This window comes from Bos grunniens, chromosome 18 (genome assembly GCF_055505025.1).
Source record: "Bos grunniens cultivar Pamir isolate PY7600 chromosome 18, Bosgru_T2T1.0, whole genome shotgun sequence".
Taxonomy (NCBI): domain Eukaryota; kingdom Metazoa; phylum Chordata; class Mammalia; order Artiodactyla; family Bovidae; genus Bos; species Bos grunniens.
Window position 1 is genome coordinate 44485239 of NC_141182.1, and position 144179 is coordinate 44629417.

The window sequence follows — 144179 nt, forward strand, 5'->3', positions numbered from 1 at the left end:
GGTCTCTATTACAAAAGACCATGTCCAACAAAATGACCTGTTGCATCTTGCTTCTTCCTGAGCAGAGGGGGGCCGAGCGTGGCCTAGGAGAAGGAGCTGGTCAAACTCCCTCCTTGGATGACTGTGTTTCAGAGGCTTCCCTCTTTCTGTGCAAGAGAACAACAAACCACCAGACCAGACTCCAACAGCTCAAACGAAGCAGCTGTCTTTCTCACTCAACACCCTCCTTTCCCAGATGAAGGACACTGATTCATGGAGGGGGGACACATATTTGAGGCCATTTTTCATACACTGACAAGAAGTAAATTAGGAAATCATGTAAGTACAATACCCAAGTCATCCCTTCCTATTGATCACATGTAATTTACATCTTACAGAGATGTGAATTCTTGCATTCTCACTCCACAAGGAAAATCTCAATGATTTATTCATTTCAAATGAAAAATAGAAGGTAGATGAGAAGAATGACTTCACAGACGCATCGTTCTCGGGGCACTGGTGCGAGGCTGTCTCGCACACTGCCCGAAGGGCTCCGTGTGCAAGTCCCTCTAATTAACAAGGTGAATCAGGCGGCAGCTCTCTAATTAGTGAGCATGACAAGCCAGCGGAAACAGGCAGGCAGACTGGTACACAGAGCTGGCCAACAAAGGCTCGGCACATTTCAAGTGAAAAAATGCAGATTTCTTCTAAATAACTATTAAAAGTAAGACTGTTGGGGGGAAGAGAACACCTCATTTTAATTCGCACGTTTCATGTGTATTCTTCCTTCATTCTCAGGGATCACCAGCTCCTTTGGTAAGATAGGGTGTGTGTCAGCCCTTTGTACAACCTTTCCAGGCAGAGCATTGCTGAAAACACAGGCATTTTTGCTTGAAATAAGAATCAACATCTTAGTTTGGGATTTATGATCAATTTGTGTGTGTTTTAGTCTAGTAAGCAGTATCTGCCATTTATCTTTATTTTTTCTTCTTCCAGAACTCAGAGGTGTCTGATGGGAAACTCTCCGGAGACTTTGCTCAGTGCTGTTCAGTCCCTCGGGAAACGCTGCAAGGAGCCCCCACAGGACAGAAACTACTAGCACCTCCTCCCTCCAGAGAGAGGCAGAGCCCCTGCAGGGTCATACCTGGTTACCAGCTCGATCTCAAGGTGAGCCTAGACTGCCGCTGGACACAGGCTTGGCCCCCTGGTTATTGCCCTGGTTTTACCAGTCTTTGCTCATCTGCCATCTTTATCTGTCTTTGCTATCTTGAGGGCAGCAGTCAGGCCAGCTCCCCTCTGCATGAGCCAAGCTCCGTAGGTGCAGCCTGCAGTCACCCACAGCACAGCAGCATGTCTCTGGGGACACCATCATGCACGTTCACCTCCTAAGCAATGGCTCCCAAGGACTGGGCTTGCTGCCCGACGGGTTGGGCTTCACCAAGGATGGTGAACAGCCTCTTTTCCATTCTAGCTGCTTGCAGTGTCTCCCGAAAGGTATTTTCTTTCAGCATCAGGGACTTGTTATCAGGTAGCTGCTAAGAGAGTCTTGTGAGTGGAGAACATACTGACTCAGATTCAGCTACAACAGTGGTTCCCAACCTTTTTGCCACCAGGGACCAGTTTTGTGGAAGACAATTTTTCCACAGACCTGTGGAGGAGGGGTGGCGGGTGGTTTGGGATGATTCAAGTGCACTACATTTATTGGGCACTTTATTTATATTATTATTATGGCAGCTTCACCTTAGATCATCAGGCATTAGATCCTCGAGGTTGGGGACCCCTGACATAGAACACACGTCTACTGAATCTGAACACCGTGCTGGACACTTCCTCTGGAGCAGGCACTGATGCTACTGTTTACAATTTATGGTCAGGAGTGGTAGAGAGGGTGTCCTGGGTCCCTCAGCTGACAGATGCTGCTGGAAGCAGATGATGAACTCTGGGTTTATACCCCAACCTGAAGTCTCCCCTCCTCTCTTTACCAAGACTTACAAGTTCTGATCCACAGACCAAAAGATGTCACTTCATAAATCTCACTGCTTTTCCCATATAAGCAAACTCTAAGACCTGTGAGCAGTTCGACAGTTGCTTACAAAGAATAGTCTTCCTGCCTGTCTGGAGAGAAATAAGAGGGATAGCTTAGAAATATGGGGATCCTTGTAAGGGTACCTGTTCCCTGCATTTCACTGTTCCTGAAAGACTGAACCTTGTGAAAGATTATTTCCAGGCAATATAAGTGAAAAAGATCTGAAAAGCAATCATGGGGGTGGGAGGCAGTCACAAAAGAGAAGTCAAAGGAAGCTGGGCCAATTGGGAGGCTGCAGGAGCTCTGTTCCACTGTGCCCTGGGCTCCCCTGCCACATGTGCCAGGCAGTGCCCATATTAAATTTCTACAGGGTTTTCTCTGCATCCAAGCAAACATCCCTCCACATGCCCTCTCTTCCCTCTTCAACTCTTCACTCATCATCAGGTTTATCTATATAGTCTCCATCTTATGTAGAAATTCAGCATTTAAGAGTTTCTAGGACTTCCCTGGCAGTCCAGTGGTTAAGACTCCATGCTTCCCATAAAGGGGGTGCAGTTGCCTGGCAAGGCCAAAATAAAAGTTGCCAGCGCACACTGGCCCCCAGGACAGCAGTGGCCGAGGAGCAGGGAGGGCAAACGTGTCACTCCTTCCTTCTCTCTGCCCTCCCGCTCATTCCTTACCAGCTCTGCCTGCAGAAGCCTCTGGAGCCCCTCTCCTGCACCCACTGTTCCCCGAACTTACCCTTGTCACCACAGCCCCTTCCTCTGAATCCCATAGGAACCGGATGCGCTTTTTGAGCCATCACCTTCTGTTTCGCACGCACTGTCACTCAGGCAGCAGGACAAAACTGTGCTTTCAGTCAGTCAGACCTGGGCTCCAATTCTGCCTCTGCTAATTTCAGGCCATGGTACTCTATTTCCATCCTTTAAGTTTCTGTTTCCTTACCTGCAAAAAGTAGAAATAACCCTCCAACATTGAAGAGGTGTTCAGAGGATTGAATGAGATAAAGCTGAACTAGCCTCATGTGTTATCTAGCACATAGCAGGTGTTAAGGTCTAATTTGGGCTTTTCTGGTGGCTCAGTGGTAAAGAATCTGCCTGCAATGCAGGAGACCCAGGTTTGATCCCGGGGTCAGGAAGATCCCCTGGAGAAGGAAATGGCAACCCACTCCAGTATTCTTGCCTGGAGAATCCCCATGGACAGAAGAACCTGGCAGGCTATAGTCCACAGGGTCATAAAGACATGAATGCTGCTAAGCAACTTAGCAGCAGCAGCAGAAAGGACTAATTTAAGAAAAATTCTTTTCATTTTGGAAATTTAAAAAATGGTATAATTTTTTAAATGGTGTATTTGAACTTCATTTATATCTGGTACCAATCCCAGGCAGGTCAGTCATAAACAAACTATGTGACCTTGTGCAGGGCACTAAACCCCTCTGAGCCTTGGTTTCCTCATCCATAATACAAGGTTGACCATTCCTGAGTCCCACGTGTGGCTTAACGAAGCAGTGGATGCCAGACCCCTCAACACAGGGGTTGTTCAGTAAGCGTCAGTCAGAAGCAAGAACCTTGTGTGTGCCTGGACCTGACAAAGAATTTGAACAAGAGGAATACTCTCAATGAATGAACATTTGTGGAAGGAAAGAGAAGGGAAGAGGTGTGCTAGATACATGTTCCTGTTGCAGTTTTTATTCTTTATGGCTTTAGACAAGCCACTTGCCCTTCTGAGTCTCAGCATTTTCAATCTACAAAATGGGAGAAAATCTGTCAACGTCATTGGATTGCTTCCAAAACTAATATTTAGAAAACGTAAGTCTGACTCAGCCATTAAAAAGAATACATTTGAATCAGTTCTAATGAGGTGGATGAAACTGGAGCCTATTATACAGAGTGAAGTAAGCCAGAAAGAAAAACACCAATACAGTATACTAATGCATATATATGGAATTTATAAAGATGGTAACGATAACCCTGGAGAAGGCAATGGCACCCCACTCCAGTACTCTTGCCTGGAAAATCCCATGGACGGAGGAGTCTGGTAGGCTGCAGTCCATGAGGTCGTTAAGAGTTGGACACGACTGAGCGACTTCACTTTGACTTTTCACTTTCATTCATTGGAGAGGGAAATGGCAACCCACTCCAGTATTCTTGCCTAGAGAATCCCAGAGACGGGGGAGCCTGGTGGGCTGCCATCTATGGGGTCACACAGAGTCGGACACGATTGAAGTGACTTAGCAGCAGCAGTAGCAGCAACAATAACCTTGTATGCGAGACAGCAAAAGAGACACAGATGTATAGAATACTCTTTTGGACTCTGTGGGAGAGGGAGAGGGTGGGATGATTTGGGAGAATGGCATTGAAACATGTATAATATCATATAAGAAACAAATCACCAGTCCAGGTTCAATGCAGGATATAGGATGCATGGGGCTGGTGCACTGGGATGACCCAGAGGGATGGTATGGGGAGGGAGGTGGGAGGGGGGCTCAGGATGGGGGACACGTGTACACCTGTGGTGGATTCATGTTGATGTATGGCAAAACCAATAAAATATTGTAAAGTAATTAGCCTCCAATTAAAATAAATAAATTTATATTTAAAAAAAAGAAAACATAAGTCTGGGGGGAAAGTACATCAAATTATGGAACAAGGACTATTTCAGAAATTTAGTTAACTAGTTCAACAGGAATGAATATTATAGATGAAAGCATCTATGACATTCATTATAATCCTATGTTGTTACCTGGTGAAAATTTGACGGTCAATTTTCACAGTACTAAAAGTTTCTGCCTTTTAACCTGTGCAGGTAAGCCATCTGAGCTAATTCATGAGAGCTGCTTTTAATCAGTCACAGAAATTTTTAAATTTCATCTTAAAAATATAACAAATTTTATGTGAGAATAGTTTGAAATGTCTGAACTTTTCTATTGAAATGTTAGCATGTGGTTTAAAATTCTGAAGTAGATTTTTAGGGGTTTGCAAACCATTGAAGTAACATTTACTTATGTTTGGGGCAGGATGGGAAACACCTATTTAGTAAATTATAATTTGTCTTTAGGAATATCTTTTGGCGCTAATGCCTTCTAATACACAGCCAAATTGCTTATCTCATCTGAAATGAACTTTTGAAAAATTAAAAAGCACTAGACAATACTTACTCAGCCCTGCAGAACACCTGTGCCAGCTGGGAAAAAAATTCCCCATAGCCAGAGATTCTCCAGGGCCACACCAAGTTAGCCTGAGTGTATTTTATATTCTTAAGGCATTGCTTTTCCAGCAACAGGTAATGTCAGGGACCAGGGCTCTGACATCAATGGTGAATCATAATGAACAGCTTTCCCTGGGGGCTCGGTGGTAAAAAATACGCCTGCTAAGCAGGAGACTTGGGTTTGATCCCTGGGTGGGGAAGATCCTCTGGAGGAGGAAATGGCAACCCACCCTGGTATTCTTGCTTGGGAAATCCCACAGACAGAGGAGCCTGGCAAGCTATAGTTCATGGGGTCGCAAAGAGTCAGACACAGCTTAGGGATAAACGACAACAATGGACAGCTTTAATTCAGAATTCCCTGGCAAAGAGTTTGGTACTAGGTGTATTAGTTTCCTAAGACTACCACTAAAAAGTTCCACAAATTGGGTGGCTTAAAATAACAAAAATTTATTCTCTCCCAATTCCAAGGCTAGAAATTCAAAATCAAGGTGTCATCAGTATTGGTTCCCTGTAAGGGCTGGGAGCCTCTTCCATGTTTCTCGTATCTTCACATCATCTTCTCTTTGTTTTTTCCCCTCTTAAAAACAACAACAACAACTTTATTTATTGATTCTGGCTATGCTGGTTCTTAGTTGTGGTGTGCAAGATTTTTTAGTTGTAGTATGTGGGATCTTTAGTTATGGCATGTGAACTCTTAATTGCAGCATATGGAATCTGATTCCCTGACCAGGGATCAAACCCAGGCCTCCTGTATTGGGACCATGGAGTCTTATTCACTGGACCTCCAGGGAAGTCCCTCATCTTCTTTTTGTGCCTCTCAATTTCCCTTTTTTACAAAGACACCAGTCCAACTGGATTAGAGTCTACCCTACTCACCTCATCTTAACATGATCATCTGCAAAGACCTATTTCCAAATAGGGTCACATTCACAGATACTGGGGGTTAGGACTCCAGCATCTTTGTGGGGCACTGTTTGGGCCTATAACAGGAGCCTGGTGAGCTGCCATCAATGGGGTTGCACAGAGTCGGACACGACTGAAGCAACTTAGCAGCAGCAGCAGCAAGGCTGTCACTGGTCAGGGAGCAGAGGTGTGTGGCTGGCCTGTGCTTGCCAGGCCTCCCAGAAGGCAGCTGGCAGAAGTGCCACAGTGCAGGGTCTACCCATGGGCCCTGCAGGGAGGGAAGCTGAGTGTTGCCAACAAGTGGAGAGTGCCTCCATCTCTCAGGAGCTGTGTTCCATGAGGCAAGTGCTCAGGACTGTTGTACAAAATCAGCATGCCCATTTACTGATAGAGAGGGACCATTCACAGGGAGGGTGACACCTGGGTCTACATGATCTGCACATTCTCCTCCTCCAGGCAAACGTGCAGCTGTGCAGAGAGTGAGTTTGTCTGTTTCAGGTAACATGGCTTGGTCTCCATCTCCATCTCCATCTCAAGGAGAGTCTCACAGCGGGAGTGCTGCCAGGATTCCTGGGGAGAGCCTTGAGGGGCTGCTCATAATCTCTCCCTGCTAATCTCGAGTGGACCAGACATGCTTCTAAGAGACACTCTTTTCTTTTTTCTTTTTTTGAAATATTCCTGGGAACTTTCCTTTTGACAAACTGACTCTGAAGAATTCAGCTTTGATTCAATTCCTGTAGATTTCATTATTTAGCACTGAGGTCATTCTCTCCTCCCTCATTTCCCGGTTCTTGGAGTACCTCACTGTAGTCCCCAACTACACACTCACAGCCTTCCTGAGAACATGTTTGCCTTAATTAATTCTCTCTTTAAGAATAAATAGAACCAAACCTTCTGACGTGGTATTTTATTCAGTGACCGTCTTGGAAAAGGTCTGCTTCTTCTCTTTCACAAATAGGGGCCAACCAGACAAGCTCATCAAGATCCACGCAAGCAGGCTCTGAGCCGAGCTGGCACATGTGTGAATGGCCAGGAGGGGCTGGTCTTTGCTGAGATGTGAAGCCAAGTTGGAGGGGACTCAGTTGTGGCCAAAGAATTAAGGAAGTGCTGTAAATTCTCTTCTTTAGGACCAGGGGCATTTGTAGCTCCTGAAAAAAAACAGCCTGCAGTTTCTCTTGTGCCATGCAAAATGTTCAAATAGATAACTGATGTCAATTATACCTCAAGAAAGCTGGAAAAAAGTAAGTAAAAAGAAACAAGATACAGTAAATCTCCTACACATGAATGAGTTCCATTCCAAGAGCATGTTTGTAAGTCCAATTTGTTCCTAAGTCCAACAAAGTCAGCCTAGGGACCCAACTGATACAATCAGTTATACAGTACTGTACTGTAACAGGTTTATAAAACTTTACACACAAATAATGCATAACAAACAAACACAAAAAATAAAGAAAACATTTTTAATCTTACAGTACAGTACCTTGAAAAGTACAGTGGTACAGTACAACTGTTGGCATACAGGGGCTGGCATTGCGTGAACAAGCAAGAAGAGTTACTGAGAGGAGGTGTGATATGATCGAGTTGAAGGATCATTAGCAGTAGGAGATGGAGGGCAAACTGCAATTTCACTCACATCTGATGTTGATGGAACACACGTTCACATCTTTGAAAGTTCTCCAGATTTGTATGTAGGGGACTTACTGTATTAAAAAAAATAGATCGCTCATTTTTCTAAGTGACAAGATAACTATAAATAAATAATAAAAAGAAGTCTTATTCTAAGATCAGTAATATACACCTCTATTAATTATTAAAATATAATAATTTGGGGATAAGTAAGTATTCGTAGAAATGATCATGCTCTAACTTAGAAAATCACTTTAAAATCAGCAGTCAAAATGACTAGTTGAGATCATGGAAATAAACAACTAAATAATTTCTTACTAAATATGAAGTGATCTCTTTTATCTAGCTTCTATTTCATCCATGTCTTAATAAGAGTGAACATTTCGATCTTTACTATCTTGCTGAATATAATTAGCACCTGATTCCTACTCTGTAGTCAGACTAGTTTCCCATTTATATCTCTGACACCTCCCGACAGCCTACTTGACTTGCCTGACACATTTTCAAGGTATTAGGAGGACTCCATGCAGAAGAGAGATTTCTTGTCCTCACTATTTGGGGATATGAATAGGTTTTTGGGAGGCTTAACATTTGGATAGAATCTCTGGCAAAAAAAGGGTGAAAAAGACATTAAAATAGAATTATCACTGGTTTTTAAAATAGGAATACCTTAAAGAAGCTCCCTCAGATACTGGTATACTTAAAGATTTATTTTAAAGTGCATCTATGATGTTTCTGTTTAACAGCAGAATCTGTATAGCAGACAAAGATTTCCTTCATCCTGTCCCAGAGAAATGGCAAATTCTATGACCAAGACAAAGAATGCAGAACTAAGAAGCCATGGCAATTGGAAATAAGAATCTGTATGATCTCACCAGTGAAGAGACTGACAAAGCACTGTGAAATAACAAACAAAAAGGCATGGACATGAAGAACATGGGGCTTTTGAGTCATGTAGTGCTGTGTTTGAGGCCATACCAGTTGTGGAACTTGTTCTGTTGTCCTGCCTGGGTAGGAAAGCAGATTTGAAGCTCCATCTACTATTGAATATAACCCCCAATCTAGCCCAGCTAGGGGCCTGGCTGGAGTACCCAAGGGTTGCATGGCCCATCCTACAGTCCTACTTACAATGGTACTTGAGCAGAGAACCAAGTCAGGAGCTCTGTCCACATGCAAAACCAAGCCAATGGCCTTCTCTGGTCAGAGAACTCAGTGGACATTTCTGCCTGATTCAAGCCCCTAGCCAATAAGCTATGCCATCCTTGGAACCTGTTCTGCCACCCCACCCAGAAAGGGAAGCAGGTTCATTGTATATTCCTGCCATGAGAATAGCCCACAATCCCACCTAACCAGAAGGGTTAACTAGAGCATCTTGGAGACTGTATGGCCCACCATTCAACCCATCTTGCAGTGGTACCCAAGCTGATAGCCCAGCCAGTGAGTGGCTGGGTTGTAGGATAGATATGCTGCTGCTGCTGCTGCTAAGTTGCTTCAGTCGTGTCCGACTCTGTGCGACCCCATAGATGGCAGCCCACCAGGCTCCCCCATCCGTAGGATTCTCCAGGCAAGAGTACTGGAGTGGGTTGCCATTGCCTTCTCTGTAGGATAGACATAAAGCTACAAAATATCATCAAATCACAAAAAAGACAGAAATGTAAGTGAGGAACAAAGACTCTACAAAACAGCCAGAAAACAATGAACAGATAGGCAACAGTAAGTCCTTTCCTACCAATAATTACTTTAAATATAGATGGAGTAAATTCTCCCACGAAAGACACAGAATGACTGATAGATTAAAAAAACAAGATCTAAAGGAGATAAACCAATCAAGAAGATATAACAATTGTACATATTTATGCATCCAACATCAGAGCATCTGTATAAATCAAAAGCTAACAACTAAAAGGAGAAATAAACAGTAACATAATTATAGGTAGAAACTTTAATACCTCACTCTCAGCAATAAATAATCATTCAGATAGGTAGCCAATAAGAAAACAGTGGATTTTAACAGCACTATAGACCCAACAGACAACATTCCCAACAACAGCAGCAGAATACCTATTTTTCTTTAGTACACACAGAACATTTTCTAGAGTATGTTAGGTCACAAAGCAAATCTTGGCAAATTTAAGAAAACTGAAATCATACCAACTGTCTTTTTCAATCACAAGAGTATGAAACTAGAAATAGTAGCTGAAGGAAAGCCAGAAAACTTATAAATACATGGAAATTAAACTACAGAGTCCTGAACAACCAATAAATCAAAGAAATCAACAGAAAAATTTTAAAAGAAAATTTTAAAATTTAAATTTTAAAAGAAGAAGAAATCAAAAGAGAAATTTTAAAATAAAAATTTTAAATTTAAATTTAAAAATTTTCATTTGTCTTGAGACAAATGAAAATGTAAACACATGTAACAAAATTATAGGATATAGCAAAAGAAGTTCTAAGAGGGAAGTTTACAATGATAAATGCACACATTAAAGGGGGAAATCAATTTAATAACCTAAATTTATACCTCAAGGATGAAGAAAAAGAACAAACTAAGCCCACCTGGTGCAAAGAACTGACTCATTGAGAGAGACCCTGATGCTGGGAAAGACTGAAGGCAGGAGCAGAAGGGGGCGACAGAGGATGAGATGGCTGGATGGCATCACCGACTCGATGGACGTGAGTTTAAGCAAGCTCCGGGACTGGTGATGGACAAGGAAGCCTGGCGTGCTACAGTGCCTGGGGTCACAAAGAATCACACATGACTGAGTGACTGAACTGACTGAAGCCCAAAATTAGCAGAAGGAAGGAACAAAAACTAGAGCAGAAATAAAAGAAACAGAGGACAGGAACATAATAGAAAAGATAGGCAAAAAAAAAAAAAAAAAAAAAGGATTGGTTTTTTGAAAAAATAACCCAAATTATTAAACTTTTAGCAAGACTAATCAAGAAAAGAAGAAAGAAGAGCCAAATAAATATGATTATAAATGAAAAAGGAGACTTTACAACTGACACCACAGAAATACAATGAATCATGAGCCTACTATGAAGAACTATACCCCCAACAAATTGGACAACCTAGAAGAAATGGATAAATTCCTAGAAACATACAACCTGCCAAGATTAAATCATGAAGACTAGAAAATCTGAACAGATCAATAGCAAGCAAGGATTGAATCAGTAATCAAAATTCCCAACAAAGAAAAGTCCAGGACCAGATGGTTACACAGGTGAATTTCACCAAATAGTCAAAGAAGAATTAACACCAATCCTTCTCAAACTTTTCCTCAAAAACAATCAAAGAAGAGAGAATACTCCCAAACTCATTTTAAGAGACCAGAATTAACCTGATACAAAGCCATACAAGGACACAACAACAAATAAAAACTATAGGCCAATATCTCTGATGAATATAGACGGAAAAAATCTCAACAAAATACTGGCAAACTGTAATTTAACACCACATTAAAAGACTTATACACCATGATCAAATGAGATTTATCTCCACTCTGCAAGGATGGTTCAACATACATGAATCAGTAAAAGTGATATACCACATCAATATAGAATGAAAGATAAAAAATCATATGATCATCTCAGTTGATGCAGCAAAAGCATTTGACAAAATACAAAATCTTCTCAAATAAAAACTCCGAACAGAGTACAGAAGGAATACATGCCAACATAATGAAGTTCATATATGACAAGTCCAGAGCTAACATCAAATTCAATGGTAAAAGGTTGACAGCTTTTCTTCTAAGAATCAGGAACAAGCCAAGAATGCCCACTCTCACCCTCGTACTCGACATAGTACTAGAAGTCCTAGCCAGAGCAATCAGTCAAGGGAAAGAAATGAAAAGTATCTGAATCATAAAGGAAGATGTAAAATTGTTTCTATGGTTTTATATATAGAAAATCTTGAACACCACCAAAATGTGTTGTAACTCATCAGTGAATTCACTAAAGTTGCAGAACACAAAATCAACATGAAATATTCAGTATCATTTCTATACACTAATAATGAATTATCTGAAAAAGAAATAAGGAAAACAAACCCACTTACAGCAGCATCAAAAATAATAAAATACTTATGGATAAATTTAACTAAGTAGGTAAAAGGTCTCTACCCTAAAAACTGTAACATATTGATGAAATAAATTGAAAACGTGAATAAATTGAAAGATATTCTGTGTCCATGGAGTAAAAGAATTAATACTGCTAAAATGTCCATATAAACCAAAGCCATCTACAATGCCATCCCTATAAAGATTCCAATGACACTTTTTACAGAAATAGAAAACACAATTCTAAAATTTGTTTGAAAGCACAAAAGACCCTGAATAGTCAAAGCAATGTTGAGAAATAAGAATAATGCTAGAGGCATCTCATTTTATGATTTCAAACTATACTACAAAGCTACAATAATCAAACTGCATGATACTGACATGAAAACAGATCCACAGACCAATGAAACAGAATTGAAAGCCCGGAAATAAGCCCATGCATGTATGGTCGACTAATACTGGACGAGGGTTCCAATACTTACTAAGGAAAAGGTAGTCTCTTCAATAAATGGTGCTAGAAAAACTAGATATTCACATGGAAAGGAATGAAACCAGACCCCTATCTTACACCATTCACAAAAATTATGCTGAAATATATTCTGCTTAAATGTAAGACTTGAAACTGTAAAACTAGAAGAAAGAATAGGGGGAAAGTTCTTGTATTGGTCTTGGCAATGATTTTCTGGTTATGAAACTGAAAGCACAAGCAACAAAAGCAAAAATAAGTAAGTGGGACTACATCAAACTAAAATGTTCCTGCACAGCTGAAGAAATAATCAAGAAAATGAAAAAGCAATCTATGGAATGGGGGGAAATATTTGCAAAGTATATATCTGATAAGGAGTTAATATCCAAATATATAAGGAACTCACTCAACTCAATAGCATAAAACCAATAATCCAATTTAAAGATGGGCAGAGAATCTGAAGGGCTTTCCTGTTGGCTCAGCAGTAAAGAAACCGCCTGACAATGTGGGAGACACAGGAGATGTGGGTTTGATCCTAGAGTTGGGAAGATCCCCTGGAGAAGGAAATGGCAGCCCACTCCAGTATTCTTGTCTGGAAAATCCCATGGACAGAGAAGCCTGGTGTTGCAAGAGTTGGACACAGCTTAGCAACTAAACAACAGCAACAGAGAATCTGAACAGGCATTTTTCCAAAGAAGGCATATAGATGGCAAATGGGTATATGAAAATGTGCTCAACATCACTAATCACCAGGGAAATGCAAATCAAAGCCATAATGAGACATCACCTCACACCTGCCAGAATGGCTATTAACAAAAAGACAAAAGATGACAAGTGCTGGCAAGGATGTGGAGAAAAGAGAACCCATTTTTACTGTTGTTGGACATGTAAATTGGTGCAAACCAGTATGGAAAACGTTTTGGAGGTTCCTCAAAAAATTAAAAGTAGAGCTATGGTATGATCTAGCAGTTTTCACTTCTGGGTATATATCCAGAGGAAATGAAATTATTATCTCAAAGAGATATCTACACTCCAATGTTCATTGCAGCATTATTTATTAATACAATAGCCAAGACATACAAACAATCTAAGTGTTCATTGATTAATGAACAGATAAAGAAAATGTGGTATATATAACAAAATATTATTCAACCAAAAAAGAAAGGAAATCCTGCCATTTATGAGTCATGGATGGGCCTTTAGGGCATTATGCTAAGTAAAATAAGTCAGATAGATACAGGCAAATACTCTATGATCTCACTTATATGTGGAACATTAAAAGAAAAAATCAAACCCATAGAAACAGAGAACAGATTTGTGGTTGCCAGAGGCAGCAGGTGGAGGTAGAGGAGTTGGGTGAAGGTGGTCAAAAGGTACAAATATCTAGTCACAAGATAAGTAGGTTCTGGGGATGTAATGTACAGCCTGGTGACTATAGTTAGAACTACTGCATTATATATTTGAAAGTTTGAGAGAGGAGATCTTAAAAATTCTCATCATAAAAATTATAACTATGAAGTGATTAATGCTAATTAAACTTATTATAGTAATCATTTTGCAATATATACGTATATCAATGCAGGAGACCTGGGTTTGATGCCTGGGTCAGGAAGATCCCCTGGAGAAGGAAAGGGCAGCCCACTCCAGTATTCTTGCCTGGAAAATCCCATGGACAGAGGAGCCTGGTGGGCTACAGTCTATGGAGTCATAAGAGTCAGACACAACTTAGTGATTAAACCACCACCATCACCATGTTGTATACCTTAAACTTATGCATAAATTGTATTTCAGTAAAATGTTCAGATCCTTTAGCCATCATCAACTGTACCGTAAAGGATACATTCCATTGGTCTATAATGGTCAAGGTCAACTACAGTGTCTGAAATTCAGGAAGACTGACATGATCCTACGGTTGTGGGACTCAAGTCAACAGGATCTTGCTTTGTGTGAACATTTTAAACCCTCAATGTCTTTACAGCTTCTCTGACTCTTCACATATTCTTTCTTTCTATTATATAAACACTATATGCCTAGACTTCATCTCCACCTGCATGTCTAAATAGCCAAGTCAAATTTAACGTGTCTGAAGCCGAGTTCCTGAAATTCTACCCCTAATCTGCCCTAGCCACAATTTTCCCCATCCCAGGTAAAGGCAGTTCAATTCTTTCTGGTACTTGTGTGAAAAAGCCTGGAATTACTCAACTCTATTTTATCTCAAACTCCATACCCAGTCCATGAATATATTGTGTAAGCTCTGTTTCCCAAATATATCTAGAATCCAACATTTCTCTCTCTACTTTTACCACAGCCACTCTGGTGCAGGTACCCACCTTATCTCTGGGGACTACTGCAATGGCCCCAGTCAGACTCCTGCTTCCACCTACATTCATTATGGTTATTCTCAACATAGCCTGACTGGCAATTATGGACATTACTCTGTCCATGGAATTTTCCAGGTCATTCCCTTCTCCAGAGGATCTTCCCTACTCAGGGATTGAACCTGGGTCTCTTGCACTGCAGACAGATTCTTTATCATCTGAGCCACCAGGGAAGCCCTATCTGACTGGACCTGTGATTAAATAAGTCAGACCATAACCCTTCCATTGATCAAAATTCTCCAGCAGTACCCCATTTCACCCAGAGTAAAATCTGTATATGTTGGAGCCTTAGATGTATTTGTCTGTTACATTGTTGTTGTTTTTAGTTCCCTGCTGTGTTTTTGTGGGAGGTGACAGTGGCCTGCAGTAAATAGCAGGGATAGAGATGAAGAGGGGCAGAAAGACAAGAGAGATGAAACAGGGAAAAGGAAAAAAGTATGCAGCCAAATCTAGCAAATAACTTCTAATACTTCTTAGCTTAGAAAGTCCTCCCTTCTGAGATTTGGTGAATATTCAGTTGAGATTTTCATGTGCTTTTTTAAAAAAACTAATTCATTCATTAGGCTTTGTTGAGTCTTAATTGCAGCATGATCTTCCATCTTCATTGTGGTATGTGGGTTCTTTAGTTGCAGCATGTGGGATCTAGTTCCTTGAACAGGGGTTGAACCCAGGCCCTCTGCATGGGGAGCATGGAGTTTAACCACTGCACCAGCAGGGCAGACACATGTGCTTCTTTGTTATAAGGTAAAGTGTTTTTTTTTGTCTGCTGTTACCATCTCTAAGATGCAAAGATGCCATGAACCCTTTGCTTCCAATGAGTCAAAAGACTTAAGAGAAGAGAAGTGGTGGCAGGGGTAGGGAGGGTTATTTCTCCTTTTGATGCCAGCCCATCTTTGTTTGCTAAATAAATCTGTATTTCACTGACTAGCAACTTACTTATTCTTTAGATCTATACAGAATCAAGAAAATTTAAGCAATGAATATTTATTAATCAATAATTATCTTCTTTTAGCCAGGGTCAAGATAAACAATCCATAACTTACCACTGACTTTTAGAAGAATAGTCACAGAGAAGGCAAAGGCACCCCACTCCAGTACACTTGCCTGGAAAATCCCATGGACCGAGGAGCCTGGTGGGCTGCAGTCCATGGGGTCGCTAAGAGTCGGACATGACTGAGTGACTTCACTTTCACTTTTCACTTTCATGCTTTGGAGAAGGAAATGGCAACCCACTCCAGTGTTATTGCCTGGAGAATCCCAGGGACAGAGGAGCCTGGTGGGCTGCCATCTATGGGGTCGCACAGGGTCGGACATGACTGAGGCGACTTAGCAGCAGCAGCAGCAGTCAACAAAAATACTAAAATTTATCAGTTCATTTTGAACACCGCCAGTATCTGATCAATAGAAAGATTTATCATATTTTCACTACTTTCATAAGTCCCACATTGAAATCTTAATTAATTTTAGTGAGTGAGTAAGTGAGTTAGTGCTCAATCATGTCTAACTCTTTGTGATCCCATGGACTGTAGCCCGCAAGGCTTCTCTGTCCATGAGTTTTTCCTGAGAAGAATACTGTTAGTGGGTTGCCATTTCCTCCTCCAGGGGATCGTCCTGACCCAGGGATGGAACCCACTTCTCCTGCGTTCTCCTGCATTGCAGGCAGATTCTTTACTGCTGAGCCACTGGGAAAGCTCCAGTTAATTTTAGTAGACCCTCCTAAACAATTCCTTCCAACTCTCAAATTACAAACTCACTCACTATAAGAGAGATTTAGGAGAAAATTGACCATACTATTGACACTTATTTACTTTAAATGGCACTTATTTACTTTAAAAAATGTAACTGGAGGGAGAAAACATTTTTAACAACATGCTAAGCATCATATCATTATTCAATTAAGATGATATCCTTATAAATCAGAAAGTTCTTCAACAGGCTGAACGGTAAGTTATTTCCCACGCAAATGAGAAATTAAAAATAGATATTCAAACAAGGATTCTTTAGTCATCTCAACACCAATTAGTGATACACTGCTTAATTTACATATAAGCTGAGTTTGGGGGCATATAACTATATATCGCTTGGCATTAGGTTTTTGATATTTTGGGGAAATGGGAATTTTTGCATATCTTTGGGCAATTGGCTGCACAGATGGAAAATAGTATCACAGATGCAACCATGCTATGTGCCCTACCTGAAAGGAAAGGAGCAATCAAAGTCAGTCTTAACCCCACAGAAGGCTCAACTGAGGTCCTTAGTCACACTTGGTTTTATCCAGAATGGCTTGTCCAAACAAGTTCATAGGTCAAGGCTGGATCCAAAATTCTTCTCAATTTAGACAAAATCTTTTATCAATTTTTACCTTTCATTGGGCACCACCAACTTAGGGAACAGAAGCTAGAAAGATCTGTACAAATTAGTTTCTTTTACTTTATTTTAGGTTTCTCTGTCTTAAGTATTCTACCTTCTAGGGTTCAGGGAACAAGAACATTAGTTCAACATCAGGAAGACTGATCAGATGCTCTCCCCACCTTGCCTTGCCTCTTCTGGACCTGCCATATTTACTCTCCTTCCTGTGAGTGTGCATGTGTGTGGCTAAGTCACTTCAGTTGTGTCCAACTCTGTGCAACCGTATGGACTACAGCGTTGAGGTCCTTTAATGGACCGGAACCTGGTGGTCCAGAGTCAACAATAAGAAGTAAAGGAGAGAAAGAGGCTGATATTCCTTGGTTTATGCAGAAAGCCAATAAAGCCCCTGGCACGGGGCTTGCTCTGTTCACGGAGGCCTCAGGTGCCCTCTCGATAGGATGAAGGCGCAAAGCGCCTTCTCAAGAGGGTCTTAGAAGCCCGGGCAGGAAAGTGAACTCAGAGGGCCTCTGCGCTCCAGGGGATAAGCCTGAAGAAGAGAGAGGGGGAGAGAGAGAGAGAGAAAGAGAAAGAAAGAGAAAGAAAGACACGGGGACCAGAGCTCTGATGGAGCAAAGGTGTTTTAATCAACATGGTGTGGGCATATATACTCTCTTACAAGGTAGTTATTCTCAGCAAAGATAAAGATTAAAATTCCAGACTTACAAAACATAGGTGATCCGTATTAAAGAGAGAGAGAGTTGTAAACAATCACTTTTACAGTATGGTTCACAAGAAGGAAGAGGGTACTTATCATCATATAGAAACACTAATGAAGGAAATGCTTGGATTCCTCAATCCTGGGAGAGGCTTGCCTCTCCTCTTAATTCCAGAATATTCAGGAATTAATAAGGGACAGAGAATTCCTGACAGATCCAAAACAGCACACAGGAAGTCTCCTGTTATATGCTTCCTGACACTATAGCCTGCCAGAGTCCTCTGTCCATGGGATTTTCCAAGCAAACATACTGGAGTGGACTTGCCATTTCCTCCCCCAGGGGATCTTCCCAACCCAGGGATCAAACCTGTGTCTCTTATATCTCCTGCACTGCAGGCAGGTTCTTTATCACTAGCGTCACCTGGGAAGCCCTCTCTCCTTCCTGAATATCTGCCCAAGGTAAGTCACAGCTCAGCTGGGGCTCTCAGTGGTCCTCGATGGACCACCTGATGACAGCTAGGCCTGCACCATTCTTCAGGTCAGCATCACTGAGAGCCCACCTAGGAGAGTTCACATGACCCCATTTTACCTACCCCTTCTTGGTCTACTCCACGTCTCAGTGAAACCAACCTCAAATCTCACACCTGGGAAGGGCTTCCTTCTAAACCCAGAGGTCCCTGTGCTCTGTGATCTCCAGATTATGGATAAAGATTTTTTTTTTAAAGGTAACTGACACCAGTAAGGCTCCTTATGGCTCATCTCTATCCTCATGTGTCTTTTAGCCAGCTTTCTACATGCCAAGACATCAATCCCCACTCTCATTGGGATGAATTCTTTAAAAACATTCTCCATATGAAATGTTGTCAGTGTCACCACCTTGAGCCCTGCAGCTGCTTATGATACCCAGGGACATCCTGAGTCTGATTCCTTCCCTCCCGCCTGCCTCAATCCTCTTTCCCTTTTTTACTTCAATGACTTTTTATGTGCTGGGAACTGTTAGAGCTCTTATTTAATTAATTTTTAATGAAAAAATTTTAACATGATGCCATATTATTTGCTTCAAGTTTTTTCTTTTGTTTTTTTTTTTTGTTGTGTAAGAAATAACACATTACTACTAGAGATGAAGTCCCTGTTTTATTCCTCTATCCCAACCTCCACTTTCCACCCAGTTGTGATTGGAAGTTGGTGTGCATCCTTTCTGTTCATGTTGTTGCATCTTTATAACTTCTGTGTACATATACATATTTTAAAGAGCTTATAGTATTATTTCCCTTATGTATTTAATAAAAGATTCTTCTTATATGATTTAATTTATTTGGGCTGTGCTAGGTCTTTGTTGCTGAGTGGGCTTTTCTCTAGTTGTGGGCTACTCTGTAGTTGCAATGCGTGGGCTTCTCATTGCAGTGGCTTCTCTTTCTGCAGAGCACAGGCTCTAGGGTGCACTGACTTCAGTAGTTATGGCTCATCGGCTCAGTAGTTGCAGCTCCCAGGCTCTAGAACACAGGCTCAGTAATTGTGGCACATGATTAGTTGCTCCAAGGTATGTGGGATCTTCCCAGACCAGGAATCAAACCCGTGTCCCCTGCATTGGCAGGCGGATTCTTTACCACTGAGCCCCTAGGAAAGCCCTGTTTCTCTTACTTTCAAATTTTGCATTATGTCATGCTGTACATCACCATTCAACATGGTCCTCCTTTCATCAAATACATTCTCAAGATTTATCCCTGTTGATGCACATAGACCTAGTGAATAATTTTAACTGCTTTGTACTAATCTACTAATCAAAATACCTCAGTTTTAATCTCTTTTTCCTATTGAGGGATACATAGTTTGCTTTCCTTTTTAATTATCATAACAGTGCTGCAGTACAGACCCTGATATGTCTCCCTATGCATACATTCAATACCTCAAGAGTTTATAACTAGATTTGGGATGGCTGGTTCAAAAACAGTACATGTATTGGACTTTCAATAGATATTACCTATTATAATTAGCTGTTCTCATTTGTACTCTGACTCACAGAGTGACTTCTTGTCTTTCCAATATGTTTTAAAGAATTGTATGATTTTCTTTAAATTTTGATAATATGATGGGCATGAAACACGTCAGTGCTTTAATTTTGAGTTCCCTGATTCCTGGAGAGCTGAGCATCTTTCACACATGTACTGGTCACTACATCTTCTTCAGACAATTGTCTATATCGTTTGCCATTTTCCCCTATGGGGTTTCTTTCTTTCTTTTTTTAAAAAAATATTTATTCTGGATACAAATCTTTGGTCAGTTATGGAGGCTTAAAAATTATTTCTGAAATGGACATGCATTTTAACCTTGGTTTTGGTGACTTTTGTTCTTATGAACTTTACATTTTATTTGGTCTAATTTATCAACTATTTTTTAAAAGATGCTTTCTGGATACTTCTGCTTTAAGAATATCAAGATAGGGTCCTCTATTTTCTACTATAAGTCTTAAGGTTTTACTTTTATTTTGGCCTTTAATTCATGTTGAGTATATTATTGCATATGAAGTGAAGCAGAGGTTCACTTTTCTTTTTTCAAGACAAGCCAATTTTCAAGGGAAAAAACTAAGCAGAGCACTCCCGCTTCAGGTAATGGTGGGCTAGATCCCAATAACCCACAAAAGTTAATTAGAAAACCTGGAAAATGAAAATAAAACCTGCTTGAACAACTAAAGAGCTCTACCATGATAGTACAGAATTACCAGGATAAGGAAAAAAAAAAAAAGAATTAGGATCTGGGGAAAAAGGGAGACTCTGTGAGTAGAGCATACATTTGGGGCCACTTTCCCCAAGAGGCATTTGCCTGTTCTGAGACGGAAAAACTGAGAAGCCAAGAATTAAGCTATAATTTTGCCAGCCTTGAGCATGAGAGGGATTGGTGTTCAGGCCTGCCAAGTGGGGAGACTAGTGATGGAAGTGACTAGCGATGGGAGACTCCCATCACTTTGGCATGGGACCACAATAACTCTGTGTCCTGGTTGAACCATATGTAGGCTCTTTCAAGAATTTCAACTCAACTATAATTTCTGTCAAACACTAGAATTTTCTTCCCTCTCATTATGTACTTGGACTATGTGTGTGGGTATTAATGGGCTTCCCAGGTAGCACTAGTGGTAAAGAACCTGCCTGCCAATGCAGGAGATGTAAGAGATGTGGGTTCAATTGCTGGATCAGGAAGACCACCTGGAGGAGTACATGGCAACCAACTCCAATATTCGCCTGGAGAATCCCATGGACAGAGTAGCCATAGGGTCACAAAGAACTGGACATGACTGAAGCGACTTAGCACACACGCACACACATACATTTAATATAAATTTACATAACTGTAACCTTGCTTATCTGACTTGGCTATGTATTATTTCTGCTGGCTCTTTCTTATGTTGCCTCCATTCGTGTATATTTTGAGTATGTTTTTGTTTGTTCAGTTTTACTGTACGCTCATATTTTTCTAGAACATCATCTAGGTAAATTCTTTGAGCTCATAAGGAAGGTGAGTTCCTACAGAAAGAGATTTTCACTTGTTTCTGTCTATTGTTCTGGAGTACTCCAAGAATGGGAACATTCTACACTAAAACTTCAGTAAATCTCAGGTTGAGATTTTCTTTGACCATCTAGGTAGTGTGAATTTATGGTGAAAGTTTGTATAAAGACCTGACTTGTCTGTGGTTAAAAACATTGAGGAAGGATTGTTTCCCATGTGATTTTATCATTACATTTCAAGACCGGTCATTTTCTTTGAAATTCCTTGGGATAGGAGGGTGGGTTTATTTCTCATTTGTCCTTATTTTAAGGGTGTAATCTCTGAGGTCTCAGTTTTATGGTGGAGGACTCCTATTAGACTTCCTACATTTGAATGAGCTGCAAGTTGCATCCTATACTCCACAGCCAAGAAGGAAATAAAAATAAAAATTCAAGTTCATCTTATTTAGCAAATATGCTCAACATAAAGGGGAAGCATCTATGTTTCCCTTTCTGAGTTTCTCTCCTTACTTGGTTTTTGGTTTGAGGGCTTCTTACTTTCTTGCCACTTCACTGATTCATTTAAAATTTTATATTAAAATTGTTTTCAATCAAGAACAAGATGGCAGAGGAGTAGGTGGACGTGGAATACATCTCTCTCCACGGATACATCAGGAATACACCTTCAGACACAGAAATGCATGCAGAACACCAGCTGAGGGCAGACCGGAGTACCTGACCAGTGGAAAAGAATATATAGAACCACGCAAAACTCCGTAGGCAGAACAAAGGAACTAGGGGAAAAAACAGGAGTGGTATTAGGACTGGACCTGCCCTCGGTGGGTGGGGGAACTGAAGCAGGGGTCCGATCCCCACATCAGGGCAATTGTCTGAGTCAGAGGAGAAACATTAAAGGCTGAGAGTGAAACAGCTGATCTGTGGCAGCCTACATGGAATGATAATCAGATAGTCTTTGCTGCAGCCATATATACCTCAGACAGCAATGCAGGTTCCCTGGAAGGCACAGCCTCTGAGAGCTGGAGTTCAGGGTTTGTGGAGCAATCCCAGGGCGAGGGCTGCTGTTGACTGTGGAGAGATGGATTGAGGGGATGTGAGGGACAAGACTGTGGTGTGAAATGCTTGTGGAGGAAAGCCAGGCAGCCATGGAAGCAAGGTAATACTGCTGAGTCAGGCATAGGGGGTGGAGCCATCATTATAGCTTCTCTCCCCCACACGCCACCATTGGCAGCTGAACAATAGAGAGTCTGGCCCATCAAATGCCTGAGGCACTGAACTACAGAGTAGGGCCCCACCCAGGGTGCCCCTTTAAGTGCCTGACCAGAATAACAGAGAAGGATCCCAGGCAAGGGAGCCCTCTAAGTACCTAAATAGGCAGAGCTATGGACAAACACTGGCCAAAGAGGCCTTCTGATTGCCAGCTACCAGAGGCTCGAAAAAAGACTCTGATAGGGCCATAACTCCTGCAGCGGAGGCAGTCTGTGTCCCTGCATACATGGCGCCACCACGGTCCCCACAAGCCAAGCAGCTGCACCACCTTCATGCTCAACTCTCACTGGGGCAGAGCTGCCACAGGCAAAAAAAGACTTGCGTCTGCGCACACAGGGTTGCTTTGGCAGTGTCTGACTCTTTGCAACCCTGTAGACTATAGGCCTGCCAGGCTTCTCTGTCAGGGAGTGGGGTTCTCCAAGCAAGAATAGTGGAGCATATTGCCCAATACTGATTGCCATTCCCTCCTAGAACACTATATTTTCTGCTCCCCTAGCCACCAACTCCTCTGAGTACCTGGTGCTGCCAGAACCCCTGTGACCCAAGCAGTTGCACCACCTCCACACCTGGCCCTCACAGAGGCAGACCCAAGTCCTCCAGGGAAGAAGCCTCAGGAGCAAACACTAGTGGATGACCCACACGCAGAGGTGGAAATAAAATCACAATTGAAACCCAGGGACAGCATGGCTAAGGAAGAAGACCCAAAACCTTCCCACCAGCTGTACAAGCTGCAGATTAAATCCACACTGTGTCTATGGAATATATATAAAGTCATTGAGAGCTCCCATAGAAGAAAACGCACTAGTTCTGATAGCTGTGGACATTGGAGGCAAGATCACATAGGAGTAGGACCAGATTCGAATCTGAGCTGCCCCCCACAGCAGGTCCAGAGATCAGCAGTGTTTGAGGGCATTCTAGGGAGGTGAGGTGGACTGTGACTCCCAGTGAGGGAAAGGACTCTGACAGCAGTGACTCAAGAAAAACATTTATTATTCATATGTTTTGACTTCTTCTGTAGATTCTTTTGGATTTTTTGCTCTCCCTCCCCCGTTGTAGTTGTCAATTTTATTGGCACTGTGAAATCTAATTAACGTTTTGAGCTTTTTTTTCTCAGTCACATTTTTTATTGTTGTTATAAACCTCTGCCTCTATGTTGGGCTTTTGCAGTTCTGTGGAGTCTTCCTTTTTTAAAATTTTCTTTTCTCTTTTTAAATTTTAATTTTTAAACCTACTATTATTTTCTACATTTATTCCTTTGTTTGTTATCCTATTGTTCTTTTCCCCTTGCAGTTAATCTTTAATGTATATAAATCTTCTTTATCTACCTCTATTTAACTTGGCATATCTATTCTTTCTTTCTTTTCTTTCCTTCCTTTCCTCTCAACATATTTGTTAGTTTTATTTTCATTGCTTTATTCCCCAATTGGCATCTTACTTTAGTTTTCTTTTCCAGTTTGTGCTTTAGTTAGTTTTCTTCTAATAGATATAATTTTTGGTTTTCTTTGTTTGCCGGGTCAATCCATTGTACTTTATTTTTGTTGAACTGTTTTGATTTTGCTTATGTGTGTAGATGTTTATGTGTATATTCAGTCACGCTTTTTATTGTTGCTGTAAACCCCTGCTTCTACATTGGGCTTTTGCAGTTCTGTGGAGTTTTCCTTTTTTTTTCCCCCTTTTTCTTTCTTCTTCAGTTTTTTTCTTTTCTCTTTTTTATAATTTAAATTTTAATTTTTTTAACCTATTATATTTTTCTACATTTATTTCTTTGTTTGCTTTTCCTACTGTTTTTTTCCCCTTGCAGTTAATCTTTAATGTATGTAAAGCTTCTCCATCTACCTCTATTTAACTTTGCATATCTTATCTATTCTTTCTTTCTTTTCTTTCTTTCCTTTCTTCTCAACATATTTGCTAGTTTTGTTTTCATTGCTTTATTCCTCACTTGGCACCTTACTTTAGTTTTGTTTTCCAGTTTGTGCTTTAGTTAGTTTTGTTCTTAACTGGTAGATGTAATTTTTGGTTTCCTTTGTTCACCAGGTCAATCTATTGTACTTTATTTTTGTTGGACTGATTTGATTTTGCATATGGATGTACATGTATATGTGTATATTCCATTATTTTAATTATTATTTGCCTGATTTTGTAACTGCCATTTGTCTGGGGTTCATCTTTGGTTTCTTGTTTTTGGATATTTGTTTTAATCTCACTTAATACACTCACAAACCACTTGTGGAATTTTCATTCCTGACCAGAAATCAAGCCCTGAGCCTTTGGAGTGGGAGCACTGACTCCAAGGCCCTAGACTACCACAGAATGAACCCTAGAGAGTATCAGATAGTGAGAACTCACAAAGGAAACCACTTGAATACAAGACCCAGCATCACCCAACCACCAGTAGCACTCTGTGCAGGATGCCTCATCTAAACAACAAACAAAACAAAAATACAAACCCAATCATCAGTAGACAGGATTACCACCTTCCTCAGCCTTGCCCATCAGAGGAAAAACAAACAAACAAACAAAAACTCAGCACACATTTCACCCTATACAAAGCTTACACAAACCACTGGACCAACCTTAGGAGGGCAGAAACCAAAAGGAAGAAAGAATTCAACCTTGAAGCCTGGGAAAAAGAGACCTCAAACACAGTAAGTTAAAATAAAATAATGAAAAGGCAGAGAAATACTACACAAATGAACAAACTAGAAACACAGAAGTCCAAATAAATGAAGAGGAAATAGCCAAACTACCTGAAAAAGAATTCAGAATAATTATAGTAAAGATGAGCAAAAACCTTGAAAACAAAATGGAGAAAATGCAAGAATCAATTAACAAAGACCTAGAAGAATTAAAGAATAAACATACAGAGACAAACAACACAATTACTGAAATTAAAAATACTCTAGAAGGAATCAATAGCAGAATATCTGAAGCAGAAGAACAAACCAGTGAGCTGGAAGATAAAATGGTGGAAATAACTTCTGAAGAGTGAATAAAGTAAAAAGATTGAAAAGAAATGAGGATAGTCTCAGAGACCTTTGGGACAATATCAAATGCATCAACATTCAAATTATAGGGGTCCCAGAAGAAGAGAAAAAGAAAGGGTACGAGAAAATTTTTTGAAGAGATTATAGTTGAAAATTTCCCCAACATAGAAAAGGAAATAGTCAATCAAGTCCAAGAAGCACAAAGAGTCCCCTACAGGATAAACCAAAGGAGAAACATGCCAAGACATATACTAATCAAACCAACAAAGACTAAACACAAAGAAAGAATATTAAAAGCAGCAAGGGAGAAGCAACAAGTAACATACAAGGGGAACCCCATACACTTAACAGCTGATCTTTCAGCAGAAACCCTGCAGGCCAGAAGGGAATGGCAGGACATATTTAAGGTACTGGAAAGGGAAAGATCTACAGCCAAGATTACTGTACCCAGCAAGGGTCTCATTTAAAACTGATGGAGAAATAAAAAGCTTTTCAGACAACAAAAGTTAAGAGAACTCAGTACCACTGAACCAGCTTTACAACAAATGTTAAAGGGACTTACATAGTCAAGAAATACAAGAGAAGAAAAAAATCTACAAAATCAACCCGAAACAATTAAGAAAATGGCAATAGGAACATGTATATCAATAACTACTTTAAATGTAAATAGATTAAATGCTCTAACCAAAAGACAGACTGGTTGAATGGATGCAAAAACAAGACCCATATATATGCTGTCTATAAGAAATCAACTTCAGACCTCAAGACACATATAGACTGAAAGTGAGAAGATAGAAAAATATATTCAACGCAAATGGGAAGCAAAAGAAAGCTGGAGTAGCAATCCTCTTAGACAAAATAGATCATGAAATAAAAAATATTACAAGAAATAAGGAAGGACACTACATAATGATCAAGGGATCAATCCAAGAGGAAGACATAATAATTGTACACATCTATTGTCACCCTGCTTATTTAACTTACATGCAGAGTACATCATGAGAAACGCTGGGCTGGAAGAAGCACAAGCTGGATTCAAGACTGCCAGGAGAAATATCAATAACCTCAGATATTCAGATGACACCACCCTTATGGCAGAAAGTGAAGAGGAACTAAAGAGCCTCTTGATGAAAGTGAAAGGGGAGAGTGAAAAGGTTGGCTTAAAGCTCAACATTCAGAAAACTAAGATCATGGCATCTGGTTCCATCACTTCATGGGAAGTAGATGGGGAAACAGTGTCAGACTTTATTTTTGGGGGCTCCAAAATCACTGCAGATGGTGATTGCAGCCATGAAATTAAAAGACGCTTACTCCTTGGAAGAAAAGTTATGACCAACCTAGATAGCATATTCAAAAGCAGAGCATTACTTTGCCAACAAAGGTCTGTCTAGTCAAGGCTATGGTTTTTCCTGTGGTCATGTATGGATGTGAGAGTTGGACTGTGAAGAAGGCTGAACACTGAAAAATTGATGCTTTTGAACTGTGGTGTTGGAGAAGACTCTTGAGAGCCCCTTGGACTGCAAGGAGATCCAACCAGTCCATTCTGAAGGAGATCAGCCCTGGGATTTCTTTGGAAGCAATGATGCTAAAGCTGAAACTCCAGTACTTTGGCCACCTCATGTGAAGAGTTGACTCATTGGAAAAGACTCTGATGCTGGGAGGGATTGGGGGCAGCAGGAGAAGGGGATGACAGAGGATGAGATGGCTGGATGGCATCACTGACTCTATGGACATGGGTTTGGGTAGACTCTGGGAGTTGGTGATGGACAGGGAGGCCTGGCGTGCTGCGATTCATGGGGTCGCAAAGAGTCAGACACGACTGAGCATCTGAACTGAACTGAACTGATGCACCCAACACAGGAGCACCTCAATACATAAGACAAACACTAACAGACATAAAAGGAGAAATTGACAGTAACACAATAATAGTAGGAGACTTTAACACCCCACTCACACCAATGGACAGATTATTAAAAGAGAAAATTAATAAGGAAACACACGTCTTAAATAATACATTAGATAAGGTGGAACTCATTGATATCTTCAGGACATTCCATCCAAATGCAGAAGAATACACCTTTTTCTCAAGTGCATATGGAACATTCTCCAGGAAAGACCACATCTTGAGTCACAAATCAAACCTCAGTAAATTTAAGAAAATTGAAATTGTATCAAGCATCTTCTCCTACCACAATGCTATGAGACTAGATATCAATTACAAGAAAAAAACTGTAAGGAACACACATGGAGATTAAACAACATGTTCCTAAATAACCAACAGGTTACTGAATAAATCAAAAGGGAAATAAAAAAATTTCTAGAAACAAATGAAAATGAAAACACGACAACTCAAAACCTATGGGATGCAGCAAAAGCAGTTCTAAGAGAGAAGTTTATAGCAATAAAATCCTACCTCAGGAAACAAGAAAATATTGAATAGACAACCTAACTTTACACCTAAAACAACTGGAAAAAGAAGAACAAAAAAACCCCCCAAAATTAGTAGAAGGAAAGAAATCATAAAGATCCGAGTAGAAATAAGTGAAAAGAAATGAAAGAAACAATAATAAAGTTTAATAAAACTAAAAGTTCATTCTTTGAGAAGATAAACAAAGTTGACCAACCTTTAACTATACTCATCAAGAAAAAAAAAAAGAGAAGAATCAAATCAACAAAATTAGAAACAAAAAGGGAGCGGTTACAACAGACAATGCAGAAATATGAGGATTATAAGAGAGTATTATGAACAACTATATGGCAATAAAATGGATAACCTGGAAGAAATGGACAGATTCTTTAGAAAAGTTCCATCTTTCAAGACTGAACCAGGAAGAAATAGAACTTATGAACAACCCAATTACAAGCACTGAAATTGAAGCTGTGATCAAAAATCTCCCAAAAAACAAAAGCCCAGGACCAGATGGCTTCACAGAAGAATTCTATCAAACATTTAGAGAAGAGCTAATGCCTATCCTTCTAAAACTCTTTCAAAAAATTGCAGAGGAAGGAACCCTTCCAAACTCATTCTACGAGGCCACCATCACCCTGATACCAAAACCAGAAGAAAACAACACAAAAATGAAAACTATAGGCCAATCTCATTGATGAACACAGATGCAAAAATCCTCAACAAAATTTTAGCAAACAGAATTCAGCAACACATCAAAAAGCTCATAGACCATGATCAAGTTGGGTTTATTCCAGGAATGCAAGGATTCTTTAATATATGCAAATAAATCAATGTAATACATCATATTAACAAATTGAAAGATAAAAACTTTATGATAATCTCAATAGATGCAGAAAAAGCCTTTGACAAAATTCAACACACATTTATGATTAAAACTCTTCAAAAAATGGGCATAGAAGGAACATACCTCAGCATAGTAAAGGCCATATATGATAAGCCTACAGCAAACATTATTCTCAAAGGTGAAAAACTGAAAGCATTTCCCCTAAGATCAGGAACAAGACAACGGTGTCCACTTTTACCACTATTATTCAACATAGTTCTGGAAGTCCTAGCTACAGCAATCAGAGAAGAAAAAGAAACAAAAGGAATCTAGATCAGAAAAGAAAAAGTAAAGCTCTCACTGTTTGCAGATGACATGATACTGTACATAGAAAATCCTAAAGATATCAGAAAATTACTAGAGCTAATCAGTGAATTTAGCAAAGTTGCAGGATACAAAATCAATAACAGAAATCACTCGTACTTCTATATACTAACAGTGAAAAATCAGAAAGAGAAATTAAGGAATCGACCCCATTCACCATTGCAACAAAAAGAATTAAATATCTAGGAATAAATGTACCTAAGGAGACAAAAGAACTGTACACAGAAAATTATAAGACACTAATGAAAGAAATCAAAGATGACATAAACAGATGGAGAGATATTCCATGTTCCTGGGTAGGAATAATCAATATTGTGAAAATAATGACACTACCAAATGCAACCTACAGATTCAATGTGATCCCTATCAAATTACCAGTGGCATTTTTCACAGAACTAGAACAAAAAAATTTCACAATTAATATGGAAACAAAAAAGACCCCAAGTAGCCAAAGCAGTCTTGAGAAAGAAGAATGGAGCCAGAGGAATCAACCTTCCTAAAACTTCAGATTATACTACAAAGCTACAGTCATCAAGACAGTATGGTACTGGCACAAAAACAGAAATACAGACAAATGGAACAAGATAGAAAGCCCAGAAATAAACCCATGCACCTATGGGTACCTTCTTTTTGACAAAGGAGGCAAGAATATACAATAGGGCAAAGAAAGCCTCTTCAATAAATTGTGCTGGGAAAACTGGACAGCTACATGTAAAAGAAAGAAATTAGAACACTTCCTAACACCATACACAAAGATAAACTCAAAATGGATTAAATACCTACATGTAAGACCAGAAACTATAAAACTCTTAGAGGAAAACATAGGCAGAACACTCAATGACATAAATCAAAGCAAGATCCTCTATGACCCTAGAGTAACAGAAATAAAAACAAAAGTAAACAAGTGGGACCTGATTAAACTTAGAAGCTTTTGCACAGCAAAGGAAACTATAAGCAAGGTGAAAAGACAACCCTCAGAATGGGGAAAAATAACAGCAAATGAAACAACTGACGAAAGATTAATTTTCAAAATATACAAGCAGCTCATACAACTCAATGCCAGAAAAACAAACAACCCAATAAAAAACTGGGGAAAAGACCTAAACAGACATTTCTCCAAAGACATACAGATGGCTACCAAACACATGAAAAGATGCTCAAATCACTCATTATTAGAGAAATGCAAATCGAAACTACAAGGAGATATCACCTCACACTGGTCAGAATGGCCATCATCAAAAAGTTTACAAACAATAAATGCTGGAGAGGGTGTGGAGAAAAGGGAACGCTCTTGCACTGTTGGTGGGAATGTAAATTGATACAGCCACTATAGAAAATGCTATGGAGATTCCTTAAAAAACTAGGAATAAAACCACCACTCCTAGGCATATACCCTGAGGAAGCCAAAATTGAAAAAGACACATGTATCCCATTGTTCATTGCAGCATTACTTACAATAGCTAGAAAATGGAAGCAACCTAGATGTTCATCGACAGATGAATGTATAAAGAAGCTGTGGTACATATACACTATGGAATATTATTCAGCCATAAAAAAGGAACACATTTGAGTCAGTTCTGATGAGGTGAATGAACCTAGAACCTATTATACAGAGTGAAGTTGAGTCAGAAAGAGAAAGATAAATATCATATTCTAATGCATATATACAGAATCTAGAAAAATGGTAGTGAAGAATTTATTTACAGGGCAGCAGTGGAGAAACAGACATAGAGAATAGACTTATGGACATGGGGAGCGGGGAGGAGAGGGTGAGATGTATGGAAAGAGTAACATGGAAACTTACATTACCATATGTAAAATAGATAGCCAACGGGAATTTTCTCTATGGCTCAGGAAACTCAAACAGGGGCTCTGTATCAATCTACAGGGATGGTATGGGGCGGGAGACAGGAGTGAGGTTCAAAAGGGAGGGGATATATGTATACCTATGGCTGATTCATGTTGAGGTTTGACAGAAAACAACAAAATTCTGTAAAGAAATTATCCTTCAATAAAATTAAAATAAAAATAAATTAAAAAGAAAAAAATTGTTTTCATCTAGCATTTCCAGTTGTTTTCAGTAGGAAGGTTAGCCAGGGTCTCTCATCCATTGCACTGCTAATTGTAGATATCCTCTAGATTGATGTTTCTGAAACACCAACCAGATCGTTTCACTTTACTCCTTAAACATCGTTAGTGCCTTCCTACTGCTTTCACAATCACATGGAAGCTCCTTAGCTCGATACTCAAAGACCTGGCCCCTGCTCCCCTCTCTAGCCCTACTATCTGCCATAGCATTCTCACATCTCCCTGTTTTTGTATGTAATCTCTTCTCTCAGCTTAGGCACCAGTTTTCCAGTCTGGGTACATGCTCTCAGTCTGTTCACAGAAACACTACAATGCTTATCCTCATTGTACTGTAAATCATTTGTTTGCTAGATCAGTACCAATAGAAACCACAGAACATATTTTTCTAGCATGATGGACTGTAGCCTATAACAGGTATTCAACAAGTGTTTCTTAAATGAATGAACAAATAAACCATTATTGTTACGGTTCAGAGTTTACAGAGTGTTAGAATGGACAAAGAAGATTTCATTAGGGTAGGAGGTTTTAGCCAGAATACTTCATAAGACTTGAATTCAGAAAAGATTTGGATAACCTTAATCTGATAGTTCCCAACTGGAGCTTCCCAGGTGGTGCTAGTGGTAAAGAACCCACCTACCAATGCAGGAAACGTAAGAGACAAGGGTTCGATGCCTGAGTCAGAAAGATCCCCTGGAGGAGGGCATGGCAACCCACTCCAGTATCCAATACAGTAGCCCGCCAGGCTCCTCTGTCCATAGGGTTGCAAAGACTCAGACATGATTAAAGTGACTTCACACACAATCTAATACTAGGGACTTCCCAGGTGGTGTTAGTGGTAAAACCCACCTGCCAATGCAGGAAATGTAAGAGACATGGGTTTGGTCCCTGGGTTGGGAGGATTCCCTGGAGGAGAGCATGGCAACCCACTGCAGTATTCATAGCCTGGAGAATCCCATGGACAGAGGAGCCTGGCAGGTTAGAGTCTATAGGGTTGCAAAGAGTTGGACATGACAAGCAACTTAGCATGCACACACAATCTGACACTAATTTTCAAAAAAGTTCAAAGTCTTAAATTTTCTCACAGATCATATATACTGAAATATTTCTGTAGAAAAACCTAAGGCAGTTAAAGTGAAGAAGCATTGTCTTCATAGGCTTGCATCTTTCTAACAAAATTCTGAGTAGCATAGACTTACCCATTTCTGACTTGCTTAGAAAAACAAACACAGCAGGTCAGGTCTCATGGAGCAGAGCAAAATGAAGGAAGAATTGCTGCTGAGGGATGGGATAGAACTGGGGAAGTAGGAGGAGATATGGTTCTTTTTATATACATGATGAATGGTTTGTACTAAGAGTTGACCTAAATTTAGTCAGTAGCATCAATCTTTACTAATACTGGTTATAGAGATTTGTCCTTACGTTTTCCCCTCCCTTAGAGAACTGTCTACCAGCTGCATTTTCACCCTCCACGATAACCAAAATGGTCCAATTTGAAATCTAAAACCCCCAAAAGACAAAAATTCCAACTGAGACAAAAAGTCATATGCAAAGACATTCATTTTCACTGTTATTGTTCCAGCTGTTATACTGTTAATTGATACAACCTATTTATTCATAAATAAATATATTCATAGCAAAAATATGAATAATCAAACCTGATATAACCATCTGTCTAAACATTTAAATTCCTCCAACCTTAGAAAATTCTTAAATGCAATTAGTAATCAGTGGCTGGAAAGAATATTTCTTAACCTACAGTATCTTCTGCATTTTGGTGAAGGTAAAAATTCTTAATTTGGTAATATGGGGATGGATTAGTGTGTTTTCATGCTATATAGTTGGGTCAAAATTAATTAAGGATACATTATACCATTCAGTTATTGTGCTAATACATTTATCTGGTGGCTACTATAACATCCCCACAAAGCTCCATACATTTGATGGTATTTAAAACTTTGTATACAGGGGACTTCCCTGCTGGTCCAGTGTTTGAGAATCTGCCTTTCAATGCAAGGGACTTGAGTTTGATCCCTAGTCGGGGAACAAAGATCTCACATGCCACAGAGCAACTAAGCCCACATGCCACAATTAAGGAGCCCATGGACTTTAGAGCCCATGCTTCACAACAAGAGAAGCCCACACACCACAGCTCGAGAAAGCCTGAGCACCGCAATAAAGACCTAGCATTGCCAAAAAAAAAAAATTTTTTTTAATTTTAAGTGAAATTTTGCATATTAAAATTTCTGTACTGCTACTCACTAAAAACCAAGAACAAGTAAAGCAACTTCAATGTCCAAGTGATGACCATTATAAAATAGTGTGATCAAGGCTGAATGATGCTGAATCATAGTTATTCACTCTATTTGCCAATCTCCTCGAGACATCTGGCAGTTCAACCCCTGCCAGTTGCCAAGGCTATCTTTAAATGGAAGCAGCTTTAAAATGGATTTCTGAATCATAAGTAGGTGCCCACTTCCCCGCCAACATTTCATACCACCCTAGGCTTTTCAGAAGACCCATGACCCATGAAGGAAAGGATAAGACAACTGTTCTCCAGAGGGCATTCCAAGATGCAGAGAGAGGCTTGGTTCCCTGCTCCTGGCAAGGCCCACATGCCAGCCTGTCACTCTGGAGCCTGTAGCAATGAAACTTTACTACATCTGCATTCCCAGTGGAGTATCAGTATAAGCCTTGTTTTCTCTCTTTCATATCTAGAAATTAAAGAAACTCAAGACACAATGCAGGGAACCAAACTTAACTTTTCTTAGTTATTTCAGTATCACTGGTTCAAAACTGGGAAAGGAGCATGTCAAGGTTGTATATTGTCACCCTACTTATTTCACTTATATGCAGAGTACATCATGTGAAATGCCAGGCTGGATGAAGCACAAGCTGGAATCAAGATTTGCAGGAGAAATATCAATAACCTCAGATATGCAGATGATACCACTCTAATGGCAGAAAGCAAAGAGGAACTAAAGAGCCTCTTGATGAGGGTGTAAGAGGAGAGTGAAAAAGCTGGCTTAAAATTCAACATTCAGAAGCCTAAAATCATGGCATCTGGTCCCTTCACTTCACTGCAAATAGATGAGGAAAAAGTGGAAACAGTGACAGATTTTATTTTCTTGGGTTCCAAAATCACTGTGGACTGTGACTGCAGCCACGAAATTAAAAAACACTTGCTCCTTGGAAGAAAAGCTATGACAAACCTAGACAGCATATTAAAAAGCAGAGACATCACTTTGCCAGCAAAGGTCCATATAGTCAAAGCTATGGTTTTTCCAGTAGCCATGTATGGATGTGAAAGTTGAATGATAAAGAAGGCTGAGTGCCAAAGAACTGATGCTTTCAAATTGTGGTGCTGGAAAAGACTCTTGAGAGTCCCTTGGACAGCAAGGAGGTCAAACGAATCAATCTTAAAGGAAATCAACCTTGAATATTCATTGGAAGGACCTATGCTAAAGTTGATGCTCCAATATTTTGGCCACCTGATGCAAAGAGCCATCATTGGAAAAAACCCTGATGAGGGGAAAGATTGAGGGCAGGAGAAGAAGGGGGCAACAGAGGATGAGATGGTTGGATGGCATCACTGACTCAGTGGACATGTGTTTGAGCAAACTCTGGGAGATCGTGAAGGACAGGGAAGCGTGGCATGCTGCAGTCCATGGGGTCTCAAAGTGTCAGACATAACTTAGTGACTGAACAACAACAACTGGTGAACCATGGTGTTTAATCTGTCTGAGTCATAGTTCCCTCATCTGTAAAATCAGAATCTTGTCATCAGCTTCACACAGTTGTAAGAAAGTTCACAAAGAGCTGTCCACATCAAAATTCCCCCATCTAAATGGCAGATGCTGGGGACAGGGACTTCCATAGTGCTTGGCATATTATAAAAACAGGTAAATATATGTGAACTCATAACATTATGAAATAAATGTTAGTTAAATATTCTATTAATAGTCATCTTTTTCTGCTTAACAAATCACCCCAAGACTTGGGAGGTTAAAAACAACAAACATGTATTATCTTATATAAGTTATGAGGATCAGGAATCTGAGAGTGGCTTAGCTGGGTGGTCCTAGCTCAAGGTCTCATGAAGTTGTAGTCAACCTGTTATCAGGGCTTCCATCTTCGTGGGCCTTGACTGGAGCTGGGGGATCCACTCCCAAGCTCACTCATATGCTTGTAATTGGGTCTCAGTTTCTCGCTGGCTATTGACTGGGGGCTCCAGTTACTTTCTGCATAGTGCTCTCCTTAGTAATGCCCACAACATGGCAACTAGTTTCCCCCAAAGAAAGCAAGAGACAGCCTTCTAATCTTAGAAGTAAGACATCTTCACTTCTGCCACATGTTACTGGTCATACAGGCCAACTCAAGTACAATATAGCCGTTGACTACATCTGGGTATGACTATGGGGAGGTGGGGGATCATTGGAGACCATCTTTGGAGGCAGGTTGCCACATCAAAGGAATGAATAGAGATGTCCTTTAGGAAACGTCTATGCCCTGTTTATCATGAGGAGAGTTCCCCTTAAATACTCCTGGCTTCCTGTCCCAACTTTTACTACTTGCCTTAGCTAGAAATGGGGTACAATGATGGGTGACAACCAATGGCCCATATTTCTTGACTGGATGGAATTAATATATTTAGGTTTACAAGTAGGAATGTTCGCTTCTATTTGAACTAGTTCATGGAAAAATCATGGTTAAGTGAGTCCACTCTGCAGACCCAAACTTGCCTTTAGATGGACAGTTCCAAGGTTTAGACTGTCTGCAGGAAGTCAGAGAATTCACCTGGCCTGAATTTCAGGCCACTCTTCTCAATATATCATTGCTATAACAGAGGTAATATTCAGTCTCCATCCTAATTCTCACTTCTCTTCTTAGTTGGTTTGAACTCAGGCTGGGAACAAGGGTATCCTGCGTTTGCACTCAAACCTCAACAAGAAGGAACGCTATGCCGGAATGAGGACATGTCATCTAATGACACTTGGATGTGTGTGTTGTGTGTTGTGTTCAGTCGCTAAGTCGTGTCTGACTGTTTGCGACCCCATGGACTGCAGCATGCCAGGCTTCCCTGTCTTTCCCTATCTCCCGGAGTTTGCTCAAATTCATGTCCACTGAGTCGGTGATGCTATTTAACCATCTCATCCTTGGCCACCCTCTTCTCCTTTTGCCTTCAGTCATTCTGAGCATTAGGGTCTTTTCCAGTGATTGGCTCTTCACATCAGGTGGCCAAAGTACTGGAGCTTCAGCTTTAGCATCAGTCCTTTCAATGAATATTCAAGATTGATTTCATTTAGGATTGACTAGTTTGATCTCCTTGCAGTCCAGGGGACTCTCAAGAGTCTTCTCCAGCACCACAGTTCAAAAGCATCAGTGTTCAGCCTTCTTTATGGTCCAACTCTCACATCTGTACATGATGATTGGAAAAACCATAGCTTTGACTATAAGGACCTTTGTCGGCAAATTAATGTCTCTGTTTTTTAATACACTGTCTAGGTCTGTCATAGCTTTCCTTCCAAGGAGCAGTCTTTTAATTTCATGGCTTCAGTCACCATCCACAGTGATTTTGGAGCCTAAGAAAATAAAATCTGTCACTGTTTCCATTTTTTCCCCATCTATTAGCCACAAAGCAGATGCCATGATCTTAGTTTTTTGAATGCTCAGTTTTAAGCCAGCTTTTTCACTCTCCTCTTTCACCCTTATCAAGAAGCTCTTTGATTCCTCTTCACTTTCGGCATTAGAGTGGTATCATCATTGCTTTTCACTTCTCTTCTTTCCTCAGCTATTTGTCTGAAAGCCTTCTCAGACAACCACTTTGCCGTCTTGCATTTTTTTCCCTTTGGGATGGTTTTGGTCACTGCCTCCTGTACAAAGTTATGAAGGTTTTTTCCATAGTTCTTCAGGCAGTCTGTCTACCAGATCTAACACTTGAATCTATTTGTCACTTCCACTGTACAATCATAAGAGGTTTGATTTAGGTCACACCTGAACGGCCTAGTGGTTTTCCCTACTTTCTTCAATTTAAATCTGAATTTTGCAATAAGGAGTTCATGATCTGAGGCACAGTCAGCTCCAGGTCTTATTTTTGCTGACTATATAGAGTCTCTCCATCTTCGGCTGCAAAGAATATAATCAATCTGATTTCAGTATTGACCATCAGGTGATATCCATGTATAGAGTCATCCCTTGTATTGTTGGAAAAGGGTGTTTGCTATGACCAGTGCATTCTCTTGACAAAACTCTGTTAGCCTTTACCCCACTTCATTTTGCATTTGAAGGCAAAAGTGAGAGTTGCTCAGTTGTGTCCAATTCTTTGCAACCCCACAGACTATACAGTCCATGGAATTCTCTAGGCCAGAATACTGGAATGGGTAGCCATTCCATCCTCCAGGGGATCTTCCCAACCCAGGGATCAAACCCAGTCTCCCACATTGCAGGCGAATTCTTTACCAGCTGAGCCACAAGGGAAACCCTTCGAAGGCCAAACTTGCCTGTTATTCCAGGTGTCTCTTGACTTCCTAATTTTGCATTCCAATCCCCTATAATGAAAAGCACATCTTTTTTTGGTGTTAGTTCTAGAAGATCTTGTAGGTCTTCATAGAACCAGTCAACTTCAGCTTCTTCCGCATCTGTGGTTGGGGCACAGACTTGGATTACTGTGATGTTGAATGATTTCCTTGGAAACAACCAAGATCATTCTGTCATTTTTGAGATTGCATCCAAGTACTGCATTTTGAGTTCTTTGGTTGACTATGAAGGCTACTCCATTTCTTCTAAGGTATTCTTGCCCCCAGTAGTAGATATAATGGTCATTAGAATTAAATTTGACCATTCTCATCCATTTTAGTTCACTGACTCCAAAAATGTTGATGTTTACTCTTGCTGTATCCTGCTTGACCACCTCCAATTTACCTTGATTCATGGATCTAACATTTCAGTTTCCTATGCAATATGGTTCTTTACAGCATCAGACTTTACTTTCACCACCAGACACATCTACAACTGAGCATCATTTCTGCTTCAGCCCAGCCACTTCATTCTATCTGGTATTAGTAATTGCCCTCTGTTCTTCCCCAGTAGCGTACTGGACACCTTCTGACCTGGGGAGCTCTTCTTTTGGTGTTTTATCTCTTTGCTTTTTCATATTCTTCATGTTCATGGGGTTCTCACAGCAAGAATACTATAGTGGTTTGCCATTCCTTCCTCCAAGGGACCACATTTTGTCAGAACTCTCCACTAGGACCCATCCATCTTAGGTGGCCCTCCATGGCATGGCTCATAGCTTCACTGAGTTATGCAAGCCCCTTTGCCATGACAAGGCTATGATCCATGAAGGGGAAGGCATTGGGATATTTTATATAATTACAAGTGAATAGGATTGATCATCAATTTAGGAATTTTATTTGTTGATTTTCCTCATTGAGACAGAGGGAAATTTTAATATAGTAATTAGGTTACTTTTCCCCCCATGGAAGTTTAAATCTTTAATGTTCTTTATCTTTGTAGTGATGTTTATTCCGTACAGAATGCTAAATCAGAATTTTACTTCTGGCCTTGTAATACATTCAGGGTTTTAGTTATTTGCACTCAAATTGCAATAGAATAACCACAAGATGCTAAAGGATTGCAATAAGGTTGAGTCACTTTTGTTTTTACATACAATTGGACTTCAACTGAGCCAACTTTTGTAATCTGTCTTGAGATCATATGAGATTTTAATGTGATTTTTCCATTTTAAGATACATTTCCCCCACATTTTAATGTTTTAAGGATCAATATGTCAATAGGAAAAGAAGTACGTCAAGGCTGTATACTGTCACCCTGCTTATTTAACTTACATGCAGAGTACATCATGAGAAATGCTGGGCTGGAAGAAGCACAAGCTGGAATCAAGATTGCCGGGAGAAATATCAATAACCTCAGGTATGCAGATGACACCACCCTTACGGCAGAAAGTGAAGAGGAACTCAAAAACCTCTTGATGAAAGTGAAAGAGGAGAGTGAAAAGGTTGGCTTAAAGCTCATTATTCAGAAAACAAAGATCATGGCATCTGGTCCCATCACTTCATGGCAAATAGATGGGGAAACAGTAGAAACAGTGTCAGACTTTATTTTTTTGGGTTCCAAAATCACTACAGATGGTGACTGCAGCCATGAAATTAAAAGACGCATACTCCTTGGAAGGAATGTTATGACCAACCTAGATAGTATATTGAAAAGCAGAGACATTACTTTGCCAACAGAGGTCCGTCTAATCAAGGCTATGGTTTTTCCAGTAGTCATGTATGGATGTGCGAGTTGGACTGTGAAGAAAGCTGAGCGCTGAAGAATTGATGCTTTTGAACTGTGGTGTTGGAGAAGACTCTTGAGAGTCCCTTGGACTGCAAGGAGATCCAACCAGTCCATTCTGAAGGAGATCAGCCCTGGGTGTTCTTTGGAAGGAATGATGCTAAAGCTGAAACTCCAGTACTTTGGCCACCTCATGCAAAGAGTTGACTCATTGGAAAAGACTCTGATGCTGAGAGGGATTGGGGGCAGGAGGAAAAGGGTATGATAGAGGATGAGATGGCCGGATGGCATCACCGACTCGATGGATGTAAGTTTGAGTGAACTCCGGGAGTTGGTGATGGACAGGGAGGCCTGGCGTGCTGCAATTCATGGGGTCGCAAAGAGTCAGACATGACTGAGTGACTGAACTGAACTGAACTGATGTCAAATGAAACTTGCCAGGGCTTTCTTTCATTTTTATAGCCATAATGCCTTCTAAAATTAGTTTTGAATCAAAGAAATAAAAATTTATGGCACCTGGGCTTATGGAAATCTTTCAGCTTGAACTATATAGGTGAAAGTTATTCAACAATAACTTTTGGTAACCTTTTCCTAATGGTATTTGATATGTAATTTGCCTGTGTCTCCTGGCAATCTTTTTTTTTTTTTTTAATGGGTAGTCTTTACTCAGTGGGGCTTCCCTGATAGCTCAGTTGGTAAAAATCCACTTGCAATGCAGGATACCCTGGTTCAATTCCTGGGTAGGGAAGATCCACTGGAGAAGGGATAGGCTACCCACTCCAGTATTCTTGGGCTTCCCTTGTGGCTCAACTGATAAAGAATGCAATGCGGGAGACCTGGATTTGATCCCTGGGTTGGGAAGATCCCCTGGAGAAGGGAATGGCTACCCACTCCAGTATTCTGGCCTGGAGAATTCCATGGACTGTATAGTCTATGGGGTTGCAAAGAGTCAGACACGACTGAGCGACTTTCAGTTTCACTGTCACTTACTCAATGTCTCATGTTCAGACATCACAAAAGTCCATGTTATCACTACCAATATTTTCATTATCTGAGTATTAACAACATGCACATTCTTTTCTATTTTATTTATTTTTATTTTTTTATCTTTTAGCCATGCCACAGAGCATGCAGGATCTTAGTTCTCTGACCAGGGATCAAACCCATGTCCCCTTCACTGGGAACATGGAGTCTTAACCACTGAACCACCAGGGAGAAATGAGGGAAATCTTTCTCCTGGCAATCTTGACTGGCTTTGATTTCCTGGAAGATCTCTGGAATACTAAACCAATGACATGGGTGGCTAGATAGGCCATTCTCATTGACACGAGTGGTGACTTCACCAGTGGACACATGGTATCCTTTGTTTCCAGCTGTTTTGTGTTCCTGCTGGTGCCATCTAAGGATTCAGCCCTTCCATTTGAGTCCTGCTGGTGCCATCTAAGGATTCAAATCCTTCCATTTGAGTCCTAGAAATTGATGTCAATGTAATTCTGCCAGATGAGTTAGGAGCAGGTCTCCAGGGAGGCAGTAGAGGAAGGAAGTTGCCTATCTAAAATGTCAGAAGCACAGTCTGGAGAAAGAGTCCAGGATTAAAATGGTGGGATTTTAATACTTAATTAAACTTAATACTAGTCTTGGAAAAAGGGAAGCAGCAGTGAGGAAAAAAAAAGAGAGAGAGAGAGAGGAAAACGACAACAAGCTGCCTCCCTCAGGAATTAAGGAGATGTTTGTACATGAAAACCAGAGTTGATGTGGAAGAAGCAGTTAATATTCTCAACTACACCAAATATTTCTTTACTATACTGATACAAGAAAAAGAGTAAAGATTTGGGAGATTAGATTTACCCAGGAATAACAGAATTCGTGGCTTAATGTTGCTGGCTAGGACATTAATTTGAAAGCATTTGTGAATTTCTGTATTGGATTTATCTATAAGCCCAAGAAGAAGTGGAGGTGAATATAAATTAGAGACACAGAGTCCACTATAAGCCATAACATGACCCATGGCAAGGAATAATCCATGAGTGATGAAATTGTACTATCCATACCAGGAAAGGGCACAACCTCAGGATGTACATTCTCATGGCAATTTACAAAAGCCCTAATTTGGAGCCCAAAGTAAGGATAGCCATTCTGTGCAGTTATAACTGTTACATGTATATAATGATCCTTTATTTAGTCCCTATAGCTTCATGCTATTACAACATAATAATAAAGCATGAAAAGAACTCCATCTTTTGGGGTGTCTCCCATTTCTGATATAAAGGTAAACTCTTAGCTGCCGTGTCTGTACCACATAACTAGGCTCTCTGGCCACAGCCAGACGATGAGTGGACAAGCATCCAGTTGAACCAATCTGATGCTGAGAATGAGGAGCTAGTTCTGCCTGGACTATTTCCTTGAATGACAGGACATGAACCGAGAACCTGGGGTATGTCTATCACAGCCTCTGAAGCAGAGAAGAATAATGAAGGCAACTCTCTAGAAGTGGAGGTAAAAGACCTGGAGAGGGAATTCCCTAGCAGACAGAGGGAGAGGGAAAGAACATGAGAGAACAGGAGTCCAAAAGGTCCTGGGGGTTCCTGGTTCCAGTTCTTCCTGAGAACTAAGACTCAGCTACATGTCCTACTTCCTGAGAACTGAGACTCTGGCCTTCTATTGTACAATGAATGCAGTACCCTCCACTTACTTCTGCTAGTTTGAACTTTATAACTTGACACTAAGAGTCCTAACCAAGATGTTGTGGTTCAGTTGCTAAGTCATGTCCGACTCCTTGCACCCCATGGACTGCAGCATGGCAGGCTTCCCTATCCTTCACTATCTCCCAGAGTTTGCTCAGATTCATGTCCATTGAGTTGATGAGGCTATCAACCATCTCATCCTCTGTTGCCCCCTTCTCCTCCTGCCTTCTACCTTTTCCAGAATCAGGGTCTTTTCCAGTGAGTCAGCTCTTTGCAGGTGGCCGAAGTATTAGATCTCCAGCTTCAGCATCAGTGCTTCCAGTGACTATTCTGGGTTGATTTCCTTTGACTAGTTTGATCTTCCTGGTATCCAAGGGACTCTCAAGAGTCTTCTCCAGCACCACAATTTAAAGGTATCAGTTCTCTGGCACTCAGCCTTCTTTATGGTCCAACTCTCACATTCATACCTGACTATTGGAAAAACCATAGTTTTGACTACACAGACTTTTGTTGGCAAAGTAATGTCTTTGCTTTTTAATACGCTGTCTAGGTTTGTCGTAACTTTTCTTCCAAAGAGCAAGTGTCTTTTAATTTCATGGCTAGAGTCACCATCTGCAGTCCAAGATAGGCCCATAGATTTAATATAACTTAATATACCTTATATTCCTCTTATCTAACTGTGAACCACATGGTTCCCTACCTCTGCTTCAGTACAAAGCAGGTCAAAGAGATGAAGGAATGGGAGACACAGTGTTGATATAAAGGTGAGTCTTTTTGTAGAGAAAAAGATATGAGAAATATAACAGATATTATAAAGATATAAGAGAAAAATAGATAAGATAAAACAATTAAGACCTCTTTATTCTCTGCTAGTTATATTCCCAGCCTTAGAGCAGTGACTACATACAGTAGGGACTACTAAATATTTGTTCAACTGAATTTAACATCTCAAACTAATGACTGGCACTGAGTATTATACTTCATGGCTTGTGTCAGAGGCACTCCCCGTAAATGAGGAATGAGAAAAGAATAGATGTTATTCCTGTTATCATTTTATGTTATTGCAGAAACACTAGCCAGTACACTAAGTAAGAAAAAATTATGTAACAAAATGCTATATAAAGTTCTGGGAAGATGGAATTGATTTACATTTCCCTATTCCTCCAGCTAAGTACAACTAAAAACCCTTGACACTATATATAATGTGTATACATATAATGAACATAAAACTCCAAAAGATGGAGAGAAAAAGGCAACCTAACCAGGGAGGTTGGGGATGACTATCAAGGAACATCACGTTAGTGAGTTGTCTGGATTTCCTTTTTGCCTGGAATATTCCAGACTTGTAGTTAAAGAGGCTGTAACCCAGAAACATCAAACTGCACAGAGATCCCCACTCAAATAAGCCCCCCCAAAATTCTGCATTTTCAAGCCAAAGGACCAGGAAAGAGACTAGCAGGACAAAAACATTTGGACAATAACTGTTCTACTTCAGCCAAACAACACAGAAAAACTGTACCCCACCTGCCTGCAAGCAGTGAGCAGGAAGCTTGGACTTCCATCCGCTCCAGGCTGTACTGAGGTTGTCCCAAACCCCCTGAGAAGATAGTGTTAGAGGAGGCTGAGTAGGGAACTGAGATTTCCACCCCCAACCAAAGTAACAAGGCACCATCACTCTCCCCACAAGGGTGGTGCGTTAGAGAGACCTAAAGAAGAGTCAGGACCTTCACCACTGCCCTGTGGTAATGAGGCTACTCCACCCCTTCTTCTGTGGTATCAGCAAAGGGCTAGTGGGGAGCCAAAACTCCCACCCCCAGCCACTGGTAATGAGGAGCTTATTTCCTTCATAGGGAGGGGTCAACAGAGGCCAGGACTTCCCTGGCAGTCCAGTGGTTAAGAATCCACCTGCCAGTGCATGGGACACAGATTCAATCCCTGCCCCTGAAAGATTCCACATGCCTCAGGGCAATGAAGTCTGTGTGCCACACTGCTGAGCCCATGCTCTAGAGCACGCACTCTGCAACAATTCAAGCCATTGCAGGGAGAAGCCCACACACTGCAACTAGAGAGTAGCCACAACTAGAGAAAGCTCACATGCAGCACTGAAAACCCAGTGCAGCCATAAATAAATAAATACACCTTTTAGAAAAACAGAGGTCAAGTAGGAATCTGGATTTCCACCACTGTCTTGCAGTAGTGAGGTAGCACCTTTTCTCCCCTGCTGGAGCACCGTCAAAAGAAACCAGCTAACATAGAAAGTTTAAATAAGATTCAGATGCTTATACCATATAATACCTAAGATGTTGAAGTTCCAAAATCAAAAATCATTCATCATACCAAGAACCTGGGAAATCTCAATTTGAATTTTAAAAGATAATCAAGGGACTGACAAATATTTCAAAGTAGCCATTACAGAATGTTTCAACAAGCCATCATGAACAAGTCTGAAACAAATGAAAAAATTTTAAATCTCAGCAAATAATAAAAGATATAAAGAAACAAATGTAAAACTGAAAAAGCACAATAACTGAAAAAAACTTAACTCAGTGAAAAGGATAAACCTGAAGAGGACAGATAAGGATAGACAGAGGAAAGAATCAGTAAACTTGATGTTTGAACAATAGAAATTATCCAACTGAACAGCAAGAGAAAACAATGAACAGAGCCTCAGGAGCCTATGGGACTATAACAAAAGATTTAGCACTTATGTCATCAGAACCCCAGGAAAGGGTGAGGCCAAAAAGTATTCAAGTATTTAATGGTTAAATCCTTTCATGAGAAATGCTGGGCTGGATGAAGCACAAGCTGGAATCAAGATTGGTGGGAGAAATATCAATAACCTCAGATATACATATGACACCATCCTTATGGCAGAAAGCGAAGAAGAACTAAAGAGCCTCTTGATGAAAGTAAAAGAGGAGAGTAAAAAGTTGGCTTAAAGCTCAACGTTCAGAAAACTAAGATCATGACATCCAGTCCCACAACTTCATGACAAATAGATGGGGAAACAGTGGAAACAGTGGCTGACTTTATTTTTCTGGGCTCCAAAATCACTGAAGATGGTGATTGCAGCCATGAAATTAAAAGACACTTACTCCTTGGAAGAAAAGTTATGACCAACCTAGATAGCATATTGAAAAGCAGAGATATTACTTTGCCAACAAAGGTCCATCTAGTCAAGGCTATGGTTTTTCCAATAGTCATGTATGGATGTGAGAGTTGGACTATAAAGAAAGCTGAGCACCAAAGACTTGATGCTTTTGAATTGTGGTGTTGGAGAAGACTCTTGAGAGTCCCTTGGACTGCAAGAAGATCCAACTAGTCCATCCTAAAGGAGATCAGTCCCGAGTGTTCATTGGAAGGACTAATGTTGAAGCTGAAACTCCAATACTTTGGCCACCTGATAAGAAGAGCTGACTCATTCAAAAGACCCTGATGCTGGGAAAGATTGAAGGTGGGAGAAGGGGACAACAGAGGATGAGATGGTTGGATGGCATCACTGACTCAATGGACATGAATTTGAGTAAACTCCAGGAGTTGGTGATGGACAGGGAGGCCTTGCATGCTGCAGTCCATGGGGTCACAAAGAGTCGGACACAACTGAGTGACTGAACTGAACTGAATGGTTAAAAATTCCCAAACTTGGGAAAGATATAAATCTTTTATAGATTGAAGAAGCTGGGAAAATATCCCAACTAGGACAAATCTAAAGAAATATACATCAAGACACCTCATAGTTATATTTCTTAAAGCTAAAGACAAAGAATATGTCTTCAAAGCAGTGAGAGAAAAACAATGCCTTACTTAACAAGGGAAAAGCAATTTGAATGACTGCAGATTTCTCATCAGAAATCATGGAGGAGTTTCTGTCACACAATCAGTTAGCTCATTCACTGTTAACACAAAGCATTGTGTTTGAACCCACCCGGGGATGCCCCCTTGACAGAAACCATGGAGGCCAGAAGAAAGTGGCATAGTTTTCAAGTACTGAAAGAAAAGGACTCTCAACCCAGAATTCTACATGCAGTGAAAATATTCATTAGGAATAAAGTGGAAATCAGAACAGTTTCAGATGAAGGAAAACTAAGAGAATTTGTTGCTGGTATCACCTGAAAAGAATGGCTACAGAAAGTTCTCAAAACGGAAATGAAACTTTAAAAGGAGACATTTTGGAACATCAGGAAAGGAGGAAGAACAACAGAAAGAATGAAAATATGGTTAAATACAATTTTCCTTCTCCTCTTAGGTCTTCTAAAGTCTGTTTGACAGTTAAAGGAATTAGGTAGGAATACTGTCTAATGTGATTCTAAATATATACACATGAAAATCTTAAGACAATTATAAATAAGGGAGGGTAAACGGACATAAAAGGAGATAAAGTTTCTATACTTCACTTAAACTGGTAAAACATGATAAGTTCTACCTATATAATGTAATAACTAGAGCAACCATTAAGAAAGCTATACAGAGACATACAGTGGAAAATATTATAGATAAATTAAAATGGAATTCTTGAAAAATTCATAGGAAAGCAGAAAAAAATAAAACAAAAATAAAAAGCAGAAGACAAAAAACAGAAAAGCAGACTCAAGCCCTAATACAGTTGACCCTTGAACAATATGGGTTTGAAGTGCATAGTTCCACTTGTATGTGGATCTTTTCCAAGAGTAAATACTAGAGTACTGCATCACCTGTACTGGTTTAATCCATGTATGTAGAACCTCATAAACACAGAACTACAAATGCGAAGGGCCAACTGCAAGGTACATGTGGATTTTCAGCTGCATGGAGCGTCAGTGCTCCGACCCGCATGTTGTCCAAAGGGTCAACCTATATCAGTGATTAGATTTAATGTAAATGGCCTAAATATATTAAAAGATTGGTAGAGACTGTTACAGTAGATCAAGGAAGATCACTACACTGTATACCTATAATACACAAATAAATTAAAAAAAATGATGACCCACCTATATATGCTATTAGAAACTCACTTCTAACATGACAGTTGTCTTAGTTCATTTGGGCTGCTATAACAAAATACCATAGAAGGGGTGGCTTATAAATAACAAATATTTATTTATTACAGTTCTGGAGGGTAGGCAGTCCAAGATGAAGGCATGATAGATTTGGTGTCTGGGGAGAGCCCTCTTTCCAATTCATAGACAGTCATTTTTTCACTGTATCTTCACATGGAAGAATGGGCAAGGGACCTCTCTAGGGTTTATTTCACAAGGGCACTAATCTCATTAATGAGGCAGAGCCCTGATGACCTAATCACCTCCCAAGGGCTCCACTTCCAAATACCAACATACTGTGGATTAGGCTGGGCTTCCCAGGTGGCTCAGTAAAGAATCTGCCTGTTAATGCAGGAAATACAGGAGATGTGAGTTCGATTCCTGGTCAGGAAGATCCCCTGGAAAAGGAAATGGCAACCCACTCCAGTATTCTTTCTGAAAAATCTCATGGACAGAGGAGCCTGGAGGATTCCTCTGAGCAAAGAGTTGGACACGGCTGAGCAAATGAACATGTGGATTAGGTCATAATACGTGAATTTGGGAGAGACACAAATATAGCAATGAGGCAGGCATAATGAAAGTAAAAGGATAGAAAAAGCTATACCATGCAATCATTACTCAAAAGAAAACAGGAGTGGGTGTGTTTATATCAGGTAAGGTAGACTTCAAAACAAAAAACTGCCAGAGACAGAGATTCATTACATAACGAAAAAGGGTCAATCCATCTAGAAGACACAGCAATCCTGTGCATGCACCAAATAAGAGAACTAGAAAATATGTAAGGCAAAACCTGATAGAACCAGAAGGGGAAAGAGACAAATTCACAATTATAGTTGGAGACCTCAACATCTCCCTCTCAACAATAGAGACACAGAGAATCAGTAAGAATATAGCCAACAATACCATCAACCAACAGAGTCTAATCAACATTTATAGAATATTCCACCCGACAACAGGAAAATCCACATTCTTTTCAAGTGTCTATGGAACATATACTAAGATAGACCATATCAACAGCCATGAAAAAAATTTTAACAAATTTAAAATAATTGAAACCATGGAGGGAAAAGAACTTTCACAGCTGATAAAAGATCTGTAAATTGGTCAGTTATAAAATAAATACATAAAAAGCAATAACAACATTGGCATAAACTATGGTACCAAAATAATCCTATTCACAGAAACAATAAACAAAATAAAATATGTAGGAATACACTCAACAGTAAATGTGCTGGCGTTATGTGAGAAAAATCATAAAACTTCACTGAGGACTAAATCTTGTAGATATATGTAAACTTACTATAAAATTTATATGGAAAGGTAAAGAAACTAGAATAGCTAAACAATTCAAAAAACAAGTATATGGTGGGATGAATCAGTTTACTCAATTTCAAGACTTATTACATAGTTATAGTAATCAAGGCTGTGTAGTATTTAATACTGGAATAAATCCATGAATGCTCAGATAAATCTCCAAATACAAAACAATTCCTATAATTTCCTATACTTGGGAAAAGATACACCTGATTCAGCCAAGAACATTCTGCAAAAGGGTAATGGGGTGAGACTTACTATATGAAATATTGACATGTATGATATAGTTTCAATAATTATTTTAGGGATAGAGGATTACACAGACAGAACCATGGAAGAAAATAGGAAGTTCATAATCAGATCCATGCAAATGTACAAATTTAGTATGAATTTATGTACTTAAAACAGTTGTTTCATGAATTTTGATAGGTTTTCTAGTTGTGGTAAATCAAGTCGTGCATCTTCCTTATATCAGAAACAGACATTCTCTGGCTGCTTTCAGAGAATAAACTGTAGGGGGTTTATTCTCTGGGGCTCCATTGTGATCCAGAAGAGTCTGGAACAGGGGAATGTAGGAGGGGGGCAGCGGTTCTATGAAAAGCCACCTGGATTTAAGCTGATTTTGAAGGAAGAGCCAACAGAATTTGCTACTGAATTAGATGAGTGGGTGAGAAGGAGTGGATTCCAGGATGAATGAGCAACTGGAAGAATAGAGTCCTAAGCTGGGCAAGACTGCAGAGGCACAGGACACAAGGTTCCTGGTTCAGGCTGATGCTTATCAGACATCCAGGTGAAGGTGATGAGTGGGCAGAAAATAACAGTACATGCATATAAACATATATATCTGTATTTTCAAGTTTTTCATAATGAATTATATTATTTTTATATTATTTTATCTGAAAAGATATTTTAGAAGTCACTGGTGGGGCTTTCCTGGTGGCTCAGTGGTAAAGAATCTGCCCGCCAATGCAGGCAGATCAGTCCCTGATCCAGGGAGATCCCAAATGCCATGGAGTAACTAAGCCCGTGCACAACAACTACTGAGCCAGTGCTCTAGAGCCTAGGAGCCGCAACAGCTAAAGCCTGCGCTAGAGCCCGTGCTGCACAACAATAGAAGCCACTGCAATGAGAAACCCACACACTGCTGCTAGAGAGTGGCCCCCACTCTTGGCAACTAGAGAAAAGCCTATGCAGCAAGACCAGCACAGCCAAAAATAAATAAATAAAATTATTATTTTTTTAAAGTCACTGGCTAAGGTCTTCCCTGGAGTCTCAGTGGTTAGGATTTCACTTTCCAATGCAGGGGGTGCAGGTCAGATCCCTGGTCGGGAAGCTAAGATCCCACATGCCTCTCGGCCAAAAAACCAAAACATAAAATAGAAACAATATTGTAACAAATTCAGTAAAGACTTTAGACAAGGTCCATATCAAAAAAAAAAAAAAGTCACTGGCTATATTTTACTGAATTCAGAACTTCTGAATCATATTCATTTCTAAGTTAGCAGATTTTCCCCTTAACGGTTCACAAGAGGTTGAGAAATACATGTAAGCTTCCTAGAGGGAGTAGTGAGTTAAGGACATAACTCCCTGGGAGCCTGGAGGAATCTTCTTAAAAAGGAAGAGCGGGCCAGCCTCCATACCACCAGACAGAGTGACAGCCCAAACCACCACTGAGACAGGATCCAGAACCCCTACGGCATTGCAAATCCCTTCTTAGGACTCTATTTGTAGCTTCTGTCCCTGGCAAATAGCAAGTAATTTAAGTTTTTCTTTTTCTTTCTTTAAGCAGAGAACTCAAAGTGGAGGAAGATCTTTCCTCACTCTGCCTAAGGGGTCAAAATGGCAGCTTCCAAAGTGGAGAAAAGGTACTAAAAGAATGACAGTAAAAAAGGCGAGGAAGCTAGAAAGTAGCTGGATAACAGCACGATATGCAATAGCCAATATTACTTTAAACTAAATTCCATGTGATACCTAATGTATACAAGTATATGAAAATGCTGTGGAATAAGCCCAGGAAGGATGGGTAATGTTCCCGCAGGTCTTTCTGTAAGTAAAAACAATCAAAGCACTGGCTACAAATGGTCAATGTGTGATTGGGAGCCTTTTCAAGTAATAGTCAATATAAGTTAAGAATCAGTCTTAGTGACTTATTCCAAGTCACTCCTTGCCATCATTTTGAAATTATTAAACGGGGCACAGTTCAGAAAGCAAACCTGATGCCTTTATGAGAGATGGAGCCCATGTGCTCTGGGTGGGATCACCTCTGCAGGAGAACGTTACGTCTCCTCTTAAAGCAAAATTCTTGTAGGTTTTTGCCTCTTTACTTTATATTTACATTTAAAGTTCACCTACCATTGTTTAGGAAATCCTATATTTGGGGTGCTTCTTCTATAATAAAATGTCATCATTTGTCAAAACAAAATAGAGTAAAATAAAGGTGGGGGGGGCGGGTAGAGGCTTAGTTAGACCAAACATCCAGGTAAGAAAGCAGGTTGGATTCCACAAACATTGATTATTTGGTATTTGCCAGGGACAGAAGCTACAAATAGAGTCCTAAGAAGGGATTTGCAATGCAGTAAGGAAAAATAAAATCATTACAAAGAAGGGAAAAGGCAAGGAATGAACGTCTATTAGTAATCACTCATTTGCCATTTATTTCATCACAATTAGGCTATGAGTCAGGAGTCCAGGTTTGCAGAGGCAAAAGGCAAACACTTCAACACAAATGCCCAGATTCAGGGGTGAACCCCAAACATTTAACCACAGACTGGTGAGAGCCTCCTGGCCAATTACCAATCCTGCCCAGACAGGTGGTGGGGAAATCCACTGAGAAATGAGCTCACACTTTGTCTTAAAGCATAACCAGAAGTTTCTTACACGCAAGTAACCTCTCTGGCTTTGGCCTTCCAGAAGCCTGAGTTCCTTATGGAGATTCTGAGTAGGGAAAAAAAAACAACGGGGCAAAAGCTAAAACTGAGGGGATGGAGCAGGACACAAACAGAGGACAAGTACACATCGGGGGGACTAAGTCAGCAGGTGCCATACCAGTGGGGAGAGCTAGGCCTCACTGAGAGGTCCCAGCTCAGTGTGTACCCCAGAGGCTAGAAATTGAAACCCAGTCTCCCAACACTGGCCATTCTTCCAGGACCAAGCTCATGAGAGAAGCAGCAGAGCTACCTCCTTCAAAGGAACTTGGAAATGAGGTCACTGGGGGACTGAGAGACTGAAGATGGGTCTCCTTCCTCATTGTCCAGGCACCAAGGAAGTTTCTCAGATCCTGGGAAGAAGGACGCTTTATTCACACTCCCCAGGATGAATGTGATCAAATTTCCCTCAACCCAGCCATGCTGGAATTCAGAATTCAATTTATTTTGATTTAAAGGGAATAAAGGGAAGCTTCATTTCTTTTACACGGGGGTCTGTGGACTAAGATGAATACCCTTCATAGAGGTTTCACAGCCCCCCAGTCATTTATTTATGGAGCAAAACTGGACGGGGTGAGCAGAGGAGATGTTCAACAGGAGCTGTGGTTTTATAGCTCTCTGAGGACAGCTTCCTACATTCTACAAATAATGTTCTCACTCCTGCTATGGGCAGCCTCTGGACTAGCTATTGGCAACACAAACTTAACGAGGACATGGACATGCCATTAGGGACATCAGTCTGGAAGAAGAGGCAGATGTGCCCACAAAGGATTCCTGAGCTCCTTGTGGGTGAAAGAGACACAATTCAAGAGCTGGTTTGTCGCCATTCATCTGAGGAGACATTCCCTGCTTGGTCAGTAGTCAATAACAAGGCACTGCCACCCAGAAGCAGGTACCAAAATTGTAAGCTAAAAACCTTCAAGGCCAGAAACAGACTCAAGGGTATGCCCGGAAAATTCAGTCCAATTCAGTGCTAATTCACAGCATCCCATACTGAGAACCCTGCTCTCTAAAGGCCTCTATGACCAATAAATATTGTGAAATTAAAGGAAAATTCCAGGATTCCTAACAAACAATGAGCCAGAATGGTAATAGAGAATTAGGACCTTTTAGTCTTAGCAGTTGTTGTTGTTTAGTTGTTAAGTTGCGTCCGGCTGTTTTACGACCCCATGTACTGTAACCTGCAAGGCTCCTCTATTCATGGGATTTCCCAGGCAAGAATACTGGATTGGGTTACCATTTCCTTCTCCAGGGGATCTTCCCAACCCAGGGATCAAAGCCACATCTCCTGCATTGGCAAGCGGATTCTTTACCACTGAGCCACCAGGGAAATCCACAAGTCTTAGTTAGGTTGCAATAAATAAATAGAAACAGACTACATGGAAAAGTTAAGTGCTTTTGTTTATTTATTGGCTGTGCCATGTGACATGTGGGATCCCCAGTCAGTGATAAAACCTGTGCCTCTTGCAGTGGAAGTGCAGAGTCCTAAGCCCTGGACCACCAGGAAAGTTCCAAGTTATGTGCTTTTAAAACTACCTGAGATTCCCTGACCCGATATAGTGGGCCAGGCCGATATGATTTTTGTTCTTTTTGTATTATAGAGAGTCCCATCAGGAAATAAAACAATGTTTAAAAGGGATCAATCAAAAAGAGTTTAACAGATTATTTACAAAGTTGTGGGTGGGGTGTAGGGAAACCCATAAAGGATGGGTGGTGCCCTAGGGCCAGAAAGAAGGGTCCTTTGCCATATCTGCCTGAAGAAGCAAGGCTACTACAGAGGCCAGAGGCCCCAGAGGAACCACAGGCCTATGTGAAAAGGGCCACCTGGCAAAAGCTATGGCTTTTAATAGGGGGCTCAGCCTGGGTCAGTTTCACAGAGAGAGAGCTGAAGGAATAAATACCATGGCCTCATTCTTTCCTTCCTCTGATCCTGTGCTAGGGTCCCCATTAGCTGGATCCAATCAGACACAGAAGGCAAGGATGGTAGTCAATGTATCTCTACAGGTCAGCCACGTGGAACAAAGGTCAGGATAGAAGAGGGTGAGGTGATGGTAAGGAGTGGTAAATGGAAGACATGTGACATACTCTTCCTCCTGAGTTCCCAAGGAAAGATAGTAGGCAAATAGAAAAGATTCACTCATCCATACTATACTACTATAGTATTTATAAATATCCATCCTTTATTTCTCATCCAAAATATGCAGAGAACAGGGTGGGATCACTGGTGGGCCAAACAAAGGTTGGTTGAAAGGGATGGACAATATGAGTTAGCTGGGGAGGTAGGGCCGAGAAAGTTGCAATTTGAACATAGGTAGGAGGCCTAGAGCTGTGGTAGGAAATCAGCTGTAAGAGGTTCTAGACTCAGACAGGTCAAATTTCATACCACAGAGTCAGCAATGGGGCTGGAAATAAGGAAATTAATTAAAGGATCTGTATTCTGAATGATCTGCCATCTGCCTACTCAAATCCAAATGGAAAAAAGCCACCAGTCAGGTGTTCATTCTGCCTTTGAGCATATGGACATAATGTGGGCCTTTAAGGTAAGAGGATCTCTCAAAGTTTCAGCAAGCTGAATGTAAAAGACAACATAAATATATCCCTGTTAAATTTCAGAATACCAAGAAGAAAGATTTGAAAAGACTCCTGAAAGAAACAAAGAATTTGCTAATAAATAAATAAAAAAAAAAACAAAATCAAACTCACATTATATTTCTCACCTGCAACACTAGACACTTGAAGACAATAGAGCAGGACCTTCAAACTGCTGATGGGTATTTAGATCTAGAATTCTATACCTAGCCAAATTATCAATCAAATTTGAGGACAGAACAAAAGCACTTTTCAAACATGTGAACACTCAAGAGCTTCCCTCCCATATACCTCTTCTGAAGAAGTCACTTGAGTTAATTCTGTGTTTAGGGGTCTGATACAGAAGAAGACATGGAACTGGGAGGACAGGGAGGTACCAGAATGTCAACTACACAGCAGCTGAAGATGCCAGCAGCCCTATCTGGACTAGGGAGATATCAGGCTTTGGAAGGAAGGTGACCAGGAAAAGATGTGGGAGGATTCCATAGGCGTATATGATGGGACTTTATAATAACTGAGAATCTTAAAAATGCACAGAATGCAAGGTAAATAAAGGGAAAGATACCTAGAAAACTCTAGGAAAAACTAACAACTGCGTCACAGAGTTATAACAAAATAATGTAAAATTAGAGCAGATTTGAGCAGAAGTCAATAGATATGAAAAAAGAATTGAAGTTCTAAGTAACAGAGAAAATAACCTGGAAGGTACATATAATGAATAAAATAGATTTCTTCTTTATCAAGAATAGAGAAAGGTAACAGCAAAGGTGGTGGGGAAAATACACAAGAAAAGTATGATCCAAATATCATGTAGGACACTCCCCTGGTAGTCCAGTGGCTAAGACTCCATGCTCCTAGTGCAGGGGGCCCAGGTTCAACTCCTGTCAGGGAATTAGATCTCACTTGCTGCAACTAAGAGCTAGCATGCTGTAACTAAGATCCAGGGCATCTAAATAAATAAATAAAATGTAAAGAAAAACATGATGTGACTATGAGCAATTAGCCAAGCACAAGAACAAATTCTATTGAACATCCTTCTATGAGTAACAAAGAGTGGGGTCCCCGGAAGCACTGGGAAGGAATGTTGTCATAGTACCTTCTTTTTTTTTTTTTTTTGTACCTTCTTAGTTCTATGGCAAACAATACTTATTCTTTATAATGTACATGTACTTACTGCCTACAACTCTTTCCCCCAATATCTACATGGATTACCCCCTTACTTCCTTCCTTCCTTCAGAAGAAGTGAAGTCGTTCAGTCGTGTCCGACTCTTTGAGACCCCATGGACAGTAGCCTACAAGGCTCCTGTGTGCATGGAATTTTCCAGGCAAGAGTACTGGAGTGGGTTGCCATTTCCTTCTCCAGGGGATCTTCCCCACCCAGGGATCAAACCCAGGTCTCCCGCATTGCACGCAGACGCTTTACCATCTGAGCCACCAGGGAAGCCTACTTCCTTCAGAACTTTACTCAAATATCACCTTTTAGAGACCTTTTCTGACTATTCTATCTAAATTACAAAACACACAGGTACGTGTACACACATGTAAACACACACACACCTTGTACCCTTTCCTAGCTTAATTTTTCTTCTAAGCACAATAATCATACTGAATATTTTACTTTTTATCTTGTTTGTTTTCTGTCTCCACCTGACCCCCCACTAGAAAGTATGTTCCACAAAGGCAGGGATTTTTCTTCTCTACTGTACTTACTTCTGTTTCCCCAGGACCAAGGACAGGGGCCAGCTCATGATAGGTCCACAATAAATATTTGCTGCATTCACATATGTTGAATCAAGCCATCGGCAAGTCACAAAAGCCATAATTGTGTTTATGTGATAGAAATTAAATGTTATTATGCTTGGCAATGCAAAAATGAAGGCACAGCATATAGAAGTCGGGGTGGAAAGGCAAAAAAATAAGAGAGAAGGAAAGTTAAAAGTGGTAATATCCTTATATTACTATGTGGATCATTAAGATACTTTCCAGAGTTGATGAATAAGAACTATAGGTTTAAGAAGGTTATTTAAAGTTGCATGGGTAACAATTAAAACAACAAAACAGTAACGTAACTATATTGGTATGACCGAACAATACTATATGGAGGTGAAAGACGCATAAATTAAGTTAAATTTCATCTAACACAGCAAAAATCCACCAGCTAATTCTAAAGTTGAGGCATTCAGACATAAGCATAGTATTTTAAGCATGGAAATAACTACAGAAGACCTTATACTAGAAATGGTTAAACATGATTGCTGTGAAATTGTGGTTTAAACTATGAAAGACTATATTGTATCAGACTACCACTTCTGTAGATAATAATTATAAACTCTGAACAAAATTTTTGAAAAACTGTTTGAAGGCACTAGAAAATGACCTGAAACAGGCATAAAGAGGTAGGGATTCAAGCTTTGAAATAAGGGAATTGCACTGGGTGAGATCTATGTTCTTATTAATTTTCCCCAAAGGCACTCCCTAGTCTCTATGGGGTGGAACAGCTTGAACTGAAACAGAGAGTCTGAGTTGACTTGAAGTGTTAGAATCTGAAGTAGCCAGAGAAGCCAAAAATTGAGAGGGAAAAAGTCAGGTGGGGGAAAAAAAGGAACCATAGGATGGGGAGTCACCAAATTTTCATATAAACTCCCCTCAAATCCTTAGCTCACCCTGAACTGCAAATATGCAGGGAAACTCTAAGAAGCCTGCTGAAAGGCAGCTGCTGAAAGAGGAGAGATTTCAGCTTTCATCTACTGCAAGCAAGACAGTTTGGGCTTAGCATCCTCCCAAGTTAGAGGAATTTGGTCATTACTTAGGCTTTCCAAAGAACAAAGTCTAGATGAACTCTGAGATAATATTAATTGGTCAAGCATATGTGATTGAAGTTTCAGAAGAACCGGGTGAGGAGCAGAAAATCATTGAAAAATTAACACTGTTCACTGATGCCTCATTGGAAATAATGGCTACCAGCTGGCAATGGAATTACATTTCTAAAGATGAAAACATGAAGAAAAATGCTGTCAACACTGAATTCTATATTTAATGAAAATAACCTCCCCAAATGAGATGAAATAAAAATATTTTCAGATGAATCAAAGCTAAAAGAATTTGTCATTAGATTTTTAATACAAGGAAATGCTAAAGGAAGTTCTTCAGGATAAAGGAAAGTGATACCCAATGGGAACTTGAATTTACAGGAAAGAATAAACACTAGAAATGGTAAATAACTTTGTAAACATACAAAACTTTTTTCTTCCCACATTTACTTTAAAAACTGACTGTTTAAAGCAAAATAATAAGCACTGTAAGGTGGGACTTATAGTGAAGTTGCTCAGTCGTGTCCAACTCTTTGTGCCTCCATGGACTATAGCCTACCAGGCTCCTCCGTCCATGGAATTTTCCAGGCCAGAGTATTGGAATGGGTTGCCATTTCCTTCTCCAGGGGATCTTCCCAACCCAGGGATTGAACCCAGGTCTCCCACACTGCAGGCAGACGCTTTACTGTGTGAGCCACTTGGGACTTATAAGATACATAGAAATAAAAGATATAACAACAGTAGCATAAAAGATGGGGTGAGAGAGTGAATACATGGAATGATTCTACTTTAAGGTTATTGAATTTGTGAAGTGTGAAATATAAATTGTGATGTGGGAAGTAGTGTAAGGTGTGAAATGAGAATCAGTAGATGTGAACAATGGTACAGTGTTATTCTAAACAGGCTTTGATATACCAAGGATACATATTGCTAGCCTTAGAACAGCCACTAATATATAATAAGTTCAGTTCAATTCAGTCGCTCAGTCGTGTCCGACTCTTTGCAACCCCATGAATCACAGCACACCAGGCCTCCCTGTCCATCACCAACTCCTGGAGTTTACCCAAACTCATGTCCATCGAGTTGGTGATGCCATCCAGCCATCTCATCCTCTGTCGTCTCCTTCTCCTCCTGCCCCCAATCCATCCCAGCCTCAGGGTCTTTTCCAACGAGTTAACTCTTCGCATGAGGTGGCCAAAGTATTGGAGTTTCAGCTTTAGTATCAGTCCTTCCAATGAACACCCAGGACTGATCTCCTTTAGGATGGACTGGTTGGATCTCCTTGCAGTCTAAGGGACTCTCAAGAGTCTTCTCCAACACCACAGTTCAAAAGCATCAATTCTTCGGCACTCAGCTTTCTTCACAGTCAACTCTCACATCCATACATGACCACAGGAAAAACCATAGCTTTGACTAGATGGATCTTTGTTGGCGAAGTAATGTCTCTGCTTTTCAATATGCTATCTAGGTTGGTCATAACTTTCCTTCCAAGGAGTAAGCGTCTTTTAATTGGAGCCCCCAAAAATAAAGTCTGACACTGTTTCCACTGTTTCCCCATCTATTTGCCATGAAGTGATGGGACCGGATGCCATAATCTTAGTTTTCTGAATGTTGAGCTAATCCTAACCTTAACCCTATGTTTAAGCCAATTTTTTCACTCTCCTCTTTCACTTTCATCAAGAGGCTTTTTAGTTCCTCTTCACTTTCTGCCATAAGGGTGGTGTCATCTGCATATCTGAGGTTATTGATATTTCTCCCGGCAACCTTGATTCCAGCTTGTGCTTCATCCAGCCCAACATTTCTCATGATGTACTCTGCATAGAAGTTAAATAAGCAGGGTGACAATATACAGCCTTGACGGACTCCTTTTCCTATTTGGAACCAGTCTGTTGTTCCATGTCCAGTTCTAACTGTTGCTTCCTGACCTGCATATAGGTTTCTCAAGAGGCAGGTCATGTGGTCTGGTATTCCCATCTCTTTCAGAATTTTCCACAGTTTGTTGTGTTCCACACAGTCAAAGGCTTTGGCATAGTCAATAAAGCAGAAATAGATGTTTTTCTGGAACTCTCTTGCTTTTTCCATGATCCAGCGGATGTTGGCAATTTGATCTCTGGTTCCTCTGCCTTTTCTAAAACCAGCTTGAACATCTGGAAGTTCACGGTTCATGTATTGCTGAAGCCTGGCTTGGAGAATTTTGAGCATTACTTTACTAGCGTGTGAGATGAGTGCAATTGTGTGGTAGTTTGAGCATTCTTTGGCATTGCCTTTCTTTGGGATTGGAATGAAAACTGACCTTTTCCAGTCCTGTGGCCACTGCTGAGTTTTCCAAATTTGCAATTCAAAAATTGATAGAAGAAATAACATACAAAAACATTAAATTACTCCAAAAGAAGGCTAGGTATTGTAAAAGGAAGTTTGAAGGCCAAAAGAAGAAGATAAAAAACAAATCACGAGGCAGCAGACTTAAAATCAAACCACACCGATAACTGCACTAAATATAAATGCAGTATTTATTGCAACTAAACAGCAAAGAATGTCAGACTACATATAAAAGCCATATTCAACTATATGCTACCAATAAAAGATGCACTTTTAAATATAAAATAAAGTCTGGTTGAAAATAAAAGTGTGGGAACATATATATCATGTAAACAGTAAGCATAAGAATGCTTCAATGGTTATTTTAATGTCAGAAAAGCAGACTTCAAGACAAAGAGTATTTCTAGAGAAAAAATGGAAAATTTCATAATTATAAAGGAGCAATTCATCAGGAAGATATAATTATCCTAAATGTGTATATACCTAATAACAGAGCTTCAAGGTTCATAGAGCAAAAATGACATAAATAAAGGCAGAAATCAACAACTACACAAAAAATTAATTTGAAATGGATCATAGACATAAACTTCTAAGATAGACCACAAAACTTCTCTAGAGAGCAAGGACATCTTGCCCACAGTATAGATATAATGGTCACTTGAATTAAATTCACCCATTCCAATCCATTTTAGTTCACTGATTCCTAAATGTCAAAGTTCATTCTTGCCATCTCCTGTTTGACCACTTGCAATTTACCTTGATTCATGGACCTAACATTCCCGGTTCCTATGCAGTATTGTTCTTTACAGCATCAGACTTTACTTTCATCACCAGACACATCCACAACTGGGCGTTGTTTTCACTTTGGCTCAGCCTCTTCATTCCTTCTGGAACAATTTCTCTGCTCTCCTCCAGTAGCATATTGGACCCCTCCCAACCTGGGGAGTTCATCTTTTCATGTCATATATTTTTGCCTTTTCATACTCTTCATGGGGTTCTCAAGGCAAGAATACTGAAGTGGTTTACCAGTACTCTAGAGAATAAATGGGTTTTCTGAGTTCTGTGAGCCACTCTTTCAACAGATTAATCAAACACAAGGATATGGTTGTGGGAACCTTCCATCTGTAGCTGGTTTGGTCAATTAGAAGCACAGGTAACAATGAACTTACAATTGGCACCTGAAGTGGAGGGCAACCTTGTGGGATTAAGCTGTGTAATCTGACCCTATCTCCAGATAGCATCAGAATTGAGTTGAGTGTAGGACATTAGTTGGTGAAGGCACATTGCTTGGTGGTGTGGGAAAGACTCCCAACCGACATTGAAACAAATATAGGCAAAGATCTCTAAGACAGAACACAAAAAATACTAGCTATAAAATTAAAAAATTGATAACATGCACTTCATCAAAATTAATTTATTTTTTTAACCAAAAATCAGAATGCTTTCCTCCTAAAACTGAGAACAAGACAAAATGTGTACTCCTAACATTTTCATTCAACACTATACTGGAGGTTCTGGACAGGGAAATAAGGCAAGAAAATGAAATAAAAGGCATCCAGACTGAAAATATAAGTATATAGAAAACCTTATGAAATCAAGTTTAAAGAAAAAAGAAGACTACAACTTAATAATGAGTATAGCAGGTTAGCAGGATAGAAGATCAACATACAAAAAAAAAAATCAACAAACAGAAATCAATTGTACTTCTAAGTGCCAGCAATGAACATCTGAAGTGAAATTAAGACAGCAGTTCCATTCATAATAGTATCAAAAAGAATAAAAGACTTAGAAATAAATTTAACAAAAGAAGTGTAAAACATACTCTGAAACTATAAAACATTATTGAAAGAAATTAAAGTAGATCTAAACAAATGGAGAGACAATTACATCTTCATGGATTGGGTAACAATATTGTTAACATGGCAATTTTCTGCCAACTGATCTGCCTCAATATAATCCCTATCAAAGTCCCAGCTGGGCTTTTTTTTTTTTTTTTGGCAGAAATTGATGAGCTGCTCTAAAATTCACATGGAAATGCAAAATGACACAAAAGTGCTAAAATAATCTGGAAAAAGAAGAACAAAGTTGGAGAACTTATTCATCTCAATTTCAAAACTTATTACAAAGCTACCATAAATCAAGACAGTGCAGTACTAGCATAAGGATAGACATTTAGGTCAATGGAAGAGAATCAAGACTCCAGAAATAAGCCCTTACATTCATGGCCAAGTGATTTCCGACAAGGCTACCGAGACAATTCAGTGGGGAAAAGAACAGTCTTTTCAACAAATGGTGCTGGGACAACTGGAGAGCCATATGCAAAAGGTTGTATTTGGACAATTACCTCACACCATACATAAAATGTAACTCAGAATACATCAAGACCTAAACATAAAAATTAAAACTACAAAACTCTTAGAAGAAAACAGAGGAGTAATTATTAGTGACCATGGTTAGGCAATGATTTCTTAGGAATGATATGAAAAGCATAAAAGATAAAATTTTTTTAAAGACTGCTAAATTGAACTTCATTCCTCCCTCTAGTGGATTTAAAATATAACCACATTTGTAACTATTTCACCTTTTTTGAAACAATAGTAAAAGAAATTTCTATAGCAATCACTCTAATCAGTGGTCATTTTAACAGCCACTACGGTAAATTAATTTTGGGGCTTCCCTGGTGGTCCAGTGGCTAAAAATATGCCTTCTGATACAGGGACACAAGTTTGATCCTTGGTCCAGGAACTAAGGTCCCACACGCCATGAGGCAACTAAGCCCGTGAGTCGAAACTAGAGAAGCCCATGGATTGTAAGGAAGACCCAGCACAGCTAGAAAAATAATAATAATAATAATAATAATAAAAATATATATATATAAACACACTGGAAAACATTTAACCAAATAAAAATACAATAAAGACAAATTAAAAAAATTTTTTTTTTTAAGGAAGAGGCATGAGGGCATTTTCTGGAATGACAGAAATTACCTGTATCTTGAGTGTGGTGGTAGTTACACAACTGAACCAATTAATCAAAACCAATTTACTTGAAGGCTTTCAAGTGTGAGTTTCAGTGTATGTAAATTTTACCTCAGTAAAATTTTATCAAGTGATCACTCTGAGGAGTGGTATGAAAGGAACGGAAGATGAGCCCAGTGTTGCACTTCCATTGCAAGCCCTTCGGTACTTCTAAACATTTGTAAAACATTGTGTGTGAATTACTTTAAATTCTGTAAGTTTTGGGAAATGAAACGTTACATTTGAAGCTTCTTATTATCACTTCATGGAAAAGAGAAGACCAGATGACATCTTCTATCTGGGAGGGTGTCATTTACCCACCAAGCCAAAGCACTGGTCAGGCAGACCACCAGGAGATCCAGGAACAGACACATGCTCTTGAAAGCCACAGTAGAAATGAAATGGTAATCATTTATTCCCTGTTGTGGAGCTTCCATACCAAACACACAATCTCTCAAAAAATGAAAGTCAGAATTTCAAAAGCTTCCGGTTTTTTTAATGCTAAAGCTTATTTGCATATCAAAATTGCCTCAGGACAGTAAGCAGAATTAGAAAATTAAGGAATTACATTAGAAGGAAGAGAAAGAAGTAGGACAAACGTGTGAAAGTATTGAGCATTCTCCTCTGTCACCGAAAAGCTGGCTTTGGGTTTAAATCAACCACCTAGCAACATTTGCAAATAAAAAGAGACTTAAAATATCACGGCTGTTAAATTTTGATAATACTATTACCACAAATTTATTTACCAACTCAATGAGAAACAGATCTTTTTAAAAGTACCTATCTGTACAACACTACTCCCTCTAGTGGATCTAAAAAATAACCATGGTTGTTAACGATTTCATCTTTTGGGGAACAATAGTAAAAGAAATTTCTGTAACGATGACCCTGATCAGTGGTTATCTTACTGATCACCACGGTGAATTAATTTTGCTTTCCTGTGCAGTGTGCTTTTTCCCATTCCCTCTCCTCTTAGAGAAAGGTACTTAACATTTACCTGAATAATTAACCACTCAGAAATCAGAATATGATAGACATTTCAAACATTACTTACAAGGATAAAAATCTGAAAGCTATTGAAGGTTGTATGATACTCAGCATAAATCATAAATATTCAAAGAATTTCACAGTCACTTTTGAGTAAAACACAACTTAAAGGGCCATTTCAACAGCCTATTCCCCCATGTGTCACTGCAAGGCATTCAAAATGGGGTAAGCAATCATTTTCCAATGAGTAATCATTCAAGTTTCCTATCTACTTATTTTCATAAAATAAAATTTCAAATGTGATCTAGTTATTCACTGGATCCTTGAATCTCAAATACTCTTTCAACGTTTTCAGTGGACACTTTGTCATGTCATGACTGTATTTTGCATTGGGGGACCTGTACATACGTTAAGGAATAAGATGACATGTTTTAGTTGGCGTGACTTACGTTTCTGGACAACTGGGTTTACTGCAACTCAATTAGTCAGGCACAGCTGCCACTTCTAGGAAGCAGGCACCTTAAAGGGAGCAAAGATAATGACATTCAGTTGAGCTGATCTCTGTAGCCTAACCTAAGTGAAATTTTAATAACCAGACAGCAAGCCCTGTGATTAGATGATTTGGGATGAGTTTTACTATTACAAATAACCGAATGGAGTTTCACACATCTTTCCAAAATGAAGAATTTGAAATGGCAACACTTCTTAGAAGTTCAGGACCTTACTGAAGTGAATTTAGGTAAAATATTGATGACAAGGTTTCTCATGCTTCGAAAGTCACATTTAATGGCAGGCAAAGAAATACATTTCCCAACCAAAATCGAATGCCACCACCATCAACAACCCCACAGAGGCTCAGCTACCTAAAATGGAAATGAAAACATAATGTATGGAAATATTCTCTTAGAAAAACTCCTTAAGGCTTCACATGTATTAATGTATTAGTTTGCAAACATTAAGATCAAAGCCAAAGCAACAAATACATCCTAAAAAGTTTTTCGTCAGATTTTTATTAACGATATACAAGTAGCAAGGCATAAAAAATTAATAGGCAAAAGCCTTGAAATGTCAAACCCAATGATCTCGAGCCATGCCTACCTCCTTTGCTTTTTGTTTCAGTCTTGCTGTCTCTGGGTCTTCTTGCCTTGAGCGACTCTACATGGTTAAAAAAAGGAGAAAGAAAGGTTAACAGATGGTTTAAGAGCCCCTCATCTGTTGCAGTAAGTTAAAAATAGCAAAGGAGGGAGAAGAGGATCCAAGGTGTCAAAAACGCAAGGCCTAAATTCATAGACGTGTAATTTCAAGCCTTTAGGCTTACCCAATTAGCTGTTAAATATTCAGTTTTAAATAAAATCTACTGTAGGTTTAAAAAAATCAACCCACTTTACTTATAATATTGCTCACTCTTAAGTTTCAAAATAAGTTTCCATTCTTTTTTAGGTATTCAAATTGCTGTACACCAAGTCCTTCCACATTAATTAGACCCTGTATACAATTATGCCCCCAAATCTTTTCTTTCCAGAAAGCCCAACTCATCTGATGGAGAAGTAGCTACGACACAAGAGACAAAGAAGTTATGTGAAATGCACATGTCCTACTTCCTGGATCCCGAAATAGCCTGTGATGCCAAGCTTTCAGTCCCCAAATCTCTTGGACAATGAAATCAATCCTTAATTGCTAACAGATCTTTGCACATCTATCACAGAAAAATGCCAGCAACATAAGGCAAGATTCCCTCCTTCCATGCTGGTTAGCATGTGCTGACATACTTGGGGCTTAAAGTGAAGAAGCAAATAAAAATTTTAAATATTTGATTTGAAATTCCAAAAGAAAAAAAAATATGCCTGGTCCTAATCCAATATTTATTGGCAAAACAGTTGAAAAAGACAGAATAAAGAATGACATGCTAAGGTCCTCCCTGGTGGTCCAGTGGGTAAGACTCCACAATCCCATGCAGGGGGCCTAGGTTTGATCCCTGGTCAGGAAACTAGATCCCACATGCAACAACTAAGACCAGGTACAGCCAAATAAATAAAGAGATATTTTTAAAAAGGAAAAGAATGACATGCTAAAGCTAAAATACACCCACTTAAACAGAGAACAGTGGCAGAGACCATCAGAGGGACCTGAATTTGGACACTGACCCCAATGAGGAGTTGTGGTGGGAGGGGAGAGACATCATTACCATTTGCAGAAAGAGCCTCCTGTTGCTGGACTAATGGGGAACCTCTTCTCTCCCAGTCTGAGCTTTCCTTGTAGCTCGGTCAGAAAAAAATCTGCCTGCAATGCAGGAGACCTGGGTTTGATTCCTCGGTCAGGAAGATCCACTGAAGGAAATGGCAACCTACTCCAATATTCTTGCCTGGAGAATCCCATGGACAGAGGAGCCTGGCAGGCTACAGTCTGAGGTTGCAAGAGTCAGACATGAATGAGCAACTAAACGACTACCCTCTCTCCCAAGAGAGGAGCCCTAGGCTGCTCCATGACTGCTGCCCGTCTCAGTCCTGGCTGCAGTGTTTGGACCCTCCCCATCAAGCATACAGCTGTTCATGCAACTTCTGATGTAGAAACTGCCTGCTTTTCCTTCTTTAGACAAGCTGCACCAGATTCTCCCGGTTACAATGAGGTGTATACGTGTTTGCTGCTGCTGCTAAGTCGCTTCAGTCGTGTCCGACTCTGTGCAACCTCGTAGTTGGAAGCCCACCAGGCTCCCCATCCCTGGGATTCTCCAGGCAAGAACACTGGAGTGGGTTGCCATTTCCTTCTCCAATGCATGAAAGTGAAAAGTGAAAGAGAAGTCTCTCAGTCGTGTCCGACTCTTAGTGATCCCATAGACTACAGCCTACCAGGCTCCTCCATCCATGGGATTTTCCAGGCAAGAGTACTGGAGTGGGGTGCCATTGCCTTCTCCGGTATATGTGCTTAGTCATGTCCAACTCTTTGCAACTCCACGGACTATAGGCCGCCAGGCTCCTCTGTCCATGGAATTTTCCAGGCAAGAATATTGGAGTGGATTGCCATTTCCTCCTCCAGGGTATCTTCATGACTCAAGGACAGAATCTTCGTCTCCTACATTTCAGGCAGATTCTTTACCGTTGAGCTACTGTAATCCCAGTAACAACAAGATCTGCCAAACAAGATCAGGGGGCTTGTCTCATTGCTCCCTCCTTCCTGCCATCACCAAAGCCTCCTTGCTTTGTTGTATGAAACTGGTAGGAAGAGAAATAAAAGGAAAAGAGAGGGGTAGTGGGGAGAAACAAATGAAGGCAGAAAACAAAAACCACATATTTCCTAGTTTTTTTGGAGTGAGGAACTAGGTGAATGGTGGTGTTATATCCGGCAATGGGAAAATCAGGCAAGTATAAGGAGTAACTCAAGAGTATGTTTTGGGACACACAAAGTCTACTGTATCAGAGAGCCAGGAGACAGTATCAAGTAGGAAGTTGTATATAAGTGACAGAAATGCAGGGGAGAGGTAACGGCTAAAGATAAGACAATGAGGGACTTTCCCTGGTGGTCCAGTGGTTGAGAATCTGCCTTCCAATGCAGGTGACACAGGTTTGATCCCTGTTCAGGGAACTAAGATCCCACATCTCTGAGGCAACTGAATCAGACTGCCTCAACTACTGGGCCTGCCTACCATCACAAAAGAGAAGCCCACATGCACAGCAACTAAGACCCCTCATGCCACAACCAAGATTCAATGCAGGCAAATAAGTTAATAAATATTCTTAGAAAAGTAAAAAGGAGATGATAAGAATCTATCAAATCTGCTAGGAGCTCAAGTAATAGGAGAACCAAGAATTAACCACTGAGTTTGGCAAGAAGCAGGTGTTCTAAGATCTGTTTCAGAGGAATGCTGGGGACAAACATCTGATTAGAGTCATTTAAACAGAAAACCCAGGCAGAAGTATATTCTAAAGTGTGTACCCAGGATTTGTTTGAATCAGATCTGGTAAGGTACACAAACATGGAAATGACTGTCAGGAATGAAGATCCCTAGAAATGGGCTTCCCTTGTGGCTCAGCTGGTAAAGAATCCACCTGCAATGCAGGAGACCCTGGTTCGATTCCTGGGTTCAGAAGGTCCCCTGGAGAAGGGAAAGGCTACCCACTCTGGTATTCTGGCCTGGAGAATTCCACAGACTGTATAGTCCATGGGGTTGCAAAGAGCCAGACATGACTGAGAGATTTCCCCTTTCACTTGCAGTGTTCAGCTCAAGGAATGTCCTCGTTCACACTCAGTGAAACTCTCTTCCTGCTTGACAGAGAAAGTGGAAAAAAAAAAATCCAGTGGGATCCCCCACATGGGGAAGAACCCAGGTCAGCCAGGAGGCAAAAGGGGAGAGGGAAGCATGGCCCAGAGCAGAAACTTCACTGGGATTTTCAAAGGAAGGAATGGGTGAGGCACAGGAGGTAGGTTTAAGTTTATGATTATCTTTTCTGGATAATTTCAGCAGGCTGTGGGCTAAAGGAATGGCCCCTAGTTGTCCAGTGTCTGGCCTTGGGGTAACTTAGGGCAGGGGAAATACTGGTTTGGTGTGTGAGAGTTTGATACAGGAGGTGGTTGGGTGGGACCTCTGAATTGGTTACTTTGTATATCAAAGGTGCTTGCAGGGCAGTCCTTTGCTAATTCCAGGAATTAGCTAGCTCTGGGAGGGGCAGTTTCCCAAAGATCAAGACCCCAAACACCAAAGCATCAAGAATACCAAAAATAAGAAAATGTAGTCAATATAAAGTGAAAATGGTCTACCAACTCTTGAGAAATACTACCATAAAGGCAAGCAGAGAAATGTGGTTGTGGGTGATACAGATGTTAGGACATGTTTTTAAGATGGCTGAGAGCACAGCATGCTTCTGTGCTACTGGGACTGAAGGAGTTGAGAGGAAACCTGATGAGTGGAAGAACGAAGGAACAGTCAAACCCCGTCAGAAGCAAAACCACTGACTAGGAGAACGGATGGGATGCAGAGCTTATATGGGGGTTGCTCACAGCAAGAGGAGAGTCAGAGTGGTAACAGTGGCCAGAAGGCTGGTGGGTGTGAGCTGATGGCTGGGCAATGAGACAGCTTTCACTGTATTGCTTCTATTTTTCTCTTTGAAATAAGAAACAAGGTCATCATCTGAATGAGAGGGAAGGAAAGGGTGTTAAAGATTGGGAGAAATAAAAGGTGGCATAAAACAGTGGTCTTAGAGAGTGGGAGGGTGAACCAACTGGGGAAGTGGACTCACATTGCTGAGCTGTGCTAAGGGTCCCCTTGAGGTTTTTGGTCATAAAATTAAAGTAGGACCAAGTTTGGGTGTTACTGAGCAAACAGGAGGAACAAGGGAGTTGGAAATGTTCTAAGGAGAAAGGGTAGTTATGCACCACACATATATAGACAACTATATTTCTAGTTCCCTATAAAGGACCAGATGATGCTGTGAAAGTGCTGCACCCAATATGCCAGCAAATTTGGAAAACTCAGCAGTGGCCACAGGACTGGAAAAGGTCAGTTTTCATTCCAATCCCAAAGAAAGGCAATGCCAAAGAATGCTCAAACTACCACACAATTGCACTCATCTCACACGCTAGTAAAGTAATGCTCAAAATTCTCCAAGGCTTCAGCAATACATAAACTGTGAACTTCCAGATGTTCAAGCTGGTTTTAGAAAAGGCAGAAGAACCAGAGATCAAATTGCCAACATCTGCTGGATCATGGAAAAAGCAAGAGAGTTCCAGAAAAACATCTATTTCTGCTTTATTGACTATGCCAAAGCCTTTGACTGTGTGGATCACAATAAACTGTGGAAAATTCTGAAAGAGATGGGAATACCAGACCACCTGACCTGCCTCTTGAGAAATCTGTATGCAGGTCAGGAAGCAACAGTTGGAACTGGACATGGAACAACAGACTGGTTTCAAATAGGAAAAGGAGTCCATCAAGGCTGTATATTGTCACCCTGCTTATTTAACTTCTATGCAGAGTTAAATCATGAGAAACGCTGGACTGGATGAAGCACAAGCTGGAATCAAGATTGCCAGGAGAAATATCAATAACCTCAGATATGCAGATGACACCACCCTTATGGCAGAAAGTAAAGAAGAACTAAAGAGTCTCTTGATGAAAGTGAAAGAGGAGAGTGAAAAAGTTGGCTTAAAACTCAACATTCAGAAAACTAAGGTCATGGCATCTGGTCCCATCATTTCATGGGAAATAGATGGGGAAACAGTGAAAACAGTGGCTGACTTTATTTTTCTGGGCTCCAAAATCACTGCAGATGGTAATTGCAGCCATGAAATTAAAAGATGCTTACTCCTTGGAAGGAAAATTATGACCAACCTAGATAGCATATTAAAAGGCAGAGACATTACTTTGTCAACAAAGGTCCATCTAGTCAAGGCTATGGTTTTTCCAGTGGTCATGTATGGATGTGAGAGTTGGACTATAAAGAAAGCTCAGGGCCGAAGAATTGATGCTTTTGAACTGTGATGTTGGAGAAGACTCCTGAGAGTCCCTTGGACTGCAAGGAGATCCAACCAGTCCATCCTAAAGGAAATCAGTCCTGGGTGTTCATTGGAAGGACTGATGTTGAAGCTGAAACTCCAATACTTTGGCCACCTGATGCGAAGAGCTGACTCATTTGAAAAGACCCTGATGCTGGGAAAGATTGAGGGCAAGAGGATAAAGGGATGACAGGATGAGATGGTTGGATGGCATCACTGACTCAATGGACATGGGCTTGGGTGGATTCCAGGAGTTGGTGATGGACAGGGAGGCCTGGCTTGCTGTGGTTCATGGGGTCGCAAAGAGTCGGACATGACTGAGTGACTGAACTGAACTGAAGAAGGACCAGAAGGATTTAAATCAAGTGGAAGAGAGGCCATCTCCAGGAAATGGAATTACAGGTAGTCTTTGCTAACCTCTTTGTATTTATAGGATTTTCTTAAGCTTTTGCAGAGAGTGCCGGGGTCCAGCCCCAGCTGATCCAGGGTATTCGAAGGAGAGATGGCATAGGAGACTTATTTATTTAAATATTTATCAAAGATATAAAGAGTAATAGAATGAGGATAGCTCAGTAGGAAAATTCAGTGGAGAAAAGAGGCTGAGTAGCTTGGTTTATGCGGGAGACCAATAAAACTTCAAGACAAGAAGTTTGCACCACTTACGTAGGCCGCAGGCATCCTTCCGTTCTCCCAAAGGAGAGGAGACACTGAGGCCTCCCCAGTCAGATCTTAGAAGCCCAGGCATAATTAGCAAGCATGGCGGGTTCCGCGCTCCAGATGGAGACTCAGCCAGAATTTGAGAGAGAGAGTGACATGGGGAGACCAAGTTTTGGTGAACAAGGCCCGCACTTTATTTTCCAAAGTAGTTTTTATACCTTAAGTTGTGCATAGAGGATAATGGGGGAAGGGGTGGAGTCATGCAGGGACAGCAGTTCCTGGTCCTAATCAAAGCCAGGCTTTCAAACTTATCATATGCAAAAGTTCAGGTGAATTACATCATCTTCTGGCCAGGAGGCCTGTTAACATTTTAAGAAACTTATCTTTCTCTAAAGGTGATTATTCCAAAGTCAGGCACCAGCCTCCAAAAAAGCATTGGATAAAGCTGCATTCCTATAGGGCAAAGGTGAGGTGGGCTCAATCAAGAAAAGAATTAACTCAAGGGTCCAAGGTTACAAATATTGAGCTACTACTTACATTTCTATACACCCATTATATCAATCAATACACTGCCAAGGACACAGTAGGTAAGGAGTATGGAGACTTAGCAGCAAACATTGGCCCAATAAGTGAAAAACCCTTCACCAATACAATTTCTAATCAGTCTTTTAACTACTCAAAGGAATCTGTGTTTAGACAGTTTAGAACATCTCCTGCCTCTCACAGTTGGGAGGCTCTGAACAATCACATGTGGCCGGAAAAACCTATTCAGGCAGGCTAGAGGGTTTCCAAAGGAGTTAGTAGGTTAAACACTGTCACACCCAGGAATTATTAACTGGAGCTGTAAGCTAACTCTTTTTTCAGAGAGAGGTAGTGGGGGACAGCCCCCCATAAAGTCAGAGGTGTAAGTGAAAGCACAAAGCAGAAAGTAGGCAGACTCTGGTTTTGGGGGTAGATGCTCTAGAATTTCCAGGGGGACTCCTGAAGCTCGAGCCCGCCTTTGCGTATGCCAAGCCTCCTTCCTCATGACCTTTGTCATGGGTGGAGCTCCTCACGCTGGCTCCCAGCAGTGACAGAATTCTAGTTGAGCTATTCCAGATCCTGAAAGATGATGCCGTGGAAAGTGCTGCACTCAATATGCAATATGCACTCAATATGCAATATGCCGGCTCCCGGCAAGAGAGTATGTATTTCACTTTATAAACACATGAAGACAATAAAGCTATTTCAAGAAAAAATTTAAAAACTAAAAATGTAGCAAAATGAGGTTTTGTTAGGAAAGAAAGCAACTAACCCAATTTCCTATATGTATATAAAAAAATCATTGCCCTAAATTTGGATACTTCCTTGACTATTAATTTGTATATTAATGATAACCCTCTACAATAGGAAACATACTAATGAATCACTTGGGGAAAATGAAGAAAAGCACAGGACTGGAAAACACACCACAGACAAATCTGCAAAGCTACTGAAAACACAACGGGATGTCAACAGGAGCTGCACGTCCTCTTGGAGATTTCCAGGTGAAATGGTTGGAGATAATTTTACAGCCATCCCGAGAAGGGGCTGTAAAGAGGAAAAATTCCCTCCTGGATCCGTCTGCTGCTGCTGCTGCTAAGTCGCTTCAGTCGTGTCCGACTCTGTGCAACCCCATAGACGGCAGCCCACCAGGCCCCGCCATCCCTGGGATTCTCCAGGCAAGAACACTGGAGTGGGTTGCCATTGCCTTCTCCCCTGGATCCATCTATGAAATAATAAAGCAGAAGCTGAGGGAAGCTTTGGGAAGGTTGGAGATGCTTATGGAAAAACCCATGCAATGGCTGCTGATATGTATGGTCCCCTTTGCCTCATGAAGCTAGGACAGGGGCCCCATGCCTCTTCCTGGTCACACAGCTGGCTGGGCACAGAGGTCTGATGTGGGAGCAAATGGGGTACCCCCAGTTTTCTGAGCTCTGAAAGCCAGTGGGTTGTGGCCCTCCTGCTCACCCTGGACAGCCATTCCAACATGCCTGGTGCTTTCAAGAGGTCCTCTCCATCAGCCACAGTTGCTCATGTGAAAACTGAATCTTCTGAAAGTATCAGTGTTGTTGTTTTGGCTTTGTCAAGCATGTGGACTTATGGGGAATAAAATTCCTTATAAATTTACCCAGATTTACCATCTTTTAGTTTGTTTTCACTAAATCTCAGCTTTCAGTTCTTGTCAGAAGACACGGGGCAGGTACTTGACTGAAAGACCCTTCTCCTTCTCCCACTTTAAATTTTAGGGATGATAAATTACCGTGAAATTAATTTAGCTTTACTATTACACTTTTACTGTGAGTCCTGAGCCAAGGACATTTTTATGTTAAAGTCTTTGTAGATGTAACATGCTGTATGCCTGAAATACCTCTGTGTATAATACTGATACTGGGGGAAATCTATTAATATTTTGTAAAGTGATGTGTCTGGTATGACATTGGGTTTTTTCTGTGGGTGGGGGGGCGGAGAACATAATTCTACCAAATATTAGAAATTCTACTGAGTGAACTGCACAGGCATGACAGATACACTGATCTCAATAGGCTGAGGTCCCCATGAATGGGAAACAATTGTTTGAAAACATACTTTCTGATATAAATGGAAATTAGAGAGGGGGATCTTAAGACTCTCCATAAATAAAAATACTTTTCTGAATACCTTATTTTGTAGTCAAGAAAATTAACTAACTCCTCAAGCCACTCCCACTGGCACAAAGACTGTAGACCATGATTTTTTTCACAGGGATTTTGCTATAATCAGGTTCAGCACATTCCAGAATGATTGTTTGTTTCAGACACTTGTCAACTTTATGAGGTTGGTAAAAGTGAAGAGGAATTCTGCTTTGCCTGACCTCATTTAGGCACAGGATACACATTCTTTTACAGTTTGAAACCTCGAGTATTCATGCTTTAATCTTTCAAACTCATACCTTCCCAGGGCACCCTCTGCTTTCATCAGTGCTTTTCTCATAGTCATGCCTCTTATAGTTTTATAATTTTTTTAAAGTTAATACTAGAAGAGTTTAAGGCATTGGTATCCTTTTTCCATTAAATAAAGTGTCAAAACTCCTGATGCTGTGCTATAGTCACCACCATGTCAACCGTTTCAATTTTAAACCCATTTTCCCCATTCTGATAACATTAGAACTTCACCCATGGCACTATTACCTTATAACTTTCATTTTTAATTAAAGAAGTTAAATTGGCAACAGAAAACACTTTGCTTTCACATTAGCTTCGTTAATAAAAAAGTGAAAGTTAAAAGCAGTATACCTATGGATAAAATCTAGTTTCAAACCCCAGTTTCTCCTATATCACATAAAGTTAAAGGTATATGCTTATGACAATCTTAAAATAAAAGGAACAAGGAAGGTTGAATATAATAAAAAACCAACTAAACTAGAATAAATATTTCTCTCAGCAAAAGTTTCACAATCCTGAGGACACTTTGGTACTTAATTAATAAAGAGAGGCAGCAAAATCCCAAAGAAAGTGAAATAAAAATGATTCTTCTCAAAAAACATGGTAGATGTTGATGCCCACCTGTAATTATCAAATCTAACTAAGGAATTAATGTTAAGATATGAGAGCAATATACAGATGTAAAGGGCTTTTATTGTCATATTTTGGAAAAGACTCTGATGCTGGGAAAGATTGAGGGCAAGAGGAGAAGGGGGGTGACAGGGAATGAAATGGTTGGATGGCATCACTAACTCAATGGACATGAATCTGGGCAAACTCAGGGAGATAGTGAAGGACAGGGAGGCTAGCATGCTGTACTTCATGGGGTCACAGAGTCTTACAGGACTTAGTGACTAAACAACAGCAATGAACAAATTAAAATATTTTTCTCTGGTTAACATAAAGAAAGGGGGAAATCTGAATGTCTTATTTATCATATATATATATATTTCATATATCATATATAAATATTCATATTCTACAATTAGAGGGAGGCTCTATTCTAACCAGCTAGAAAAAACAAAACAGCAGATTTCCAATTAATTCTTCCAACTTTCTAATAGATGCCTCTGTTACCTGTTATAAAAGAAAAGAAAACAAAACAACAACAGTAAGAGCTTGAAATGGAACTAAAACAGTAACTAATACTAATGGAGAAAAGCAAGGGAAAAATAGTCAAAGTTTGCATAGAACACATTTTTTTTAGAATCCATAAAACAAAGAAGATTGACCATCTCCTCTTTTTCTTAATTTAAGACTTTACCAGAGCTATAAAGAGCTTTGGTAAAGAACAAAAACACAAGTTCATGAAGACAAAAAGAACTGAAAAGAAACACCTATAGATGGATGTATCAAATGTCAACAAATGTTTGAAAGACAAAATGGATGAAGTAAGAAGGAAAAAGTACACTCCACCCTGTCTCTCCCACTGAATGCAGTTATAAACTGTAGACAAATGAATGAATCAGCTATCTGAGGACTCAAATGAAAATGATAGATTGGGGGAGAGACATATTCAGAGTCACCAAATCACATTTTCTCCCAGCCTGGATGCAACACAGCTGAAACCTGGAATGGGCAGAATACAGTCCTTGTTCTGGATTGAAGAGCAGGAAAGAGGTCTGCTAATGCTCAGAGTAAATGGGAGAAACATTACTCCCTTTTTGTTCTCCATTTCCTCACACTCCCAGCCCAGTGTGCGGAAGAGTAGGATAAATAAAGCCTCAGCTTTCTGACCAAGAGAAGTAAAAAGAGGACACCTAGGAAATATGAAAGTATCTGAGAGAGTATGAAGAGGCAGAAGCTGGGAAAAGTGGCCCCATAAAGCCATTTATCAACTCGTGGACAAATCCCTGGACTGTGCATGCATGGGCCTAGTCCTAAACTGCCTACCATAGACTTTGTGAAGGGAACAGGATAAGCCACAGCCCAAATCCCAGACTGACTGCTAGTGGTACCTTCCTGGGATAGATCCAATAGCACTGCAAAGACTCTGCAAATGAACCATAATCCATAGATCTGGTTGGAACTTGTAGCCTGAAGCCAACTGGGTAGATAAGGTTTAATACAACTATAGTATATCAATAACCTCAGATATGCAGATGACACCACCCTTATGGCAGAAAGTAAAGAAGAACTAAAGAGCCTTTTGATGAAAGTGAAAGAGGAAAGTGAAAAAGTTGACTTAAAGCTCAACATTCAGAAAACTAAGACCATGGCATCCGGTCCCATCACTTCGTGGCAAATAGATGGGGAAACAGTAGAAACAGTGGCTGACTTTAATTTTTTGGGCTCCAAAATCACTGCAGATGGTGACTGCAGCCATGAAATTAAAAGACACTTACTCTTTGGAAGAAAAGTTATGACCAACCTAGACAGCACATTAAAAAGCAGAGATATTACTTTGCCAACAAAAGTCCATCTAGTCAAGGCTATGGTTTTTCCAGTAGTCAGGTATGGATGTGAGAGTTGGACTATAAAGAAAGCTCAGGGCCGAAGAATTGATGCTTTTGAACTGTGATGTTGGAGAAGACTCCTGAGAGTCCCTTGGACTTCAAGGAGATCCAACCAGTCCATGCTAAAGGAAATCAGTCCTGAGTGTTCATTAGAAGGACTGATACTGAAGCTGAAACTCCAATACTTTGGCCACCTGATGAGGAGAGCTGACTCATTTAAAAAGACCCTGATGTTGGGAAAGATTGAAGGCCGGAGGAGAAGGGGATGACAGAAGATGAGATGGTTGGATGGCATCACTGACTCAATGGATATGAGTTTGGGTAAACTCTGGGAGTTGGTGATGGACAGGGAGGCCTGGCGTGCTGCAGTCCATGGGGTCACAAAGAGTTGGACACAACTGATTGACTGAAGTGAGCTGAACTGAACAACTATAATAAGTCATATTAAATAAATTGCACTAAATAATTAATAAGAAAACCATAAAATAAAGGGGATAAGTATAATAGGCCCTACATGATGGTAAGTTTCTACATTCTACCTGATGCTAGGTGGAATGAAAAGTTAACTATGTCTTTTGTAGTCCTCAGAGCAATGAAACCATTCTAAGAGATATTATACAAAAAAAAGATAAACTAATATTGAATATTGAATACTAAAAAATTTAAACATTAAATAAGTATCCATAGCAAATTTATTTGTAATAGTAAAAAACTGGGATTGGCCTAGAATGTTCTTCAACAGGTGAATTGTTAAACAACCTGTGGTACCAGTATACCACTAATTATTATCCAGCAATAATAAGGAACAAACTATTAACCATGAAACAACATAGATGAATCTCCAGAAAATTATGCTGGGTGAAAAATATCAATCCCAAAGGTTATATGCTATACTGCTGCTGCTAAGTCACTTCAGTCGTGTCCGACTCTGTGCGACCCCAGAGACGGCAGCCCACCAGGCTCCCCCGTCCCTGGGATTCTCCAGGCAAGAACACTGGAGTAGTTGCCATTTCCTTCTCCAATGCATGAAAGTGAAAAGTGAAAGTGAAAGTGAAGTCGAGTCCGACTCTTAGCAACCCCATGGGCTGTAGCCTACCAGGCTTCACCATCCATGGGATTTTCCAGGCAAGAGAACTAGAGTGAGGTGCCATTGCCTTCTCCATATGCTATACAATTCCATTTAAATAACCTTTTAAGATAGAAAATTTTAGAAAGACAGGAAAGATTGCGGTTGCCAAGGGTTAGGGCATAGGGAGCTGAAGTAAGGTGAATATGGTTATAATGTAAGAGACCAAGGGACACTTGACTGGGGTGGTGGATACAAAAACATGCTGCTGCTGCTGCTAAGTCACTTCAGTCGTGTCTGACTCTGTGTGACCCCACAGATGGCAGCCCACCAGGCTCCCCCGTCCCTGGGATTCTCCAGGCAAGAACACTGGAGAAACTCCAGTGGGTTGCCATTTCCTTCTCCAATGCATGAAGGTGAAAAGTGAAAGTGAAGTCTCTCAGTCGTGTCTGACTCTTTGCGACCCCGTGGATTGCAGCCTCCCAGGCTCCCCTGTCCATGGGATTTTCCAGGCAAGAGTACTAGAGTGGGGTGCCATCGCCTTCTCCAACAAAAACATAAAGAAGTGATTAAATTATATAGAACTTAATACACACACAAATGGATACAAGTAAAACTGAGGAAATCTGAATAAGACTGTATTAATGTCAATATACTGATTTAATATTATAGTTTGGCAAAGTTTATAATTAGAGGAAACTAAGCAAACTGAACAAAGGATTGCCATTATTTCTTACAATTGTCAATGTAAGCTTTTTTTTAATGTTTAAATAACCCAAAAGAGGACTTCCCTGGTGGTCCAGTGGTTAAGAATCCATCTGCCAATGCAGGGGACATGGCTTTGATCCCTGCTCTGGGAAGGTTCCACGTGCCACTGGGCAACTAAGCCTGTGAACCACAATCACACAGTCCATGCTCTAGAGCCCATGAGTTGCAACTACTGAGCCCATGGGCTATAACTACTAAAGCCCAAGCACCCTAGAGTCAGAGCTCTATAACAAGAGAAACCACTGCATTGAGAAGCCCACACACTGCAACTAGAGAAAGCCCACTCACAGCAACAAAGATCCAGTAATAGACCTAATAATAAAAATAAATAAACAGATCTAATAATAGATCTAGTAACAGATCTAATAACAAAAATAAAAAAATAAATAAAAATTTAAAAAATAACTCAGAAGGCAAGAAAGGGTAAATAGGAAATAAAAATATAAATAGAACACAACAAAATGATAGGCCTATTAAAATATATCAATGAGTACATTAAATGTAAACATCTAAATAAACCAATTAAAAGATAAATATTTAGAATTAATAAACATGATGAAACTAAATGTTTATAAGCAATTCACTTTAAATATAATAATATTAGTAGATTAGAAGTATAAGGATGGAAAAATATATACCATAATGGCAATAATCAAATGAACCCTAGAATGGCAATAATTATATTAGACAAAGTATATTTTAGACCAAAAAATTACCTTAAATAAAAACAGACATTACATAATGATTAAAGGATCAATTTAAAGCATAATAATCCTAAATAGGTATGCAGCTAACAACAGAACCTCTAAATACATGAAGCAAAAACAGAAAACTGAAAGGAAAAGTAAACAAATATTCAATTATCATTAGAAATGTCAACATTTCTAGTAACTGATAGAACTTGCAAACAGAAATTGCAAGGTTATATGAGAACTAATCAATACCATTAACTGATTGACCTCAATATGCATTTATAGAATACTTCATTTAAGAGTAGCAGAACACACATTTTTTTCAAGTGTACAGGGAACATTCACCAAGTTAGGCCATATCCTGGGTGATAAAATACATCTTAACATATTTAAAAGAATAAAATGATACAAACCAAATTCTCTGACTATAATTGAATAAATTAGAAATCAGTAATGAAAAAATAACAGGAAAATCTCCTCCTTAAACCTTAGAAATTAAACAATATGATTCTCAAGTAATCCATGCTGCTGCTGCTGCTAAGTTGCTTTAGTCATGTCCAACTCTGTGCGACCCCATAGATGGCAGCCCACCAGGCTCCGCTGTCCCTGGGATTCTCCAGGCACGAACACTGGAGTGGGTTGCCATTTCCTTCTCCAATGCATGAAAGTGAAAAATGCAAGTGAAGTTGCTCAGTTGTGTCCGACTCTTTGCGACTCCATGGATTGTAGCCTACCAGGCTCCCCGGTCCATGGGATTTTCCATGCAAGAGCACTGGAGTGGGGTGCCATTGCCTTCTCCCAGTAGTCCATGAATCAAGGGGAAAATCATAAGGAAAATTAGAAAATATTTTGAACTGGAAGTAAGTGAAAGTAAACATTTCAAAATTTGTGAAGTGCAGATAAAGCAGTGCTTAGAGGAAAACATGGCATTAAATGCTTATATTAGAAAAGTTCTTAAATCAATAATCTAATCTTACCTTCAAGAAATCAGAAGAGGGACTTCCCTCTTCTAGTGCAGTGGGTAATAATCTGCCTGCCAATGCAGTGGGCATGAGTTCAATCTGTCATCCAAGAAGATCTCATGTGCCATGGAGCAACTAAGCCCATGTGCCACAACTACTGAAGCCCAAGCATCTAGAGCCTGTGCTCTGAAACAAGAGACGCCACTGCAATGAGCAGCCTTCACATTGCAATGAAGTGAAGCCCCGCTTGCCACAACCAGAGAAAGCCCTCACAAAGCAACAAAGACCCTCTGCAACCAAAAATAAAATGAATCATTAAAAAAAAAAAAAAAGAAAGAAATTAGAAGAGCAAAGAAAAAAGCAAATCAAACAGCAGAAAGGAAATAATAAAGTTAGGGTAGAAATCAATGAAATTGAAAAGAGAAGAATAGTAGACAAAATCAATGAAATCAAAGCTGCTCTTTGAAACAATCAATAAAATTGATAAATCTCTAGCAAAATATACCAAGAAATAAAAAAAGATATAAATTACCAATATTAGGAATGAAACAGGGGATATCACTACAGATCCTACAACCATTAAAATGATAACATAGCAGTACTGTGAACAACTCTACATGCAGAAATTCAATAGATAAAATCTGCCAATTTTTGAGAAACACAAATTATCTAAGTTGACTCTAGGTTAAGTAGAAATTCTGAATAGTCTTATAAGTATTAAAGAAATTGAATGCCTAATTTAATTTTTTTCCTAGGAAAAGGAAACTCAGATGGTTTCACTGGTGAATTTTACCAAAGATTCAAAGAAGAAATTATGCTAATTCTTCATAATCTTTCCCAATACATAGAAGAAGGAACATTTTTCAACTCATGAGAACCAGCATCACCCAGATACCAAAATCTAACAAAGACAATATAAAAAGTGAAAGTTACAAACCAGTACCCTTCATGGATACAGACACAAAAATCTTTAATAAAATATTAGCAATGAATTATTACAATGAAATACATTATAAATAAGATATATAAAATATATTAAAAGAATAATAACACCAAAATCAAGTGGGTTTATCCTAGGCATGCAAGTCTGGTTCAACATTTGAAAATCAATCAATGTAATCCACCATTTTAACCACCTAAAAAAGAAAAACTACATAATCACCATATAAATAAAATTTTCAATTAAAATTTTTAATTGATATAAAAAAGCATTTGACAAAATTAAACATCTATTTATTGAAAAAAATCTCTCCACAAATTTGGAACACAAGGGAACCTCCTATGTTTGATAAAAAGGCATCCACAAAAAAACACTTTTTAAGCAACCATCATGCTTAATTGTGAAAGATTTCCCCCAACACTGGGAAGGATGTCCATTCTCACCATTTCTAGTCAACATTATACAAGAATTTCTAGCCAAGGACATTAGAAAAGAAACTGAAATACAAAGCATTCAGATTGGAAAGGAAGAAATAAGTCTTATTTGTAGATGACATGATTTTATATGGAAAATCCCAAGTAATCTACCATAAAACTATTAGAAGTAATAAACAAGTTCAGTAAGGTTATAAATACAAGATCAATATACAAATTCAATTGTACTTTTATACTCTAGCAACAAACAATCAAAAAATGAAATCTTTAAAAAATATTCTATTCACAATACCATCAAAAAAGAAGAAAATACTTAAGAAATTTAACAAAAAAGTACAAAACTATACTCTGAAAACTACAAATCATTGTTGAAAGAAATATAAAAATATCAAAATAAATGGAAAGCCATCCCATGTTTTTGGATTGGAAGACTTAATATTTAGGTTTTATATATAAATGTTAATAAGTTTCAGTTCAGTTCAGTTCAGTCACTCAGTCGTGTCCGACTCTTTGTGACCCCATGAATTGCAGCATGCCAGGCCTCCCTGTCCATCACCAACTCCCGGAGTTCACTCAGACTCACGTCCATCGAGTCAGTGATGCCATCCAGCCATCTCATCCTCTGTCGTCCCCTTTTCCTCCTGCCCTCAATCCCTGCCAGCATCAGAGTCTTTTCTAATGAGTCAACTCTTCGCATGAGGTGGCCAAAGTACTGGAGTTTCAGCTTTAGCATCATTCCTTCCAAAGAAATCCCAGGGCTGATCTCCTTCAGAATTGGATCTCCTTGCAGTCCAAGGGACTCTCAAGAGTCTTCTCCAACACCACAGTTCAAAAGCATCAATTCTTTGGCGCTCAGCCTTCTTCAGAGTCCAACTCTCACATCCATACATGACCACAGGAAAAACCTAATATTTACTATATTAAGATAGCAACACTTCCTGAACTGGTCTACAGATTCAAAGCTATCCTCATCAAAATTCTTGCTGGATTCTTTGTAGAAATTTATAAGCTAATCCTAAAATTTATGCAGAAATGCAAGGGACCCAAAATAGCCAAAACAATCTTGAAAAGAAAAACAAAGTTGGAGGATTTACATTTTCTGACCTCAAAGGTTAACGACAAAGGAATGGTAAACAAGACGATGGGTTATTGATCAAAATCCTCACATTTAAAGTGAATTTATTTTCAAAGGGTGCCAAGACAGTCCAATAGGAGAGGCATAGACTCAACAAATTGGTCTAGGGACAACTGAACAGTCACATGCAAAAGAATGAAGTGAAACCCCTACCTCACATCATAGCAAAAAACTTGACTCAAAATGGGTCAAAGACCTATATATAAGAGCTAAAACCATGAGATTCTTAGAAGAAAATACAGGTGTAAATTTTCATGACCCTAAGCCATGGTTTCTTGGACATGCATCAAAAGCACAAACAACAAAAGGAAAAAATAAATAAACTGGGCTTTATCAAAATTAATAACATATCTGCAAAGGACACCACTAGGAAAGTAAAAAGATAAACCAAGAATGGGAAAAATATCTGTAAATTATATATATGATAAGGGATTCATGTCTAGAATATATAAAGAACTTTTATAACTCAACCACAACAACAAATGACCCTTCTACTCTTGTATTTGTGTATATATGCATATATTGTGAAATGGAATGCACTTTAATAAAATTATTAAAATAATTTCTGCATGGTAGAGTATTCATTGACTTTTACTTGTTTCTTTGTACTTTTCTGTATTGCTTGATTTGTTAAAATAATGAGTATGTATCTTTGTCAAAAATAAAGTTATTTCTCTTCAAGAGTATGTTAAAATGATAATTTGAACATATGCATCCTTTACTCTGAAAACCTCAGTAAAATTATAATAAAGTTATTTTCTCAAGAAAAGGAGACATAATCCCAAGAAAATAAATCATAATAGAACAAACAATAAACTTTTGGGAGGTGGAAAGCAGGTGGAAGAGACTTAACAGGCAAAAGAATGTCAGATCCTAAACTGAGAACTGATTTAATTTACACTATGCTACCTTCAAATGCCTTCCATGTATACAAATCTCATCCATTCTCCAAAAGCCTCCTACTTTTGGACATTCATATTGCAGCCCATCCTCTACTCACTCTAAAATCCTACCTCTATGCTCCTAACAACAACAATAATAGCAATAATAATAAACCTATGGAGCATTTACCAAGGGCCCTAGTATAAAGCCAAGTATTTAAAGAACTAATAGACTTTGACATTTGCTTCTTATTGTTCAGTATTATTTCCAAAATTTGGATATAAACTTCTTAAGAGGAGAAATTCTATTTTATCTAGCTCTAAAATCTTTCATAGCACCAGACTCCAAATCAGTAATCATTAAGTATCTGAGTTGGCTTAGTTCATAGAATACACACCTACTGATCTCTTTTAGTGCCAGTTAGCCAATGTCCGATTGGCAATCAAAAATCAAGGGAGCATGCCTCTGTTGCCATTTTAGGTCTTGCCACCAAAAAAATGTGCCTGTTGTCCCAAAGGACAGCAGGTGGCATATCTGAGACTCATCTATCCATCTACTGCGGGGTGACCTGCCTAGTTTAGCATTTAGCAGTCAGACTTCTAAATAGCAATAAACCCCATGCTGAGTAGGCAACAGATGAAAAAAAAAAAAAGATGCCTTTTATGGCACTTCATGATAATGGCTTTATTGCCAAAAGCCATATTAGCGGAAGATGGAAGATTCAATTTATAGAATCTCCTGAATGTCTGTCTGTTCAACAACAGCCTGTTTATACCCAAGAAGAGATTGGTGCCTGTGGAAAATGTATTGGAAGGACAACCCACAATGCTACTTTCTCTGCCAAGTGAAAGAATTCACAGCCTTTTCTTTTTCAAGCCAAAAGGGGGCAAAACTAACCAAATGAATTAAGGCAGTCTGCTCTAAACTTTAGAGTCAAATTGGAGCACTGAGAATTAGGACCACCCCACTCACTGTGATGATCTAAAAGTCACTTAAGACAATTCAGAGAAATGCCAGGAAAACTTCCTTCTTTTTGAGATAACAAAAGCAGATGGAAAACTGCTAAAATGGCTCAAATATGTGGCACTTTTATAACATTTATGTGGCTCTTGAAAAAAAAATCAGATTTAATTGACTTTTTGCTTCCCATGTCCTAGTTCTGTCAAAACCTCTTCTGGTTTTTCAGGGATTTAAATCAGAGAACAAACCATTCTGAATATACCTTTAATTACTAAGATTCAGAAACGATGTACTTCTCCAGTCCTTGCCAAAGAGAGTAAGGGAGGAAGGCGGTGGAATGGAAAATTGTAAATAAAATCTATGGCATTAAAAATGAAACAAACAGAAAAATTACACTGACAGTAAATTTTGTCAGGTGACCTAACAGAGCATTCAGCTCCCTGTGTGACCTGGAAAATTCCATTAAACCTCTTATTTTCTATCATCTCCATATGAAGAATAAGGAAGTTAACATACTTCTACCTCAAATACCAAATATCAGAGCTGAAGGGGGCCTTGATACTCACCTAATTTATGCCTGCCTTCATCTGTACATGAGTGCCTTGAAAGGCATGCTGTGGAAAAAAATGCAACGATGACAGTGCTTTGATTCTCAGAAGGTGAAAGTAATGGGTTTAAAAAGCAAACTAGCATTAAAAAAAAAAATCTTTCACCTTCTTTATGGACAAATCTTTCACCTTCTTATGGGCAAATTTGACCTTCGGTTAACATTCTGCCTCTGACCCCTCTGGAAACCTGGTCAAAGTGTAATGTCAACTTGGTCCCAGGCTGTCACTGGGTCGGGGGAGGCAGACAAAGAGACTAAGCTACCTGAAGTGAGTTAATAGTACTGAGTGGGGTTGATTTGGGTCTTGTGGGTCTATATGTCTGCTTGCTAAGTCGCTTCAATTGAGACAAACTCTTTGCAATCCTATGGACTGTAGCCCACCAGGCTCCTCTGTCCATGGAATTATCCAGGCAAGAATACTGGAGTAGGTTGCGAGTCTGGTTAGATCTAAGAAAATCCCTAAGATGAGGGGCTTATTAAAACAAAAATCACTATGTAAATTTTCTAAAGTATGGGTATATTTTAGACAACTCATCATGTTTTTTCTCTTTTTTAACCTTATTAAATAAAATAAACATTATCATTTAAAAAAAAAAAAACCTTGTAACCCTCACCAAAGTCAAGAAATACAAATCTACCAACAATCCCAGAAATCTCTCCATAAACTCATTCTCAATAAACTCCGTCATAAACTCATTCCCAAGGCCCTCCTGCTCCCCAAAAGGAACAAATATCCTGTTTTGCTTATATGTGTATATGTATATGTGTATGCCTGGCTCTTTCTCTCTTTGTTTAATATATATTTATTTATTTGGCTGTGTCGGCTCTTCGTTGCAGCACACTGGATCTTCATTGCATCATGCGGGATCTTCTTTATTGTGGCGCACAGAGTCTGTAGTTGTGGCTCGAAGCCTCAGGAGCATGTGGGCTTCAGCAGTTGCAGCACGTGGGCTTAGTTGCTCCAAGGTATATGGGATCTTAGTTCTCTGATGAGCGATCACACTCACATCCTCTGCACTGCAAGGCAGATTCTTAACCACTAAACCACCAGGGGAGTCACTGTGTGTCTGATTGTATCACCAAGTGTGCACGCCTAGTGTGTACCTTGTCTTGCCCTTTGGAAAAAAGTAATATGTCTTGGGTCTCTCTTAGTTTTACAGGTCCCTTTCCAACCCTTTTTCATTTATAATTTATCTGTTGAAAATCTTGTGCATTTGACCCATAGAGTTAGTTTTGTTGATTGATACTGTTGGTGTAATTCAACATATTCCTCTATAGTTCTTGCAAATGGGCAGCTGGATCTAGAGGCTGGATGAGAGTCAGATTCAACCTCCCTGGTAATAAGACAAGTGGTGCTCAGTTTTCTCAATAGAAGGCACATAAAGTCTGAGAATCTTTCTTCTTATGATGTGAGCAGCTGTCAATGCACCATGCTCGAGTCCATTAAAGTGATGATATTCTAATTCTGATGTTTCTTATTTATTTGTTGGAATGTTTTTATAAATAGATGCATCCCCTCTTACCATTGGCTCAGGTCATTTAGAAAAGTCAAAATAAAGACTTGAATCTTTCCCTTCGTTTATCAATTTCAAGATAATAAATTGGATTCCTATCATCTGAAGGTGACCAACCAGGCTTTTATTTTAAAAATCATTACACATTCATGAATTTAAACATATTTTGATAAGTTTCGATTCATTACAAATACTTCTCTTATTGTAGGTCAAATGGTCTCAAATTTATAATAAAATTATTTTCAAATCATCTCCTGAGTCCTTCTGACGTGATCTTATAGTTTCTAATAGCTTCCTCACTATTTGTTAAGATGTTCTAGTTCATCTTGCACATTTTTGGTCTCAGATCTGGAATCAGTCATTTCTCCAAAAGCCCTGGTTTATATATACATATATATATATATTTTTTTTTTTTCTCTAATCGCAGCAATCAGGGGCTAGTCTTTATTGCAGTGTGCAGGCTTCTTATTGCTGTGGCTTCTCACTGTTGTGACTTCTCTTGTTGCAGAGCACAGCTCCTATGGTGCATGGGCTTTAGCAGTCACAGCACATGGGCTCAGTAGTTGCAGTTTCTGGACTCTAGAGCATAGGCTCATTAATTGTGGTACATGGACTTGGTTGCTCTGCAGCATATGGAATCTTCCCCGACCAGGGATCAAATCCATATCTTCTGCATTGGCAGGCAGATTCTTTACCACAGAGCCACCAGGGAAGCCCATACCCTGATTTCTTTTAATGGGAAATGACATTATAAGGCTATATAGTCTGGGCACTGAGAATGCTCACTCATAGGCCTTCTCATTAGTCAGAACTAGAAATACACATTCACACACACACACATATAATGTTTTTTAAAATAAAATAGCTCTTGAGTTCATACTGGTAACTGCTCATTTAAACTCAAGACCACTACTGTTTCATACAGTCTCTCTTTATTACATCTATGTCTCCCTTCTTCCACACCAGGAACCCTAGTTCTCTAAAACACAAGAGATGATAGAATATCTCAAAACTATTCATTTACTTCCTCCCACATTATACACACAATGGTCTCACATTACAATACTAATACTATCACCACCAATCTAATTACTGAGAACAGTTTTTAAAAATTTATATATGCTCTCTCCTTTATCCCCTATTACAGTTATATTGACAGTATCAGAGCATACAGCCATTACATACCACAGTCTCTCCCTTTTGCCCTCAATTTTTTATATTTACCAGCAGTCCTTAGACTGGTGTCTTTCTAGTCATTTGGATAGTCTGAAGCTCTTTCTCTAGTAGACTCCTCAAGAAGGGTACATGGAAACATTATTTTCCGAGTTCCTATAAATTGATAACAGTAATCTTTTTTAGTTGAAAGTCAATTTTCTTGGATATAAGATATTTGGCTCCCATTTTCTTTCTCTGAATACCTAAATATTACTCCTTTTTTTCTGGCATAAAATGTTGCTGTAAAAAAAAAGTCAATATTTCATTGACTTTCCCTTCTCTAAGTCACTTGCTCTTCTCACTTAGAGAGTCAAAGGAATTTTAAGTCTAGTTATTTTAGCAGAACAAGTCTTGGTATTGGTCATTCTGGATTGATATTCACTCTGAATCAATATTCTAGGTACGTGGTGAATTCTTTCAATATGCAATTTCAAATATTTTTTAATTTTAGAAAACTTTTCTGAAATTATAGATTTTAGCATTTATTCTCTTCCCTTGCTTAGTCCTCTTCTTTAGGGTATCTTATTACTTATATGTTGGACTATCCTTGCCTATCTTCAATATTTGTCACTTTCTCTAAAATACTTTTATCTCTTTCCTCATTTATTTTTATGTATAACATTTTCATCCTTTTAACCATTTTAAGACATTATCTATTGTTTTATTTGTGCTTATATTCCTTCTAACTTGTCTTCATTCCTAAAATAATTTTCTTGGACTTCCCTGGTGGCTCAGTGGATAACAATCTGCCTGCCAATGCAGGCAACACAGGGAAGATTCCACATCCCATGGATCAGCTAAGCCTGCATGCTATGCCTAGAGCCTGTGCTCTGAAACAAGAGAAACCACCACAATGAGAAGCCCACAAACCATAATAAAGAGTAGCCCCTGCTTGCCACAACTAGAGAAAAAAGCACTCACAAAGCAATGATGACCCAGTATAGCAAAATAAATAAATATTAAAAAAAACAAGAATTGTTTTTTAACATATTTTTATATAGTAAAAAACTATTTTTTAAATAGTTAAAAGAAACAAAGCTTTTAAATAAATTAAATAAAATGTTTTTCACTTTTATTTTTAAAAGAATTTGGACACCTTTTTATATCTTTCTAATTCTGATTTATTCTTTCATGTCTTACATAATTTCTTAGTATCTTTTACCTTATGTTGAAACAGAAGGTTACAGTTTAGATTTGTTTTATGGGCATATTTTTATGTGTGGTTTCATTGTCTGAAAGTATGTTATTCTGTCTTTTAATTTCTCTTTAAAATAATAATAACAGTGCAGGATTTGGCCTCGATTTCCTGCTTATTTTTAAATAAAATTCATTTTCCCATAATTTTAGAAGGGGTTAGCTTTTTTAATTTCACAGAGCAGTCGCTCCTGTTATTTTCTCCATATGTTAAAATATGGAGGTTTGGGGATTTCCCTGGTGGTCCAGTAGCTAAGACTCCCAATGCAGGTCCTAGGACTCTAGTCAGGGAACTTGATCCCACATGATGCAGCCAAGAGTTCACATGCTGCAACAAGAAAGATCCCACAAGCTGCAACCAAGACCCAAGGTCCCGAGTGCCACAACTAAGACCTGGTGCAGCCAAGTAAAAGGATATATAACATTTTTTCAATGGAGGTCTGCTTTCGGAGATTTCCTGGCTCTGCTCCCCTTCAGCACTTTTATCTGGACTTTCTCTTTCCTTTCTCTCTCTCGTCTGACTCTGCTCAACATAATTTCTATTGCTAGCAGTGGTTTCCTGGTATGGGGACCACACCCAAGAAGGCACAAGCTGAGACAATCCATAGAGCCTAGTCTAACCCGGTCCTTCAGACCTTCCTGTAGACCTACCCAGGTCAAAAGGTGCAGAATCCCCTATCTCTGCTACTGTTCTTAAGTTGTCCCACTCACGTTCTGGTGAATGTGGCTATTTTGGGGGTGCTATTATTCTTAAGCCCATCAAATGTCCCATTAGTTCTCTCTGCATTCTTCCACAGAGAGACTGATTCTCTAAAGGTCTGTGGTTGTTAGTTTGTCTTCACCCACTGGGGATTTAGGGTATGGGGGATTCCCTGTTACTAGTTTTGCTGCCAATGTCATCCATGGCTTTGGTTATTCCATCCAAGGATCTATTTTTATGTGTAAATTTAGAGAGATCAGAAAACTCTCCCCCTACAACTGTTACCATCTTCCCAGAACTTCTCATTATTATTTTAAGTTTAACATGATCATCTGAACCACTTGAACACCAGATACCAGAATGGGTCTACATGATATGCTTATGGTATCAATACAAGAAACTGGGATGAACATTAAATTCTCAAGTATTATAATAGGCACTCAAAAATTGTCTTGCCAATTTTTTTTAAATGATGTGTATTTTGTCATGCATATTTGTTTTGGCACCTCTATAAGAGGTTCACATTTATGATTCCTTTTTGCCTTAATTCCATTGCCTATGTAAAAAAAGTATAGTGTTTTTAAAATATTAAAAAGACATAATTTTTATTCCCTTGTGGTCATAATGCATCAACTAAGATTTGATGTATCAGGAAAGGACTCAGTGGCATAGCCAAAAACAGATGGGTCCCAATCAGCTTTCCATCACAAAACTAGCTTTTTGAAGGTAACAGAAAGATCAGTATCCTGAAGGCTGAGTTTTCTTCAAAAAGAAAAGCTTCTCCGATCTCCAGCTCCAGAGTTCCTCTATAATCCAAACTGAGAGGACTCACCCTAGGGAGACCAGGTCCCGAGGTAGAGGAGAATCAAACTGTGACAGAAGAGAAATTCCCACTGGACAAGTAAGGAAGAGCCTTCTGTGATGAAGAAACACCAAAGGCTAAGGAAAATTTCAGAAGCAATCCATCTTGATCTGGGTTCCCACAAAAGCAGAACCTGTGAGCTATGTTCATTCGTGATCACGAACAGCAGACTGTTGGTACAGGAGGAGTGAAACAGGAACAGCCAGTTCAGGGTGCACTCTTACACTGGTTAGTTACCACGTCAGACACGGTGGCTCCCTCCCATGGGACCACCGCAGGAGCTTTATAAAATATCTAGGAACCACCACCCCCAGCCTCTCCCCACTCAAGGAAGAAAAGTGATGGCACCTGTGCCCCAAGGATTAAAGGTTTCCCTGGGGGTAATATCTCCCCTGCACTTCCAGGTTGCTCAAATGGTTGCACAAGTGTGAGTGCTGAATGGGTACCCAGGAGCAGCCCACATCACAGCATCAGAAGCCTCAGGGCAGTAATCAAGAGCCACCAGGAAGTGCTAACTGGTTTCACCTGTGTGTGCAGAACTGATTGCCACTGCGGCCACAGTGATGATTGTAAGAGGTACACGCACAGGCAGTGTCCAATATAGGACCAAGTGGAGCTCTTGCCACGGTGACAGTGAAAAATTTAATGAGATGTTCTAACTTTCATAACAACGTGATTAGTCACTTTCTGCATATCTACAGAGTCTGCCAACATCGGGTTTTTATTCATTTCATGCGCAATGAAGGACACATGCTGCTGCTGCTGCTGCTAAGTCGCTTCAGTCGTGTCCGACTCTATGCGACCCCATAGACGGCAGCCCACCAGGCTCCCCCATCCCTGGGATTCTCCAGGCAAGAATACTGGAGTGGGTTGCCATTTCCTTCTCCAAAAGGACACATAAAGTGCTATATAAAATGTGAAAGAGGAACTTCCCTGGTGGTCCAGGGGCTAAGACTCTGCACTCCCAATGCAGGGGACATCCCTGGTCAAGGAACTAGATCCCACATGCCTAAACTAAGAGCTCTCATGTGGCAACTAAAGATCCCACAAGTGAGCAACGAAGATCAAAGATCCCCAGTGCTGCAACTAAGACCTGGTACAGCCAAATAAATAAACATTTTAAAAGTGCAAAAGTAGACTTCGTTAGTTAATATCTTCACAGACAGCAGACCTGTCCCTGCTCTGATGGGAGATTCACTTCTCCCAGATCATATGGAATCTGCATTTTTGTTAGAGTCCTCTCTACCTTCAGAGAACTTAGGAAGCTCTGCTGCAGGCTGACACAGTCCAGGTTCTTCCCCCAGCCCCCCGACCATGCCAAGCAAATGAAGATCAAGTCTTCTTGTTAGATGGCGTTAGCCTCACCAGAACCCAGGGACCTCCCTAGTTTCTCACATCATATATAAAACACCAGCAGACTCCCCAGACACACAGCCAGCCTCCCCCAAGAACCATTCAGGAGCTGCTTTTTTCAGTATCCTTGAATCAACAATGTCATTACTGAATTTCTGTAGCTTAATGTAAGCTTTTAATATCCTTTCACCCTTTAATATCCTGTTCAAGCAGGATAATGTTCTCCTTACAATACTATCTATCTTGTCACTTACGTAACATGATGAAATTATGAGTCTCCCTGACTCTTAAGTCCTTCAGGTCAGCAGCTATGTCTGAGCACCTCTGCACCCACCAGGATATATCAAACAGAATGGCTCAATCAATTTTAGTGAAACTGAAATGGAGGAACTTCCCTGGTGGCCTGGTGGCTAAGAATCCATTGCAAGGGGCCTGGGTTCAATCCCTGATCAGAGAACTAGATCCCACACGCAGCAACTAAAGATTCTGCATGCCATAGCTTTTCAAAAGAACCTGAATCCTGCAACAAAGATCGGAGATTCAGCATGCCACAGTGAAGAGCAGAAGCAGTCAAATTAAAAACACAAATAAATATTTTTTAAAAATCCGAAATGGTGTTAAGTTTAATAAATATCTGACGTATGGATATCTTTTGGTAACTGCATATTTATGGTGCTCATCTCAGCCTAGATGACAGGCTTCTTTTTACAGTCTGGGGTCCTCAGCTTGCTTCATCATTGCACTAAATCATGATCTCTGGGCTGGGGGTGAGTCAGACTCCCACCAGCTTCCACTTGTCAAATGACAACTAGAGCCAACATTTACCAGGTGATGGGCAGCACCCTATGTCCTTTACAGATTTAACTCATTTAATGCCCCATAAACCCTCTAAGGTTGGTACTATTGTCATCTCCATTGTACAGGTGAGAAATTGAGCAAGTTAATTCACTATGGTCCCTCAGCTAGGAAGTGATGGTTTTATTTCCAACATGTAAAGTGTCTTTTGGGCATTTCTTCTCTGAGGGCTGAAAGACAGAGCTGTCAAAGTGCTCTGGGCTTCTCTTGGTTCCTCCCTAAACTTTTTATGGTTTCTAGCATCCCCATTTCCACAATGAACTCTGTCTCCTTTCTGAGAAATTAGAGCCATAAAACAATAACTGTGGTTCTTTCTATTCTGAACACATGTCTATCCTACTGATCCCTCAAAGGATGGTCCCTCCCAGCTGGGTAGAGCAGCTGAACTTGTACTGGGTGCTGACAGCCACTCCTCAGCCCTCACTGCACACAGAACATCATGCCAGACACCCTGTGCTCTGGGAACTTGGAAGGAGCCCTAAATCCATGAACACACAAATACCACAAGACTTGCCAGTGAGACAGGCAAACAGCATGCCAAAAGAGTTCAGAGCAGGGAGAGAGCACTAGGAGTTGACTGGAAAGGCCTCCTAGGTAACATTTAGGCAGATGGAAAAGACAGCATCTCAGTCAGGGAGACCAAGTTTGGAAAATGCACAGAAGTCGGAACACAACTGCTGCTTTTGTTATTCTTTCAGTTCCTTGGTGACTCCTTCTGGGGAGGGAGATGGAATTGCTGGCAGAGACTGCCACTTGCACTTGGAAAGAAGCTCAACGTTATGTTCGATCAGAGGTTGGCAAACTCAGGCTGTTTTTGTGAATGTAGTTTTCATGAACAGCCACGGCCAATCATTTACAACGGTCTGTGGCTGCTCGCCCCCTACAGCAGCAGAACTGATCATGTGAGAGACCAGAGGGCCCAGAGAGCCTAAAATATTTACTATCTGGTCCATTAAAGAGAAAGTTTGCTGACCCTGGTCTAAAATACCAACCCTTCAAAGGAAAAGCGACAGGTGGCACTGTACTAGATAGATATATTATACTAAAAATCATTTATCTAAAGCTTCAAAGAAATTTAAGATACCCAAGTTAAGTTCATTCTTAAAAAACTATCAAAGAAAATAATCTGAAAAAACTGATACTAATATTCAAAGGTAACCCTTTTCATGTGTTTCAAAAGATCCTAGAGCACACTCTGATCTGCGAAATCCTATGGTTACATAACTGAGGCTCCCAAAGGATTTGGGATTTCATTACCAAATTCTCTCATTCTTTCATAGCAACCAAAAAAAAAAAAAAAAAAAAAAACCTCAGAGGTCATCTGTATGCTATTTGTTAAGCATATGTTAAATAAAACATACATGATCCATAGATGTGAAATAACTTTTTAAAATTTATTTATTTATTTTCCACTGCCCTGGGTCTTGTCACTGCACTCGGGCTTTCTCTTCATTGCAGTGCATGGGCTTCTCATTGCGGTGGCTTCTCCTGTCGTGGAGCACCGGCTCTAGAGCTCTTGGGCTTCAGTGAAAGTGTTAGCTCCTCAGTCATGTCAGATTCTTTGCGATCCCATGGACTGCAGCCCGGCAGGCTCCTCTGTCCATAGGGATCTTCAGGCAAGAATCCTGGAGTGGGTTGCCATTCCCTTCTCCAGAGGATCTTCCCAACACAGGGACTGAACCCAGGTCTCCTGCACTGCAGGCAGATTCTTTACCGTCTGAGCCACCCGGGCTTCAGTAGTAGTGACTAGGGGGCTCAGTAGTTGCGGCTCACAGGCTTAGTTGCCCTGCAGCATGTGGGTTCTTCCCAGATCAGGAATGGAATCCGTGTCCCCTGAATTGGCAAGTGGACTCTCAACCACTAGACTACCAGGGGTGCCCCTAAAATAACTTTTAAAATTCAGTTGAAAATGTTTTATAGGGATAACAATAACAAAATTAATATGCATTAAAGCCAAGATCATGTTACCAAAAATGTCACTAAACAAGACAATTCCTCATTCCTCAAAATGATGATTAAAGGAGAATGTGGGTGTGGGTGTCCATGTACACTGAAGTATTTGTGAGAATGGGGGAAAGGCATTGATAGACGGGGAGGTGAGAGGCACAGCAGAAAAAGCTTGCCCTAGAAGACACAGGCCTTAGTCAAAACTCGACCAGGAATGAGGCATGGGTTAGAGTGTGTCACCTGGGGCTCAGCTTCTCTGGGAAAGGAATCCTGCTAGGTGATCTCCAGGGCTTTTCCATTTTGTGCTTCATGAAGGTTAACAGAATATGAGAATATATTTTAGATCAAGGGAACATTGATGTCTTTAATGAACATTAACAAAGGAATCCCTTCTATAGCCTTCTGTTATTTTTTTGGTTACTGTATTTAAATAGACTCTCTCTACTTGAAATAATAAAATTACTTCATGTACAACCTAATATTACCTAGACTTCCAAGAACCTTATTGTGTTGGACCCTCCCAGATCAGAGAGAAAACTGTAGAGCAAGAGCAAGGAATAAACACAGAAGTCCCCTGAGAAGAGTAATGCTGTTAAGAAACAGCCCGTGGCCTTAAGCAGCTGCATGATCACCCACTAACGGTGCTCACTTTAAGAGGATGGCAGAGAAAGAGGGAAACTGCACGCCTACATTCCCTCCTCAGTGCTCATCAACAGCAGTAATGAAGGCTGCCCTCCAGGGAAAATTAGAATGAGATTTGGGAAATGGCACAAAGCACATAATAAAAGAAGAGGGAACATGTTAGAGGAAAGCTCAATGTTATCAAAGGAGCAAAGATAATAAAAGAGGGATGGGGGAGACGACTCTCTCTTCTATGGCTTTGTCTCCTGACAGAGGAAAACGTTCAGGATGCACAGATTTCAAAGAGTCACATAAACTAAAAAACCAGGGACTTCCCTGGTGGTCCAGTGGCTAAGACTCTGTGCTCCCAATGCAGGCAGCCTGGGTTCAATTCCTGGGCAGGGAACTAGACTCCACATACTGCAAGTAAACATCCCACAGACCACATGTAAAGATACCACAGGTCACAACTAAGACTCAGCACAGTCAAATAAATAAAAAATATTTTTAAAAAAACCAGCAACCAGTTAGTGTGGTATGAGGAAGGTAACAGATCCACGGGGTGTTCAGAAACAGAAGGAGTAAACATGTAAGTGGTGACAAAGCAGGGCTAGGAATCAGATCCAGAATTGACAGATCGATGGTCTAGAGCTGCCACTCAGTGGATGGTCTGCACCCAAGTGGGTGTGTGATCAAAGTAAGGATGTGTGTTAGTTGCCCAGTCATGTCTGACTCTTGTGACCCCGTGGGCTATAGCCCACCACACTTCTCTGTCCATGGATTCTCCAGGCAAGAATATTAGAGTGGGTTGCCATTCCCTTCTCCAGAGGATCTTCCCAACCCAGGGATCAAACCCAAGTCTCCTGCATTGCAGGCAGATTCTTTACCATCTGAGCCACCAGGGAAGCCTCAGTGATCACTGAGAGGGAGGTGGAACACCAGAGCCAGGGAAAGGAGCATCCACTAAGCTGGACACTACTGAGAACAAGTAAGGAGATGCCCAGACATCAACCACAGAACAAATGACCAGAGAGTCATTTGGGGCTAATGCGGCTGGCTGTTCCAGTACAAGGCTGGTGCTGAAAGGTAGTCAGGATTGGGTGGACCGAGAGGGACAGGGTCTAAGAGGACATGGAACCCTGTGCATGGACAACTCCTTCTGGAATGTGACAGGGAAGGGTGAGGAGGGTTCTTTAAAAATCCAGACAGATCTGAGCCTGTTAAATGAAAAAGAAAGGATCCAGCTTGTAGGAAAAACAGTGGGATATATGAGGGGGGCAGGAAGGGATGATCTGCAGCAGTATTTTTCAAATTGTGAGCCAGGATCCACCAATGGTTGAAATATCAATTTATTGGCCAGTATTTTAAACATTAAGCTGAATGGATACAATAAAACAGAACAAAATTTAAAATATCAGAGAATTTCCAAATAAGGATTGCTTCCTGAAACCTGTAAGGGAAGTGTGTGTATACATGCTTATGTGCACACCGGAACGTAGTGTAACCATGGAGTTCGGTGAGAAAGTGTGGAAGCCACCTTGCCCGATGTAACGGGCAAGGCTAGAGAAGGTGGAGGAGGCCAGGGTTAATGGCATCATGTGACAGAGTGTTTTAGAGAGCGACAGCCCCCACCCAGCGCCCGCTGTACCAGAAACGAAGCAGCAGAGGATGGGGTGTTCTTGTAAGCAAAAATCAGAGACGAGATTCCTTCTGATTTGGGCCCCCCACCCCCAATTCTTCTTTCTTTCATCCCTTCCCTCTTAGATCCCTTCCATTACTAAGGCTTGACCATGAGGCCAGAAGTGAAGAGGAAGGTATAATATGAAAATGGAAGGTCAAACGCCAGCAACTTCTATTTCCAAGAAATTTCAGGGTGCGGGATGGGAAGGAAAGGAAGAGACTGAAAGTCTAAGAAAAAGCAGAGCAGTTGATGGCCTCCGACCTGGTCAAAGAGCAGCCATGGTGGAGGCAGCTGACCCAGAAGGATACGTAGATGTGCTCAGAATACAATGTCTGAAACAGCAGGACCCAACGATGACAAGTTCAAGGTGAAGTGGCTGAAGTGAGTAGTGGAGATCAGTGGAACCACGGGGTCACAGTGCTGGATGGGAGGTACATGGGCACCCTGAAGAACTCCAGGACAACGGCAGGGCCCAGAAGAGAGAAGGGCCACAAACCAGATGCTCAAGTCCTCCACACCTTGACCTCCTTGAATAATAAAACTGCTGCCCTCTGCTGGCATAGAAGTGGGGGCAGTCTCCTAGGAGTACAGAGGCAGAGTGAGAGCTGGAGCTTCCGGAGGCTCTCAGACAGCTTATCATATAATTCCCTGTTCTTAGGCCCACCTTCAACCTTGGTCTGCCTATTCCTAAGCCTTGGCAGGATTCTGTCATGTAAATTGGATGCTTCTTGGCCTTTCCTCTGCCGACTTAGACTCCAGCTATCTTCTCTCTGCTAAGCAAGTTATGTGTTTTTTAGCTCATTCATGTGCTTTTTAACTTCCAAAATGTTGTATTCTTCTTTCTTGTTTTTGTTTGTTATTGTTGTTGAATGTGAGGGAGGGGTTGTTTGTTTGTTTGTTTTCTTTGGAGGGGGTTGGTCCTAGAGGATTTTTCATTAAAAAAAAAATCATTTTGGAACCTCTCTGGTGGTCCAGTGGTTAGGACTCCACCTGCTGATGTAGGTTCAATCCCTGGTCCAGAAAGATCCCACATATCATGGTGCAACTAAGCCCGTGAGCTGTAACTACTAAAGCCCACATTCCTGTGCAACAGGAGAAGCCACCTCAGTGAGAAGCCCATGCACCGCAACTGGAGAGTAGACCCTGCTCGCCACAACCAGAAAAAGCCCGCACGCAGCGACAAAACCCAGAGCATGAAAAATAGAAAAGAAAGAACAAAGAAAATGCTTACTTACACAGAGGATGGGGAAAAATAAAATAAAAAAACTAAAATAAGAAAAATAAGTCATTTTACTCTTGTTTCAGTAGGCTTCAGGAGGGAACATGGGGGCTTCCCTGGTGACTCAGATGGTAAAGAATCAATCTACAATAAGGGAGACCTGGGTTTGATCCCTGGGTGGGGAAGATTCCCCTGGAGGAGGGCATGACAACCCACTCCAGGATCCTTGTCTGGAGAATGGCCATGGACAAAGGAGCCTGGTGGGCTACAGTCCATGGGGTCACAAAGAGAGGGACAAGACTGAGCAACTAAGCCCAGCACATAACACAGGACTATACGAAAATGCATGTGCTGAATCCACCTTTTTTTTTTTAAACCATTGACTTAATTTTTATGGGCTTCCCTGGTGGCTCAGTTGGTAAAGAATCCACCTGCAATACGGGAGACCTGGGTTCAATCCCTGGGTTAGGAAGATCCCCTGGAGAAGGGAATAGCTACCCACTCCAGTATTCTGGCCTGGAGAATTCTATGGACTATATAGTCCATGGGGTCACAAAGAGTTGGTCATGACTGAGCAACTTTCACATTTTTATAATTACAAAAACTAATAATATAATAATCATTTCTACACACAAAGATATGTGCTCTTCTTGTTGTGTAAACAAGATGCCTCAGTCTCCAACCCCAGGGCCAGCTGATGGAGTTAACTGAAGGGTGTTCAGTCATGGAAGCAATTTGCCCAGAGCCAAACACATCCTCCCGGCCAGACCATGCCAGAGCTGTGTCTCTCACAGAGAGTTACCACCCCATTGGGAAGAAGATCACCAAACTGTTCTTTAAACATCACGGCAGGGTGGAATCCTTATCAATTTAAATAAAACCTTTTAAAACATCCTTTCACTATAATGTACAGATACAGAGCCCAAATAAATGATTTAAGGAAAATGTAACTCCTTCATGATTAAATATGACATCATCTAGTTCAGTGCAGTTCAGTCGCTGTCAGTCACATGTCTGACTCTTTGTGACCTCATGGACTGCAGCACACCAGGCTCATCTTCTCATCCCCTTCTCCTCCCACCTTCAATCTTTCCCAGCATCAGGGTTTTTTTTAAGAGTTAGTTCTTCACATCAGGTGGCCAAAGTATTGGAGTTTCAGCTTCAGCATCAGTCCTTCCAGTGAATATTCAGTGATTTCCTTTAGGATGGACTGGTTGGATCTCCTTGCAGTCCAAGGGATTCTCAAGAGTCTTCTCCAACACCACAGTTCAAAAGCATCAGTTCTTCGGTGCTCAGCTTTCTTTATAGTCCAACTTTTATATCCATACATGACTACTAGAAAAACCATAGCTTTGACTAGATGGACCTTTGTTGGCAAAGTAATGTCTCTGTTTTTTAATATGCTGTCTATGTTGGTCATAACTTTTCTTCCAAGGATTAAGTGTCTTTTAATTTCATGGCTGCAGTCACCATCTGCATTGATTTTGGAGCCCAAGAAAATAAAGTCTGTCACTGTTGCCATTGTTCCCCTATCTATTTGTCATGAAGTAATGGGACCGGATGCCATGATCTTCGTTTTCTGAATGTTGAGTTTTAAACCAACTTTTTCACTCTCCTCTTTCACTTTAATCAAGAGGCTCTTTAGTTCTTCGCTTTCTACAATAATGGTGGTGTCATCTGCATATCTGAGGTTATTGCTATTTCTCCCAGCAATCTTGATTTCAGTTTGTGCTTCCTCCAGCCTGGCATTTCACGTGATGTTCTCTGCATATAAGTTAAATAAACAGGGTGACAAAACACAGCCTTGACGTACTCCTTTCCCCATTTGGAAACAGTCTGTTATTCCGTGTCCAGTTCTAACTGTTGTTTCTTGACCTGTATACAGATTTCTCAGGAGGCAGGTCAGGTGGTCTGGTATTCCCATCTCTTTAAGCATTTTCCTCAGTTTGTTGTGATCCACACAATCAGACTTTGGCATACTCAATAAAACAGAAGTAGATGTTTTTCTGGAACTCTCTTGCTTTTTCAATGATCCAGTGGATGTTGGCAATTTGATCTCTGGTTCCTCTGCCTTTTCTAAATCCAGCTTGAACATCTGGAAGTTCACACCTCACTTACTTTTGAAGTCATGCTTGGAGAATTTTGAGCATTACTTTGCTAGCGTGTGAGATGAGTGCAATTGTGCGTTAGTTTGAACATTCCTTGGCATTTCCTTTCTTTGGGATTGGAATGAAAACTGAACTTTTCCAGTCCTGTGGCCACTGCTGAGTTTTCCAAATCTGCTGGCATATTGAGTGCAGCACTTTAACAGCATCATCTTTTAGGATCTGAAATAGCTTAACTGGTATTCCATCATCTCTACTAGCTTTGTTCATAGTGATGCTTCCTAAGGCCCACTCGACTTCACATTCCAGGATATCTGGCTCTAGGTGTGTGATCACACCATTGTGGTTATCTGGGTCATGAAGACCTTTTTTATACTGTTCTTCTCTATATTCTTGCCACCTCTTCTTAATATCTTAGGTCCATACCATTTCTGCCTTTATTGTGTCCTTCTTTGCATGAAATGTTTGCTTGGTATCACTAATTGGTCCTTCCCATTCTATTGTTTTCCTCTATTTCTTTGCATTGATCACTGAGAAAAACTTTCTTATCTCTCTGTGCTATTCTTTGGAACTCTGCATTCAAATGGTTATATCTTTCCTTTTCTCCTTTGCCTTTAGTTTTTCTTCTTTTCTCAGCTATTTGTAAGGCCTCCTCACACAACCATTTTGCCTTTTTGCATTTCTTTTTCTTATGGATGGATGGTCTTGATCACTGCCTCCTGTACAAATGTCACAAACCTCTGTCCATAGTTCTTCAGGCACAAATCTAATTATGCCATTCCTTTTATTAAAACCTTTCAATGGCTTCATGGTGTTCTTCTCGCTGACCATCCAGTCATCCACACCCTGGCTACCTGTGCCCTGACCTCACTGGCCTTCCTTCCACTCCTTTGCTCCATGGACCTTTGCTTGGTCTGCTACAGAAGTGCTCTTATCCCAGCTTTTTGCTCAGTTCTGACCTTCCCCTTACATCAACAGTTCAACTGGCACTTCTTTAAGGAGGTACTCCTTGACTCTTCAATTTAAATTCAAGCTTCCTTTTGTATTCTATCTAAATTTCTATGTTTCTTTTCACATGACTCACCACAATGCCATAAAGAAATCAATCTCTTAAAGATTGATTTCTTTAAGATTGACTGGTTTGATCTCCTTGCTGTCCAAGAGACTCTCAAGAATCTTCTCCAGCACCACAGTTTGAAAGCATCAATTCTTCAGTGTTCAGCCTTCTTTATGGTCCAACTCTCACATCTGTACCTGGCTACTGGAAAAACCATAGCTTTGACTATACTGAACTTAGGTGGCAAAGTGATGTCTCTGCTTTTTAATAAACTGTCTAGATTTATCATAGCTTTCCTTCCAAGGAGCAAGCGTCTTTTAATTTTGTGGCTGCAGTCACCATCTGCACTGATTTTGGAGCCCAAGAAAATAAAATCTATCACTGTTTCCACTTATTCCCCACCTATTTGCATGAAGTGATGGGACTGGATGCCATGATCTTAGTTTTTTGAATGCTGAGTTTTAAGCCAGCTTTTTCACTCTCCTCTTTCACCTTCATCAAGTGACTCATGAGTTCCTCTTTGCTTTCTGCATTAGAGTGGTATCATCTGCATATCTGAGGTTGTTGATATTTCTCCAAGCAATCTTGATTCAAGCTTGTGATTCATCCAGCTCTACATTTGTACTCTGCATATAAGTTAAATAAGCAGGGTGACAATATACAGCCTTGACATACTTCTTTCCAATTGTGAACCAGTCTGTTGTTTCATGTCCGATTCATGTTGCTTCTTGACCTGCATACGGGTTTCTCAGGAGGTAGGTAAGATGGTCTGGTATTCCCATCTCTTTAAGAATTTCCCACAGTTTGTTGTGATCCACACAGTCAAAGGGCTTCCCTGGTAGCTCAGCTGGTAAAGAATTCACCTACAATGCAGGAGACCCCAATTTGATTCCTGGGTGGGGAAGATCCCCTGGAGAAGGGATAGGCTATCCACTCCAGTGTTCTTGGGCTTTCCTGGTGGCTCAGCTGGTAACGAATCTGCCTGTAATGCCGGAGACCTGCATTTGATCCCTGGGTTGGGAAGATCTCCTGGAGAAGGGAACGGCTACCCACTCCAGTATTCTGGCCTGGAGTATTCCAAAGACTGTATAGTCCATGGGGTCGCAGAGTCAGATACAACTGAGTGACTTTCACTCATACAGTCAAAGGCTTTAGCATAGTCAATGAAACAAAAGTTGATGTTTTTCGGAATTCTCTTGCTTTTTATTATTATCCAACAGATGTTGGCAATGTGATCTCTAGTTCCTCTACCTTTTCAAAATCCAGTTTGTACACCTGGAAGTTCTTGGTTCACATACTGCTGAAGTCTAGCTTGAAAGATTTTGAGCATTACTTTGCTAGCATGTGAAATGAGCACAATTATACAATACTTTGAGTATTCTTTGGCACTGTCTTAGAAAGTCCTTTCTAGTTCATCTTTCTCCACCCTCTACTGTCTTATTTCTTTACTCCTCTACAACAAAACTTCCACAAAGATTTATCTAGCCTCATCTTCCACTCTTCTCTCACTCTTACTCTCTCTGTTTTATCTGTACCTAAACTCAACAATAAATAGAACTTATTTTTCTTAAACCATTGGTAAAAAAACAGCCAATATAGTGCTTCATCACACTTGAATACTTCAGTCCTCAGTTCCCAAAATAAGGAACATCCTTATATTAAACCACAGAAAAATGTTAAAATAAGGAAATTAAGACTGATAAATTACTTCCATTTAATCCTCAGACCTCATTCAAGTCCTGTCCAATAATATCCCATGTAACAAAGTATTTCAGTTCAGAATTGCACATGGCATTCAGCTGTCATGTCTCTTTAGTCTCCTGAATAGTCTTTCCTTGACTTCCATGACCTAATTTTTTTTTCCTCTGTTTTTTTCCTTTTTCAGCCACTCAGCATGTGGGAACTTGGTTCCCTGACCAGTGATCAAACCTGAGTCCCCTGTGTTGGAAGCATGGAGTCTTAACAACTGAACCACCAGGGAAGCCCCCATGACCTGAACATTTTTTTTTTAATTTTATTTTATTTTTAAACTTTACAATATTGTATTAGTTTTGCCAAATATCGAAATGAATCTGCCACAGGTATACCTGTGTTCCCCATCTTGAACCCTCCTCCCCTCCTCCCTCCCCATACCCTCCCTCTGGGTCGTCCCAGTGCACCAGCCCCAAGCATCCAGTATCGTGCATCGAACCTGGACTGGCAACTCGTTTCATACATGATATTATACATGTTTCACTGCTATTCTCCCAAATCTCCCCACCCTCTCCCTCTCCCACAGAGTCCATAAGACTGATCTATACATCAGTGTCTCTTTTGCTGTCTCATACACAGGGTTATTGTTACCATCTTTCTAAATTCCATATATATGTGTTAGTATACTGTATTGGTGTTTTTCTTTCTGGCTTACTTCACTCTGTATAATAGGTTCCAGTTTCATCCATCTCATTAGAACTGATTCAAATGTATTCTTTTTAATGGCTGAGTAATACTCCATTGTGTATATGTACCACTGCTTTCTTATCCATTCATCTGCTGATGGACATCTAGGTTGCTTCCATGTCCTGGCTATTATAAACAGTGCTGCGATGAACATTGGCGTACAGGTGTCTCTTTCCCTTCTGGTTTCCTCAGTGTGTATGCCCAGCAGTGGGATTGCTGGATCATAAGGCAGTTCTATTTCCAGTTTTTTAAGGAATCTCCACACTGTTCTCCATAGTGGCTGTACTAGTTTGCATTCCCACCAACAGTGTAAGAGACTTCCCTTTTCTCCACAGCCTCTCCAGCATTTATTGCCTGTAGACTTATGGATCGCAGCCATTCTGACTGGTGTGAAATGGTACCTCATAGTGGTTTTGATTTGCATTTCTCTGATAATGAGTGATGTTGAGCATCTTTTCATGTGTTTGCTAGCCATCTGTATGTCTTCTTTGGAGAAATGTCTATTTAGTTCTTTGGCCCATTTTTTGATTGGGTCATTTATTTTTCTGGAGTTGAGCTGTAGGAGTTGCTTGTATATATTTGAGATTAGTTGTTTGTCTGTTGCTTCATTTGCTATTATTTTCTCCCATTCTGAAGGCTGTCTTTTCACCTTGCTAATAGTTTCCTTTGTTGTGTAGAAGCTTTTAAGTTTAATTAGGTCCCATTTGTTTATTTTTGCTTTTATTTCCAATATTCTGGGAGGTGGATCATAGAGGATCCTGCTGTGATGTATGTCGGAGAGTGTTTTGCCTATGTTCTCCTCTAAGAGTTTTATAGTTTCTGGTCTTACGTTGAGATCTTTAATCCATTTCGAGTTTATTTTTGTGTATGGTGTTAGAAAGTGTTCTAGTTTCATTCTTTTACAAGTGGTTGACCAGTTTTCCCAGCACCACTTGTTAAAGAGATTGTCTTTAATCCATTGTATATTCTTGCCTCCTTTTGTCAAAGATAAGGTGTCCATATGTGCATGGATTTATCTCTGGGCTTTCTATTTTGTTCCATTGATCTATATTTCTGTCTTTGTGCCAGTACCATACTGTCTTGATAACTGTGGCTTTGTAATAGAGCCTGAAGTCAGGTAGGTTGATTCCTCCAGTTCCATTCTTCTTTCTCAAGATAGCTTTGGCTATTCGAGGTTTTTTGTATTTCCATACAAATTGTGAAATTATTTGTTCTAGCTCTGTAAAGAATACCGTTGGTAGCTTGATAGGGATTGCATTGAATCTATAAATTGCTTTGGGTAGTATACTCATTTTCACTATATTGATTCTTCCAATCCATGAACATGGTATATTTTTCCATCTATTAGTGTCCTCTTTGATTTCTTTCACCAGTGTTTTATAGTTTTCTATATATAGGTCTTTAGTTTCTTTAGGTAGATATATTCCTAAGTATTTTATTCTTTCCGTTGCAATGGTGAATGGAATTGTTTCCTTAATTTATCTTTCAGTTTTCTCATTATTAGTGTATAGGAATGCAAGGGATTTCTGTGTGTTGATTTTATATCCTGCAACTTTACTATAATCATTGATTAGTTCTAGTAATTTTCTGGTGGAGTCTTTAGGGTTTTCTATGTAGAGGATCATGTCATCTGCAAACAGTGAGAGTTTTACTTCTTCTTTTCCAATTTGGATTCCTTTTATTTCTTTTTCTGCTCTGTTTGCTGTGGCCAAAACTTCCAAAACTATGTTGAATAGTAATGGTGAAAGTGGGCACCCTTGTCTTGTTCCTGACTTTAGAGGAAATGCTTTCAATTTTTCACCATTGAGGACAATGTTTGCTGTGGGTTTGTCATATATAGCTTTTATTATGTTGAGGTATGTTCCTTCTATTCCTGCTTTCTGGAGAGTTTTTATCATAAATGGATGTTGAATTTTGTCAAAGGCTTTCTCTGCATCTATTGAGATAATCATATGGTTTTTATTTTTCAATTTGTTAATGTGGTGTATAACATTGATTGATTTGAGGATATTGAAGAATCCTTGCATCCCTGGGATAAAGCCCACTTGGTCATGGTGTATGATCTTTTTAATGTGTTGTTGGATTCTGATTGCTAGAATTTTGTTAAGGATTTTTGCATCTATGTTCATCAGTGATATTGGCCTGTAGTTTTCTTTTTTTGTGGGCTCTTTGTCAGGTTTTGGTATTAGGGTGATGGTGGCCTCATAGAATGAGTTTGGAAGTTTACCTTCCTCTGCAATTTTCTGGAAGAGTTTGAGCAGGATAGGTGTTAGCTCTTCTCTAAATTTTTGGTAGAATTCAGCTGTGAAGCCATCTGGACCTGGGCTTTTGTTTGCTGGAAGATTCTTGATTACAGTTTCAATTTCCGTGCTTGTGGTGGGTCTCTTAAGATTTTCTATTTCTTCCTGGTCCAGTTTTGGAAAGTTGTACTTTTCTAAGAATTTGTCCATTTCTTCCATGTTGTCCATTTTATTGGCATATAATTGTTGATAGTAGTCTTTTATGATCCTTTGTATTTCTGTGTTGTCTGTTATGATCTCTCTATTTTCATTTCTAATTTTATTGATTTGATTTTTCTCCCTTTGTTTCTTGATGAGTCTGGCTAATGGTTTGTCAATTTTATTTATCCTTTCAAAGAACCAGCTTTTGGCTTTGTTGATTTTTGCTATGGTCTCTTTTGTTTCTTTTGCATTTATTTCTGCCCTAATTTTTAAGATTTCTTTCCTTCTACTAACCCTGGGGTTTTTCATTTCTTCCTTTTCTAGTTGCTTTAGGTGTAGGGTTAGGTTATTTATTTGACTTTTTTCTTGTTTCTTGAGGTATGCCTGTATTGCTATGAACTTTCCCCTTAGGACTGCTTTTAAAGTGTCCCACAGGTTTTGAGTTGTTGTGTTTTCATTTTCATTCGTTTCTATGCAAATTTTAATTTCTTTTTTTATTTCTTCTGTGATTTGTTGGTTATTCAGCAGCATGTTGTTCATCCTCCATATGTTGGAATTTTTAGTAGTTTTTCTCCTATAATTGAGATCTAATCTTACTGCATTGTGGTCAGAAAAGATGCTTGGAATGATTTCTATTTTTTTGAATTTACCAAGGCTAGATTTATGGCCCAGGATGTGATCTATCCTGGAGAAGGTTCCATGTGCGCTTGAGAAAAAGGTGAAATTCATTGTTTTGGGATGAAATGTCCTATAGATATCAATTAGGTCTAACTGGTCTATTGTATCATTTAACGTTTGTGTTTCCTTGTTAATTCTCTGTTTAGTTGATCTATCCATAGGTGTGAGTGGGGTATTAAAGTCTCCCACTATTATTGTGTTATTGTTAATTTCTCCTTTCATACTTGTTAGCATTTGTGTTACATATTGCGGTGCTCCCATGTTGGGTGCATATATATTTATAATTGTTATATCTTCTTCTTGGATTGATCCTTTGATCATTATGTAGTGACCATCTTTGTCTCTTTTCACAGCCTTTGTTTTAAAGTCTATTTTATCTGATATAAGTATTGCTACTCCTGCTTTCTTTTGGTCCCTATTCACATGGAAAATCTTTTTCCAGCCCTTCACTTTCAGTCTGTATGTGTCCCCTGTTTTGAGGTGGGTCTCTTGTAGACAACATATGTAGGGGTCTTGTTTTTGTATCCATTCAGCCAGTCTTTGTCTTTTGGTTGGGGCATTCAACCCATTTACGTTTAAGGTAATTACTGATAAGTATGATCCCGTTGCCATTTACTTTATTGTTTGCGGTTCGAGTTTATACACCGTTTTTGTGTTTCCTGTCTAGAGAGTATCCTTTAGTATTTGTTGGAGAGCTGGTTTGGTGGTGCTGAATTCTCTCAGCTTTTGCTTGTCTGAGAAGCTTTTGATTTCTCCTTCATATTTGAATGAGATCCTTGCTGGGTACAATAATCTGGGCTGTAGGTTATTTTCTTTCATCACTTTAAGTATGTCTTGCCATTCCCTCCTGGCTTGAAGAGTTTCTATTGAAAGATCAGCTGTTATCCTTATGGGAATTCCCTTGTGTGTTATTTGTTGTTTTTCCCTTGCTGCTTTTAATATTTGTTCTTTGTGTTTGATCTTTGTTAATTTGATTAATACGTGTCTTGGGGTGTTTCGCCTTGGGTTTATCCTGTTTGGGACTCTCTGGGTTTCTTGGACTTGGGTGATTATTTCCTTCCCCATTTTAGGGGAGTTTTCAACTATTATCTCTTCAAGTATTTTCTCATGGTCATTCTTTTTGTCTTCTTCTTCTGGGACCCCTATGATTCGAATGTTGTAGCATTTAATATTGTCCTGGAGGTCTCTGAGATTGTCCTCATTTCTTTTAATTCGTTTTTCTTTTATCCTCTCTGATTCATTTATTTCTACCATTCTATCTTCTAATTCACTAATCCTATCTTCTGCCTCTGTTATTCTACTATTTGTTGCCTCCAGAGTGTTTTTAATTTCATTTATTGCATTATTCATTTTATATTGACTCTCTTTTATTTCTTCTAGGTCCTTGTTAAACCTTTCTTGCATCTTCTCAATCTTTGTCTCCAAGCTATTTATCTGTGATTCCATTTTGATTTCAAGATTTTGGATCAATTTCACTATCATTATTCGGAATTCTTTATCAGGTAGATTCCCTATCTCTTCCTCTTTTGTTTGGTTTGGTGGGCATTTATCCTGTTCCTTTATCTGCTGGGTATTCCTCTGTCTCTTCATCTTGTTTAAATTGCTGAGTTTGGGGTGTCCTTTCTGTATTCTGGCAGTTTGTGGAGTTCTCTTTATTGTGGCGTTTCCTCGCTCTGTGTGGGTTTGTACAGGTGGCTTGTCAAGGTTTCTTGGTTAGGGAAGCTTGTGTCGGTGTTCTGGTGGGTGGAGCTGTATTTCTTCTCTCTCCTTTCGAAGACTTGGGTTGCTTTTATGGGTGGCTGATGTCCTCTGCCGGCATTCAGAAGTTGTTTTGTGGAATTTACTCGGTGTTTAAATGTTCTTTTGATGAATTTGTGGGGGAGAAAGTGTTCTCCCATCCTACTCCTCTGCCATCTTTGGTTTACTCTGACTTGAACATTTTTGAAGATTATAAGCCAGTTAAATTGTAGAATGTGCATCAACTTGGGCTTGCCTCTTTAGATTTGGGTTATGCATCTCTTGGATAGTGATGCTGTGACTCCCTCATTACATCTTATCAAGTAGTTCATGATTTCCATTTGCCCATTACTTAATGATGTTGTTTGGTCACTTGATTAAAGGAGTTTGCCAGAGTTCCGTACTGCAAAGTTATGATTCCTCTCTATAATTAACAAATATTTTGTAGGAAGGTACTTTGAAACTTTTCAAATATCTTGTTCCTCATCAAACATTCAATGCATTCATTCATTCATACTAGCGTGAACCCAAGGATTTCTACTTTCTTCTATCCATTGCTCTCAATATTCTGATGCTTCAGTTGTCTCAAAAGTACCAGTGGAAGCCCTTCAATATAGTTTTTGTGTCTGTTTGATATGTCTTCATCATTTTTCAAATATATGCATACTTTCTGGCATTTGATGTTCCAGGTTTGTCTTATAATTTCCTACACCAGCCATCTTTCTCCCATTCAAGTTCTGACCTTTCCACCAAGTGACCTTTCCACCCCCACCATATACATGCCTTCTTTGTTCTGCTTGGACTCTGACATCCCACACCAACCTGCCCACCTGGTATGGATGCCCTCCTTACCCCATTAGGGATCCCACACCCCATGCCAGGCTTACTCCACTATGTGGATATGTTCCTCACCTTGCTCAAATTCTGATACCCTGTATGGACATCCCTCTCACCTGTTCAGGCTCCAACATCACACACCAGTCTGTTCTTCTCTGCAGACAACTTCCTCATCCCACTCTTAATATCATTCTACATGAATGCCTTTCCCACCCCATGTCCTGTACTCCAACCTAGGTCTCTCATCCACTTTATCCCATTAAGGTCCCAACGCCCTGTATCAGACCACCACGCCTCTCCCTAGTTGGCTCCAAGACCCCATGCTGGGCAATCTCCCTCCTATGTGGATACCCACCTTTGTAGAACATGAGTGAACACCTGCTTTAGGGTACTGGGACTTCCTACCACCTTGCATGAATACCTGTCTTGCTTGGTCATATCTAATAGCTTATATGTGTGGTTGTTGGTCACTCAGTCATGTCTGACTCTTTGCGACCCATGGACTGTGCCTGCCAGTCTCCTCTGTACATGGGATTCTCCAGGCAAGAATACTGGAGTGGGTTGCCATGCCCTCCTCCAGGGGGTCTTCCCTACCCAGTGATCAAACCCAGGTCTCCTGCATTGGATTCTTTACCATCTGAGCCACCAGGGAAGCCCAATGGCTTGCAGAGTTTTTTAATTATTTGTTTGTTATTTTTGGCTGTGCTGAGTCTTCATTGCTACACTCGGGCTTTTCTCTAGTTGTGGCAAATAGGGACTACTTTCTGTTGTAGTGTGCTGGCTTTTCATTGTGGTAGCTTCTCTTTTTGCGGAGCACGGGCTCTAGGGCACATGGGCTTCAGTAGCTGCAGTTTCCTGGCTCAAGAGCACAGGCTCAGTAGTTGTGGCCTACCGTCATAGCTGTTCTGCGGCATGTAGTATCTCGCTGGACCAGAGATGAAACCCATGTCTCCTGCATTGGCAGGTGGATTCTTTAGTCACTAGGGAAGGCCCTCTAATAGCTTTTAAACTGATTTGTTCAGGAAGTGAAAGAAAAGAAAGAAGTGGGGAGAAAGGATAAGATGAGGACAAAGGAAAGCCCATTCTCTGATAAACCCACTCTAATCAGACCTTTGTTCCACCACTGGACCAAAACCTCCCCTGACAAGGTTACAGTGGCCTCCACAGGGATCAGTTCTCGGTATTCATTCAACAGTGATCACTCCCTCCCTCTTGATACATTTTCTACCCTTGGGTTTTAGAACACACCTTCTCCTGGTTTTCCTCCTACCACACTGGAAATACCTAAGTAGACCAGGCGTGTATTCATTAACCTTAGGCATTTAAACCTTAATGTATACTACATTCTTGGATTTGTTGTTGTCATTGCTGTTATTGTTTAGTTGCTTAGTCGTGTCCAACTCTTTGACACCCCATGGACTGTAAATACCCATCATGGATGTATACAAAGAAATTAAACTCATCTACTATGGGAGCAAATTAATAATTTGATAGTTGTTCATTATAAAAACAATTACCTTCACCAGAGGCCAAAGTTAAAGTGATAATCTAAACACTAATCTGGTCCTTAGTTTTAATTAATTTTCTTTAACATGATCATCATTTAGAAACCAGATTAAATGAATACTAATTCATCTCAATGAAATAAAAAAGAAAGGGTTTTTTTGTTTAAAATGCTTCTCTAATTTCTAACAAAATGAACATTCCTAAAATATTACATGTTTAAAATTTTCTCTGCCAGGGTTCAAGTTAGGTTTCCCTACTGAACAAGAATACAGTTCCTACAAATCAGAGCAAAATGGCTTGTTATATGAGCTAAGACAGAGGCTGAAATACAAACATTTTTGTGAAGTGTTCATATTTTATCAGCCAAACTGAACTACAGCAAATCCTCACATGTCTAAAAAATGTAGGGAAAACCATGAGCTGCTCATTTTATACTGACTCGACCTTCTGTTCCTTTAATGACCTGATCTAAAATGACCTGGCAGGCTCAGCATCACCCCCGGCTCAGTGTCAGCAACGGGACCCACTCTGTCCATCACTGACATGAGGCAAACTCACAGCTGCCGTTCACCAGCAGGGGGCACTGAACTTGGGTTTTTCTGTAGGCAAAACCACTCAAAAGCTGAAGACTGAGAAATGTGTATAACTGAAAAATGTGTTACCATCCTAGACAAATAGACGGCCACACAGTCTATAGGGTATCCCCATGTGTGCTTACACTGACAATATCCACTGTAGGGTACTCTGAAGCCTGGAGTGTATTTTTTTAGAAAAACAAATAAAATGGGGCAGGGTCAGAAATAACAAGTCTTTCTGGAATCTTTTCAATGAGCAGGAACATTATAAGGAACAGGGTACAAAACTCTTCTTCATTAGATTTCTTCAGTTCATAGCTTCAGATCGATCAGATCAGATCAGTCGCTCAGTGGTGTCCGACTCTTTGCGACCCCATGAATCGCAGCACGCCAGGCCTCCCTGTCCATCATCAACTCCCAGAGTTCACTCAGACTCACGTCCATCGAGTCAGTGATGCCATCCAGCCATCTCATCCTCTGTCGTCCCTTTCTCCTCCTGCCCCCAAATCCCTCCCAGCATCAGAGTCTTTTCCAATGAGTAGCTTATTGGGCCAAAATTATTACCCAAATAGGCTCAGCTATGTCAGTAAATTGCCCTAATATGCAAGAAAATGGCCCAACTATCAGTATTTAAAACAAATTCAGGAGGGAAGAGGGTTCAGGATGGGGAACACATGAGAAATAAAGGAATAAAAAATAAATAAATAAATAAAACAAATTCAGCCAAATTAACTTGAATCAAATGTCACATTTATTATTACTAAAATAGGATTATTAGGTGTAGGGAAACTTGTAATTACTGAAATATCAACATTAGTATGCTTTGTATTAGCAAAATTGTTTTATAAAAATAAGTTTTATACCTTAAACATTCAGAAAACTAAGACCATGGGACCTGGTCCCATCACTTCATGGGAAATAGACAGGGAAACAGTGTAAACAGTGTCAGACTTTATTTTTTGGCTCCAAAATCACTGCAGATGGTGATTGCAGCCATGAAATTAAAAGACGTTTACTCCTTGGAAGGAAAGTTATGACCAACCTAGATAGCATATTCAAAAGCAGAGACATTACTTTGCCAACAAAGGTCCGTCTAGTCAAGGCTATGGTTTTTCCAGTGGTCACGTATGGATGTGAGAGTTGGACTGTGAAGAAAGCTGAGCGCCGAAGAATTGATGCTTTTGAACTGTAGTGTTGGAGAAGGCTCTTGAGAGTCCCTTGGACTGCAAGGAGATCCAACCAGTCCATCCTAAAGGAAATCAGTCCTGCGTGTTCATTGGAAGGACTGATGCTGAAGCTGAAACTCCAATACTTTGGCCACCTCATGCAAAGAGTTGACTCATTGGAAAAGATCTGATGCTGGGAGGGATTGGGGGCAGGAGGAGAAGGGGACGACAGAGGATGAGGTGGCTGGATGGCATCACTGACTCAATGGACATGAGTTTGAGTGAACTCGGGAGCTGGTGATGGACAGGGAGGCCTGGCGTGCTGTGATTCATGGGGTCGCAAAGAGTCAGACATGACTGAGTGGCTGAACTGAACTGAAATGTTACAAAAAGGAAAAACTTTAATTTTATAGAATCCTGGGGGCTTCCCTGGTGACTCAGATGGTAAAAAAAATCTGCCTGAAATGCAGGAGACACAGGTTCAGTCCCAGGGTCAGGAAGATCCTCTAGAGAAAGGAATAGCTACCCACTCCAGTATTCTTGCCTGGAGAACTCCATGGATAGAAGAACCTATCACCCTTCTTATTTAACTTCTATGCAGAGTACTTCATGCAAAATCCCAGGCAGGATGAATCACAAGCTGGAATTGAGATTGTTAGAAAAAATACCAACAATCTTAGATATGCAGATGATACCACTTTAATGGCAGAAAGCGACAAGGAACTAAAGAGTCTCTTGAAGAGGGTGAAAGAGGAGACTGAAGAAGCTGGCTTAAAACTCAACATTCCAAAAACAAAGATCATGGCATCTAGTCCCACCACTTCATGGCAAACAGAAGGAGAAAAAGTGGAAACAGTGACAGATTTTATTTTCTTGGGGTCCAAAATCACTGCAGACGGTGACTGCAGCCATGAAATTAAAAGACACTTGGAACCTTGGAAGAAAAGTTATGACAAACCTAGACAGCATATTAAAAAGCAGAGACATCATTTCGCTGACAAAGGTCCATATTAGTCAAAGCTATGGTTTTTCCAGTAGTCAGGTATGGATGTGAGAGATGGACCATAAAGAAGGCTGAGCACCGAAGAACTGATGTCTTTGAACTGTGGTGCTGGAGAAGACTCTTGAGAATCCCTTGGACAGCAAGCAGGTCAAACCAGTCAATCCTAAAGGAAATCCACCCTGAATATTCATTGGAAGGACTGATGCTGAAGCTGAAGTTTCAATACTTTGGCCACCTGATGCGAAGACCTGACTCACTGGAAAAGACCCTAAAGTGGGGAAAGACTGAAGGCAACAGGAAAACGGTGCAGCAGAGGATGCGATGGTGGGATGGCATCACCAACTCAATGGACATGGGTTTGAGCAAACTCTGGGAGATAGCCAGGAGTACTACAGTCTATGGGGTCACAAAGAGTTGGCTATGACTTAGTCGCTGAACAGCAACAGCAATAGAATCCTGAAGTCACAGGTGGTCTGTCATGACCCAATGATATCTTTTCATAAATGTGATGCCTAAGCAGAAAACTATTTTAAATGATCACTTCTATGAATCTCTTTGCAAAAAACCTAAATAGAATGAAACAGATTTATAAGATTGGAAAAGCACTTGGCAAAATTTTTTTATTTGCTCCCACATGAGTAAAAGCATTGTTAACATGCTCCCAAATTTATGTACATTTTGTTTATAAATTATTCTTAATATTGTACTGATATATCATATATAGTATAAAACATATAAAATAAAAATTGTTAAAAGATACCATAAAAAATCAAAATATAAGCTCCCATATGGGAGAAAAATCATCATCTTTCTTTGAATTTTCCTAGAATATACATTCCCTACTCTAACTTGGGAAAAGTAGAACCCATAAGTCATGTATTTTGTGATCCAAGAGAGACAAAATAAGAATTTTTGCTGCATTTATATTAAAAAGAATATAGGAACACTCCTACACTATTGGTGGGAATGAAAATTGGTACGGCCACTACAGAGAACAGTATGGAGGTTCCTTAAAAAACTAAAAGTTGAACTACCATATGATTCAGCAATCCCTGATAACAATGTAGTGTATAGCACAAGGATCTCTACTCAATACTCCATAATGGTCGATATGGGAAAAGAATCTTTAAAAAGAGTGTATATATGTATATATATAACTGATTCACTTACTTTATCCTCCAGCTAATACCCTATTTTTCTTTCCCTTTATGATGAAATTACTCATAAGAGTTATATTGGACATAGTCTAAGGCAAACCCCCAATTCCACATATATGTACATGTATAACTGATTCATTCTGCTGTACCTGAAACTAACACAATTTCATAAATCTCCTATACTCAAATAAACATTTAAAAAACAACAAAAAAAAGAATATAATATAAAAAAGCAGCATTTCATCAATTATTTCCTCTGTATTGGATCATTCCTATCAGCACACATTTTTCCCATCTCAATAAAGTTTTTGACCTTACTTTGTCCCTTGGCTAACACCCTATTTTTCTTTCCCTTTATGATGAAATTCCTCATAAGAGTTATATTGGACATAGTCTAAAGCAAACCCCCAATCTCACTCACTGGTATCACACTCTTGATCAATCCCTTCCTCATGACTGTGAATAGACCTGTGATTTACTTCTAATCAACAGTATATAGGGCAATATTGATGGAATGTCATTCCCGTGATTATGTTATATAAGACTTCATCTTGCTATTAAACTCACTCTAGGTGGCTATGAAGAAATGAACAGCCATGATGGGAGGCTCATATGGCTTTCTTGCTGAGAAGTTAAAGGTGGCCTCTAGGGCCTGAAGGCAGCCAATAGCCAGCAAGATGCTAGAGCCCTCCATCAAACAACTATAAGAAAATGAGTTCTGCCAACAACTCTGGTGAATTTTGAAGCAGATTCTTCCCCAGTCAAGCCTTCAGATAAGAACATATTCCAGTCAATCCCTTGATTGCAGTCTCATAAGACTCAGCTAATCTATGCCTAGACTCTTGTGAGCAACCAGTGTGCTTTCTTTTAAGTCACTAAGCTTATGATAAATTGTTATAGAGCTGTGTTCAAGGGTCCCCAAAACTGCAGTCAGGTTCAATAATTTGCTATAAGGATTCATGCGTGTGTGCATGCTCAGTTGCTCAGTCATGTCCAACTCTGTGACTCCATAGACTATAGCCCACCAGACTCCTCTGTCCATGGAATTTTCCAGACAAGAATACTGGAGTGGGTTGCCATTCCCTTCTCCAAGGGGGTCTTCCCAACCCAGAGATCAAACCCACATCTCTTGTGTCTTCTGCATTAGCAGGCGGATTCTTTACCACTCAGCCAATCTGGGAAGCCCATAAGGATTCATATCATTTAGCAAAACCATTATAACCATGGTTAAGGTTTATTGTAGTTAAAGAATACAAATGAAAATCAGCAGAAGAAAAAGATGTATAGAGCAGAATGCAGGAAAGGACCAGGCATAGATTTCCAGTTGTCCTTTCCCAGTAGAGTCATGTGGACAGAACTTACTTAATTCTCTCACAAATGGTGTGTGACAACGCACAGAGTATTCCCTAGGAAGCTCAGTATTCAGGGTTTTCATGGAGAGTTGGTTATATAGGCACAGCTGACTGCCTGTATGGCTGACCTTCAGTCTCCAGCCTTTCCAGAGATCAAACACTTATGTGTAGCCCAAGGTACCCACACACATCACAGTTAGCATAAACTATCTAGCATGGCCCAAGGCCTCAGCTAAACAAAGCCACTCTTAACAGGCAGGATATTCCCAGGAGCCAGGCAAGGACCAAACCTTTCTTTGGATGTACAAGGTTTTGACAGCCCAGACTTACTGAACAGCAAAAGGTAACTAATAAAGATTTCGTTACCTGAGAGTATGGTGCTACTGTAATAAATATCTAAAAATTTAAGGAGTGGCTTTGGAACCAAGCAGTGGACAGAAGCTGGAAGAATTTTGAAAAGCATCATAGAGAAAGCCTAAATTTCCTGAAACAGTCTGTTAGAAGAAATTTGAAACTGGAGGATACTGCTAGTGACAGTTAAAAGGAAATTCTCGAGAAACACGTTATTGGAAAATGAAGGAAGGGGATCCTTGTTATGCAGTGGCAGAAAACTTAACCTGTCTTCTGCAGTCATATGGAAAACCAAACTTGTACATAATTAACTTGTCTATATAGCTATGGAAATTTCCAAGCAAAGTATTAAAGGTGCTTCCTGGTTTCTTATTGCTGCTTATAGTAAAATGAGAAAAGAAAGAGATAAATAAGAGAAGAATTGTTAAACAAAAGGAACCAGAACTTGATGATTTTTAAAATTCTCAAACTTTCCAAATATACTAACAAATAATTTCTAAGCACTATCAGGAAAGTATGCTCTATAGAAAAAGCTGAGGGCGTGACCATACAAACTTCTACTTACATCTCAGAAAGACCAAAAAGTCGGAGTATTCAGTCACTCAAAGTGCCCTTTCAAGAGGTGAAGACTGGGCCTCATAGAGCCTCTCAACCAAACCTACAGCCTGTAGGTGCTTAGGAAGATATTCCCCAACACTCTGGGCAGGTAGAGAAGGGCTTATCTCAAAAAGATCTGTATGTGTTTGACTTTGTTAGAATGGAATAAATCTAAGTGAAACCCATGGAAGGCCCAGAAAGTTCCTGAGAAAATTATTTCAACAGAAACTAAGAGAATAGATTGAAAGGGGAAAAGAATACAAAATGAAAGGAAGTTGTAGGATTCTCAATATTCTATTGGTAGGGAGCAGGCTAATAAAACTCAGGTGCAAACACATGCTACCTTTCATGAAAAGGGAAGAATGACTCAGAAAGCAGAACCAAGACCCCAGAGAGCAGAACTGAGAAATACCAAAGGAAAATTGTTTCTCTACTTGTACATATGACACCAAATATAGAGGGATGTTTCCACACTAAGAACAAATTATGAAATAAATGGCCATGTTGGAGAATCATAAGTGGTAAGAAATTGCAGGGAGCCTCGGTAAACTGAGAACACCTTGAGCCAACAGCCAGAAAAAACAAAAGATCTCAGTCCTACAACCTCAAGGAACTAAATGTTAACAAAATGGATCCTTCCCCAGTTGGACCAACATAATCGCAGCTTTGTAAGACTCTAAGCACAGGGCTCATCTAAGCCATGTTTGAATACTGATCCACAGAAAATTGAGATAATAAATGTGTGATGTTTCAAGCCACTAAGTTTGTCATAATATTGTTATTCAGCATTAAAAAACCAAATACAATTTTTTAATCATAGTCTACAATGTCTCTCTTCCTATATTCTATGAAATTCCACTCTGCCTCAGAGAATATACTTCATATGATTTCAATTTTGAATTTGTTAAGATTTGTTTTATGACACAAGGGGTGATATATCTTGGTGAATGTCCCATGTGTGTTTGATAAAAATGTTATGTTGTGTTGTTAAGTGGAATGTTCTATACATGTCAATTACATCCAGTTGGTTGATAGTGCTGATCAGTTATTCTGTATCCTTGTTAGTTTCTATTTGTTATATAAATTACTGAGAGAGGTGTTGAAATATCCAACTATAATTGTAGATTTCTTCTTTAAGTTCTATCCCGGGGTTTTTACTTCATGTATTTCAAAGCTCTGTTGTCAGATGCATAAAGATTTTAAATGGTTATATCTTCATGGTGACTTGGCCCATTATTGTTATGTAATGTCCTTCTTTACCTCTTATAATTTACCTTCCAAAATTAATTTTTGATATTAATGTAGCTTCTCTAGTTATCTTTTATTAGGATTTGATAATGTATTTTTTCTAACACCTTATTCTTAATTTACTTACATAATTGTATTTAGAGTGAGTTCTTCTAGACAGCACATAGCTGGCTCATGTTTTTTAGTTCAATTTGAAAATCTGACTTCCAGTCAGTGTGTGCAAATAGTTAATTTAATATAATTATTGATAAATTTAGATAATTATTGATATGTTTGGAAGAGAAGTGTGTTCCATTTTCCCCATTTTAATTTTCTCTGCTTCCTCTTTTCTATTTTCTTTGGTTTATGTGAATATTTTTAATATCTATGGGGTTTTAATACTATATATTTTTGTATAGTTTTTGTTCTTGTTTTAATTTCTGCCTAAATTTTCACAGTCCAGTTAGAATTAATATTTTACCATTTCAAGTATTTAATTCATTTACATTTAATATAATTACTGATAAGGTAAGATTTATATTTATCAGTAATTGTCTACATGTTTCATGTTCTTTTTGTTCCTGTATTTCTCCATTACTGCCTTCTTTTACATTAAATAGATACTTTCTATTGTACCATTTCAAGTCTCCCATCATTTCTTTTACTAATTATATTCATTTTTTCCCATTATTTTCTACCTAATTTCTCCTAAAGATTATCATTAATATTAACTTATAACAATCTAATTTAGATCAACTTAATTTCAATATTGCTTCTACATAGCTTCATTCCTCTCTGTTTTTGTGCTGTTACTGGCATAAAAGTTACATCTTTATACAATGCATACCCATCAACACAAATTTATGATAACTGCTTTATGCAGTTATGTTTTAAGTCAGATAGGAGGAATAAAAGTTAAAAACAAAAATCATATTTATACTGTCTTTTATGTTTACCTAGCTGGAATCAAGATTGCCGGGAGAAATATCAATGGCCTCAGATATGCAGATGACACCACCCTTAAGGCAGAAAGTGAAGAGGAACTCAAAAGCCTCTTGATGAAAGTGAAAGTGGAGAGTGAAAAAGTTGGCTTAAAGCTCAACATTCAGAAAACTAAGATCATGGCATCCGGTCCCATCACTTCATGGGAAATAGATGGGGAAACAGCGGAAACAGTGTCAGACTTTATTTTTCTGGGCTCCAAAATCACTGCAGATGGTGACTGCAGCCATGAAATTAAAAGACACTTACTCCTTGGAAGGAAAGTTATGACCAAGCTAGATAGCATATTCAAAAGCAGAGACATTACTTTGCCAACAAAGGTTTGTCTAGTCAAGGCTATGGTTTTTCCTGTGGTCATGTATGGATGTGAGAGTTGGACTGTGAAGAAAGCTGAGCGCTGCAGAATTGATGCTTTTGAACTGTGGTATTGGAGAAGACTCTTGAGAGTCCCTTGGACTGCAAGGAGATCCAACCAGTCCATTCTGAAGGAGACCAGCCCTGGGGTTTCTTTGGAAGGAATGATGCTAAAGCTGAAACTCCAGTACTTTGGCCACCTCATGCAAAGAGTTGACTCATTGGAAAAGACTCTGATGCTGGCAGGGATTGGGGGCAGGAGGAGAAGGGGACGACAGAGGATGAGATGGCTGGATGGCATCACTGACTCAATGGACCTGAGTCTGAGTGAACTCCAGGAGTTGGTGATGGACAGGGAGGCCTGGCGTGCTGCGATTCATGGGGTCACAAAGAGTCGGACACGACTGAGTGACTGAACTGAACTGAACTGATATAGTTCCTTTACTGGAACTCTTTATTTCAGTATGTGGCTTTAAGTCACTCTTTACTGTCCTTTCATGTCAGCCTAAAAGACAACATTTAGTATTTCTTGTAGGGCACGTCTGCCAGTGGTAAAGTTTTAGTTTTTTTTAATCTGGAAATGTAGTAACTTCTTTACCTTTTGGATGATAATTTTGCTGCATACAGAATTCTTGGATAACTTTTTCATTCAGCTCTTTTAATACATCATCTCACTGCCTCCTAGCTTCCATGGTTTCTGATGAGAAATGAGTTGTTAATCTTACTAAGAATCCTCTGCACAAGATGAGATACTTCTCTCACTTTCAAGATTCCCTTTGAAAGATGTCTTTTATGTGCAACAGTTTGATTATAATGTTCCTAGGAGTGTATTTCTTTGAGTTTATCTTATTTGAAGTTTATTCAGCTCCTTCAATATGGAGAAATTTGAATTTTCTGCCATTATTTCTTCAGATATTCTTTTTTTTTCTTTCTTTTCCTCCCTCTAGAATTCCATTATGCATATGTTTTGGGTACCCTACAGGTCTCTAAGGCCTTGTTCGTATTTATTCATTCATTTTTCTTTCTGTTCCTCAGACTATATAATCTCAATTATCTATTTTCAAATTTACTGAGTCTTCTACTTCCTCAAATGTGCTGTTGAGCCCCTCTAGTGAATTTTTAATATCAGATATTTGACTTTTCTATTTAAAAATGATCCCCATGATAAGTCTACTTATAATATGTCAACAAAGATATTACCTAGTCATAGACTATATTCCTCATACTGTACATAGCAATAAATAAATATATATATGATTATCTCAAGTTCAAATGCATTTTAATGACCCTGTATTTTTACTCTCCCTCACCATGTTTACTGTTTTTGACATTTTTTAAAAATATTTTTTTGTTTTATATCTCAACTACTTACTGCAGACATAGAGGATTTTGCTACTTTTGTCTTGTAACCTTCCTACTAGCTTTATTTTTTTAAGTTTTTTTTTTTAGTTTATTTATTATTATTATTTTATTGACTGTGCTGGGTCTTCATTGCTTCACATGGGCTTTCTCTAGCTGCAGTGAGCAGGGGCTACTTTTCCTTGTGGTACAAGGGCTTCTCATTCCGGTGGCTTCTCTTGTTGCAGAGCACAGGTTCTAGGCTCACAGGCTTCAGTTGTTGCAGCACACAGGCTGAGTAATTGCAGCTTGCAAGCAGCCTCAGTCGTTGTGGCACATAGGCTTAGCTGTTCCACGGCATGTGGAATCTTCCCAGACCAGGGATTGAACCCATGTCCCCTGCATTGGCAGGCAGATTCTTATCCACTCTACCAACAGGAAAGCTCCCTACTAGCTTTATACATGGCTGATTTACTATTTTCCTGTATAGTTGCCTTTACCAATGAGATTTTTTCTTTCATAATTTTTATATTTCTAGTTGCAGCCTTTTCTTTTTGCTTAAAGAAGTCTCTTTAACATTTCTTGTAAAGCTAGTTTGATGGTACTGAACTCTTCTAGTTTTTGCTTGTCTGTAAAACTTTTGATCTCTCCAACAAATCTGAATGAAAGCCTTGCCAGGTAGAGTATTCTTGGTTATGAGTTTTCCCCTTTCATCACTTTAAATATACCATGCCATTCCCTTCCGGTCTGCAGAGCTTGTACAGCTCTGCTGATAGACTTATGGAAGTTCCCTTGTAGTAACTTCTTTTCCCTTGTTGCCTTTAATATTGTTTATCTTTGATTTTTGCTGTTTAAATTATTCAGTGTCTTGGTGTGGTCATTTTTGGGTTGATTCTATCTGGAACTCTGTGTTTTATGGACCAGAATGTCTGTTTCCCTTCCCAAGTTAGGGAAGTTTTCAGCTATTATGTCTTCAAGGATGTTCTCTTCCCCTTTCTCTCTGTTCTCCTTCTGAGATCTCGACAGTGCAAATGTCATTATACTTGATGTTGTCTCAGAGGTCTCTTAAACTGCCCTCAATTCTCTTCATTCTTTTTTTCTGCTCAGTTTCAGTGATTTATTTCCTCTACTCTCTCTACACTGATCCATTCCTTTGTTATCATCTAATCTATTTTTTCTTCTACTAATCTTTCTAAGTTACTTTTTTTCTTTCATTTTAGTTATTATAACTTTCATCTCTGTTTATTCTTTATATTTCTAACTCTTTGTTAAAAAGAGATTCTTAAAGTTACTTTCTAGTCCTAGTTTGCTGAGAGTTTTAATCTTTAGTTGATTTAGAAATTTATCAACACATGTATACCTGTGGTGGATTCATTTTGATATTTGGCAAAACTAATACAATTATGTAAAGTTTAAAAATAAAATAAAATTAGAAAAAAAAATAAAGTAAACAAATAGCTGGAAAAAAAAAAGAAATTTATCAAATGGTTTCTGGTGTTTATGGAGATAATCATATGGTTTTTCTCCTTTTGTCTGTCAATATGATGAAATACATTGATTGGTTTTCCTAATGTAAACCAATTTTGCATTCCTGGTATAAATCCTACTTGATCTGATGCATTTGACTAAGTGTTGTTTTTTTTCCTCTAGTTCTCCTACTCCATTTAGCCTCATATATTTTTCTGATTCACTTTTTCCACCCACATAATTGAAATACATCAAAATGTAATGAATTATGTAGTGTGCAAAAAAGCATGAGAAAGTATTTTGGAAATCAAACTGATACTTTACAAGAAGAAGTCATAATTTATAGTAGATAGCACAAGAATTATATGTTACCATACTTCAGAAGATACTAACAATTTTTTAAAGATATCTGAGAACAATAGTAATTATTTCCACAGTCAATAAATTGGCAGTTGACAAGTAAACCAAGGCTTTTAAAATAGATTCTAACAACAGTCCTATCCAAAATACAAAATTATTACCAATAGAACCCTAAAGCAAGTTCTGAACTCAAATCCAGAATAAAACATGTATATCAGAAAATTCTAGATCATGATGCTACTAAAAGTATCAGTTACTCAATAAAGCAAAAATAAAATAAAAACAATGTGTAAGAGGGAGAAAAAAAAGACAAAAACATAAAGAAGCAGGATGCTTCCTTTATTTTAAATATAGGTATGTGACACTGAATCAAACTTTTTAGTAGTAGAATATTGCAAAATGATCATCTCCAAACAAAACAAAACACACACAAATTAATGTGCAGTTTCTATCACACTGTAAAAATTCTCTTTGCTTTACCCTTTTCTGCATAAGAAAGCTAAGAACTCACTGCTCCCACATCTGATTATGCTCTGCCTATACTTCAACACGAATAAGAGCCAAGACTCTACCCCTAGAGAATGGAATGAGTCATTTCTATGTAGAATAATCTTCAGAGGATTCTTTTAAGCCCAAATCAGAAAGTACACAGGGACTTCCCTGGTGGTCCTGTGGTTAAGAATCCATGTCCCAATGCAGGGGACACTGGTTCAATCCCTGGTCTGGGAAGATCTCACAAGTGATGGAGTAACTAAGTCCATGTGCCACAACTACTGAGCTCACATGTAGGGCCTGCAAGCTGCAGCTACTGAGACCACATGTGCCGAAGCCAGCACTCCCTACAGCCCATGACCCTCAACAAGAGAAGCCACTACACTCCCTACAGCCCGTGCCCCACAGCAAGAGAAGCCACCACACTCCCTACAGCCCGTGCCCCACAGCAAGAGAAGCCACTACAACGAGAAGACCACGCACCACAATAAAGAGTAACCCCTGCTCAGAGCAGCTAGAGAAAGCCTGCACACAATGAAGACCCACCACATGCAAATTAAATGAAGGGTTTTTTTTCAAGTACACAAAACAGGATGGACTTTAGACTGTGAAAATGGACAAAAAGAAAAGAGAGAGAGACAGAAGTAAAGACAGCATGGTTTTATAATTTCCCCAAATCCCTTCATAAACAAAATCAAATAGGATAGTAGAAGTCAAAACCCAGGATGACATCATTAACAAAATCATTTCACAAAGAATCTCCAATAACCTTATGATACAAGTGGGTGGGGCCAAATCACTAAGCACAGTAAGACCCACAAGAGAAAGACAGCAAGGCAGAAACAAGGGAGAAAACTGGGTCCTCAGTGCTGGAGAACTGAGAGATTACCAACAAGTAGTTAGCTTCAAAAGGAAGGGCTCCCACTTAGATGTGGATGTAGGCACAACAGGTGGAAGGGGCTTCACAATCAAAGCAAGGTCACTACGGGAAGACTGAAAGGCAGCAGACCGTCAGGACTCAGGAACACCCAGTGGGCTCCCCTTCAGGCAGGTAGAAACACACATGGAGGAGGATAGCAGAAGCACAGCAAGTTGATGAGAGCAGGGTACCTGCGCATAAAAGAGAAACGTGTTCAGATACCAGTGGAGGAGGGGACAGGAGGAAGCAAGTAGAAAGCACTGAAGAGATGAATGCATAAGAACCATTAAATACTCCATCATAAAACCGAAAAATAAAGAAAGATATTGTGGCCCTCTCCATCCCCTACATATGAACTTCCTTATAAAAATACCATTTCAGCAACAGAAAAAGATTAATCAATCTCACATTCAAAAATACCAAAAAGTTAAAAAAGTGATGTAAATAACACATATACAGAAAGTAAATATTCACCAGAAGAACATAACTACAAAGCATTTTAAAACAGTGAGCTAATATTTCAAAATGAGTTAAACAAAATTTAAAAATAAGGGACTTCCCTAGCAATCCAGTGGTTAAAACTCCACACTTATGATGCAGGAGGTACGGGTTCGATCCCCAGTTGGGGAACTAAGATCCTACATGCTGCATAGTGAAACCAAAAAAAAAAAATTTTTTTTAAACAGAAACAAAATTAAGAAAATAGGAAAAGTTATGAAAGAAGAGCATAATCCAGAACTAGCAAAGCTCAGAAATGAGGTAGCCAGAAAATAGGCAGATATGAAGAGTTGACAAGCTCAGAAACAATTCTAAAGAAGAAAAAAACACTTCAATAATGAAGACTAAACTAAAAGGAATAACTGGAAACCACAAAGTACAGTAAGAGCATAAATGTGTGGAAATAAGAAAAAAAGTGAAGGAAATAAAACAGAAATGAAAGGAATAAAATACATTAAGGGAAGAACAATAAACACAGAAGACAAGCAAAAAAAAAGCTAACATGCATAGGAATAAAATGAAAGGAATTTTAAAACTATAATCAAAAATCCTTCCCTGAAATAAAAGAAGACTTGAACCTTCATATTTACAACACAAAGTGGTCAATACTGAGACAGACATGCTAGAAAAACAATGGAAATATAAACGGAAAAAAAGCTTTCAGGATTCAGGCAAAAGGACAACATGACTTTTAAGGAAAAGAAAGACAGCTTGGCATAAAACTTCTGAACAGTAACTCTCAAAGCCAGAACACCAAGGAAGAGCATATTTAAGATCTTCAAAGAAAGCTAATGGCCAGCAAAGATCACATCCTGAATCACTTTCAAGCATAAAGTCATGGACCAGTTTCTTCTGAGCACATAAGATATCGGATATCATTTCTTCCTCTTCCCCCGTTTCTTCCTGAACAGTTCAGTCCAGCTCAGGCGGTGGACAGAGGAGAACAGGTAGTCATCTGCACAGGGTGTGTCGGGGAGGCAGGGAGCAGCTGTGATGGTATAAAGTGCAGTGCGAAAGCTTAAGTGGGCTTTCCCGGGGACACTGGGAAACAATCCATGTGACCACATGGTAAAGGGAGAAAGACAACAGTCCACATCTCTTTTTTAGAAACAGAGTAAGACAAATCTTAGAATTACCACTTCAAAAAGTTCATTAAGTATTATCTCCATAGCCTCAATCTATTCGGGGAACAAACACCTTTTCAAGGGGGCTTTCCTGGTGGCTCAGACGGTAAAGAATCTGCCTGCAATGCAGGAGACCCAGGTTCAATACCTGGGTTAGGAAGATCCCCTGGAGAAGGAAATGGCAACCCACTCCAGTATTCTTGCCTGGAGAACTCCATGGACAGAGGAGCCTGGCGGACTACATTACAGTCCATGGGGTCACAAAGAGTAGGACACGACTGAGCAACTAACACATACCTTTTCAAGAAAATGCCTTTCAGTTAAAGAGGCTGATAGAAATAGAAGGAACATTCCTGTGATCGGGATCACAAAACAACCCATATAAAAGGTTTTGGAGTAGAAACAGTATTACTTTTTCCCAACCCACAGGCAATATGCTCTAAGGGTTGTGATGATGCTCATTTAAGCATCAGTGCTCACATACACAGTAGACTCAGCAGAATGGGACACTATGAATCACATACCTATGAAGCAAAAAATAATAAACTGAAAAATAACTGGTTAGCCTGCTAATTCAGAGAAGGCAATGGCACCCTACTCCAGTACTCTTGCCTGGAAAATCCCATGGATGGAGGAGCCTGGTGTGCTGCAGTCCATGGGGTCACTGAGGGTCGGACATGACTAAGCGACTTCACTTTCACTTTTCACTTTCATGCTTTGGAGAAGGAAATGGCAACCCACTCCAGCGTTCTTGCCTGGAGAATCCCAGGGACGGGGGAGCCTTGGTGGGCTGCCGTCTATGGGGTCGCACAGAGCCGGACACGACTTAAGTGACAGCAGCACCAGCAGCCTGCTAATTACTTAGGTTTATTTAGCAAATCTGCTGCGTTTGTATTTTGTTCAGGCTCTAATATAAATCATTGCATAAAGTTGAAATTCTCTTTGAAACACTCAACCAATTACCTTGGGAGAAATAAAAGGAAAATAATTTTCCTTCCACATTTGAGCAGCAAATATGTTCTCTTTCCCCATGATGACTTCAGGGGCAGGAGCTTCCAACAGTCTCTCCAAGTGACCATCCCAGGTGCTAATGGGCTCATGTGTCATGATCTGGAGTGACCTCACAGCAGTGAAAGGTCGAGACCTTCCAGTTCACACTTGTCCTTGGTACCAGGTGAGTGTGGGACTTTCTGTGACTACATAGGTATCCATCTAACCTCATCTTTTCAGACAGATAATCCAGTGACACTTTGGGCCTGTCACCAACAGCCAAAGCCTTCTTTGCTTGGTCCTGTTAAACTATCATCATATCCCTACCTAGGCCAGTCCTGAATTTAAGTCAACACAGTTAGCGTTGATCTAACACAAACCCCTTAGGCTTCCACGGTGGCTCAGTGGTAAAGAATTCACCTGTAATGCAGCAGACGTTAAGAGATGTAGGTTTGATCCCTGAGTCAAGAAGATCTAAGGAGGGCATGGCAACCCACTCCAGTATTCTTGCCTGGAGAATCGCATGGACAGAGGAGCTTGGTGGGGTGCAGTCCATAAGGTTGCAGAGAGTCAAACACGACTGAAGCAACTTGGGATGCACACGCACAACACACACCTTATGTCAAACCCTGTGATAAACACAGGGGACACAACACCAAATAAGACACATTGTTCCTGCCCCTGAAGAGGTCAGTTTATTCAGAGAGGCATGAAAAACAAAGACAACCACATACCACCATAAACACCTAAACAGAAATTATTGAAAGATACTGGGGCCACAGAAGAGAAAGATACCAACTCTCGGAGCTTCAGACAGAAAGAAATATTTACACCAGATGTTCAAGAATGAATTTTCTGGGAACTTGGAGGTGGAGGGATAGCAGAGGAAAAGACTAGTGGACTTCCCGGTGGTCCAGTGGCTAAGAATCTACCTGCCAATACAGGGGACACAGGATTGAGAAGATCCCACATGCCTTGGAACATCTAAGCCTGGGCGCCACAACTAATGACCCAGATGCTGCAACTACCGAAGCCCATGCACCTAGAGCCCGTGCGCCAAAACAAGAGAAGCCACAGCAATGAGAAGCCCATGCACCGCAACAAGGAGTAGCCCCTGCTCGCTGCAAACTAGCGAAAACCTGTGCACAGCAACAAAGACCCAGAACAGCCAAAAATAATAAATAAATAAATACATTTTTTTAAAAGACTAGTATATGAAAAGCCAAGAAGGCATGAAAAAGCATGGTATTTTCCAGATCTCCAGGAGAACAGGAGGACCAAAGCGTATATGGCACATGTTGGGAGGCAATGAGACCAGGACTGGCCAGAAACCAGATCCCACATGGTGTTAGGTTCAGTACCAAGAAGTTTAGACTTTATTCAAAGGCAGCGGCACAGAAGACCATTCCACAGAAGAGTCATGTGGTCAGATTTCAGTTTCAGAAGGATCAGACCTTGGTTGAATGGAGTGGGGCAAGACCAGAGAGAGAGACTAATGGAGAGACGATGACAGCGCAGCAGAGCAGTTAGACAAGTTGGCTTGGGGAGTCTGCAGACGTCGGTTTGATGCAAGTTCATCACGTCATAAGGTGGGACTTTCACTTACCCCTTCTGCCTCAGATGCTCACCCCAGGGCTACCTTCACTGGCCTGCCACCCATGTAGCTGCAGAAAGGACCACATGTATATAGGCTCTACACTTGGTTAATGCTGTCCCTCTCTTGAAATCCTTAATCATTTTTGGTGCTCTCCTTAATCATTTTTAAAAAAGAAGTCTACATTTTTGTTCTGTATCGAGCCCTGCAAATTATGTAGTGGGTTCTGCCTCACCTCTAAATGGATATAATAATAGCACCATAAGGTTACTGGGAAGACTAAAGGAGCAAATACGTATAGAAAGCACAATGTTTGGCACACAATCCTCCATAAATCGAAACCATTTTTATTACCAATAATCCACACCTCAAGAAGAATGGAGGGGCCTGAAATAAAGGACCAAAACCAGAACTCTTTACAATGTACTAATTTTATTGTATGCAAATTATACTTAAAGTTGATTAAAAAGGAAAAAAGAAATATACATGTATTATCATGCAAATAAATAAATAATAAAATGTGATTCTGATGTTTAAAAAGAAAATGGACCAGGACCAGCCAGAGACCAAGGAGAAGGAAACAGGAGGCAGAACGCACAGGACGTTTCTCCAGGTGGTTGAGAAGATGCGTGAGAAGGAAGCAGGAAGGCTAGTGGGCAAGGTGCCCTTACCCAGACCAACACTGGCAGCAGCTTTAATAAAATGGAAAACAACCTGCAAATATCCACAAGTCTATAAACTAGAGCACCTTCAACATTCATATCCAAATACAACATTTTTTCTAAAAGTGAAATCTCATTGCTACTTCTGCGCAGGTCTTAGCAGTTACAGAGCACACTGCAAGAAACGCTGAAGTATAATATATGGCCAGTGGAGAGGCCAGTAAAGTTAAAGGAGAGGAGTTAAAGGAGAGAGCGGTAATTCCTTCTCTATGGAAGCAATGCTCTGAGAAGAGTGTGCGTAGGATCAGGTTTCAGCGAACTATTGAAGCTCCAGTCAAATTAATCTGGGACAACTTAAAGTCAGACATTTCACTGAAAGGCTGAGTGACTGTTAAGTAATATTACTAAAGCAAGCAAAAGTATCAGATTGAACCATTTGAAATTGCCATTTCTGTAGCCAGAAATGGTCAAATGTCAGCAATTTCATAGCTCAACCTAACATTTCCTAGAGATACAGGAAAGGCAACACTAACCAAAAACACGACAGTAGCAAAAAAGGAATATTATGCCTTAAAAAAGGAAATTTAGAAATTTTTTAAAGGGCATCATTCATCACTCCTATGATCAGAGAAAAATAAATATTAATTTTTAATGCAATAATTCAGGAAGAAAGCAAACATTTTGCTAAGAGACATCATATAGAAGCAATAAATGATCAAACATCCTGGTAAAAACTACAGCTGAAGAAACTATGTACGGGAAATACAAATACTACAATAAAAAGTTTAATGTTTGAATTACAGGCATATTATAGCACATGTTCAATAATGCAAAAAATGGCAATTTATTAAAACACGAACTCTGCTTGATAAAAAAGCAAATTAGTGACTGGGTAATTCCTCTATTTTTTATTTATTGAGCTAATAACAAATGCAGAAAGAAATGAGACAGAAGGCTTTAAAACCTATTGGAACCCTCTTTGCGGAATTGGGCCAATCAGATCTTCCAGGCAGTTCTAACTCATGATATAAAAAGCCCTCGAGAGCATTCGGATGGGCTTTTAAAACATATACACAGCTGCTTGACACCAGGATGCCACTATGGGGTAGGTTAAATGGCTACCAACAGATACAAGGCCTCCAGCGCTTTTTAATTCTTTAATCTTTTTCATTCTACGTCTAATGATATTCTTAGAATGGGATGGGAGTTGCAGGGTGGGTTTTGATATCCCCATAAGAATAGTTACAAATACTGAGGACTACAATTAAGGTGTCAAAATACAGGAAAATCAAAGTTCAAAACTAACAAAAGGGCTCCAATGATCTTGGTCTATTCACAGAGCTAATCTTTTTGTTTGTTTGTTTTCATAGTAGCTTTATTTATTTTTTAAGGTAGTCATTAAAAAAGTTTTTTTTTTTTTAGGCCAATTTTAGGTTCACAGCAAAATTGAGAAGAAGGGACAGAATTTCTCATATGCTGTCTGCTCCCACTCATGCACGGTCTCCCCTATTAGTAACATCTCCCACCAGAATTGTACATTTATTACAACTGGCAAATCTACATTGACACATCATAATCACTGCAGGTCCATAGTTTCACATTAAGATTCACTCATGGTCTTGCACATTCTATGGCTTTGGACAAATGTATAATGACACGAATCCACTATTATAGTATCACATAAGAGTATTTTCACCACCTCCTACATCCTCTGGGCTCTACCTACTCATCTCTTCCCCCATTGCAACCACTGATCTTCTCATTGTATTCTTTCCCAGAATGTCATATAGTTGGACTGATACAGTATGTAGCCTTCTTGGTCTGGCACCTTTCACTCAGTAATATGCATTTAAGCTTCCGCCATGTTTTTTCATAGCTTGATAGCTCATTGCTTTTTTTTAGAGCTGAATAATATTCTGTTGTCTGGATGTGTCATGGTTTATTTATCCTCTCACCTACTGAAGGGGATCTTGGTTGCCTCCAAAGTTTGGCAATTATGAATAAAGCTACTATAAACATCTGTGTGCAGATTTCTGGCTGGACATAAAAATTCAAGTCCTTTGGGTAAACACTAAGGAGTGCAATTATAGGATCATTTGGTTAGCGTACACTTAGTTTTGTAAGAAACCACCAAACATAGAGTTCATCTTAATCTATCAGCATTTGACATAGGGATTTTCCTTACTTTAAAAAAAAATTTATTGATTTATTCTTTCTGGCTGCACTGGGTCTTCGTTGCTGCCTGCAGGCTTTCTCTAGTTGCGGTGAGCAGGGACTACTCCTCGTCTGATGAGCGGGCTTCTCATTTCAGTGGCTTCTCTTGTTGTGGAGCACAGGCTCTAGAGCACATGAGAGCTTTAGTAGCGAGATGTGTGGGCTTAGTTGCCCCACTGAATATGGGATCTTCCCGGACCAGGGATCGAACCCACGTCCTCTGCATTGACAGGCAGATTGTTAACCACTGGATCACCAGGGAAGTTGCTCCCTACTTCTTAAAGTACTGTTTTCATATGGCTCCTGACTCACCCACCATACTCTCCTGATGTCACTTCTGTTTTCATTGGCCTCCACCACTTCTGTTTCCCTTGCGAGGTCCTCTTCTCTTCCCAATTTCTAACTGTTGGAGGTCTGAAAATTCCTTCTCATCTCTCTATATATTCCCAGGTAATCTCATCCAGCCTGTGGCTTTAAATAGGACTTTAAATGTAGCTCTCCAGCCCTGACCTCTTTCCTGAGCTCCCAGTATGCATAAGAAGCTGCACATTCCACATTTCTACTTGCAAGTCTAAAAGGCATTTCAATTATTTATTTATTTTATTATTATTCTTTCTTTTTCTTTGTTTTAAACTGTGGACGGGCTGTCTCTAGTTTTAGCAAGCAGGGGCTGCTCTCTAGTTGCAGTGCTCAGGCTTCTCATGGCAGTCACATCTCTTGTTGTGGAGTATGGGCTCCAGGGCGCACAGGATTCAGTAATTGTGGCTCAGGGGCTTAGTTACCCTGAGGCACATGTAGTCTTTTTGGACCAAGGATCAAACCCATGTCCCCTGCATTGATAGTGGATTCTTAACCCCTGAACCACCAGGGAAGTCCCAATATTCAAATTTAATACAGACAAAACAACTCTTGATTCCCCTGCCCCATCCTCTTGTTGCCCAGTCTTCTCCATGTCATTAGTGAGACTAAAAACTAGGAATCATTCTGTCACAGCCCATATCCAATCCATCAAAGATTCTATGAACTCTCTCCAGAGTATATCCTGAATTCTAACCATTCATCAGCATCTCCACCAGTACCACCCTATCCAAGGTCTCTGATCCTAATGATTACAGCAATAACTGTCCCCTTGTTTCCACTCTTACTTACCACCCCCTAGTCCCCACAAACAGCCAGAGTTCTCTTCTATTAATCAGATCATATCACTGTCACACTTAGGCCTTCTAATGGCCTCTCCTCACCCTTTGAACAAAATGCAAACTTAACTGCTTCAAGACATGGAAGTATAAATTGATACAACTACATCAACGACAAAATGCTATATACTAGTTAAAATAAACAAATTAGATTGATGGACATAATAAGAAGTCTGACTTTTTTTGACCATGGCCCTCAGCTTATGGGATTTTAGTTCCCTGACTAGGGATGGAACCCAAGGCCCCGGCAGTGACAGCATTGAATCCTAACCACTGGATCACCTGAGAATTCTGAGTCTGACTATTTTTGATATTTGACCACTAACAGTATTCAAGTCCCACTATTCTCCCTTTCTCTTTTGCCCCACATCTAGGCCAACCCATAAGAAAGTCCAGGCACCCTCCCTTGGTGTTGGCAGATAAGTTTAAACTGGCCTTTTGGTGGAACCCTCCAACCATCTCACTTCCTGAACATAATACAGACCAGAGCCACCACCCCCATCTTTACTCTCTTTTGCTCCAGATGAAATCCGAGTTCTTCACCTGCTGGGAATTTTTTCTTTTTTATCATTTCAACGTCTTACTTTTTTCCCAGCTTTACTAAGATAGAGTAGACATATAACATTGCATGAGTTCAAGGTGTACAATGTGTTGACTTGATACCTTTATATATTGCAATATGATTACCACCGGAGAAGGCAATGGCACCCCACTCCAGTACTCTTGCCTGGAGAATCCCATGGACGGAGTCCTTGGGGTTGCTGAGGTCGGACACGACTGAGCGACTTCACTTTCACTTTCCACTTTCATGCATTGGAGAAGGAAATGGCAACCCACCCCAGTGTTCTTGCCTGGAGAATCCCAGGGACGGGGAAGCCTGGTGGGCTGCTGTCTATGGGGTCGCACAGAGTCAGACACAACTGATGTGACTTAGCTTAGCTTATGATTACGACCATGGCTTTAGCTAATACCTCCATCCTATCACATAATTACTATTTCTTTTTAGCGGTGAAAACATTTAAGAACTCCCCTTTTAGTAACTTTCAAGTACATAAAACAAGAGGATTAGCTATAATCACCATGCTGTACATTAACTTCCTAGGAATTATTAATCTTAAATCTGAATGTTTATACCCTTGATCCATTGCCCCCAACTCCCAGGGCTTGGGAACCATGACTCTACCCTTGATTTTTCCAAGTTTCAGCTTTTTTAGATTCCACATGTAAGAGATACCATACAGTATTTGTCTTTCTCTGACTGATTTTACTTAGCTTTATCCAAGCTGTCAGAAATAGCAGGATTTCCTTCTTTTTCAGGCTGAATAATAATAGTCCACGGTCTGTGTGTGTTTGTGTGTGTATATACATAAACACTATATCTTCTCTTTTTTTAATTAATTAATTTATTTGGCTTCACTGGGTCTTTGACTGTGTGGGATCTTTCGTTGCAGCACGTGGACTCTCTAGTTGTGGCACATGGGCTCTGGAGCACACAGGTTCAGTAATTGTGGTGCGTGGGCTTAGTTGCTCCTTGGCAAGTGGGATCTAGGTTCTTGATCAGGGATCAAACCAGTGTCCCCTGCATTACAAGGTGGATTCTTAACCACTGGGCCACCAGGGAAGTCCCATACACTACATCTTTATCCATTTGTTGATAGATTATTGTTTCCTCTCTTAGCTATCATAAATCATGCTGAAATGAGCATGGGGGTACAGATATCTTTTTTGCAATCCTGTGCTTATTTCTTTTGGATATACACCCAGAAATGGGATTGTTGGATCATATGATAGATCTGCTTTTAATTTTTTAATAAGTGTCCATACTGTTTTCCATAGTGGCTGCACCAATTTACACTCCCCCAAACAGTGCAAAGACTTCCTTTTATCCACATTCTCACCAACACTTGTTATTTCTTATCTTTCTGATGACAGTCATTCTAACAGGTATGAGGTGATATCTCATTGTGGTTTTGATTTGTATTTCCCTGGTGATTAGTGATGTTGAGCATCTTTTCATGTACCTGTTGGTCATTTGTCCATCTTCTTTTGGAAAAATGTCTATTCAGTTCCTCTGCCCACTTTTTAATTGAATAGGTGATTTTTTGCTGAGTACATTTTGGATATTAACTTACCAGATATGATTTGCAAGTAGTTTCTCCCTTTCCAAAGGCTGCCTTTTTATTTCATTGTTTCTTACGATGTGCATAAGCTTTTAGTTTTATACAGTCCAGCTTGTTGGTTTTTGCTCTTGTTCCATGTGTTCTTGTTGTCATATCCAGGAAACCACTGCCAAGACCAATGTCAAGGAGCTTCTTCCTTTCAGGTAATATTTTTGATGCTGACAATATGAGTAACTATCTCATATACATTAGAACCTACAAGTCAATGCAGTCATCCCAATATCCATAAATTCCTGAAGGGGGAGGGAAGGGCTTCCATGCATCTAGCAAGGATTGCCTGCCTGCCTGCCTGCTAAGTTGCTTCAGTCATGTCTGACTCTTTGCGACCCTATGGACCCTATGGACAGTACAGTAGCCCACCAGGCTCCTCTGTCCATGGGATTCTCCAAGCAAGAATATTAGAATGGGTTGCCATGTCCTCCACCAGGGGATCATCCTGACCCAGGGATTGAACACCTGTCTCCTGCACTGGCAGGCAGATCCTTTACTACTGAGCCACCAGGAAGCCCCTAGCAGGGATTCCTGGTATCCAAATAAAACATGAACCAGTAGATAAACCTTGAAAGCATAATGTTGGGGTGGGGAGAAGGGTTGTTACAAAATTGATACTGTTTAATTTATGTAATAATCTGATCTATTTCCAGTAAGTTTTTGTTGTTTTAAAGTCTGTCTTATCTGCTATTGAAATTTTTAGGTATATACATTATTAATATATCTTGTGCAATTCTTTCATTTGCAGTCTTTCTACATGCTTAGGCTTTAGATGTGCCTCTTACAAATGGTTAATTTTTTAAATAATTTTAAAAATCTAGTCAGATAATCTCTGTCTTTCAATTGGAACATTTACACATCCTCTGTGTGTGTGTGTGCGTGCCTCATCACTGTCCAACTCTTTACAACCCCATGGACTATAGCCCTCCAGGCTCCTCTGTCCAAAGAATTCTCCAGGCAAGAATGGAGCAAGTTGCCATTTCCTTCTCCAGTGGATCTTCCTGACCCAGGGATCGAACCCACATCTCCTGTGTCTCCTGTACTGCAGGCAGATTCTTTACCTGATAAGCCATCAGGGAAGCACCCCCAGCCCCATAATTTTTATAGAGATAAATTTAATTCCAAAACCTTAGTTTATGCTATCAGTCCCATGCTTTTGCTCTCCCTTCTTGGCTTTTTTTAAGGAACTGCTTTCTAATTTCTATTCTATTTTCCTCTACTACTTAGGCAATTCTATTCTCTATATTCTAAACATTTTAACATGCATAAGTTACTTATCCAAAGCTAATTTGGCTAGTCTCCAGAAGAACACAGGACTCAGATCACTGTAATCTTCATTACTGCTGCCCCAGACTTAACAAGCTATTGCTGCCATATATTTTTATTCTATCTTGTTTTTTGATCCCCAAACCCTTGTTATTGTTGTTTATACAATCATATATGTCCACGTTTAACCATATATTTATTTTTTCTTTTTTTCATTCCTTGTTATCTCTCAGACTTCATCTGGAATCACTTTTGTCTAAACTACATTCTTTAGACCAGTGTCGTCCAATAGAAATATAATGTAAGCCCATGTGTAACTTTAAATTTTAAAAAACTTTAAAGAAACAAGTAAAATTAATTTTAATAAAACAAAAATATCTCATGATAGTTTGACTTGATGCAGTTTTTCTTAGTAAAAACAAAATCATCTAACAGTTATCTTTCCCCAAAGATTATTTTGTCATTGCTAACAAATTAGTATGCTTCAATTACCAAGATATAAAAGGATTATCTTAGAAAGTTGCGATATTAACAGGCAGCTGTGTGTGAACACAGTTAATACTGAATTCTGAAGGATTCACGATAACCTGACAACTGAGGTACATCTTTTAAGGTTTATAAGCTGTATTTCCTATTGTACGGATGTTATTATAACCTTTGGACATTCCTTGGACTTTCAGAGACAACTCTCTGACATCAGAACTAAAGCTTTAGGATCATTACTGAGCTAGAGCCAGCTTGTACCAACTCACAATAGCAGATTGTTAAATATCAAATGTTGTAACTTAAGCCACTGGTATTAGCCATTAATTAAGCCATTGGAATTAGCCATGGTGGGATTATTTACCCCAGGGAAATCATCAAACACCACAATGCTGAGCTTCCTCTTTCAAGATTCAGATGCCGGGAAAGATCAAAAGCAAAACAAGAGGACAGCAGAGGATGAGATGTCTGAATGGCATCACTGATTCAATGGATAAGAATTTGTGCAAACTCCAGAAGATGGTGAGGGACAAGGAGGCCTGACATGCTGCAGTCCATGGGGTTGCAGAGCCAGAACAACTTAGTGACTGAACAACAACAACTAACAAAATCAACCAAGATTCACCTTTCTTTACACTACTGATGAAAGTGAAAGAGGACAGTGAAAAAGCTGGCTTAAAGCTTAACATTCAGAAAACAAAGGTCAGGGCATCTGGTCCCATCACTTCATGGCAAATAGATGGGGAAAAAATGGAAACAGCGACAGACTGTATTTTCTTGGGCTCCAAAATCACTGCAGATGGTGACTGTAGCCATGAAATTAAAAGACGCTTGCTCTTGGAAAAAAAGTTATGACCAACCTAGATGGCATAGTAAAAAGCAGAGACATTACTTTGCTGACAAAGGTCCATCTAGTAAAATTCAGACTTAAATTGAAAAAAGTAGGGAAAACCACTAGACCATTCAGGTATGACCTAAATCAAATCCCTTATGATTATACAGTGGAAGTGACAAAATAGAGATTAGATCTGATAGAGTGCCTGAAGAAGTATGGATGGAGGTTTGTGACACTGTACAGGAGACAGGGATCAAGACCATCCCCAAGAAAAATAAATGCAAAAAAGCAAAATGGCTGTCTGAGGAGGCCTTACAAATAGCTGTGAAAAGAAGAAAAGTGAAAAGCAAAGGAGAAAAGGAAAGACATACCCATTTGAATGCAGAGTTCCAAAGAATAGCAAGGAGAGATAAGAAAGCCTTCCTTAGCGATCAATGAAAAGAAATAGAGGAAAACAATAGAATGGGAAAGTCTAGAGATCTCATCAAGAAAATTAGAGATACCAAGGGAACATTTCATGCAAAGATGGGCAAAATAAAGGACAGAAATGGTATGGACCTAACAGAAGCACAAGATATTAAGAAGAGGTGGCAAGAATACACAGATGAACTATACAAAAAAGATCTTCACGACCCAGATAATCATGATGGTGTGATCATCCACCTAGAGCCAGACATCCTGGAATGCAAAGTCAAGTGGGCCTTGGAAAGCATCATTATGAGCAAACCTAGGGAGGTGATGGAATTCCAGTTGAGCTATTTCAAATCCTAAAAGATGATGCTGTGAAAGGGCTGCACTCAATATGCCAGCAAATTTGGAAAACTCAGCACTGGCTCCAGGACTGGAAAAGGTCAGTTTTCATTCCAATCCCAAAGAAAGGCAATGCCAAAGAATGCTCAAACTACCGCAAAATTGCACTCATCTCACACGCTAGTAAAATAATGCTTAAAATTCTCCAAGCCAAGCTTCAACAGTATGTGAACCGTGAACTTCCAGATGTTCAAGCTGAATTTAGAAAAGGCAGAGAAACCAGAGATCAAATTGCCAACATCTGCTGGATCATTGAAAAAGCAAGAGAGTTCCAGAAAAATATCTACTTCTGCTTTATTGACTATGCCAAAGCCTTTGACTGTGTGGAACACAACAAACTGTGGAAAATTCTGAAAGAGATGGGAATACCAGACCACATGACCTGCCTCTTGAGAAGTCTGTATGCAGGTCAGGAAGCAACGGTTAGAACTGAACATGAAACAACAGACTGGTTCCAAATAAGAAAAGGAGTATGTCAAGGCTGTATATTGTCACCCCGCTTATTTAACTTAAATGCAGAGTACATCATGAGAAATGCTGGGCTGGATGAAGTACAAGCTGGAATCAAGATTGCTGGGAGAAATATCAATAATCTCAGATACGCAGATGACACCACCCTTATGGCAGAAAGTGAAGAAGAACTAAAGAGCCTCTTGATGAAATTGAAAGAGGAGAGTGAAAAAGTTGGCTTAAAGATCAACATTCAGAAAACTAAGATCATGGCATCTGGTCCCATCACTTCATAGCAAATAGATGGGGAAACAGTGGAAACAGTGGCTGACTTTATTTTTCTGGGCTCCAAAATCACTGCAGATGGTGTTTGCAGCCATGAAATTAAAAGACGCTTGCTCCTTGGAAGAAAAGCTATGACCAACCTAGACAGCATATTAAAAAGTAGAGACATTACTTTGCCAACAAATGTCCATCTAGTCAAAGCTCTGGTTTTTCCAGTAGTCATATATGGATGTGAGAGTTGGACTATAAATAAAGCTGAGCACCGATGAATTGATGCTTTTGAACTGTAGTGTTGGAGAAGACTCTAGACAGTCCCTTGGACTGCAAGGAGATCCAACCAGTCTATCCTAAAGGAAATCAGTCCTAAATATTCATTGGAAGGACTGATGCTGAAGCTGAAACTCCAATACTTTGGCCACCTGATGCGGAGAACTGACTCATTGGAAAAGACCCTGATGCTGGGAAGGATTGAAAGCAGGAGGAGAAGGGGATGACAAAGGATGAAATGGTTGGATGGCATCACTGACTCATTGGACATGAGTTTGAGCAAGCTCCTGGAGTTGGTGATGGACAGGGAAGCCTAGCGTGCTGCAGTCAGCGGGGGTCGCAAAGAGTCAGACACGACTAAGCAACTGAACTGAACTGAACTTCCCTTTTCAACTGTATCATGTAATGCACTGTTTTTAATTTGCAAGAAGTAACCTTTTGAATAGAATATTAAATGAAAATGTATGTGTATGTGTTAGTCACTCAGTCATGTCTAACTCTTTGTGACCCCAAGGACTATAGCCCACCAGCCTCTTCTGTCCATGGAATTCTCCAAGAATACTGGAATGGATATAAGGGGTCACAAATAGCATTTTTCAGCAAAATTGAATACTAAGACTGAAAACATCAAATTTTATTATATGTAGTAAAGTTAATGTTATTTATTTTGTTCTAGTTCTTCCTGTATGTATTTCTTTGAATGCTCTATGCCCAGTATTGTCTAGCTTTAGTTTGAACTTAAAAATTGAAAGCCACAGTTATAAGGCTAAGTTTGGCAGGATATAAAATTGTAGTACATTCAAGAAAGCACTCAAAGTATTCACCTAAAAACTCATGAAGATGGGGAATTAGTACTAATGGATACACAGTTCAATTTATAAATGTAAAAAACGTTCCAGAGAAGGATGGTGGTGATGACTGCAGAGCAATGTGAATGTACTTAGTGCCACAGAGCCATACACTTAAAAATGGCTGAAATCATCAAATTCGTGTTATGTATATTTTACCACAATTTTTAAAACTCTCATGAAGAAGAACAAAAGAATATTTATACTTTCTATCAACAGTGTTTGTGTAATATGCATAATACTAATAAACATTCAGAACACATCATTTAAGTGGCAAAATATACAAAAAATATTTTTATATAATTAATATCTGAATTCGAACCACTTTAAAGAGGAAATAAAAGTCATAGAGATACCCCAAAGGAACCCCTGGTTCATGATAATGAGTTAGATCCCACATGAACATATTCTTTTGTCTTTATAAACTTTCTATTTGGTATTGGGGTATAGCCAATTAACAGTGTTGTGACAGGTGAACAGCGAAGGGAGTCAGCCAAACATTATTCTGTCTAGAAATGTTATACTCTTTTGGCTATGACAGAAGAAAAGTAACAAGCTGAGTAAAACATTAAAACAGAAAGGATGACATCTGAAAATTTTGAAAATTTGAAAATTTTTTGAGCACATAAAGTGAATGGGTGAAATTCAATTCATTAATTGATTAATTAGCTAATTTAAAAAGCAAACCAATGCAGTGGATGGTCTGGCATTCCAGTAGAAGGATAAAGTGGTGCATCTGGGAGCTTCCATGTGGTTCTCAGTTCATATGACATGAACTGAGGCCCCAGTCATGATGTCTAACTGAGAGACTATCTCCAGAATGAAGGACCAGTTAACCTATTCCTCTCACCCACAAAAGTAGGACCTCTGTGACATCACTTGCCCCTTACTGGGTCCCAGCTAATGGTTTTCTTTTGAAGACTGTAGGATTTTTCTGTTTCATTAGAGTGCCAGAAAAAAATTTTTTTCAATCCAAAATTCTGACCCATGCTAAAACGTGGGTGAACCTTGAAGCCATTATGGTAAGTGAAATTAACTAAATATAAAAGGAGAAATATTGGGTGATTCCGCCTACAGGAGGAGCCTAGAGTACTCAGTTTATAGAGGCAGAAAGTAGAACACTGGTTGTCAGGGCTGGGAGGAGGAAAGAATGGAGAACTATTACAGCAGTATGGAAAGATTAATTTTTGAAGATGGGTGATGGTGATGGTTGAACAACAATGTGAATGTATTTAATGTCCCTTAAATGTATGCTGAAAGTGGTTAAAAGCTTATGTTATCTATATTTTACCACAATAGTAAAAATTAAAAGCCAGTTATATTCTGTTTCCCAGAGACATAGCTATAACAGAAGAACATAAAAAAAGAAAAATAAAGAGCAGGAAAAAAGAAAAGTCAAAAGAAACCTAGAACAACAAACAGTATTATAAATAGACAAAACAGATGTTAAAAGAAAAGCGATAAAGGGGTATCAAATAATAATAAAAGGAAAAATTCACTAGGAAGACATAATGATCCATAACTCATTCATATCTAACAAAATACATATATGAATGTATAATATGTATAAAAAATATTACAATGAAAGATTTAAATCACCACTTGCAGAAATTGGCAGATCAAAAAGATATCTTAAAATTCTGTGATGACAGAAGATTTAAATATTATAAATAAAAAGCTTGAAATAATGGAAAGATAGAGAATCCCCACATGTGACAGTTATACAATACACATTATTTTCTACCAACATGAAACAGATAACAAAAAGAAGAACATATACCTTTTCACAGAGAAAGGCTGGGAGGGAAAAAAGAATTGATATCATATAAAGAACATTCCAAAACCACAATGCAATAAAATTGGATGCTCACAATGCAAAGATAGTCCCCAAAAGTGACCCTTGAAGTACTCGCAGGTTTGGTAATTCAAAACAATCCTCTAAGGACAACTAATAAAGCTGAATTAAACATGCTTTTTAAAATCTTCTTAAAAGCAGAGGCCAGCTAAAAAGAGAATGAAGAATTACTGAACCAAAATCTAGGAGGTTAGAACCCAGAGAAATAACCTAGCATTCAATACACCTTCTATCTGAATGGCATTTAACAATTCATAAGGGTAAACTTCCAAACTCATTCTATGAGGCCACCATCACCCTAATACCAAAACCTGACAAAGATCCCACAAAAAAAGAAAACTACAGGCCAATATCACTGATGAACATAGATGCAAAAATCCTTAACAAAATTTTAGCAATCAGAATCCAACAACACATTAAAAAGATCATACACCATGACCAAGTGGGCTTTATCCCAGGGATGCAAGGATTCTTCAATATCCTCAAATCAATCAATGTAATATACAACATTAACAAATTGAAAAATAAAAACCATATGATTATCTCAATAGATGCAGAGAAAGCCTTTGACAAAATTTAACATCCATTTATGATAAAAACTCTCCAGAAAGCAGGAATAGAAGGAACATACCTCAACATAATAAAAGCTATATATGACAAACCCACAGCAAACATTATCCTCAATGGTGAAAAATTGAAAGCATTTCCTCTAAAGTCAGGAACAAGACAAGGGTGCCCACTTTCACAATTACTATTCAACATAGTTTTGGAAGTTTTGACCACAGCAATCAGAGCAGAAAAAAAAAAAAATAAAAGGAATCCAAATTGGAAAAGAAGAAGTAAAACTCTCACTGTTTGCAGATGACATGATCCTCTACATAGAAAACCCTAAAGACTCCACCAGAAAATTACTAGAACTAATCAATGATTATAGTAAAGTTGCAGGATATAAAATCAACACACAGAAATCCCTTGCATTCCTATACACTAATAATGAGAAAACAGAAAGAGAAATTAAGGAAACAATTCCATTCACCATTGCAACGAAAAGAATAAAATACTTAGGAATATATCTACCTAAAGAAACTAAAGACCTATATATAGAAAACTATAAAACACTGGTGAAAGAAATCAAAGAGGACACTAATAGATGGAGAAATATACCATGTTCATGGATTGGAAGAATCAATATAGTGAAAATGAGTATACTACCCAAAGCAATCTATAGATTCAATGCAATCCCTATCAAGCTATCAACGGTATTCTTCACAGAGCTAGAACAAATAATTTCACAATTTGTATGGAAATACAAAAAACCTCGAATAGCCAAAGCTATCTTGAGAAAGAAGAATGGAACTGGAGGAATCAACCTACCTGACTTCAGGCTCTACTACAAAGCCACAGTCATCAAGACAGTATGGTACTAGCACAAAGACAGAAATATAGATCAATGGAACAAAATAGAAAGCCCAGAGATAAATCCATGCACATATGGACACCTTATCTTTGACAAGGAGGCAAGAATATACAATGGATTAAAGACAATCTCTTTAACAAGTGGTGCTGGGAAAACTGGTCAACCACTTGTAAAAGAATGAAACTAGAGCACTTTCTAACACCATACACAAAAATAAACTCGAAATAGATTAAAGATCTAAATGTAAGACCAGAAACTATAAAACTCCTAGAGGAGAACATAGGCAAAACACTCTCTGACATACATCACAGCAGGATCCTCTATGACCCACCTCCCAGAATATTGGAAATAAAAGCAAAAACAAACAAATGGGACCTAATTAAACTTAAAAGCTTCTGCACAACAAAGGAAACTATAAGCAAGGTGAAAAGACAGCCTTCAGAATGGGAGAAAATAATAGCAAATGAAGCAACTGACAAACAACTAATTTCAAAAATATACAAGCAACTCCTACAGCTCAATTCCAGAAAAATAAATGACCCGATCAAAAAATGGGCCAAAGAACTAAATAGACATTTCTCCAAAGAAGACATACAGATGGCTAACAAACACATGAAAAGATGCTCAACATCACTCATTATCAGAGAAATGCAAATCAAAACCACTATGAGGTACCATTTCACGCCAGTCAGAATGGCTGCAATCCAAAAGTCTACAAGCAATAAATGCTGGAGAGGGTGTGGAGAAAAGGGAATCCTCTTACACTGTTGGTGGGAACGCAAACTAGTACAGCAACTATGGAGAACAGTGTGGAGATTCCTTAAAAAACTGGAAATAGAACTGCCTTATGATCCAGCAATCCCACTGCTGGGCATACACACTGAGGAAACCAGAAGGGAAAGAGACACATGTACCCCAATGTTCATCGCAGCACTGTTTATAATAGCCAGGACACGGAAGCAACCTAGATGTCCATCAGCAGATGAATGGATAAGAAAGCAGTGGTACATATACACAATGGAGTATTACTCAGCCATTAAAAAGAATACATTTGAATCAGTTCTAATGAGGTGGATGAAACTGGAGCCTATTATACAGAGTGAAGTAAGCCAGAAAGAAAAACACCAATACAGTATACTAACGCATATATATGGAATTTAGAAAGACGGTAACAATAACCCTGTATACTAGACAGCAAAAGAGACACTGATGTATAGAACAGTCTTTTGGACTCTGTGGCAGAGGGAGAGGGTGGGATGATTTGGGAGAATGGCATTGAAATATGTATAATATCATATATGGAATGAGTCATCAGTCCAGGTTCGATGCACGATACTGGATGCTTGGGGCTGGTGCACTGGGACAACCCAGAAGGATGGTATGAGGAGGGAGGAGGGAGGAGGGTTCAGGATAGGGAACACATGTATACCTGTGGCGGATTCATTCCAATATTTGGCAAAACCAATACAATAGTGTAAAGTTTAAAAGTAAAATAAAATTTAAAAAAATAATAATAAATAAATAAATAAATAGAAAAAAAACAATTCATAAGGCAAAAAATTTTTTAAACTGAGTTATACTTATAAAATAGGGAGAGGAAAGTGAAATTGAAAGATTCATACAAAGCACAAAGTCTGACAAACACTCCTTCATTTAAGCTAGGATAAGACTACAAGTATAGAGTCATATACAGAAGAGAGGAGAATCTTATACTAGAAGAGAAGCAAAATGCAAAGGAGAAAAGTAAAGAT

General features: G+C 39.6%; 1 long non-coding RNA gene across 1 annotated transcript; it reads right to left on the reverse strand.

Moving 5' to 3' along the window:
- Positions 1–7005: 7005 nt before the first annotated feature.
- LOC147353603 (uncharacterized) lies at positions 7006–71183 on the reverse strand. Its single transcript, XR_015145756.1, has 4 exons — positions 70266–71183; positions 64215–64271; positions 63566–63635; positions 7006–7263 (listed from the first exon to the last, which is right to left on the reverse strand). It is a non-coding gene; the product is annotated as an uncharacterized LOC147353603 (long non-coding RNA).
- Positions 71184–144179: the final 72996 nt, after the last annotated feature.